At 44.3% G+C, this 144,179-nt stretch overlaps 1 protein-coding gene across 8 annotated transcripts; it reads left to right on the top strand.

Annotated features, from left to right (window-relative positions):
* The first annotated feature begins 65,732 nt into the window (after window positions 1-65,732).
* Window positions 65,733-139,477, top strand: PDHB (pyruvate dehydrogenase E1 subunit beta). Of its 8 annotated transcripts, XR_012235232.1 has the most exons (10): window positions 65,733-65,885; window positions 74,133-74,246; window positions 76,555-76,599; window positions 80,341-80,376; window positions 85,267-85,305; window positions 90,267-90,394; window positions 95,286-95,415; window positions 117,854-117,988; window positions 135,136-135,277; window positions 139,017-139,153. XR_012235232.1 is itself a non-coding variant. In XM_073592141.1 (9 exons), the coding sequence occupies exons 1-8, from the start codon at window positions 65,816-65,818 to the stop codon at window positions 117,956-117,958; spliced, it is 618 nt and encodes a 205-aa protein (XP_073448242.1). In that variant the 5' UTR covers window positions 65,733-65,815; the 3' UTR covers window positions 117,959-117,988; window positions 135,136-135,267. The 8 variants fall into 8 exon arrangements, 6 of the variants coding, with proteins under 6 accessions (XP_073448242.1, XP_073448238.1, XP_073448241.1 ...); XR_012235233.1 differs by lacking the exon at window positions 117,854-117,988; XM_073592141.1 differs by lacking the exon at window positions 139,017-139,153 and having other exon boundaries at window positions 117,903-117,988; window positions 135,136-135,267.
* Window positions 139,478-144,179: the final 4,702 nt, after the last annotated feature.

The following is a 144,179-nucleotide window of genomic DNA, read 5'->3' as shown; positions in this document are numbered from 1 at the left end:
TTTTATTATATCTTTTCATGTGACAACACTGAAGAAATTACACCTTGCATCAATGTAAAGTAGTGAGTGTACAGCTTGTATAACAGTGTAAATTTGCTGTCCCCTCAAAATAACTCAACACACAGCCATTAATGTTTAAACCGCTGACAACGAAAGTGAGTACACCCCTAAGTGAAAATGTCCAAATTGGGCCCAATTAGCCATTTTCCCTCCCGATGTCATGTGACTCGTTGGTGTTATAAGGTCTCAGGTGTCAATGGGGAGCAGGTGTGTTAAATTTAGTGTTATCGCTCTCACTCTTTCATACTGGTCACTGGAAGTTCAACATTACACCCCTCATGGCAACAAACTCTCTGAGGATGTGAAAAAAAGGAATTGTTGCTCTACATAAAGATGGCCTAGGCTATAAGAAGATTTCCAAGACCCTTAAACTCAGCTGCAGCACAGTGGCCAAGACCATACAGCGGTTTAACAGGACAGGTTTCAATCAGAGCAGGCCTCGCTATGGTTGACCAAAGAAGATGAGTGCACGTGCTCAGCATCATATCCAGAGGTTGTCTTTGGGAAAAAGACATACGAGTGCTGCCAGCATTGCTGCAAAGGTTGAAGGGGTGGGGGGTTCAGCCTGTCAGTGCTCAGACCATACGCTGCACACTGCATCAAATTGGTCCGCATGGTTGTTGTCCCAGAAGGAAGCCTCTTCTAAAGATGATGCACAAGAAAGCCTGCAAACAGTTTGCTGAAGACAAGAAGATTAAGGACATGGATTACTGGAACCATGTCCTGTGGTCTGATGAGACTAAGATAAACGTATTTGGTTCAGATGGTGACAAGCGTGTGTGGCGGCAACCAGGTGAGGAGTACAAAGACAAGTGTGTCTTGCCTACAGTCAATTATGGTGATGGGAGTGTCATGTCTGGGGCCGCATGAGTGCTGCCGGCACTGGAGAGCTACAGTTCATTGTGGAACCATAAATGCCAACATGTACTGTGACATACTGATGCAGAGCATGATCCCCTCCCTTCGGAAACTGGGCCACAGGGCAGTATTCCAACATAATGACTCCAAACACACCTCCAAGATGACCACAGCCTTGCTAAAGAAGCTGAGGGTAAAGGTGATGGACTGGCCAAGCATGTCTCCAGACCTAAACCCTATTGAGCTTCTGTGGGGCATCCTCAAACGGAAGGTGGAGGAGCGCAATGTCTCTAACATCCACCAGCTCTGTGATGTCATCATGGAGGAGTGGAAGAGGACTCCAGTGGCAACCTGTGAAGCTCTGGTGAACTCTATGCCCAAAGGGTTAAGGCAGTTCTGGAAAATAATGGTGGCCACACAAAATATTGACACCTTGGGCCCAATTTGGACATTTTCACTTAGAGGTGTACTCACTTTTTGTTGCCAGCAGTTTAGACATTAATGGCTGTGTGTTGAGTTATTTTGAGGGGACAGTAAATTTACACTGTTATACAAGCTGTACACTCACTACTTTACATTGTAGCAAAGTGTCATTTCTTCAGTGTTGTCACATGAAAAGATATAATAAAATATTCACAAAAATGTGAGGGGTCTACTCACTTTTGTGAGATACTGTGTATCTATGTAGATATATATGCACATACACATCTAATAACATATCCACTTGATGACCAGTGACATAGCAGTATTAAAGTAATTTTTATATAATTTTTAGTTATTAGTAAAAAAAAAATTTGTAAACCCTAAAATTGGTTTTGCCCATGGACTGTTCTATTACAGTTATAAGGGGGTTTATCAATTATGAAACATATTTTATTTAAATTTATTAATAAATGTTTATATATGTATACTTTATTAAAATTATTTTTTAATGATTATAATTTTTTTTTCATTTATATAAATGGTGTTTAGCTACATTAAATAGGTGGATTCAATTCACTTACTGTACACCATTCACATTTAAATAGGCACATGTATGATCTTTAAATATTGATAAAAACAATGTTTTTGAATAATTAGGTTAATGTATATTGCGTAGGGGAATGTAACATTATTATTTTATTACTATGCGGTGTGTAATGTGTGGTGCTTCGTGTTATACTTCGGAATTTTTCATTTCCTTTTACTGTAATCCCACTACATCGCGCGAGATTACAGTGAGAGGAGCCGTTCTCAGGATTTCCCGGCGTTTGTAGATCGCTTCTTCAAAACTCAACAGGAGAAGCGATCTACAAAGCTTGATAAACAGGCACTTGGAGGAGAGCGATCTCCTCTGAGAATGCCTGAGAAGTGAGTAGCGGTATTTTACCACTGGATGATAAACGGACACCATAAACAAATATGTATTGTTCCTTTAGCTACATAGATACATGTCTATTTTTGTCTTCTCATGACATTCTATGCCAAGATACCCTCTATGTCATTCTCATACACCAGAAACGTCTAGCAATACTTTAGATGAAGAATCATATCAAATCAATTGATCAAGGCCATTCACACATACTATATTTATTATGACTAATCATAAAACCAAATATGTTTTGCAAGCTTGTCATGAATATAATATAACACCTAAAAGCTCCAAATTATGAATTTGTAATAATATTCTAACAAGGGGATAGCCTATGGAGGGGTAGGCCTATGAGAAGGGAATTGCAATAGTCAAGGTGAGAGATAACAAGGGAGTGAATGAGTAGCTTGGTGGTTTCATTATTTAAAAAAGGGTGAATTTTAGAGATGTTATGGAGGTGAAGTCTACAAACTTTTGACAATTATTGCATTTGGGGCTGAAAGGACAGGTCAGAGTCTAGGATTACATCTAGTACCCTGGTGTGAGGGGAGGGATTATTGACCTTGATGGAAAAGTCATGGAGGGGGGCACGGTCAGGGGGAATATTATCAGCTCAGCTTTAGAGAGATTTAGTTTAAGGATGTGGTGCGACATCCATGCTGATATGTCAGTTAGTAATGCGAGAGGAGACTAAAGGAGTGAGGTGAGAAGTAGACAGGTAGATTTGGGTGTTGTGATAGAACTGCTTGGGCAACCCGTCTAGGTGCTTCTATCCGCCAACCAGCGCCTCCTGCCCTCCAAACCGTTCCGAGCAGATCCAGCGCCAATACCAGCCCTTTTTACCCCAAACATCGTACACAGATAAGATGTGAGGTAAAAAACAAAGGCAACACTATTATTGAAACTCAGACACATACTTTATACCCTACAAGAGGACATCTCCCTCCTGGTCATATTACCCTAACAATACAAACTGTACACAGGCATATAATTACCATAGCTAAACAACAACCAACATGTACTATAAACATTCAATTAATTAAACAGCTAGTCACCTGGACACTGTTGTGAATAATATAATATGAAAAGCTATTTGCTGAGAGGCATGTTGAGTCCATGGAATATTTTATATTTTGACACAAGTTGCGGGAAAGTGACAATTTTTTTTTTTTTTGCACAAAGTTGTCACTAAATGATATATTGCTCACACAGGCCATGGGCATATGTGGAATTGCACCCCAAAATACATTTATCTGCTTCTCCTGAGTACGGGGATACCACATGTGTGGGACTTTTTGGGAGCCTAGCCGCGTACGGGGCCCCGAAAACCAATCACCGCCTTCAGGATTTCTAAGGGCGTACATTTTTGATTTCACTCTTCACTGCCTATCACAGTTTCGGAGGCCATGGAATGCCCAGGTGGCACAAACCCCACCAAATAACCCCATTTTGGAAAGTAGACACCCCAAGCTATTTGCTAAGAGGCATGGTGAGTATTTTGCAGCTCTCATTTGTTTTTGAAAATGAAGAAAGACAAGAAAAAAATTTTTTTTTTCTTTTTTCAATTTTCAAAACTATGTGACAAAAAGTAAGGTCTGCAAAATACTCACCATGCCTCTCAGCAAATAGCTTGGGGTGTCTACTTTCCAAAATAGGGTCCTTTGGGGGGGGTTTGTGCCACCTAGGCATTCCATGGCCTCCGAAACTGTGATAGACATTTACGCAATTTACGCCCTTAGAAAGCCTGAAGGCGGTGCTTGGTTTTCGGGGTCCCGGCTAGGCTCCCAAAAAGTCTCACACATGTGGTATCCCCGTACTCAGGAGAAGTAACAGAATGTATTTTGGGGTGTAATTTCACATATTCCCATGGCATGTTTGAGCATAATATCATTTAGTGACAACTTTGTGCAAAAAAAAAAAAAAAAATTTGTCTTTTTCCCGCAACTTGTGTCACAATATAAAATATTCCATGGACTCGACATGCCTCTCAGCAAATAGCTTGGGGTGTCTACTTTCCCAAACTGTCCTGGCATTTTATGCACAACATTTAGAAGCTTATGTCACACATCACCCACTCTTCTAACCACTTGAAGACAAAGCCCTTTTTGACACTTTTTGTTTACATGAAAAAAAAATTTTTTTTTGCAAGAAAATTACTTTGAACCCCCAAACATTATATATTTTTTTAAAGCAAATGCCCTACAGATTAAAATGGTGGGTGTTTCATCTTTTTTTTCACACAGTATTTGCGCAGTGATTTTTCAAATGCATTTTTTTGGGAAAAAACACACTTTTTAAAATGTTAATGCACTAAAACACACTATATTGCCCAAATGTTTGATGAAATAAAAAAGATGATCTTAGGCCGAGTACATGGATACCAAACATGACATGCTTTAAAATTGCGCACAAACGTGCAGTGGCGACAAACTAAATACATTTTTAAAAGCCTTTAAAAGCCTTTACAGGTTACCACTTTAGATTTACAGAGGAGGTCTACTGCTAAAATTACTGCCCTCGATCTGACCTTCACGGTGATACCTCACATGCATGGTGCAATTGCTGTTTACATTTGACGCCAGACCGACGCTTGCGTTCACCTTAGCGCGGGAGCAGAGGGGACAGGGGTGCTTTTTTTTTTTTTTTTTTTCTTTATTATTTTTTTGCTTTTTTATCTTATTTTTAAACGGTTCCTTTCAATTTTTTTTTTAAATCATTTTTATTGTTATCTCAGGGAATGTAAATATCCCCTATGATAGCAATAGGTACTGACAGGCAGAGGCGTATCTAGTGAAAATGGTGCCTATGGCAAGCACTGAAACTGTGCCCCTGTCAAAACATTTGAAACCCATCTTTCAGATAACCTTAGCAGAAAAGACAGCTAACAAAATGACAAGTCAAGCTCTTTAATCCTTCAATTAACAAATTATGGATTGGCACTACATAAAAATTACAACTGCACCTTCCTTGCTTTCACTAACGCAAAATGGTCTATGATGTACTCAAAGTCATTTTTTTCTGTTTCTACTCTTTCTACACTCAGCACACACATAATGGTCCGCAGGCATACACTGATACAAAAATCACTGATGATACCAACACTGGCACTCACAGTCATTAAAATACATTGGTGCACACAGTAACTCATACAAAAACAATGACACACACACTCAATGCACACAATGCACAAACAATGCACACACATAATCGTTAACATACACTGACATACATACCTGTATGATGTCAGTGTAACTGTATGTCTTTGTGTGTGTGTATATGTGTATGTATATAAATATATATATATTACAGGAAGAGATGATCAGAGACTGCAGACATAATACAGGAGATGATCAGAGACTGCAGACATAGTACAGGAGAGGGTCAGAGAATGCGGACATAATAATACAGGAGATGGTCAGAGACTGCAGTGTTAGAAAAGTTTTAAATGTTTATTGTGTGACTATTAGAAAAACTATTAGAAAAACAATAACCCTGAAACTTTTCTTAGGATGACTTCTGAGCACATTGTTGTATTAACTTGCTGTATCGTTTGCTTTAACTAACTCCATAGTAAGTTGTAGGATGATTAGGCTTAACCATATATGGTAGAACAAGAATGTACAGGAAACACTAATTAGCGAAATAAAGTACCATTTTGTACCAGGCACGCTATCTGTGTTTCCTCAGCCAATAGAAGCGTTATCCCTATATTATTGTAGGTATTAGGAGGGGGGATGTACATCTCTTTGTGTGATTCTTACTGCATCTTTTGGCTTATAAGCATCATCCATTTGTGTGACACATCTGAAATAAATTGTCTGCTTTCAATACATCTGGAGTTCGACTGATCACAAAAGGAGAGTAATCCTAACAGCAGACATAGTACAGGAGATGATCAGAGACTGCAGACATAATACAGGAGATGATCAGAGACTGCAGACATAATGCAGGAGATGGTCAGAGACTGCAGACATGTTACAGGAGATGATCAGAGACTGCAGACAGTACAGGAGATGGTCAGAGACTGCAGACCTGATACAGGAGATGATCAGAGACTGCAGACCTGATACAGGAGATGATCAGAGACTGCAGACATAGTACAGGAGATGATCAGAGACTGCAGACATAATACAGGAGATGGTCAGAGACTGCAGACATGATACAGGAGATGATCAGAGACTACAGACATGATACAGGAGCTCAAAGACTGGAGTTTCTGGCTTACCAACAGTCTTTTTTCCAAGCACAATTAGTAAGATAATAAATGGTTAAAAAGTCTGAAGATCCAGGCCTGACCAGCCCAAATCCTGAAAGGCCATATAAAAACCAAACAAATCAAATCATCAGGAATACTGTGTTGCACTCTTGCAGCGTCTTCCAGAAGTCTAAGCATCAGTGTGCTCACCCGTACTGTGTGCAGTGTAAATAGATAAAGCGAAGGAATAATTTTCTAATCAGTGTGGTGTGGGTGTTGGCTGATCTGCATACAGGACTGTGGAGCTGCTGCTGCTGCTTAGACTTCTGCAGCTGTGACACAGTATGAGAGAGAGACCCATCTCCTGATATCATCTTTGCCATGAGCACTCCTCCATCCTCATTACATGTCACAAAAACTCCTCCTGGTATCAGCTCTGTAATGAGCTCCCACCTTCTGTCCTCACCTTATCTATGATCTCCCTCCCCTGGTCAGCCTGTATGCCTCACCTGTTCAGCTTGATGTTGTCTTTCAGGGCAGCCCAGGCCACAGCGTCCCCCCTCCTCCCGGGCACGGTGCTGAGGCTCCCAGAGTGGGTGACAGACACCTCCGAGCTCTGCGCCTTCAGGACGGAGGGAACCAACACCATTAGCAGCATGCAACAGGTGGCAGCCATCATTCTTGTCATGTGATGGCAGTCAGCTGACACTTCTGTGGGCACTGATTGGCTAGGACTCCCCTGCTATCTACTTAGCTTGTAGCTGGCTGCTACATCCCTCCCAGCACACTGTGTGGGCGGCACTGGGGGAGAGCAGAGCGGTTCAAGTTTTTTAGGGGGGAGGTCAGACACCTCAGCCCAGTTCATCCATGCCCAGAAATGATTTTTCTGGAAACAACCCGGGACGGCCGCAGGTCCAAAACCCGGGAATGTGCCGAAAAAATTGTAACTGTTGCTGGCAAGTATGTGATGAGTGCCTTGCTGCCCAGCCACTCATGAGCGCCCCCTTCACATGGCGCCCATGGCACTTGCCATATCTGCCATACCCTGGATACGCCACTGGTGACAGGTACTCTTTTTTAAAAAAAATTGGGGTCTATTAGACCCTAGATCTCTCCTCTGCCCTCAAAACATCTGACCACACCAAGATCGGTGTGATAAAATGCTTTCCCAATTTCCCAATGGCGCTGTTTACATCCGGCGAAATCTAAGTCATGAAATGCTCGTAGCTTCCGGTTTCTTAGGCCATAGAGATGTTTGGAGCCACTCTGGTCTCTGATCAGCTCTATGGTCAGCTGGCTGAATCACCGGCTGCATTCTCAGGTTCCCTGTTGAAACAGGAGAGCCAGAGAAAAACACGGAAGACGGTGGGGGGGGGGGCATTCCCTCCCACTGCTTGTAATAGCAGTCTAGAGGCTAATTAGCCGCTAGGATTGCTTTTACATGAAAGCCGACCGCTTGCTGAAAAGAATGATACCAAGATGATACCTAAACCTGCAGACATCATTCTGGTATAACCACTCAAAGTCGTGAATTGCGTACCTAAAGACAAAAAAAAAGGTTAACAATAAAACACAGTAAACAGTAAAGTATAAAAAATTGCATACCTGAAAAGCAAACATGATAAAACATAATAACAATAAAACATTGCAGAATAAAATACAGTAAAAAAGAGCAGAACAATAGAGAGAGAATAGAGAGAGAGAGAACAATAAAACGACAACTATTATTTTTTATTCTATATATTTTTTTGTCTTTTTTTTTTTTTTTTACACTTTTTTTTGTAACTGTAACTTTTATAACTGTAACCGGTTCCAGGTTCGGGTCTCTCAAAATGCGATGGCATCTTGGGAGACCCTGTGAAAGTGTGCCTAGTCTGTGCAATGCTGTACCCTACGCTAATACTCAACTAGTGAATGGTAGCGTTCAAAACATTCACCAATGCAAAGACCAGGATTGTCAGGACAGGAGGGACAATAATAGCGGGTGTCACGCCTATATCCGCACTTGCTGCAGACACGACATCTTTTTTGGGGGGTTCGTTGGGTAGGGGTACTCGGGAGAACATAAAGAAAATGCCTCTCATGCAGCCGACTGCATTTGGTTGGGGATGTGAATGCGGGAAGTACGGGCGCTGCAGAAGTGGTGGGTTCCCAATTAGGATTGGCGAATGCAGCAGGAAGGGCATTATGGGCACAACGGGCCTGTGTTTGTCTTCTTGGTGGCAGCGGGACACTACTTGTGCTTGCCACCTCACCAGCTTGAACTGCACTTATGGGACTCGCCACGTCACCAAGTGTTACTGCAGTGCTGGTTTGACTACGACCGGGGTGTACTAGGCTGCTGGTGCTTGCCAGTTCACAAAAACGCTACCAAAAAGACTGTTAGCGATCGCAGGGATCAGGCCTGACTCTGCGAACGCTGAAGTTATGCGTTTAGTGTTTTGTAAGTGACAGTGATCGATTGATACTGCACTTGGGTGGGCTGGGCCGGGCGGAGGGGCAAAACGCAGGTGCTAGCAGGTATCTGGGCTAATCCCGCTAACACTGCGTTTTTGGGAACCCTAAACTGCTCGGGACGCTAGTATAGATCTGATCGGATCAGATATTGATCCATTCAGATACTATACCACTAAGGGAGGTGTACAGTGCGTGCGTGGGTGTTAGGGCTACTGGCACTAACCTGACGCTGCCTGGGGCTGGTGCTTGCCAGCTCACCAAAACGCTACCAAAAAACTGTTAGCGATCACAGGGATCAGGCCTGACTGTGAACGCTGCAGTTATGTGTGTTTAGTGATTTGTAAGTGACAGTGATCAATCGATACTGCACTTGGGTGGGCTGGGCTGGGCCGAGGGGCAAAACGCAGGTGCTAGCAGGTATCTGGGCTGATCCCGCTAACACTGCGTTTTTGGGAACCCTAAACTGCTGGGGACGCTAGTATAGATCTGATCGGATCAGATATTGAGGGGGCTAAACCTTTATTCGGTAATAAACAGCGGGTGCCCTGACACTATAAAAAATAAACTAACTAACCAGCGTCACCCGTAACAGTTATACGGTGATCACTGGTGAAAGGGTTAACTAGGGGGCAATCAAGGGGTTAAAACCTTTATTAGGTAGTATATGGGGGTCCCTGATGGCGAACCTAAATATTTACCTCTCTAACTAGCGTCACCAGTGACACTAATACAGCGATCAGAAAAATGATCGCTTAGTGACACTGGCGACAGGGGGTGATCAAGGGGTTAAAACTTTATTACGGGGGGTTAGGGGGGTACCCTAGACCTAAAGGGGGCTAATACTAAATGCCCTACCACACTAACTGTCACAAACTGACACCAATGCAGTAATCAGAAAAAAAAAACAAAAAACTGCTTGGTGTCAGTGTGACGGGGGGGGGGGGTGATCAGGGGGTGATGGGGAGTGTAATGTATGCCTGGCATGTTCTACTGTGTGTGTGTGTTGTTCAACTCACTCAGATGTCTTCTCTCCTCGGCGCTGGAACGGAAAATACCGATCCGAAGAGAGATGACATCATTTCCTCTGCCTCTGTTTACTATACAGATTCTCATTGGCTGGGAGCGATCGCGAGGGGGGGCACAAATGGATGGCCTCCCCCTCACGTCTGATCGCTCCCGGACAGAAGCCGACCGCCTCCGGCACCCCCCGCCCGCGGGCAAGCAAGGACTTATATACAAGTCCTTATGCCTGCCTGTGCCATTGTGCCGACGTACATCATCGTGCGGCGGTCGGCAAGTGGTTAAAAAAACACATCTATCTATCTATCTATCTATCTATCTGTCTGTCTGTCTGTCTGTCTGTCTGTCTGTCTGTCTGTCTGTCTGTCTGTCTGTCTGTCTATCTATCTATCTATCTATCTATCTACAGTATATCTCTATCTATCAAAATCACATGTTATACGTGTTCATAAGATTTCTTAGCTTGCTTCCAAACATTCCGATGTTTAATGCAGAGGCCTGCTATGTCCTGAAAACAATCGGCTTTTATACACTGAGATTTGCTTTCAGTTTCATTATTAGAGTATCTATCTGAAATCAGGCCTTTTCCAAGAAACCACTGATTTTTTTCCCTTTAAAAAAAATGTTTATTTGAAGGGGTTGTAAAGGTTCATGTTTTTTCACCTTAATGCATCCTGTGCATTAAGGTGAAAAAACATCTGATTACTGGCCCCCCAGCCCCCCGGTGATGTGGAAATGTGAGGCCTATGATTTTTACCTTCAATGATAATCAACATTCATAAATGGACATGCAATATGACTTAAAGAGGAGGTCCACTTAAACAAAAAATATTAAAAGCCAGCAGCTACAAATACTGCAGCTGCTGACTTTTAATAAATGGACACTTACCTGTCCCAGGGTCCAGTGATGTCGGTAGCCGAAGCCCATCCATCCCTCGTCTCTCGGCTGCCCCCACCGCCATCCTCGGTCAGAGGATCAGGAAGTGAAGCGTTGCGGCTTCACTGCCCGGTTCCCTACTGCACTGGTCCCCCTTGTGTTGTGGGAACTGTGTATTTCCCAGAACACAATGGGGGTGGGCGGGCATTTGCAGCTAGCTGCGGCTAGCTATTCCCAGAAGTGGGTGCAGATACCTGTATTATGCAGGTATCTGCACCCCTCTCCCCCCTGAAAGGTGCCAATTGAGGCACCGGAGGGGGGGGGGGGAATCCGATGAGCGGAAGTTCCACTTTAGGGTGGAACTCCGCTTTAAAGCAGTGTGTCAGGAAATTGCCTGGACATTCTGAGAACAGCTGACATCATGAAACAGCTCTGGTTTAAGCTCTGTTTATAGTGTCAGTTTACCACCTGGTTTATAGATGTACTGTCCCTTGCCTGGAGGTAATCACTTGGGGGTTGTGAGGCTGACTGGGAGTAGTAGTGTTACCAAACTTGTTTTACTTAAATGGGGTTGGGCAGAGAGGGGTTTATGACATGTAAAGACCTCAGTTGGCCAACTGGCTTATGTGCAACCCCCCACCCTTGAAAGAATGTGGCAATGCCTTAGCATATGGCAGGGGGGTGAGGAGGGGTGGGGTTTTACAAGAGTGTATATATTGGAACACAGATCATTTGGCCTTTCTCTTAGCCTCATAGTCGGGATAGCAAGGTCACATATGGGCTGTGTGGGTAATGTATCATCTTATGTCTCTTTTCTTTTCTTTTGTAACTTTTCCTATCCTACAATTTGTCCTGATATACTGATAGCACTTGAAAGTAATGGCCCGGAGCCAAAGTAACACTAGGAGGAGGGCCAGCATGACTTGGGTGGGGCAGTGAGGCGGAGTAATTAGGATAGGTAAATTATGAGAGGAGGTGGCCGGTGGGGGGAGCCAGATATAAGTGGGGGGTGGAGTTATACCGGGGTCAGTTGGAGAGAGGAGCGCGCCGGTTAGAAGAATTCGAGGCACGGTCTCCAATTTCCAACATGGGTGACTTAGAGACGATTTTGTCTCAACTTAGAGAGGAGGCGGCGGCCAGAGGCACGGGATGGCTGCAGGCATCGGCGGCTAGCTTGTTACAAGGCCCCAGCCAGTCCTCCTCTGTTTCACCCAACAGCCCCCCTCCTCCGGGCCGCGCACGTGCTAGGCGGTCTAGGCCGCCTGAGCGTTTTAGCCCGGAAACGGATCGCGCAGGGAGTCTGGCACTGGAAGTGCTGACTCCGCCGGCCAAGCGAAAGTCAGCGGTGGCTGCGGCAAGCGGAGACAGGCTCGGAACTCGCTCGCGTCGGATCCGGGAGACGAGCGGTGCTACAGCGTCAGGTACCGCCCCCCCTGCAGACAGTGTGAGACGCATGGCGGCTGCCGCGGCGGGCTCTCAGCCTGACCGGAGGGGAGCTCGGCGAGGGAGAGATGCCTCGGCGGGTGATGGCCATGTGGCGGGAACGGCCGGGGCCTGTATTCCGGAGGGGAGGGGACGGAAGAGGAGTTCGGCGGGTGCCCCGCATATTCGGGGGGACTGGGATGAGAATCGGTCCAGATCCACGGCCAGGCGGGCTCCCCCTGCCCGGCCTAAGGCTCAGCTAGATGGCCTTGTGGAGACGCGTGGTGGTACGGCGCGCAGTGATGACGTCACTGCGGGGTGCTCAACGGCTGCGGTGAATCCTGCTGTGCGGCCTGCGACTGTGGAGCGGAGAGAGGCCGGGAGTTCCCAGGACAGCCTGTCTGAGGGTGAGCTGGACGATCGTGTGGAGGAAGAACTGCGGGAGCCGGCGCGTGCAGCGGGGATTGCGGCTAGATGTCCAGTGAGGCAGCGGCAGCCAGGTGAGCCCCTTTCTGTGTTGTCTTTGTCTTCTTCTAATGCTAGTAAAGGGGGGTCTGTAATTAGTGGTGCTGTAGGTGTGTCAGGGGCTCAGGGTGGTTTAAGTAGTTTGGGGCAAGGTGGTGGTTCCACGTCACTGGGGTCGCAAGACGTAGGGGTAGTACAGACATTGCTGGCTGGTTTGCGGGAAGTGCTGGCGCGCTGTGAGGCTGGTCAGCGGCCGGTGGCGAGCGATTCTCCAGTGGTGGCGTGGGCATCAGCCGACGCGGCTGCACCACAGGACTCTGTGAGGGTGGGTCCTGCACTAGGTGTATCGGCAAGCGCGGTAGTTGCTGGGGTAGGGATGGAAAGTCCAGTAACGCTGCCGGCGACGGTAGTGGCCGGTGCTGCAGCGACGGTTGGGGATGCTGCGCCTGTGGGTAAGGGGACAGCGGGACTGGATGGTGTTCGTTTGGCAGATGCTGCCAAATGTGAGGTATACGTCTGTTTTGAGGGGCCTTTGGGCGCTCATTTAAAGGCGGAAGTGAAAGAGCGTATTTGGAAGGGTGAGTACATTGAAATTTTCTCCTTGTTGCCCTTGGAGAAGTTTAACTTGGACAAAGTTAAACCAGACGAGAGCAAAAAAGAGGAAGAGGAGAAGCGGCGTTACCGCTTAATACCGCGCACTTTTTCAAATTGGCTGCAGGCGTTTGCGATTTTGGCAAGCGTTATTGGGGAAAAGGTGCCTGAGCACTGCTCTGCTCTTTTCTGCTACCTGGACTCCATTGGTGAAGCGCAAAGGGTGTACGGTGGCACGGCCTGGTTGCGCTATGATGAGCAATTCCGGCAAAGGAAGGCGGTACGCCCTGCATTGCGGTGGGACCATAAGGACATTAGTCTTTGGATTAAGTTAATGTCATCTCCAAGAGGTTCTTTGGCTCCCTTTCAGGGAGGGGCCGGGGGTTCAGCTATTGCCGGACAACCGGCCGGCAGTCGCATGGGTTTCTGCTGGCAATTCAACGCCGGTACCTGCAAATTTGGGGCAAAATGTCGATTTCGACATGAGTGTTCAACATGTGGAGGGTCGCACTCACAGTCCCGGTGTTTTAAGCAAGGTCGTGGAAAAGGGGGAGATGCTGGAAAAAGGGAGGACATCAGTGAGGGTAAAAAAGATGGCCCCTTTTCTAAGACGGTACCCTGATCAAAAAGCAGCCAAGTTATTAGAGTTAGGTTTTACTGACGGTTTTAGGTTGAGTAGCGGGCTTAGAGTGGTTCCGCCTATGGCGGAGAATTTGAGGTCCGCTAGGGAGCACCCTAGTATTGTTACAGATAAATTGTTAAAGGAGGTCTCATTAGGGCGCATGGCGGGCCCATTTGAGTTGCCCCCAATGCCGGATTTGGTTGTTTCCCTGTTAGGTGTGGTCCCTAAGAAGGAGCCGAACAAATTTCGGCTCATTCATCATTTGTCGTACCCACGCGGGGGATCAGTTAATGATTCAATCGACCCTGATTTGTGTAGGGTGTCTTACACATCTTTTGACACGGCGGTCGCATGGGTACAGCGCCTGGGAAAGGGCGCATTGTTGGCAAAAACAGACATTGAGGCTGCTTTTCGCCTCTTGCCCGTTCATCCAGAGTGCTGCCGTTTGTTGGGGTGTCGTTGGCAAGGCAAGTTTTTTGTTGATAGGTGTTTGCCCATGGGGTGTGCGATTTCTTGTTCGTTGTTTGAACACTTTCGTTCCTTTTTGGAATGGGCAGTGCGGGATGTGTCAGGCTTATCATGCGTCATCCATTATTTGGATGATTTTCTATGTATAGGGCCGGCAGGGAGTTTGGTGTGCGCGTCATTGCTGGCTACGATTCAGCAGCTTTTTGAGGTTTTTGGGGTTCCGTTGGCTACGGACAAGACGGAAGGCCCAGTTACTGCTTTGAGTTTTTTGGGGATTGTTATAGACACGGTGGCGATGGAATGTAGATTGCCTCCAGACAAATTGGAGGGCTTAAAACGGGAAGTGTCCGTGGCGTTACAGGCGAAGAAGATACAACTTCGATCATTACAATCGTTGCTAAGCAAATTGAATTTTGCCTGCCGCATCATGCCTATGGGGCGGGTCTTCTGCAGGCGCCTGGCTGCCGGCACGGCTGGGGTCAGGGCCCCACATCATTATATTCGGTTAAGTAGGGATCATAAGGAGGATTTGAAGGTATGGGATTCTTTTTTGGCTACGTACAATGGCCGCTCTTTGTGGATGAGTACGGTAGTTTCAAACTTTGATTTGGAACTGTTTACTGACGCGGCGGGGTCATGTGGCTTCGGGGCGTTTTATCAAGGGAAGTGGAGTGCTGGTGAATGGCCGGTACTTTGGAAGGAGGCTGGATTGATACGCAACTTGGCGGTTTTGGAATTGTTCCCTATTGTGCTAGCTGTGGAGCTTTGGGGCGCAGAATTTAAGAATCGTCGGGTGCGTTTTCACTGTGATAACCTGGGTGTGGTGCAGGCCATTAACAATAACACTGCGTCTTCTCCCCCAGTTGTGCGTTTACTGCGGCACCTGGTACTGTGTTGTTTGTGTATTAATTGTTGTGTTACTGCTATTCATGTTCCGGGGGTGGACAATTCTGTGGCTGATGCGTTGTCTCGTTTCCAGTGGGACAGGTTTCGTCAACTGGTGCCGGGAGCGGATGTGTCCGGGATTCCTTGTCCCGAGAGGTTGTGGAGTATCGCATTGCCATCGCCCAACGGTTGATACATCGATCGGTATCCGCAGCTACCTGGGCTATGTACAGTAAGGTTTGGAAGGAATGGGAGGCTTTGGTGGGGGAAGTAGGGGTCAGCCCCCATGACGAAGGTAGGATTCATTTGCTGCTCTATTTTATAGGCAGGAATTTTGAGAGGGGAGTGTCAGCTTCTTCTATGTCTAGTAAGTTGGCGGGGCTGGCTTTCATGTTTCAGTTGGCTGGGCAAAGGGATGTGACGAAGGTTTTCATGGTTCGGCGTGCTATGCGTGGATATCGCGCTGGTCGAACGGCTGCCGACAAAAGACGCCCAGTTTCGTTCGAGGTTTTAAGGGAGGTGGTTCAACAGTTGGGAGATGTTTGTTTTTCACAATTTGAGCGGGTTTTGTTTCGGGCCATTTTTGTGTTGGCCTTTTTTGGAGCGTTTCGGGTAGGTGAGATGGTGAGTAAAAATAGAATGGGCAATGGTGGGCTGGAAGTGCAGGATGTTTTGTTACGGGGGGATATGTTGGGGATATTTTTGAAGAGGTCCAAGACGGACCAATGCGGGAAGGGAAAATGGGTAGAGTTGAATAGGATCCCGGGTTCCCCTGTATGTCCGGTTGCGGCAATGGGGGAATTTTGTGCAATTAGGCCCCGAGGAGGGGGGGTTTTCTTCCAGCATGAAGATGGTAGGGCGGTATCTCGTTTCCAGTTTCCAGGCGGTTTTCAAAAAATGTTTGGTAGCCGTGGGTTTAAATGCAGAGAATTACTCTTCGCACTCGTTCCGCATTGGAGCAGCCACGGAGGCGGTTCGGTGGGGATTGGATGAGGCGGTGGTGAAAAGTATCGGCAGGTGGGAATCATCCAGGTTCAAGTTGTATGTTCGTCCTCACCTACTTTAGTGGCATAATCCTTCTGGGTGGGTGTGGGTCTATTGTGGCGGCAGGACATACTGATGGAAGATAGCAGTTATGTTGGGCAAGCCAGGGGGTCTTAGCAGGTAGGGAATACAGGGCATGTTTGTTTTCTCCCTGTCTTCCTTTTGTTTGTTTTCCATGTTTTTCAGATTCGGACTCCTGTTTGGTGTGGATCCTGGGACATTCTTACGTGTATTGGGGAGCCAGGAGGGCGGATGTTAGGAGGGGAGGCAGGTTGTTGGGTCTGTCAGAGGGGGAGGGGGATCGGGATTCCGGGCATGCTCTGGTCCAGGGTAGTACCTGAGATGCATAAGTTTGCCTGCCTTGACCGCAACCCGGATGTGGTAGTGATTCATGCGGGGGGTAATGATTTGGGGATTCGTTGTGCGAGAGAGCTTATCCGGGATATTAAATTCGATCTGCTACGGTTACAATCCTTTTTTCCGGATACCATTTTTATTTGGTCAGATATCGTGGCCAGGACGGCTTGGCGTTTGGCTCGCTCTGTCGCAGGTCTGAACAGAGCGAGGATAAAGGTCAATAAAGCGGTGGCAAAATTTTTTGTTCGTAATGGCGGTCTGGCAGTGCGTCATCGGGATTTGGAAGAAGAAACCTGGCGTTTTTTAAGATCAGATGGTGTACACCTGAATGCGATCGGTTTGGACCTGTGGCAGCTGGCTTTGCAGGAGGGTGTACACCGGGCGGTTATGGTGTGGAGGGCGACACGCACGTAAGGCGTCACGTGCGTGTGCTGTGGCGGCAGGTCTATGGGGTCCTTGGAGGCGGTGCTGAGAATTAAAGGAGGTTTTTAGGGGGGTTGGGCCCCACGGAGTTTTTTGGGGTCCTTTCCCTTGTATGAAACAATGGTGGAGGAAGTTGTATCTGGAAGGAAGTAGCTGTTTTGTCCCCGAGCTTTCGTAATTACACGGCAACTAGTTGGTGTAAAAAACATTGATATGTGCCTTCAAGGACCCTTAGATCAAAAAGGTTAATAGTAAGGTTCATTTGTGGAAAAATGTTTACAAAATGTTATAAAATGTTTATAAGAATGTATATTAGGCATTAAGTTATATGTTCAAAGTATTTTTGTATTTTATTTTGTTGTAATAAAAGGCTGCTATGGCCAATTCGACTCCAAAAGAGTAGTGTCGTTTGGTCAATTTTGGGAAAAAGGGAAAAATTTTAGAAGTACTAGGTATGCACGGGAGCCTCACTATAGACACATCCCTCAGTCATGTCCTTTATAACAATATTGCCAGTTTCTTTTCTGTACAATAGTAAGTTTGAATAAATTAGATTGTTATCCCTTTTCTCACTGTTATCATTTGTTTTTAATTCTTGCATAGAGAAAGGTTTAATCACTCCATATAAGTGAGGTAGGTATAAAAATCTCCTTATCACCGGTTTACTTACCTGAGCCCTCGAAAATCCCGCGCTCGATCGTTGCCCGAGCTTCTCCGGTCTTCTTGGCTCTTCATTGGATAGGTTGATAGCAGCGCGAGCCAATCAAATCCAATGACACGGGCGGGGAGTCCTGCACTCAGCAGCTATGGACTAGGGTGACCACATTTCCAAACTGCCATTCAGGGACAATTTTGCCAAGGACCAGGGGAGGTGGTGTTGAATGTAGTTTCGGGGTTGGCGGGATTTCGGAGGCGAGTGATTGGTTGGGTTAATGGCTGGTTTAAGCACTTATATCATCCCAATACCCTGCTTATATCATCACTTATACCATCCCAACACCATGCTTGAAATGTATTTCTGGCGCATGCGCGGAGGCTCTGAGGATGGCAGTGTAGGACCAGAGCTCCGCACAGAGCCGGCCATACAGCAGAAATAAAAGGCAGGTAAAGGCTTTCAGGAGTTCCCAAAATAAGGGAACAGATTGAGGAGACCACAGGGCACCTTTCCATATAGATAAGATAAGAAGAAAAAGCCCTGCATCTTATCTTAGAGTCCTTTGAAAAGTGAGTCATTCTCCACAAATGGTGGGAGTACCTCAGATAACAGTTCAGTCAGGAGTTGAGGTATCCACAGCAGGCAGGCAAATTGTTAACCCTGCGACTCTCTCATATGTTCCACAATTATCAGAATTAGTTCCTTCTCTTAACATGTCATCTCCTGAAACTGCAGTAACTTTGATAGAACGTTCTGTGGGACTTATGGAAATGCACTCGCTGGATGCTAACCCTATTTACCCTGACTCTATAACTGTACAAACAGTGCAGACTCCTGAGGTAACTTTTAATGTGACTGAATTATTTGCTAGAATCTCTGAATTGCTAGACAAAGGACTAACCCAAAACGCTGACAGAATTACAGGGGAAATAAGGGCAGATTTCCAGTCCCTGGGAAAAAGAATTGAACATATAGAACACAAGCTAGATGTCACTATCTCCAAGACAACTCAGAATACTGACCATTTGCAGTTTATGCAAGAACAGCTTGACACTGCTCAGACTCGTATCAACGACCTTGAGAACCGATCGAGGAGGGATAATTTTCAGATCAGAGGACTACCAGAATCAATTTCTGATGTACAAACGGCAGTTCAAGATATTATCAAATCCTTGATCCCTTCAGTTCCAGCTCATAAATTAGAACTGGATAGGGCACACAGGTCCCTTGGCCCTCTGAGGAAGGATGGATCCCCAAGAGACATTGTAGTAAAACCGCATTATTATTCTATCAAAGAAGAAGTGATGAAGAGATCTCGTCAACAGGAACAGATTCAGTATCAAGGGTCAGATATCCAAATATTTGCAGATATTTCCCCCTTCACCATACAAAAGAGACGATCATTAAAACTCCTCTTAACAGCACTCACCAAGAAAGACATAAAATATTGTTGGGCCTTTCCGTTTGCCCTGAAATTTACTTACAAAGGCAAACAACATGCATTTCATAGCTTTCCAGAGGGTGAACGTTTGCTGTTGGACTTGAAGCTCATTACACTTGAATCTGACATGGAAACAGCACCCACACAACAGGGTTCAGCTAAACGTCAATCCCCTACAAGCCCACCTCCTTCACGTTGGAATAAAGCTAAATACATGAGAGTCAAGGATAACCTCCCACCCTGATGAGGAGTCTCATAACTATTCTGTGCGAAAATTTCTAATGTATTTGTTTTTCTTCTTTTTTGCCATGTTCCTCAGACCAGAAAAGAAAAAAAAAAAGGGAAAAGAAAAACGTTTTTTTTTTTGTTTTTTCTTCCATTTTTTTTTTTGTTCATAAATATCGAACCTAGACTGACTTGGTTCTTGCTAAAAAAGACTATTACAGGAATATAGTTCAGTGGTTTTTGCATAGTTTATCTGAGTCAAAGACTTTACCACTTACACTGAAATCTAGTTAGTTTGGACTCATAGTTTTTTGGGGTTTTTTTCCTTCTCAATTTTTCCCCTAGCTAGATAGTTTGGATTGCCATCTCAAAAGGGGGTTCCTGTTAGCGGGTCCTGTACTTTGAATATTTTATAATTTTTTCATATGCTGTCACTGGCTGGTGCTGATGCATTGTGCCTGCGCCTACTACTCAAACCAGTTATTTGCTGCTTTGTGTGGTAGGTTTCTAGCCGTTTTTATGGGCTGTTTAAATATTTTTGTTCTGAATGAGGGGAGGGAGTCTTATTCCCCCCCACATTCTGGGCCTGGTTATGGCCTTTCGGTGCTTTATATATCCATGATGTCTCTTTATGCCTATTCTTTTTTTTTTCTTTTCTTCTAACCTCTTTTTTCTTCTAGCCTGTCTGACGATGGGATTTCCTTATAAGGTGTATTTAGAAGTGTTAATCCCAATAATAGTAAACAATTTTTTCTTCTCTACTTTTTCTACCACATGGAATGGGGTAGATGACTGTGGATTGGTCAGCGTTATTTTCTTCTTGATCCATGGCTGGTAGTAATGCTACTAATTCCCCCCTACGTATTATCTCCCATAATACTCAGGGGTTGAATTCCCCAGTCAAGAGACGAAAGGCCTTTCAGGTCTACCGTGCTCGTCACATTGATGTAGTTCTCCTACAGGAGACTCATTTTCCACTGCGGTACACCCCCTCATTTTTACATGCACACTTCCCAGTATTTTATTTGGCTAATGCTGAAAACAAAACGAAGGGAGTAGCGATTATATTTTCTAAACAATGTAAATTTAATTTTAAAATGGAACACAAGGACCCGGAAGGAAGGTTTTTATTGGTTAAAGGTACAATTGATGATAAGTTATATACTTTCATTTCTTACTATGCTCCTAATAAAGGACAAACAGTTCTTCAGACAATTGTTTAAGACCCTTGGCCCACTTATGGAAGGTGTAATAATTATGGGAGGTGATTCTAATACAGCGTTTGATACTGGTCTGGATAAATCTAATCCACTTAAAGCACAATCAGTTAGACCCAGCAGAGCTAGTTTACAAATAGCGCGAATGATTTTTCAATCAGGGTTAACTGACATTTGGAGGGAACTAAATCCAAACATACGAGATTTTACTCACTACTCAAATCCACACCAGTCTTATTCGCGTATAGATCACATCCTTGTCTCTATACATCATATTCCATTGGCCATTACATCCTCTATCTTAGACGTAGCTTGGTCAGACCATGGTTCTATTAACAGTAAGAAGGGATAATTATGGACAACAGGGTTCTCATTGGACTCTTAATCAATCTATGTTGCAGGACCCCATTATAGTGTCTGAAATACAGGAGGCTCTGCAGGAATACTTTTGCTTTAATGATGTGGGTGATATTTCTGCATAAACTCTATGGGCGGCTCACAAGGTGACCATTAGAGGTAAACTAATACAAATTTCAGCGAGACGAAAGAGAGAGAGAATGTCAGAAATAGAGAGATTGGAGAGTGATTTTATTAATCTAAGTAAACATCATAAAAGAGATCCCTCCAATGTTCCTATTTCCAAGCTAGACGCGGCTCGGACGGCTCTGAATTTGGCTCTCACAACAAAGGAGGATAAATCTATCAAATGGTCTGGGGCCAAGTTTTACCAGACCAAAGACAAAATAGGAACCATGCTAGCACATAAATTGTCTCCTAGGCTTCGTTCACACGCTCTTTCTAAAATTAAACAGGTGGATGGTACCTTTACCCTAAATTCACAGCGCATAATGAAGGGATTCCAAGACTTTTATGCTGAGTTATATAAGGCAGAGACAAATTCTAACCCCACTAAAATAGACGAGTTCCTAGATAACTTACATCTTCCAAAACTAACAACTACTCGTAAAGCAGAAATGGATGCTCCCATATCCATTGAGGAGGTGTCAGAAGTTATAAAAGCCTTAAAGGGTGCTACAGTGCCAGGGCCTGATGGCTTCTCTACCCCTTATTATAAAACATTTTCTGATCTTCTAACCCCCTACCTCACTAGATTCTTCAACTCCATGACTAAGGGCACTGGGATAGGTAATCAACTCAATATGGCATATATTTCTGTAATCCCAAAACCAGATAAAGATACAAGCCAAATAGAGAATTATAGACCTATCTCTCTAATTAATAATGATCTTAAAATATTGACCAAAATATTAGCTAACCGATTGGCTTCATTTATAGGACTATATATTGATAAAGATCAGGTGGGGTTCATCCCTGGTAGACAGGGTCCTGATCAAGTGCGAAGGACGGTTGATCTTATATCAATAATGCAATCAGAATGGGATAGAAGTCAAAAACAAGAAGGAATGCTATTATCGCTGGACCTCCAGAAGGCATTCGATTCAGTTTCATGGTCATATCTTTTTGCAGTCCTTAGAAGATGGGGATTTGGACCAAATATTTTAGGAATCTTGGAAGCCTTATATTCAACACCAGTAGCCAGAGTCAGACTTCAGGGAATTTTCTCTGACCCAATTAGGATTGGCAGGGGCACACGACAGGGCTGCCCCCTCTCACCCCTGATATTTGCTATAATGATTGAAACCTTGGCAATAGCCATTCGTAATAATCCAAATATCAGGGGGATTCAGTGTGGCCAAAACAATCATAAATGCGCCCTGTTCGCTGATTATCTTCTGCTATTTTTATCCTCCCCAATTTCCTCTTTACACGAGATATGTTCATTGCTCAATGAATTTGCGTCAATTTCAGGACTAAGAGTGAATATGTCTAAATCTCAGGCTCTCAATGTATCCCTCCCAAGCTCTATGGTCTCCCAATTACAGGAAACATATGAATTTAGCTGGAGTAATTCATCAATTAAATATTTGGGAATTAATATAACTCCCAAGATTGAGAATCTGTATCAAGCAAATTACCCCCCAATGTATCGAAAACTTGAGGCTGATCTCAAGACTTGGGAGTCACACAATATTGCCTGGATTGGTAGAATTAATTCGGTCAAGATGACCTTATTGCCTAGACTTTTGTATTTGTTTCGATCCCTTCCTATCCCGATTAGAAGGGACCATCTAAAAACATTTCAAGGTAAACTTAATAAATTTATTTGGAACAAGAAAGGTTCACGCCTATCAAACCGTAACTTATTTAATCTCCCTAAGCAAGCTGGATTGGGTTTTCCAAACCTCCTATGGTACTATCAAGCAGCCCGATTAGCACAATTGTCCGTTATATATCTTAAAACTGAGCGACCAGATTGGATATTAATAGAAAGCCAAGCAGCTCCTACATTCTCCATGGAATATCTACTATGGTGTCCTCCCAGGAACAGGCCTCCAATACTGTCACCAACCCTTTCACAATCCCTTTCTTTGTGGGATTCCCTTAGGAAGCTTCCTTCCCTGGTTTCTGAAATACAACCATTAGCTCATCTGTTCCAAAACCCTCTATTCCAACATGGCATGGATGTTGAGGCCTTCAAGTGGTGGAGGGACAAGGGGGTGTACCGCATTGGTCAATTTTTTTCTTGCACAGGCCCACTACCCCTTAAACATTTTCCCTCTACAGAAAAGTCTAGATTTTACCAGATCTCAAGCTTTGTTCACTCTTTATGGAAAACTAAACCTAATCCTCCAAGATTTACGGCATATGAAGGTTGGTGTGCACAAGCCACGGAGCGGAAGGGAGGGATTTCTGTGATCTATGCTTTACTTGCTTCCAATTCTGTAAAATTACCATACATGTTGGCCTGGGAGAAAGACCTTCAGACTGATTGGGATCTGGAAGACTGGTATGAGAACTATTCTCATTCGATCAAAGGTTTATATAATATTTCACTCATCGAAGCTAATGTTAAAATATTCACGAGATGGTACTTGGTTCCCACAAGACTGGCAGCAATGTTCCCTTCCATTTCTTCCTTATGCTTTAGAGGCTGTCAGGGAATAGGTTCTATGATTCACATATGGTGGGAATGTCCCAGAATCCGAGGATTTTGGAATAAGGTCTTCCACATCATACGAAAGGTTACAGGTTGTGCTATCTCTCAAACACCAGCGATTGCCTTGCTGAATGGATTCTTGCCGCATGTCTCTAAAACCACCCGTAAATTGATTCTGTTTATATTGATAGGAGCCAAATTGACTATTGCCAAAGCATGGAAGAAGTCTTCGGTATCTCTATTGTCCATGAAAAGGAAGATTTCATGGATAATGGAACAAGAAAAAATGGTTAGTTCCTTATTGGACAAGACCACACAATTTGAAGCCACTTGGGAACCCTGGGCTCGGTTTATGGGAATTTCTCTGATACCGGACATAGGTAGCAACACCAATCGCTGATTTTTTAGTTTCACATCGGAAAGACAGGCATTCTATACTCTTTTTCTGTACTATTTCTTTATCTTCTTTCTTCTCCCCTTGTCTCTTTCCTTTAAATGTCTTCTTTTTATGTTTTAGGAACGGTATAATTTTTCCTTAAAGTTACATAGAAATTCTCAGGTTTATATACTAATTTTTCATACTAGGGTAAGAATGTCTATTTTTGATCTATTATAATGGGAACATTGTATTGTACCCCTGATAAATTCCATAATAATCTTTGAGCTGGATATAATAGATTGTTAATAATATCTCCTCTCTTCTCTCAAATAAACGTTTATAAGAGAAAAAAAATGGTTAATGAGAGGGAGAATCCTCACCCCTCCTTGGACACATTGTGATCCCCTTTGGGGTGTCGAAGGGGGAGTGAGGCTTCAACATATCTTACAATAAGCAGGTGTACAATTTGAAATTGAATGGATATAGTCAAAGTTAAGAGTTTACATTATATTACTTATACTTTATTTCTTTATATTGTTAGTGCTGTTTACCACAGTAATAAGACAACCAATAGACTGTGATCACATATTTTGAATTCGCTGTGAAATATATTGTACTAGTTTTTTGTTATGCTGATTATACTGTACTATTTTTTCAATGATGATAATAAAAAACTTGAATGATAAGAAATGTATTTCTATTATTACATTGTAATAATAGACTCCTCTCCCTTAGTACAGACCCCCTTCCCTCAGTATAGACCCCCCTCCCTCAGGACGGACCCCCCTCTACTAACTATAGACCCCCCCTCAGTCCGGCCCCCTCTCCACTAAGTATAAGCCCCCTCCCTCAGTACGGACCCCCCACTAACTATAGGCCCCCTCCCTCAGTATGGACCCCCCCCACTAACCATAGACCCCCTCCCTCAGTACGGTCCCCTCTCTCCACTAAGTATAGGCCTCCTCCCTCAGTACGGACCCCCTTCCACTAGCTATAGACCCGCTCCCTCAGTACGGACCCCCCTCCACTAACTATAGGCCCCCTCCCTCAGTACGGACCCCCCTCTCCACTAAGTATAGGCCCCCTCCCTCAGTATGGACCCCCCTCTCCACTAACTATAGGCCCCCTCCCTCAGTACGGACCCCCCTCTCCACTAAGTATATACCCCCTCAGTAAAGACCCCCCTCCATCAAGTATAGATTCCCCTCCCTCAGTACAGACTTCCCCCCTCAGTATAGACCCCCCCACTAAATACAGACCCCTTCTCCATCAGTATAGACCCCCCTGACTAAGTATAGACCCCGCTCCCTCATTATAGACCCCCCTAAGTACAGAACCCCCCACTAAGTACAGACCCCCCCCACAGTAGTAAAGTACAGTCCCCCCACTAAGTAGAGAACCCCCCACAGTACAGACCCCCCCTTCCACGTATGCTAGTGGAGAGGTGGGTGGGGCACTTTTTACCCTTTTCCTGATCACTGTCCCTGTCCCTCCTCTGTCCATCTACATAAACATAATATAAGCTTAGAACAGACCTCAGATCAGCGCCAGGAATGTACAGCGGTGTCCCTCTTTGTGTACTTGTAAATAGCCAGAGGGGGAGGCGGCTTTGGTCTGCTCTGCGGTACGAGGCAGGGAGACATCCAGGGGCAGAGCTGCGGAGATGGCAACAGTGCCGGTGGATTTGTGTATTTGGGGCTGTCCCCGCTGACAGCCTCGTGGCATGGTGGAGAGCGTTAAGCGCGGAGGAGGAGAAAGTTAACTTCTCCTCCGCTTTGCATGCTCGGCAGAGTCCTGCTGTGAGGTAACTGGTTGCTAGCCGCCAGGCGGCTATAGCAACCAGTGACCAGAGTCTCAGGTGGAGCTGGAGGCAGAGCGAGCACCAGCGCTATGGCGGGGTTTGCTCGCTCTGTCAATTCCATTCCGGGACACTGTATTGTCCCAGAATGAAGGTGCCCGGGACCCGGGACAGACCTGCCAATTGCGGGCATGTCCCGGGCAATCCTGAATGCAGGACTCTGGAGCGAGGTAACCCCCCGGGAGAGCGCTTCTCCCAGGGGGTTATCTGAGATGGGGAGGAGCTAGGAAAGCCGCCGGGGGGACCCCAGAAAACACCAATCTGGGCCACTTTGTGTAAAACAAGCTGCACAGTGGAGTTAAGTATGACATGTTTGTTATTTTAAAAAAAATAAAAATCGAACCTTTAGTGTCACTTTAAATTCGGAAGAACATCGCAGTGTAGAAAATCAACATCCATTAAGTACAAATATAATATAATATATATATATATATATATATATATATATATATATATATATATATATATATATATATATATACATACATATACACATACACACACACCTAAAAATAAAAATGAAGAAAATCTTGTGTTATTACCGAATACAAGTAATAGGAAAAAACATGTGTGATAACGCCACATAATCCATACTATGGGGTTGATTTAATAAAAGGCAAATATACTCTGAAAGTGCAGCTTTGCAAGAGCTTAGTAAATGAGGTGAATCTTCACTTTGCAAAAAATACCCAATCACATTTTTGCTTGTACATGGATAATGGAAATTAGAAGAGCTCTGGAGCAACTGCGCTTGCAAAGTGCACAGTCTATTTTCTTTTAGTAAATCCACCCCAATTTGTCAATGTGGAAAAATACAAAGCAACAATCTGAAATAAACACAAAAGAGATACATCAATATTCTGTGTTCATCTAATAAAAATCTGTGTTTTTTCATGCATCCGATCTGTCGTGCATATGGCCGTGAACCCCGTGCCCTGATCTACAATGTGTGCACAAAATCTCTCCCCAGAGCCCACCGAACATTGAGTTACCAAATGGTCTAACAGTGCCTGTGTCATGAAGAATCCTATCTGCTACAGTGACTCCTCCACAGTCTCTGGTATACTAGGATCAGATAGAAACCGAAAAACAGAAATGTACCATAGTGTATTAAGTAGATAAAAATATGTTAGTCATAAGCGTGAGCAGGGGGTGTGCTGGGTGTGCCTGGGCACACCCCAATCACCCCTATCACCCCAATCACCCCTATGCAGTGCAAATTCCACCTGCTGCCCACCCCCCATGCCCTCCCCCCACAGCACTTCCGTCTTCCCTTCTCTCCTTTCCCACCAGCTGCTGCTGCAAGCACAGGATGTCATTTACCTGCCTATACCAATCGCTCACTGTGTTCACTCATAACTTAAAGTGATTGTAAAGGTTAGTTTTATCATTTATCAATTCCCTTCCACTTCAAAATTATGTGCCACTACAGTATGTGTTGGTCTATCACATGAAATCCCAATAAAATACATTTACGTTTTTGGTTGTAACACGACAAAATTTGGAAATATCCAGGGGGTATGAATACTTTTTCAAGGCACTGTATATAATCCTTGAAGTTAGAACCCTGTAATTTGGCAGTGAGTCCATCTAGACAGTGCACTGAGTATGGACTTCCTGGGGCTGAACAAGGAAATGACAGGCAGCACTTTACGGCACCATGGGGTCACTCGTGAGTTCCAAGAGTCCCGCTGTTCCCATGATCATCAATTGCTCCTCAGGTGATTGCTCAGATAGCCAGCCACTCTCCAGCTCCCAGTCCCCTATATAATCAAACATCAGATGAACCTACTCTGGACCAAACTGGTGTATTCTCCCACTCTGGTCTAGACACTGTGTGCATTCACTTGGACATCCCCCCCCCCAAAGGAAATCTATGGTCACACCATACACTTTCCACAACATTTATTTTTTGACAATCCAATATAAACTTATTTGAAAAATCTCCTTTCATGTTGTGAGTGCTGTCTGTCTGCCGGCCATCAACTTGACTGGTAAGAGCCATAACTGCAGCAGTCATTTCCAACAGCCTTTAGACCCAACTACAGCCAGCTAGTGCAAAGCAGACGCAGATAAGGTTCAGAGCAGTGGCGGCCCGTCCATAGGGGTGCTCGGACGCCGCACCCCCAAGCTGTTTAAACAAAATAAAAATCACTTTAAGAGTGACCAGGCGCCGGACACACAGCGGTCTATGGGAAGCGTATTTGCTCGTGTTTAGGGTGTGGTGGGGGCGCACGCAATGCGCCCGCAAACACCCCCACTCTACGTTGATTTGTTAGAATGCCTATAGTGCCTGGCTAGGATTGGCGCAGCGGGGACCGGAGGAGAGGACAGTGGGCGGTACTTTTTTTCGTCACTGTGGGAGTGGAGTCAACTGGGAGAGGACAGTGCTATTTTCATTATTTCCGGTTTCCCGGCCACAGTGGGGGTGGAGTCGGTGTGCTTGCGGTGAATTCAGAGAGGAGCTGCGGCGCCATTGAAGGTAAGTACTGGCACACTCTTCTCTCCGTCACACGGAGGTCTATGGGAAGCTTCCCAGCCTGCAATCAACTGATTGCAGGCTGGGAAGCTGATTTGCTCGTGTTTAGGGTGTGGTCGGGGTGCACGCAATGCGCCCGCAAACACCCCCCCTCTACATTGATTTGTTAGTATGCCTATAGTGCCTGGCTAGGATTGGAGGAGAGGACAGTGGGCGGTACTTTTTTTCGTCACTTTGTGGAGTCAACTGGGAGAGGACAGTGGGTGCCTGGGCGGTGCTATTTTCATTATTTCTGGTTTCCCAGCCACAGTGGGGGTGGAGTCAGTGTGCTTGCAGTGCATTCAGAGAGGAGCGGCGGCGCCATTGAAGGTAAGTACTGGTACACTCTTCTCTCGGTCAGGGCCGGCAAAATCCGGAACTCCAGCTACTCGCTAGGGATTCAGATTTTTAAAAGCCTGTCTGTCCCTACAGCTAGCTAACTAAAACTTCCACCCTGCGCACCATAGCAGAGAGGGCGCAGCATGGACGCTTTAGTTTTCCTGTGGGGATCGGGATGCGGAGTCGGGGAAGGGATCCTGACCTGATGGCCGGTGAGCAGAGGAGGGGCAGGGCTTGGCATGAGGCAGAGTTGGGGCAGAATAGTCTCTGAAGAAAGAGAAAGCATAAATGGCGGCTACTCACTTCATCAAAGTTTTCTGTTTCTAATCTGATAAACCAGAACTACCATTCCTGGGAATTTAAAATGAAGATATTGCTGATAAAAGAGGCCACATGGAAGTTTATATAAGAGACCAGACTGAAACCACCTACAGATGAGTGGAAAGAGAAAACCAGATATCCCTGAGCATAAGTGATGATCCACACTCCATTAGCTTCAACGGAAGGCTAAAAAAGACCCCTGATATCTCATTAAAGAGAATCTGTCACAAGGAGTTTAGATCACCTAGGCAACCTTTGGTACCCTATATGACATAAAGTTTTAGTGAAGTTAAAGTGTCAAAAATAAAGTTACACTCAAGCACTAAGAAATAACACCCCCAAAAAATGTGAGCCCACCCTGCTCCCATGCACATGCACATAAAACGCACCTGTTAGGAGATCCCACATACAGAAACATTGCTTGCACTACAATATCACCGCAACTGTTGGCGTGAGAGTAATAATTCTAGGCCCCGTTATTCATGGCTAACTCTAAACCAATGACATGTAGGGGCTTTTAAAGCATCGCCTAAGGAAAATTTAGGGTACCGAAAATTGTTGTGGCTTTGCAGGTGCGTGCAATTATAACCACTTCCCAACTACCCATATGACGCTGACTACTTCCAGGTTCAGGGCGTGCGCATGCGCACCCCCAAACAGCCCCCCCACTGTGATTGTACACAGCGGGAGCCTGTCAGCAAGTCCCTGCCAATGATTCACGGCTAGGACCTGACGATCGGCTGTGTGCAATCACAGCTCAGAGCTCTGTGTTGACAATTAACACAGAGCTCTGTACAGAGAGAACAATCTTAAAGATCCATTAGTAAAAGCAGCACACGTTACACATATTACAAATGGTTAAGCACATATTTAACCCCTTGATCGCCCTAGATGTTAACCCCTTACCAGCCAGTATCATTAGTACAGTGACAGTGTATAGTATTTGTCACGGAACGCCCCACACTCCGCTTGAGTGCTTCCGTCATATACCACTTCCTCCCAGTCTGTATACAGATATCAGATATTCCAACCTCTTTCTGAGCAGAAAACAAGGCGACACTTGCTTCACTGCTAACATGGACTCACTTTATTCAGAACCAGAATACAGTCTTATATACACAGGCGAAGATTACTCTAACAATACAAACGTAACCTAATTAACATGAGCTAATTATCTCATCCTTTATACAGCCTAGGTGGCTGAGACATGACCTTTTGCCCAGACTTGTGGTCACCGAGCTTCACACAGGAATATAAACACAATAGCTGGAGCTAATTACAATTAACAATACAAACATAACCTAATTAACCTAATTAACATGAGCTCCAATAGGAGTCGTCCCGTCTCCTACATTGTATAGAGGACAATGTGATCACCTCATTCAATTAACACACATTACCATAAACATCAACACAGGATTAATTAGAACAAACAACAATGAGTTGAATACCTTTAGAACCTAGACTAAACTTATTTACATTAAACCCATTATAGCTGACATCAGACAGGTGAGTGGAGATGATGACATTAGCATCTCCTCACAGGATGTGTCCCAACAGTATAACTCAGTCTTATCATTCTAATATGGCATACAACGGGTTCCAGAGTCTGTGTGTTTTGGGGGAACATGGAGCTGAATCCAAAGTAACACCAACCCCAGGGTCCCCAGGCATACAGCTCACAGAGAGCACCATTGCCCCAAATGCCAGGGCCCATAATCGGTGGGCAACAGGCTTGCACACAGTCCTCTCCAACAGCCTCCGCTCTGGCCTTGCCCGTGACATTTCTCCCCTTTCGGCAGGAGACTAACACAGGAGGAGACCCCAGACGGGTTGACTCCGAAGTTAGTCCACAGCTCCAGTCCTCTACTGCCTGTACCCACACAGTACCCCAAACAAATCATCCCAAACAGTGCATTACTCACCCAGCCATCCTCTGCCTCTCTCAGAGAACATATCTGCCGCTGGGGAGAGGCCCGGACTGGCTCTTCTCCCTGGAATCCTTTCTGCCGCTGGAGAGAAGACAGGGGGACTGGGCTCACTCCATCCTGCTGTTGGGGATCTGGGCCGACTGCCCAGCATCCCTGGGGTATACAGGTGGGGACTGAAGCCCCATCAACTGACACCAGATCAAGCTGCAGTTGTGAGGTGATGACTGCATTCTCTCCTTGGACCTCCACAATTGCTGCAGGTGTGGGGCAGAGGTCTTGGACCCTCTGTCCGGTTGCCAGCACTTCTGCTGGAGAAGTTTGTTTTAACTCCGTAGATGCTGCTGGCAGAAAATCACATGTCCCTGTCAGTGTTGTGGGAGAAAGGCTGACTACCTCTTCTCTCAGGAAGGCTGAAGCCACTGTTGGTGCTGGGCAGAACACAGTGAACTTTGGCCCTGATAGCAGCTCTTCTGCTGGAGGCTCATCAGGTTGTTCTTCCTCAGCAGAAAAGTCTATTAAATCCTCTACCTCTATAACTGGTGTCTGTGGATAGAGGTTCACCATCTCCTGTCCGTGGAACTCAGAAGATGCCATCAGTGCTGAGCAGAGCGCAATGAAGTTTGGCCCTAATCCCAACTCTTCTGCTGGGGGCTCACCCGACGGTTCTTCCTCAGCAGAAAAGTCTATCAAATCCCATGTCTCTGCAACTGATGTCGGGGAATAGGGGTTCACCATCTCCTGTCCATGGAACCCAGAAGATGTTATCATTTCTGGACAGAGGTTAGCAGAGCTCTGCCCTGTTGTCAGCACTTCAGGTTTGGGGACGGAAATCTCCAGATTTTCCACTGCAGATTCTCTGGCATGCTGCTGGACAGGCACATTCCTCCATCCAAGATAATCCCATGCAGAAACAGGATCATCAAGGTCAGTCAGCACTTGCTGTATCCGCCATAAGACCTCCGCCTCCATAGCTGTGGGGGCAGGTTGGCAAAGCACACTATCGCTCTGCCACATTGCCGACTCTTCAGCCAGGATTTCAGGGTTGTCAGCTGGTATTTCCTGATAGTCCCAGGCAAAGGGAGCCCAGCCCTGGCACTGAGCAATGTCTAGCAGCCGTCTGTAGGCGATCTCTAGCTCCCATTCCTGAACGGCCAGAAACTCCAAATCTTCCTGTGCCCAGTGCACTTCCGAAATGTTCAGTAGCCCTTCTCTGAAATCCATGATTTCGTCCACCCGCCGCTCCAAATCACTCCCAAAGTTAGGGTCCCCTGTCAGCTTCACAAACAACAGTCCCAAGCCGCCGTAGCTTAAGCCTTCCATTGGGCTGTCATCCGCTATCCAGGGACATGCTTGAGATACATGCCACCGGAGGGCTCTGTAGCTCTCATCCAACTTCATCTCTGCCCAGACCAGCCTGCTTAATTCAGCTGTCTGCTTCTTGTGTGGTTTTTCTCCCAAAAACCGCACCCGCAGTCCGTACTGCGACCAGTACCTTTCCTCGATGGAGGGGAGAACTTTTCCCTGGTGTCGCTGCTCACGGGCTAGCGCTTCCTTCCAGAGTTTGCAGCGAATAGAATCACACCATCCCAGCAGGACCTGCTCCGATACTGGTCCTCTGTGCTGTATCTGCATCTCTCGCAACCTCCTTCTGAATTCCTCATCCATGGCGGCTGGTATCTGTACCTCTCCTCTTCTGCTATCTGGACCTTGGATCCAGATGGAAGTTTGGATGTCCCAGACTTCAAGAAGCTTTCCCGCTGCTTGCCACCAATGTCACGGAACGCCCCACACTCCGCTTGAGTGCTTCCGTCATATACCACTTCCTCCCAGTCTGTATACAGATATCAGATATTCCAACCTCTTTCTGAGCAGAAAACAAGGCGACACTTGCTTCACTGCTAACATGGACTCACTTTATTCAGAACCAGAATACAGTCTTATATACACAGGCGAAGATTACTCTAACAATACAAACGTAACCTAATTAACATGAGCTAATTATCTCATCCTTTATACAGCCTAGGTGGCTGAGACATGACCTTTTGCCCAGACTTGTGGTCACCGAGCTTCACACAGGAATATAAACACAATAGCTGGAGCTAATTACAATTAACAATACAAACATAACCTAATTAACCTAATTAACATGAGCTCCAATAGGAGTCGTCCCGTCTCCTACATTGTATAGAGGACAATGTGATCAGCTCATTCAATTAACACACATTACCATAAACATCAACACAGGATTAATTAGAACAAACAACAATGAGTTGAATACCTTTAGAACCTAGACTAAACTTATTTACATTAAACCCATTATAGCTGACATCAGACAGGTGAGTGGAGATGATGACATTAGCATCTCCTCACAGGATGTGTCCCAACAGTATAACTCAGTCTTATCATTCTAATATGGCATACAACGGGTTCCAGAGTCTGTGTGTTTTGGGGAACATGGAGCTGAATTCAAAGTAACACCAACCCCAGGGTCCCCAGGCATACAGCTCACAGAGAGCACCATTGCCCCAAATGCCAGGGCCCATAATCGGTGGGCAACAGGCTTGCACACAGTCCTCTCCAACAGCCTCCGCTCTGGCCTTGCCCGTGACAGTATTATCACTGATCACTGTATTAGTGTCACCAGTAATGTCAGTGTCAGTTCCCACCCAATGTCAGTTAGTGTCCCATTGTCTGCCACACTATAAATTGCTGATCACGTCATATGGTGGGGAATGTCACAACTACCCCCTCCTTCCCCCACCTGACAGCCACGATGTCCGCTGGGCACCCGCAATTGCTCATCACAGAGCAGGAACGTGGATCTGTGTGCGTAAGCACACAGATCCATGTCCTGTCAGGGGAGAGGAGAACTGATCGTATGTTCCTTGTGCAGAGGAACACCGATCGGTCTCCTCCCCTCATCAGTCCCCTCCCCCCCAGTTAGAATCACTCCCTAGGACACACATTTAACCCCTTCAGCGCCCCCTAGTGTTAACCCCTTCCCTGCCAGTCACATTTATACAGTAATCAGTGCATTTTTATAGCACTGATCACTTTATAAATGTCAATGGTCCTAAAATAGTGTTAAAAGTATCGGATCTGTCTGCCGCAATGTCACAGTCACGATAAAAACCACAGATCGCCGCCATTAGTAGTAAAAAAAAAAAAATTAATAATAAAAATGACAAATCTATCCCCTAGACACTATAACTTTTGTGCAAACCAATCAATATGTGCTTATTGGGATTTTTTTTTACCAAAAAATGTAGAAGAATACATATCGGCCTAAACTGAGGAAAAAAATTGTTTAAAAAAAAAAAAATTTGGGATATTTATTATAGCAAAAAGTAATAAATAGGGTTATTTACGAAAGGCAAATCCAAAGTGCAGTCGCTGTAAATCTGAGGGGTAGATCTGAATTGAGGGGAAGCTCTGCTGATTTTATCATCCAATCATGTGCAAGCTAAAATGCTGTTTTTTATTTTCCTTGCATGTCCCCCTCGGATCTACAGCGACTGCACTTCCAAGTGCACTTTCAGTGCAATTTCAAGTGCACTTTGCACTTGTAGTTTGCACTTGTAGTGCAAAGTGGATTTTCCTTTCGTAAATAACCTCCTGTCACCTATGAAAAATTTTGGGTACCGTAGCTTATCGCCATTTCACTGGTGTGCACAATTTTAATCTTAACATGTTAGGTATCAATTTTTTCAACACAAGCCCATCTTTTATATTTTAACAAAAATTGGTATTGCATTGTGTTTACGTGCATTAAAGTGAATTGTATTGTAATTTCTTCTGAAAATATGTATTTGATAAATGGCTGCACAGATACAACAAAAAATTGCCACCACTTCATTTTACAAGGTCTTGGCTTTTGGAAAATATATACTCCTGGGGGTTTAAACAAATTTCTAGCCAAAATACAGATTTTGCATAATGCGTAAATTTTAAAAATTGCCCCAGTAGGCAAGCTGTTATAGAATTAATTAATCTAATTGGAATTTTAATAGTGCTATTTTATATAACATTATATTGAGGCAAGCTGTTATATAAAATAGCACTATTAAAATTCCAATTGTTTACGTTTTATTAATGATGAATCTATGTGAAGTCAGGCCTTTTCCAGGAAAGCACAAGGGTTGGAAATGCTAGGGAGGGGGCTTGAGAAAAGCCAGATGTTTTGCACAAAACCACTCACTAGAATAAACTGACCTTTGAGTTAACCAAAGGTCTCCGCAACTGTGTTATGTAATCTCCTATCTGCTACAGTGACTCCTCCACAGTCTCTGGTGGCTCAGATAGAAAGCAAGAAACAGAAATGTATCAATGGGGTTTATTTACTAAGGTAAATAGACTGTGCACTTTGCAAAGTGCAGATGCATTCTTTAAGTGCAGTCGCTTCAGAGCTTAGTAAATGAGCAGAATCTCTACTGACTTTCATCATCCAATCATGTGCAAGCAAAAATGGTGTTGTTTTTATTCTCCTTGCACATGATTGGGTACTCTTTGCAAAGTGAAGTCTTACGTCATTTACTAAGCTCTGGAGCACTGTACTTGCAGAGGGCAACTGCGCTTTGTGAAGTGGACAGTCTATTTGGCTTTAGTAAATCAACCCCATAGTGTAGTATGTAAATGAAAATACTTTATTAAAAATACTGTATAAAATTACATTCAATCTGTATGGTGCAGCACCCTGCACCAGTGTATAGAGCAGGGGTCAGGAACCTTTTTGGCTGAGAGAGCCATAAACGCCACATATTTTAAAATGTAATTCCGTGAAAGCCAAACAATATGTTTGTAGCGCCAGCATTTTTGTGTGTTAAAGCGGAAGTCCGGCGAAACATCTTTTTTAGATGTCAGCAGCTGCAAATACTGTGTAGCAGTGTCTCTGCAGGCTTCTCCTCCGTTCTGGCCCCTCCCCAACGCATATTTGACACAGGGCGTGTCAAGTGTCCTCATCAGGGGGATCCCCATCCACAGTGGAGGGATTGGCATTCCACAGAGTCCACTGACCCTGAACCCAGTGTTGGTTCTACCACATTTTTTTTTTTTAAATCAGATCCTCAGCATCCAATATTACAAAGTATATAGTACCTATTAGTTTACATAATACCTAGGTCATAAATCTACTGCATATTTTTGACCAAACTTAAGTGTGTGGTCAAAATTTCTGAGGTGAGCGCAGACACACAGGGGAGGAGCACATGTGTGGAATAATTGAAAGTCACTGAAAATTTCCAACTGTGAAGTAAAGTCACATATCACTGCTGATATTGTTTTGGAGCACTGGATACATATTATACCCTTCCCGCCGAGCGTACGCATATATGTGGCCTCGGTTTTAGGGGGTTATACTGGGAGGATGCCCGCAGCTGCAGGCATCATCACAGTATCGTTTTTTAGAGCCAGCAGTCGACTTTCCAGGGATAACAACCGATGCGGCTAAAACCTACTCGGTTGTTATCCCGGAGGAGCGGAAGAGGACATCCCCCCCTCCCGCCACCTTCCACCACTCTTACCGGGCCTCCCATCCCACTGGGAGACCCGATCCGCGATGCGCCACTTCCGGCGCCTAGAGACAGACTGGCACAGAGCCGGAAATGGCTTAGTTCCAGTCTTCTCTCTGTAAACACGGAAGCGACGTCACAACGTCACTTCCGGTTTACTCGGCTGCCAATGGCGGCGGATTTTTAAAAAAATCCAGTATTCAGAATCACCGTTTTCGGCGATCTGAATACTTTGAAGTGCAAAGGAGGGATTGGAGGTCTTTTAGACCCCCGATTCCTCCATAAAGAGTACTTGTCACCACCTATTACATGTTTACATGCCTTGTGACAGCAATAAAAGTGATCAAATATTTAAAAAAAAAAAAAAAAACACAATGCAAAAAAATAAAATAAAAAATAAATTTAAAGCGCCCCCTTCCCCGTCCCCGCGAGCTCGCGCAGCAAAGAAAACGCATACTAAAGTCACGCCCGCATATGTAAACTGTGTTTACAGCAATAATTCTAGCACTAGACCTGTAACTCTAACCTGGTAACCATTAATTTTTTTTTAAAGCGTCACCTATGGAGATTTTTAGGTACAGTAGTTTGTCGCCATTCCACGAGTGCGTGCAATTTTAAAGCGTGACATGTTTGTTATCAATTTACTCGGCGAAACATTATCTTTCACATTATACAAAAAAATTGAGCTAACTTTACTGTTTCGTTTTTTAAAAATTCATGAAAGTGTCTTTTTCCCCAAAAAGTTGCATTTTAAACACCGCTGCACAAATACCGTGTGACATCAAATATTGCAACAATCACCATTTTATTCTCTAGATTCTCTGCTAAAAAAAATATATATTCTTTGGGGGTTCTAAGTATTTTTTTAGCAAAAAATACGGATTTTAACTTGTAAACACCAAATGTCAGAAATAGGCTTAGGCATCAAAGGGTTAAACCTATATGGTCCTTATTTACACCGATGATATTAGCACTAATCATATCCAATTATTTATTTATGGTTTATATAACACTGCATAAGTGTCTTCTAATAGCACTTATATTGGAGATTGTGTATTGTGGTTGAGTGCACAGCACAATGTATAAGATCGTTTGATGTGTATTATTTTTTCAATATTTGCAATATATTCAATCATTTGTATACAGGTGAAACTCAAATAATTAGAATATCGTGCAAAAGTTAATTTATTTCACTAATGCGACTTAAAAGGTGAAACTAATATATGGGATAGACTCATTACATGCAAAGCAAGATAGTTCAAGCCGTGATTTGTCATAATTGTGATGATTATGGCTTACAGCACATGAAAACCCCAAATCCACAATCTCAGAAAATTTGAATATTGTGAAAAGGTGCAATATTCTAGGCTCAATCAGCTAATTAAGCCATAACACCTGCAAAGGGTTCCTGAGCCTTTTAGATGGTCTCTCAATCTGGTTCAGTAGGAATCACAATCATTGGAAATACTGCTGACCTGACAGTTGTGCAGAAAACCATCATTGACACCCTCCATAAGGAGGGAAAGCCTCAAAAGGTAATTGCAAAAGAAGTTGGCTGTTCCCAAAGTGCTGTATCAAAGCACATTAATAGAAAGTTGTGTAGAAGGGAAAAGTGTGGAAGAAAAATGTGCACAAGCAGCAGGGATGACCGCAGCCTGGAGAGGATTGTCAGGAAAAGGCCATTCAAAAGTGTGTGGACTGAGTCTGGAGTCAGTGGATCAAGAGCCACCACACAGACGAATCCTGGACATGGGCTTCAAATGTCTATTCATCTTGTCAAGCCACTCCTGAACAACAAACGTCAGAAGCGTCTTACCTGGGCTAAAGAAAAACAGACCTGGTCTGTTGCTCAGTGGTCCAAAGTCCTCTTTTCTGATGAGAGAAAATTTTGCATCTCATTTGGAAACCAAGGACCCAGAGTATGGCGGAAGAATGGAGAGGCACACACTGCAAGATGCTTGAAGTCCAGGGTGAAGTTTCTACAGTGTGTGTTGATTTGGGGAGCCATGTCATCTGCTGGTGTTGGTCCACTGAGCTTCATTAAGTCCAGGGTCAACGCAGCCATCTACCAGGAGATTTTGGAGCACTTCATGCTTCATTCCGCAGACGAGCTCTATGGGGATGCTGACTTCATTTTCCAGCAGGACTTGGCACCTGCCCACACTGCCAAAAGCACCAAAACCTGGTTCAAGGACCGTGGGATTACTGTGCTTGATTGGCCAGAAAACTCACCTGACCTGAACCCCATAGAGAATCTATGGGACATTGCCAAGAGAAAAATGAGAGACATGAGACCGAACAATCCAGAAGAGCTGAAGGTCACTATTGAAGCAGTGCCACAGGCTGATAGCTTCCATGTCACGCCGCAATTGAGGCAGTAATTGCTACAAAAGGGGCCCAGACAGGGGCGTAGCTATAAGGGGTGCAAGAGTCGCGATCGCGACCCGGCCCCAGGCTGCAGGGGGCCCGTGCGGCCCCCCTGTCAGGTTTGTCTACACTTGTGTGAGCCAGAGCTGTGGGGTTGGGGAGGTGGAGCTGGCGGTCCGAGGTAAGGAAGACTGCTTGCTTCTTGACTTTACACTCTGGATGCAGCTAGCACCAGGCTGGATAGGAGGGCCGGTGGAGCGCCATATAGGAGAACCGATCTCCTCTGTTCTCTTCCTGTCTCCTACAGGTCTTTCAACAGCTGCAGGAGCAGGATCGGTTCTCCTATATGCCACCCCCCGCCCGACCTCCTATCCAGTCAAGAGGCAAGCAGTCATCTGTACCTAAGACCACCAGCTCCGCCTCCCAACTTCACCCCCCTGACCCTGGCTGCCACTTTCTCTTCTCAAGGCTGTTCCTGCCGCCGAAATGGTAGGAGAAAAGCTCCCTGCCCGAGGCTGCTCCTGGTAAGCCACAGACTCTCTGTCACAGCAGAGTGTAAAAGAATACACTGCCCAGCGAGTGTAGTGTTCCAGGTGTGCTGCTGACTGTCACTCTGCTCCCTCCCATACCCCCCCTCCGATCATGCTGTCCCCCCATACTGCCCTCCACTACCCCCCTCCCATCATGCTGTCCCCTCATACTGCCCTCCACTACCTCCCCTCCCATCATGCTGTCCGCCCTCTCATCATGCTGTCCCCCCCACACTGCCCTCCACTGCCTCCCTCCCATCAAAAACTGTAAAAAAAAAAAAAAAACAATAAAAAATAAAATTATAGAATAAAATGGTAAAAATAAATAAAAAAAAACTACTGACCCCATCCACTGCCCTACTGACCCCGTCCACTGCCGTACTGATCACATCCACTGCCCTACTGACCACGTCGATTGCCCTACTCACCACGCTCACTGCTCTACTGACCATGTCCACTACTCCCTACTGACCCTGTCCACTACCCTACTGACCACGTCCGCTACCCTACTGACCACATCAACTGCCTTACTGACCACGTCCACTGCCCTACTGACCAAGTCAACTGCCCTACAGTGGACTGCTCTACTGACCACGTCCACAACTCTAATGACCATGTTCACTGCCCTACTGACCAACATGTCCAGTGCCCTATTGGCTACGTGCTCTGCTTTACTCACTACCTCCACTGCTCTACTGACCATGTCCATTACCTTACTGACCGGGTCCACTGCCCTACTGACCACATCCACTACCAACTGACCACATCCACTGCTCTACTGGCCATGTCCACTGCCCTACTGACCACATCCACTGCTTTACTGACCACGTCCACTGCCCTACTGACCAAGTCAACTGCCCTACAGTGGACTGCTCTACTGACCACGTCCACAACTCTAATGACCATGTTCACTGCCCTACTGACCACCATGTCCAGTGCCCTATTGGCTACGTGCTCTGCTTTACTCACCACCTCCACTGCTCTACTGACCATGTCCACTACCTTACTGACCGGGTCCACTGCCCTACTGACCACGTCCACTACCCAACTGACCACATCCACTGCTCTACTGGCCATGTCCACTGCCCTACTGACCACGTCCACTGCCCTACTGATCACGTCCACTGCCCTACTGACCACGTCCACTGCCCTACTGACCACGTCCACTGCCCTACTGACGGACATCATTCCCAGTCCACACAGACACCACTGGCCGAATTAGGGTTTCAAAGGTCACACTTGTGACTGGGGCCTGGCCTTCCGCCACCATGGCGGAGCCCAAGATTGAAGGACTACACAACATGTGAAAAGGATCCGCTGTGGGCCGTAAAGGGTCATGGGATCAGTGGGAAGGGCTTTTCGGCTCGGAGGGAATGGCCCAGGTCGGAGGTCCGGGGGCCCTTCATGATTACTTGCACCAGGGCCCTGAAGGTTCTAGTTACGCCTCTGGGCCCAGAACAAGTACTGAGTACATATGCATGCTTATACTTTTCAGAGGTCCGATATTGTTCTATGTACAATCCTTGTTTTATTGATTGCATGTAATGTTCTAATTTTCTGAGATTGTGGATTTGGGGTTTTCATGAGCTGTAAGCCATAATCATCACAATTATGACAAATCACGGCTTGAACTATCTTGCTTTACATGTAATGAGTCTATCGCATATATTAGTTTCACCCTTTAAGTTGCATTAGTTAAATAAATGAACTTTTGCACAATATTCTAATTTTTCGAGTTTCACCTGTATGTATGCAGAGACACTTGTCCGGTTTAGCATTTGCACTTTTGATAACATATAGGTTGCCATAGAGAGAATTATATACAGACTGTGCTGCCCCAACGGGGCATAGAATTGATATAGATTGCTTTCCTAACCATTTGGACGTTTTATATTTAGTTCACATGCTGCCATCTAGTGACCTTTTGTGGTAATTCACTTGTTTTTACCTTTTCATTTTCCCTTATGTTATGACACACTTCCTTTATATGTAATGCTCCACCCTTCTTCCTGTTATTGTACTTCCTGTGTTGTGGATGCAGTTAACAAGCCACGTGTAGCAGGGCACATGTATTTTGCATTGTAAGCTACAGACAATATCATCTTTTGACAGCATAAATACTACAACCTATTCATCTGTTTGTATCCTGTCATCTGCTGTAACCTGATGTTCAGAATAAAAGCATCTTGTGGATGGAATCGGTATTTGGTGAGTTCAAACAATCTGATGAAGATTTTCCTCAGTGATTATATCTTATACAGGCCAGGCATAGAGGTCTCACAAGGGATAGTCGCTTCACAACAATCGAAGTCAGAAAAGTCAAAAAGATGTATAGAATTCCCACAGCCTGCTGTGTATATGTGTGCGCCTGATCTGCAATAAAGCTCAGTGCCATCAGCCATCTTGTGAAGCACATGGTCACATGAGTTTACTGCACCTCATGTGAATATTAAAAACTGTTTCTATACATTGAACTGTGTTACCCCACCTGTCTAAGCTGCTGTTCGCCTTCTTAAAGAGACAGTACCATTTCTTGAAAAATGTCTAGACAAGACTCTGAGCACCCTTTTGTGGCTGAACCAACGCAGATTCATCATGCCTCTGAACTCGCAGATGTACAGTAAGCAGATTCTGAAGGCATTGACGAACAGAGTGCAAGACCCAAACGTACATAGTTACATAGTAGGCGAGGTTGAAAAAAGACACAAGTCCATCAAGTCGAACCTATGTGTGATTATGTGTCAGTATTACATTGTATATCCCTGTATGTTGCGGTAATTCAGGTGCTTATCTAATAGTTTCTTGAAGCTATCAATGCTTCCCGCTGAGACCACCGCCTGTGGAAGGGAATTCCACATCCTTGCTTCTCTTACAGTAAAGAACCCTCTACGTAGTTTAAGGTTAAACCTCTTTTCTTCTAATTTTAATGAGTGGTCACGAGTCTTGTTTAACTCTCTTCTACGAAAAAGTTTTATTTCTATTGTAGGGTCACCAGTACGGTATTTGTATATTGAAATCATATCCCCTCTCAAGCATCTCTTCTCCAGAGAGAATAAGTTCAGTGCTCGCAACCTTTCCTCATAACTAAGATCCTCCAGACCCTTTATTAGCTTTGTTGCCCTTCTTTGTACTCGCTCCATTTCCAGTACATCCTTCCTGAGGACTGGTGCCCAGAACTGGACAGCATACTCTAGGTGCGGCTGGACCAGAGTCTTGTAGAGTGGGAGAATTATCGTTTTATCTCTGGAGTTGATCCCCTTTTTAATGCATGCCAATATTCTGTTTGCTTTGTTAGCAGCAGCTTGGCATTGCATGCCATTGCTGAGCCTATCATCTACTAGGACCCCCAGGTCCTTTTCCATCCTAGATTCCCCCAGAGGTTCTCCCCCCAGTGTACAATAAAACCTACACAGAAACTCAGAGAAAGCTATGAAACCACTAGAGATGAGTTCCCCAGCAATCTGTCAGACTTATGGGACAGAACTTCACACTGCATGTCAGTTTTGTCACACTTTAATGATCGACCAGCTGAACTAAGAGACTCTATAGATCGCTTATCTACCAGCGGCTGTTTGCAAAATACACAGCTTTCTTGCAGGACTATATTATAGAGGACTCTTCAGCAGAACTGACCAGGGCTGATGCACTAAACCAACAAAGGGATCTCTTAGTGCAAAAAGCCCAGTGTAAGGCAGAACTCCGCATTGCTCAACTGCAGGAGACTAGATCTCACAGATCCACATCAACCAAGCACACTACATGTTCTTCTAGATCCTCTCGCTCCAGAAGTTCAACATTAAGCAATAAGATAATAGAGGCCCGCGCGCGCTGATGCGGAATCAAAAAAAGGGCAAAGCTCCTTTACCAGAAAGGAAGCAGAAATAGTAACACAAAAGGCAGCTCGTCAAGCAAAAATGGTAACTTACCAAGCAGAGATGAAAGCTCAACAAGCAGCTCAACAAGCAGCTCAACAAGCAGTGGCAGATACCCAACAAGCAGAGGCAGATTCCCTAATAAAGATTCTGCAAATGGAAAGGGAGGAAGCAGCTGTTCTAGCAAGGCTGAGAGTCCTTGAACAAGTGATGAGAGAAAGTGCTAACTCAGACAGTTCCATCCTAGCGGAACTGCAAGACCCAGTCAAATGCACCAGTGAATATGTACTAAAGCATAATGTTTACAATGATACAGTTATCTTCTGTACATCTTACTAACAACACTGTTCTGACTCTCGACACAGAGACATCTCAGCTCCAAATGCCTGAGCCTCTTCAAGTCTACAACACAAGTGCATCTATGCAGCAAACCGCATCACCTTTAGCTGACAACAAGGTAACTTCCAGTAACAAGCCGCAGCTCAAGCCACAGCCAGCACAAGCCTTAGGGACTACACCACAGTTAAACGCTCCTGCAACATCATTTCATCCTAGTAAACCTCACCCTACTTCACCAGAGAACTTTCACACCCGAGGGGTTCCACAAGTTACTTTGGCACCAAAGAGTGAGAGATCAGACTTGAATCACTTTGCCAGATATATGGTACGCCGTGAGCTCATTAACACTACCCTCTCAAGGTTTGACGACTGTCCAGAGAGCTACAGGGCCTGGAGATCAACCTTCAAAGCTACTATTGCTGATCTCAACCTTACTACCAAGGAGGAGCCTGATTTGCTCCTAAAGTGGCTAGGGCCAGAATCTGCAGATCGTGTTAAAAGACTGAGAACAGTGCATGTTGACCACCCAGATGCAGGTCTTGTTGCTGCATGGGCAAGACTTGAGCAAGCCTATGGTAGCTCTGAAGCCATAGAAAGCGCTCTATTCAAGAGACTGCAAAACTTCCCAAAAATAGGGAACAAAGACTATCGCAAGCCCCAAGATCTGAGTGATCTTCTCATGGAGCTGGAGTTGGCAAAGACAGACCCATAGTTACATAGTAGGTGAGGTTGAAAAAGAAACAAGTCCATCAAGTCCAACCTATGTGTGTGATTATATGTCAGTATTACATTGTATATCCCTGTATGTTGTGGTCATTCAGGTGCTTATCTAATAGTTTCTTGAAACTATCGATGCCCCCCGCTGAGACCACAGCCTGTTGAAGGGAATTCCACATCCTTGCTGCTCTTACAGTGAAGAACCCTCTACGTAGTTTAAGGGTAAACCTCTTTTCTTCTCATTTTAATGAGTGGCCACGAGTCTTGTTAAACTCTTTTCTGCGAAAAAGTTTTATTCCTATTGTGGGGTCACCAGTACGGTATTTGTATATTGAAATCATATCCCCTCTCAAGCGTCTCTTCTCCAGAGAGAATAAGTTCAGTCCTTTCTTCATAACTAATATCCTCCAGACCCTTTATTAGCTTTGTTGCCCTTCTTTGTACTCGCTCCAATTCCAGTACATCCTTCCTGAGTACTGGTGCCCAGAACTGGACAGTATACTCCAGGTGCAGCCGGACCAGAGTCTTGTAGAGTGGGAGAATTATCGTTTTATCTCTGGAGTTGATTCCCTTTTTAATGCATGTCAATATTATGTTTGCTTTGTTAGCAGCAGCTTGGCATTGCATGCCATTGCTGAGCCTATCATCTACTAGGACCCCCAGGTCCTTTTCCATCCTAGATTCCCCCAGAGGTTCTCCCCCCAGTGAATAGATTGCATTCATATTTTTGCTACCCAAATGCATTATTTTACATTTTTCTACATTGAACCTCATTTGCCATGTAGTTGCCCATCCCATTAATTTGTTCAGATCTTTTTGCAAGGTTCCCACATCCTGCGGAGAAGTTATTGCCCTGCTTAGCTTAGTATCGTCTGCAAATACAGAGATTGAACTGTTTATCCCATCCTCCAGGTCGTTTATGAACAAATTAAACAGGATTGGTCCCAACACAGAACCCGGGGGGACCCCACTACCCACCCCTGTCCATTCCGAGTACTCCCCATTTATCACCACCCTCTGAACTCACCCTTGTAGCCAGTTTTCAATCCATGTACTCACCCTATGGTCCATGCCAATGGACCTTATTTTGCACAGTAAACGTTTATGGGGAACTGTGTCAAATGCTTTTTCAAAATCCAGATACACCACATCTATGGGCCAACCTTTATATAGTTGGCAACTCACCTCCTCATAGAAGGTTAGTAGATGGTTTGGCAAGAACGATTCTTCATGAATCCATGCTGATTACTGCTAATGATACCATTCTCATTACTAAAATCTTGTATATAGTCCCTTATCATCCCCTCCAAGAGTTTACATGCTATTGATGTTAGGCTAACTGGTCTGTAATTCCCAGGAATGTATTTTGGACCCTTTTTAAGTATTGGTGCTACATTAGCTTTTCTCCAATCAGCTGGTACCATTCCAGTCAGTAGACTGTCTGTAGAAATTAGGAACAACGGTCTGGCAATCACTTGACTGAGTTCCCTAAGTACCCCCGGGTGCAAGCTATCTGGTCCCGGTGATTTATTAATGTTAAGTTTCTCAAGTCAAATTTTAATTCTGTCCTCTGTTAACCATGGAGGTGCTTCCTGTGATGTGTCATGAGGATAAACACTGCAGTTTTGGTTACTGAAGCCCCCCAATTCCCTTGTGAAGACTGTGGAGAAGAATAAATTCAATACCTTCGCCATCTCCCCATCCTTTGTAACCAGATGTCCTTCCTCATTCTTTATAGGGCCAATATGGTCTGCCCTACCTTTTTTACTGTTTACATACTTAAAGAATTTCTTGGTATTTTTTTGCTCTCCTCCGCTATGTGTCTTTCATGTTCTATCTTAGCCATCCTTATTGCACCCTTACATTTCTTGTTGCATTCTTTATAAAGTCTGAATTCTGATGATGATCCCTCAACCTAGTATTTTTTGAAGGCCTTTTCCTTTGCTTTTATATGCATTTTTACATTGGAGTTAAGCCATCCAGGACTTATGTTCGCTCTTTCAAATTTATTACCCAATGGGATGCGTTGGCTAATGCCCTTATTTAATATGCTCTTAAAGCAAACCCATCTCTCCTCCGTGTTCTTTGTTCCTAAGATTTAATCCCAAGTTATGCCTTCTAGCAAGGTTTGTAGTTTAGGGAAGTTGGCTCTTTTGAAATTCAGTGTCTTTGTATTCCCTTTATGTTTTCTATTTGTGTGATTTATACTGAAGCCAATTGACCTGTGATCGCTGTTTCCTAAATTGCCCGTAATTCCACATTCGTGATCAGGTCTGTATTGTTGGTAATCAATAGATCCAGTAATGCTTTATTTCTAGTTGGCACATCTACCACCTGACCCATAAAATTGCCCTGCAAGACATTAAGGAACTGGCGAGCCTTAGATGAATGCGTGGTTCCCTCCGCCCAGTCTATGTCTGGATAATTAAAATCCCCCATTATGATAACACTTCCCATCCTTGTTGCTAATCCAAATTGTGATAGGAGATCTGTCTCCACTTCCTCCCTCAGGTTAGGGGGCCTATAGCATACTCCCAGTATTATTTTCCCCTTTGCTTCATCCCTTTGGAGCTCTACCCAAAGGGATTCCACCTCCTCCCTAGCTCCCTTAGTGATGTCATCTCTCATATTCACTTGTACATTATTCTTGATATATTGGCATACCCCTCCCCCTTTTTTACCCTCTCTATCCTTGCAATAAAGGGTATACCCTTGAATGTTTGCCAGCCAATCATGAGAGCTGTTAAACCAGGTCTCTGAAATTCCCACAAAATCCAAATCCTCCTCGTACAACAGTATCTCTAGTTCACCCATCTTGTCCACCAGGCTCCTGGCATTGGTGAACATGCCATGTAGTTTAGACCGGTCACATATTTTCCTCGTATTGGGTGTTCCGAGATTGCAACTAGGACTTGCTACTATACTTACCTTGGGTTTTTGTGCTTTGGTCAACCTACCACTAATGCCCCCAATACTGTCCTCTGAAATATGTTCCGTGCTGACTATCTCTACCTCTGGACCCTCCCCCCCCATCACCTAGTTTAAAACCCCTCTAACTTTTTGGCCATATTCATTCCCAGCTGATCTGCACCCTCCTCATTTAGGTGCAGTCCATCCCTTCTATAGTACCGATTATCGACTGAGAAGTCGGCCCAGTCCTCCAGGAACCCTAACCTCTCCATACTACACCAGCTCTTCAGCCACATGTTTACTTCCCTAATCTCCCTCTGCCTTTCTGGTGTGGCTCGATGTACTGGTAGTAATCCTGAGAATACTACCTTGGAGGTCCTTTTCCTGAATTTAGCTCCTAAGTCCCTAAAATCGTTCTTTAGGACACTCCATCTGCCTCTGACTTTGTCATTGGTGCCAACGTGCACCATGACAGCTGGGTCTTCCCCAGCCCCTCCCAGTAATCTGTCCACAAGATCCATGATGTGCCGAACCCAAGCGCCCGGTAGACAACATACTGTTCGGCGCTTCAGGTCTTGGTTACAGATTGCCCTCTCTGTCCTTCTAAGAATTGAGTCCCCTACTACCAGAATCTGTCTTTCCTTTCCCTTCGCTTCCCCCCCACTCTCACTGGAGGAGTTCTTCCCCTGGCAGCTAGGAGAGTCCCTCAGCTCCAGCAGTGCTGGTCCCTGACTGGTTTCACCAATGTCACTCAATTGAGCGTACTTATTGGGATGCTCCAGCCCTGGATCGGCCTCCCTGGCACTCCCCCCTCTACCCTTCCTGACTGTCACCCATCTACTCTTTGCTAGTGCCTGCACCTCTTTGTCTCCACCCGCCTCTGTGCTGGCCCCTGCCGGCACCTGCCGTGTACGTTCCTGGCTCTCCTTTAGTATGGAGGGACTTCTCAGTGCTGACAGTTGCTTCCCCAGATTCAGAACCTGGGCTTCCAGGGAAACAATGCGCTTACATTTTGCACAGCAGTATTCACCCTTGATCAGATGATTAAGGAACGCATACATGCCACAAGATGTACAAAGAGTCGCCTCTCCACACCCGCCGGGCATTGTACCTATTAAATTTAATGAGGATTGGGGATTATATCTTGTCCAAATTACCTAACAACTAGCTTCCTGACACTAATACTCAAGACAATACACAGGTACTCGCAGACCTACGCACACTCGTAGACCACTCGCAGTCCATGTCTACCTGGACTAAGCTTCCTGGACACTGCTCATGGTGTCAATCCAGTGGTGTCTAAACTGCCATACGGCCTGCAAGAGAAATGGGCACAACAGGGCTCAAGGTACAAAAGAGAATATAACGTATCTTTTCCTCCATCCGCATATTTTTGCAGGTTCATCAGTGATCAAGCCTGGATGAGAAACGATCCCAGTTCCAGCCTCAGTGAACCCAACTTGCCTGCTTCATCATAATCATCTTCATCAAGGCATGATAACATAGCAGCTAAACGTAGAGACTTTAATAGAGCAATATCTGTTAAAAGGACAGACATCTCACCACCCGTATCCTCTCCTGCTCACCAGAGCGATTCGGGTGACGGAGATAAAGAACCTAATCGTCAGTGCCCTATTCACAAGAAGCCTCACCCCCTAAAGAAATGTCGTGGGCTTAGGGCAAAGACGATACAAGAACGCAGGGAGATTCTTCAGAAACTTGGAATATGCTACAGGTGCTGTGCTTGTTATGGACATTTTGCTAAAGACTGTAAAGTTGTCATTAAGTGCACAGAATGCAGTAGTGACAGATATGTTACAGCTATGCATCTGGGCCGACCCTCAGACAATTCACAGCAGCCTCCTACCTCCAGCCCTGTCTCAAATCATGGCGGGGAACAACAAGGTCATGCTCCAGCCACAGCTAATGTTTCCTCTTCATGCACAGAAGTCTGTGGAGAAGGCTTAGATCACAAATGCTGTGCTAAGATATGCCTAGTCAAGATATACCCAAAGGGTCAACCTGAGGAAACTATTAGAATGTATGCCATAATAGATGAACAGAGTAACAGATATCTGGTTAAGCCTAAATTCTTTGAGATCTTTGGTATAGATGGACATGCATCACCGTATACTCTCAGAACCTGTTCTGGTCGTGAAGAGACCTTCGGCAGAAGGGCCAATGGGTTCATGGTCTCTCATATCAGTAAGGGAGAGGGCATACCCCTACCAACATTAGTTGAGTGTGACCAGATACCAGACAAAAGGGAAGAAATTGCTACTTCAGAGGCTGCATATCACCATCCTCACTTAAGGCACCTTGTTAATGAGATTCCTGCAATGGACATGAATGATGAAATCTTGATCTTGCTAGGAAGAGACATTCTCAGAGTATATAATGTACGCAAGCAGTGCAATGGACCTGATAATGCCCCTTATGCACAAAAACTTGATCTAGGTTGGGTAATCGTGGGCGACGTATGCTTGGATAGAATGCGTACGTCATCCGAGATCCACTCCTTCAAAAGTTACATGTTAGGAAATGGACGTGCATCCCACTTCAAACAGTGCCCTCACCATTATAAAGTAAAAGAGAAGCCTCTTTACATCATCCAAGTACCTGATGTCACTCCTAACCTTTGTGATGACAACCTAGGTACCACAGTGTTTTGTACTACAAGCGATGACAACAAAATAGCCTTGTCAGTCGAAGACAGAGAGTTCATCAAAAAAATGGACAAAGAGTTCTTCCAGGATGAGTCTAACAGCTGGGTTGTACCATTACCTCTTCGTGCTGCAAGGGTTAAACTCCCAACCAATCGTGAACAGGCTCTATCCAGATTCAACTCACTTCAATGAATACTAAGGAACAGGCCTGAAATGAGGGACCATTTCATCGCCTTTATGAAAAGTATCTTTGACAATGATCACGCCGAACCTGCCCCACCACTTCAAAGACACGATGAGTGCTGGTACCTGCCTTTCTTCGGAGTGTATCATCCACGTAAGCCAAAGCAAATCAGGGTAGTATTTGACTCCAGTGCCAAGCATCAAGGCGTATCCCTGAATGATGTTCTTCTCACTGGTCCAAACCTAACCAACAACCTTGTAGGTGTACTTATGAGGTTTAGAAAAGAGCCATAACTGCTGACATTGAACACATTTTTCATTGCTTCATTGTGCGTGAAGACCATAGGAACCTCCTAAGGTTTCTGTGGCACCGTGACAACAACATGGACAATGAGATGATTGAATACCGCATGATGGTACATGTTTTCAGAAATAGTCCCTCACCCGCTGTTGCAACATACGGTCTATGAAGGACTGCCCTTGATAGGGAAAAGGAGTATGGCATGGATGCTCGACACTTCGTTGAGAGAGACTTCTATGTGAACGACGGACTTAAATCTTTACCTACAGAAGAAGCCATAGACCTGCTCCAAAAGACACAAGGTATGCTTTCTGAGGTTAACCTCAGACTACACAAGATTGCCTCAAATAGTGTTGCTGTTATGAAAGCCTTTCAACCTGGCGAACCTGCCACAGGGTTTAAAGACTTGAATCTGGGCATGGACATACCACCTGAACAGAGAAGTCTGGGCCTACGGTGGGACTTATTGAAAGACACCTTCGGTTTTCAAGTCAGCTCTGCAGACAAGCCATTTACCAAACATGGTGTTCTGTCAGTGGCGAACAGCCTATACGATCCATTGGGATTCGTAGCTCCCATCACCATACAAGGTAAATCCTTAGACAGTTCTCAGAGACTATTAAAGATTGGGATGCTCCACTACCAGTAGACCAGCTTTCAAAGTGGGAGTCCTGGAAACAATCTCTACATGCCTTAAATGAAATCCGTATACCACGCTGCTACACTTCTACCTCCCTTGCCACAAGTCAGAGGAAAAAGCTTCACATCTTTTCGGATGCATCTACTGAGGCCATAGCAGCTGTCGCTTACCTCAAGTTAAGAGATTCTTCTAATCAAGCCCACATAGGGTTTCTGTTAGCACCTAAGCATGAAAACACGATTCCCAGGCTTAAACTTTGTGGAACTGTGCTAACTGTAGAAATAGCAGATTTCATACTGCGTGAGCGAGACATTCAGATAGATGACGTCAGATTCTACACAGACAGCAAAGTAGTTTTGAGCTACATATACAACCGGACCAAACGTTTCTACGTCTATGTCAGCAACCGTGTAGAGAGAATCAGGAAATCATCTTAACCTGAACAATGGCATTATGTTCCATCTGAAATTAACCCTGCAGATCATGCCACCAGGTCTGTGTCTGCAAATGTCTTTGCAAATTCTTCCTGGTCAACAGGTCCTGAATTCCTGCTGGATCATCCAGAAGAAACCACAGCTGATGTCTTCCCTTCCCTTCTTCCTGTTATTGTACTTCCTGTGTCGTGGATGCAGTTAACAAGCCACCTGTAGCAGGGCACAGGTATTTTGCATTGTAAGCTACAGATAATATCATCTTTTGACTGCATGATTACTACAACCTATTCATCTGTTTGTATCCTGTCATCTGCTGTAACCTGATGTTCAGAATAAAAGCATCTTGTGGATGGGATCGGTTTTTGGTGAGTTCAAACTATCTGATGGAGATTGTCCTCAGTGATTATATCTTATACAGGCCAGGCATAGAGGTCTCACAAGGGATAGTCGCTTCACAACAATTGGAGTCAGAATACAGACAGTATATTCACAGTCACATATAGATATATATTTTTTTTTTTATCTAGCATTTGCACTTTATGTATTGGCACATTGGATATTAATATTTGCACAAAAGTATACACAGCGTGGCATAGGTTTATTTTATTAATCTTGAAAAAATCAATGTCAGAGCCAAGCACATTGATGTCAGACACCATTACCTCCAAGACCTTGTGGAACAAAATGTGAACTTGCTTGATAACTATGAAACTAAAAAGATTGCAGCAGAGGCTTTGACCAAAACCATAACAAAGCCAACGTCTGAGGACCTCAAAGAACAGAGAAAAGCACACCGCTCCAGACAAACTCAGGTACAGGATGGATCACAGGTGCAGACCTCGGCTCACCACCATGGAAGATGAACAAGACAAGGAATTGGTCGCACACTGGATTTCCAAATTATCTCGATGTCATCTTTATTGTCAAAAACAAGCAAGCTATCGCTTGTGAAACGTCTACCATTGCCTGTATCTGTCTGAACCTTTTTGACAATAAAGATGACATCAAGATAATTTGGAGTTCCAGTGTGCGACCAATTCCTTGTCTTGTTTTTCTGAGGACCTCCATCAGAGGTAAGTAATTGTTAAATTAATATGTCATAATGCTTTTTATGCAACAACTATTTCCATATATTACTGTACATTGTTGATTACTATTTGTGCCATTAGGTGTCCATATAGTGCATGAAGTAGTGTTATCTTCTCTATAGTGCAACTACAAGTATATATGTAGCGCCAACCCCGCATGGGCCACTGGAAGATGACTGTCCCAAAATGTTGCCCTGACCTTGTGTTGAGCTCAGACTTGGTAAGCTCAACACAAATAAATCACCGGGACCGGATGGCTTACACCCGCGAGTCCTCAGAGAACTCAATCAAGTTATAGCCAGACAATTGTTCTTGATCTTTGTGGACAGCATAATGACAGGATTGGTACCAGCTGATTGGAGAAAAGCCAATGTGGTACCAATATTCAAAAAAGGATAGAGAAATATTCCTGGGAATTATAGACCAGTCAGCCTAACATCAGTAGTAGGTAAATTATTGGAGGGGATGATTAGGGACTACATCCAAAGTTTTACTGAGGAGAAGAATATCATTAGTGGTAATCAGCATGGGTTTATGAGTGGACGTTACTGCCAGACCAATCTGCTAACATTGTACGAGGAAGTGAGCAGCCATCTAGATATGGAGAGGGCTGTGGATGTGGTGGATGTGGTGTATTTGATACAGTCCCCCATAAACGCTTAATTTACAAGCTGAGGTCCACAGGCTTAGACCATAGGGTTTGTGCTTGGGTAAAAAACTGGTTACAGGGATGGGTCCAAAGGGTAGTGGTAAATAACATGTACTCAGACTGGTGAGTGGCGAGTGGGGTACCCCAAGGTTCTGTCTTGGGACCAATTCTATTCAACATATTCATAAACGACATAGAGGATGGGATGGATAGTTCAGTCCCAGTTTTTGCGAATTACGCAAAGTTAAGCAGAGTAATAAACTCTCATCAGGACATGGAAATTTTGCAAAATGACCTGAATAGAATAAAGGAGTGGGCAGACAAATGGCAAATGAGGTTTAATGTGGAGAAATGTAAAGTAATGCACTTGGGGTCAAAAAACATAAATGTAAAATATTCACTAGATGAAGTACAGCTGGGGGAGTCAAGGATGGAGAAGGATCTAGGGGTACTAGTAGATGACAGGTTAAGCAACAGCATGCAGTGCCAAGCTGCAGCTACCAAAGCTGGCAGAATATTAACATGCGTAAAAAAGGGGTTATACTCCAGGGACGAAACTATAATTCTGCCACTTAATAAAACTCTGGTTGGGCCTCATCTGTAGTTTTCAGTCCAGGTCTGGTCACCAGTCCTCTGAAGGGATGTGCTGGAGCTGGAGAGAGTCCAAAGAAGGGCAACAAAACTAATAAGAAGACTGGAGGAGCTCATTTACAAGGAACGGCTGCAGAACCAAAATTTATTCTCGCTGGAGAAAAGACGCTTGAGAGGGGACATGATAGCGATCTACAAATATCTCAATGTTGCCTGCTCACCACAATCACTTGTAAACACAGAAGTCTGGTTTCTGTGTTTACCAGTGACAGCTCTGCACTCTGTATGTAATGCAATTTTGGTATGTAATGCCCCTTTAAGACCCTCCTACTGTTTTTGTGAAATTTGACTGACCACACCCACTATTTGATGTCATTTGCAGGGTGTATGTAAGGGAAGGGGTTTTGTGGGGCCGTGGTTAATTTCCAGCACCTATTGTTTGAGAAAAAAAATATATATATATGTATATAATTTTTTTTTTCCACTGTGGACTTGCCGAAAAAGAATTTTTGATGTTTACTTCAATATTTTTATTTCTTTCACTGTGCACTTGCTTGACAACAAGTATTTCATTTATACATTTTTTACCATTTTATTCTTTGTTTGTGAATTCAAGTTGCTCCAACATTCACTCGTGCATTGCTCACGGCAATTTATATATATCTATATCTATAGATATATATATCTATAGATATAGATATATCTATAGATAGATAGATATATATATATATATATATATATATATATATATATATATATATATATATATATATATATATATATATATATATATTGATATATAAAATTTTTTGTGTGATATATCACATAGCGCTGAATTTTCACATATCTGTAGTGTACTCATCTCTCTCCATAGCTCTAAGTCCCGTGTCTTTCTGCTATTTCGTTCCTCTGTTATCAGCATGATAAATTCTGACAAGTTCTCCGAGATGGGAGATAAAAGCAGCTGAAAATTTGTGTCGGGGTGGGTGCTTTAAAAGATTAGCAGAGAGCTCGTCTTGTCACAGCACAACTCTGCAAGTATCTTTGTTCCTCTGAATATGTGTGTGTGTGTGTGTGGGGGGGGGCCTTTGCCATAGCTCCCAACTGTCTCTGATTTCGAGGGACTGTCCCTATTTGGAGCAATGTCCCTCTGTCCCACTTTCCCCTTCATTTGTCCCTCATTTTGCCCTGATCTATATAGTTGTATATAAAATGCACTTTTTATCTTTCAAAAAGTGTTTCCCAGTGCTAAAGCTTTCATCCAATTTCTGCATTTGTACATTTTAACCGCTTCCCGACTGCCTCACGCAGATATACTGCGGCAGAAGGGCACGTACAGGCAGATTAACATACCTGTACATTGCCCTTTAAGAGGCGGGTTGCGGGCACGCGTGAGCCGCCGGGAGCTCCGTGATCACGGGTCCTGCAGATCCGATGTTCGTGGGGATACCCGCTAGAACGGGGAGATGCTAATGTAAATAAGCATCTCCCCATTCTGCCTAGTGACACTGTCAATGATCTCTGCTCCCTGTGATCGGGAGCGGCGATCAGTGTAGTGTCACACACAGCCCCTCCCCCCCACAGTTAGGAACACTCCCTAGGACACACTTAACCCCTACAGCGCCACCTAGAGGTTAACCCCTTAACTGCCAGTGACATTTTTACAGTAATCAATGCAATTTTTTAGCATTGATCTCTGTATTAATGCCAGTGGTCCCAAAAATGTGTCAAAATTGGCCGATGTGTCTGCCATAATGTCGCAGTCACGATAAAAATCGCTGATCGCCGCCATTACTAGTAAATAAAAAATTAATTAAAAAAAAAACTATCCCCTATTTTGTAGACGCTATAACTTTTGCGCAAATCAATTAATAAACGCTTATTGCGATTTTTTTTTTTTTTTTTTACCAAAAATATGTAGAAGAATACGTATCAGCCTAAATTGAGAAAAAAATATTTTTTTATATATTTTTTGGGGGATATTTATTATAGCAAAAAGTTAAAAATATTGCGTTTTTTTTCAAAATTGTTGCTCTTTTTTTGTTTATAGCGCAAAAAATAAAAACCGCAGAGGTGATCAAATACCACCAAAAGAAAGCTCTATTTGTGGGGAAAAAAGGACGTCAATTTTGTTTGGGAGTAACGTCGCACGACCGCGCAATTGTCAGTTAAAGCAACGCAGTGCTGAATCGCAAAAAGTGCTCTGGTCAGGAAGGGGGTAAATCCTTCCAGGGCTGAAGTGGTTAAAAGCCAATATAAAGGAATAGTAGTGGTTAAAAAAAAGTTCTTGTTGATTTAATTAAACTTTTTTTGGTTAATTTTCCTTGAAGGCGGTGTGGCAGGGGGCGTGTCCTATGCCTACATACGTTTGTTAGTAGGTGTCACTCATTCCTATCTCAAAATGTTGGGAGGTGTGCCTTTCCTCCAATCAGCTGTCACACAGTGTATGCCAAAATGACACTCCTACTGCTGAGTGAGGAAGTCAAAATTCTAACACGATGTTAGAATTCTAAAGAGTATACTGTAGAAAGCTGAAGACATCAGATATGCATGTAAAACCTAAGTAGGGAAATTTGTTTCATCCCTGTGTATCATCTGAAGCTGTCCACTTCACTGGGTATAGGAGAGGATTTACATCCACTTTAACCACTTCAGCCCCGGAAGGATTTACCCCCTTCCTGACCAGAGCACTTTTTACAATTCGGCACTGCGTCGCTTTAACTGCTAATTGCGCGGTCATGCAATGCTCTACCCAAACGAAATTTGCGTCCTTTTCTTCCCACAAATAGAGCTTTCTTTTGATGGTATTTGATCACCTCTGCCGTTTTTATTGTTTGCGCTATAAACGGAAAAAGACTGAAAATTTTGAAAAAAAATGATATTTTCTACTTTTTGTTATAAAAAAAATCCAATAAACTAAATTTTAGTCATACATTTAGGCCAAAATGTATTCGGCCACATGTCTTTGGTAAAAAAAATGTCAATAAGCGTATATTTATTGGTTTGCGCAAAAGTTATAGCGTCTACAAACTAGGGTACATTTTCTGGAATTTACACAGCTTTTAGTTTATGACTGCCTATGTCATTTCTTGAGGTGCTAAAATGGCAGGGCAGTACAAACCCCCCCCAAATGACCCCATTTTGGAAAGTAGACACCCCAAGGAAATTGCTGAGAGGCATGTTGAGCCCATTGAATATTTATTTTTTTTGTCCCAAGTGATTGAATAATGACAAAAAAAAAAAAAAAAAATTTACAAAAAGTTGTCACTAAATGATATATTGCTCACATAGGCCATGGGCATATGTGGAATTGCACCCCAAAATACCTTCAGCTGCTTCTCCTGAGTACGGGGATACCACATGTGTGGCACTTTTTGGGAGCCTAGCCGCGTACGGGGCCCCGAAAACCCAGCACCACCTTCAGGATTTCTAAGGGCATACATTTTTGATTTCACTCCTCACTACCTATCACAGTTTTGAAGGCCATAAAATGCCAAGATGGCACAACCCCCCCCCAAATGACCCCATTTTGGAAAGTAGACACCCCAAGCTATTTGCTGAGAGGCATGGTGAGTATTTTGCAGCTCTCATTTGTTTTTGAAAATGAAGAAAGACCAGAAAAAAATTTTTTTTTTTTTCTTTTTTCAATTTTCAAAACCTTGTGACAAAAAGTGAGGTCTGCAAAATACTCACTATACCTCTCAGCAAATAGCTTGGGGTGTCTACTTTCCAAAATTGGGTCATTTGGGGGGGTTTTGTGCCACCTGGGCTTTCCATGGCCTCCGAAACTGTGATAGGCAGTGAAGAGTGAAATCAAAAATTTACGGCCTTAGAAAGCCTGAAGGCGGTTCTTGGTTTTCGGGGTCCCGTACGCGGCTAGGCTCCCAAAAAGTCCCACACATGTGGTATCCCCGTACTCAGGAGAAGCAACAGAATTTATTTTGGGGTGTAATTTCACAAATCCCCATGGCATGTTTGAGCAATATAACATTTAGTGACAACTTTGTGCAAAAAAAAAAAAAAAAAATTTGTCTCTTTCCCGCAACTTGTGTCACAATATAAAATATTCCATGGACTCGACATGCCTCTCAGCAAATAGCTTGGGGTGTCTACTTTCCAAAATGGGGTCATTTGGGGGGGTTTGAACTGTCCTGGCATTTTATGCACAACATTTAGAAGCTTATGTCACACATCACCCACTTTTCTAACCACTTGAAGACAAAGCCCTTTCTGACACTTTTTGATTACATGAAAAAATTATTTTTTTTTGCAAGAAAATTACTTTGAACCCCCAAACATTATATATTATTTTAAAGCAAATGCCCTACAGATTAAAATGGTGGGTGTTTCATTTTTTTTTTTCACACAGTAATTGCGCAGCGATTTTTCAAACGCATTTTTTGTGGAAAAAACACACTTTTTTAAATTTTAATGCACTAAAACACACTATATTGCCCAAATGTTTGATGAAATAAAAAAGATGATCTTAGGCCGAGTACATGGATACCAAACATGACATGCTTTACAATTGCGCACAAACGTGCAGTGGCAACAAAATTAATACATTTTTAAAAGCCTTTAAAAGCCTTTACAGGTTACCACTTTAGATTTACAGAGGAGGTCTACTGCTAAAATTACTGCCCTCGATCTGACCTTCGCGGTGATACCTCACATGCATGGTGCAATTGCTGTTTACATTTGACGCCAGACCGACGCTTGCGTTCGCCTTAGCGCGAGAGCAGGGGGGACAGGGGTGCTTTTTTTTTTTTTTTTTTTTTATCTTATTTTTAAACTGTTCCTTTCATATTTTTTTTTAAATCATTTTTATTGTTATCTCAGGGAATGTAAATATCCCCTATGATAGCAATAGGTAGTGACAGGTACTCTTTTTTGAAAAAATTGGGGTCTATTAGACCCTAGATTTCTCCTCTGCCCTCAAAGCATCTGACCACACCAAGATCGGCGTGATAAAATGCTTTCCCAATTTCCCAATGGCGCTGTTTACATCCGGCGAAATCTAAGTCCTAAAATGCTCGTAGCTTCCGGTTTCTTAGGCCATAGAGATGTTTGGAGCCACTCTGGTCTCTGATCAGCTCTATGGTCAGCTGGCTGAATCACCGGCTGCATTCTCAGGTTCCCTGTTGAGACAGGAGAGCCAGAGAAAAACACGGAAGACGGTGGGGGGGGGGGGCATTCCCTCCCACTGCTTGTAAAAGCAGTCTAGAGGCTAATTAGCCACTAGGATTGCTTTTACATGAAAGCCGACCGCTGGCTGAAAAGAATGATACCAAGATGATACCTAAACCTGCAGGCATCATTCTGGTATAACCACTCAAAGTCGTGAATGGCGTACCTGAAGACAAAAAAATGGTTAACAATAAAGCACAGTAAACGGTAAAGTATAAAAAATTGCATACCTGAAAAGCAAACATGATAAAACATAATAACAATAAAACATTGCAGAATAGAATACAGTAAAAAAGAGCAGAACAATAGAGAGAGAATAGAGAGAGAGAGAGAACAATAAAACGACAACTATTTTTTTTTATTTTTGTTTGTGTTTTTTTTTTTTTTTTACACTTTTTTTTTGTAACTGTAACTTTTATAACTGTAACCGGTTCCAGGTTCGGGTCTCTCAAAATGTGATGGCATCTTGGGAGACCCTGTGAAAGTGTGCCTAGTCTGTGCAATGCTGTACCCTACGCTAATACTCAACTAGTGAATGGTAGTGTTCAAAACATTCACCAATGCAAAGACCAGGATTATCAGGACAGGAGGGACAATAATAGCGGGTGTCACGTCTATATACGCGCTTGCTGCAGACACATCTTTTTTGGGGGGGTTCGTTGGGTAGGGGTACTCGGGAGGACATATAAATGCCTCTCATGCAGCCGACTGCATTTGGTTGGGGATGTGAATGGGGGAAATACGGGCGCTGCAGAAGTGGTGGGTTCCCAATTAGGATTGGCGAATGCAGCAGGAAGGGCACTATGGGCACGACGGGCCTGTGTTTGTCTTTTTGGTGGCAGCGGGACACTACTTGTGCTTGCCACCTCACCAGCTTGAACTGCACTTATGGGACTCGCCACGTCACCAAGTGTTACTGCAGTGCTGGTTTGACTACGACCGGGGTGTACTAGGCCGCTGGTGCTTGCCAGTTCACCAAAACGCTACAAAAAAAAGTGACAGTGATCGATCGATACTGCACTTGGGTGGGCTGGGCCGGGCGGAGGGGCAAAACACAGGTGCTAGCAGGTATCTGGGCTTATCCCGCTAACACTGCGTTTTTGGGAACCCTAAACTGCTGGGGACGCTAGTATAGATCTGATCGGATCAGATATTGATCCGATCAGATACTATACCACTAAGGGAGGTGTACGGTGCGTGCGTGGGTGTTAGTGGTACTGGCGCTAATCTGACGCTGCTTGGGGCTGGTGCTTGCCAGTTCACCAAAATGCTACCAAAAAAACTGTTAGCGATCGCAGGGATCAGGCCTGACTCTGCGAACGCTGCAGTTATGCGTTTAGTGTTTTGTAAGTGACAGTGATCGATCGATACTGCACTTGGGTGGGCTGGGCGGAGGGGCAAAACGCAGGTGCTAGCAGGTATCTGGGCTGATCCCGCTAACACTGCGTTTTTGGGAACCCTAAACTGCTGGGGACGCTAGTATAGATCTGATCGGATCAGATATTGATGTGTTCAGATACTATACCACTAAGGGAGGTGTACGGTGCGTGTACGGTGCGTGCGTGGGTGTTCGCGGTACTGGCGCTAATCTGACGCTGCCTGGGGCGACGCATATCACCGCCGGGCGATCAGGGGGCTAAACCTTTATTCGGTAATAAACGGCGGGTGCCCTGACACTAAAAAAAATAAACGAACTAACCAGCGTCACCCGTAACAGTTATACGGTGATCAGTGGTGAAAGGGTTAACTAGGGGGCAATCAAGGGGTTAAAACATTTATTAGGTAGTATATGGGGGGTCCCTGTCGCTATAAAACGCTGACAGCGAACCTAAATATTTACGTTCCTAACTAGCGTCACCAGCGACACTAATACAGCGATCAGAAAAATGATCGCTTAGCGACACTGGTGACAGGGGGTGATCAAGGGGTTAAAACTTTATTAGGGGGGGTTAGGGGGGTACCCTAGACCTACAGGGGGCTAATACTAACTGTCCTACCACTGCTAACTGTCACAAACTGACACTATGCAGTAATCAGGAAAAAAACAAAACAAAACAAAAAAACCTGCTTGGTGTCAGTTTGTGACAGGGGGGGGGGGGTGATTGGGGGGGGATCGGGGGGCGATCGGGGGGGGATCGGGGGTGTTTAGTGTGCCTGGCATGTTCTACTGTGTTGTGTGTGTGTGTTGTGCACTTACATGTCTTCTCTCCTCGGTGCTGGAACGGAAACTGGCCAGCCGAGGAGAGATGACATCACATCCTCTGCCTCTGTGTACTATACAGAGGCAGGGGATGTTTCTCATTGGCTGGGAGCGATCGCGAGGGGGGGGCCACGATCGGATGGTCTCCCCCTCGTCTCTCAACTCTCCCAGCCAAACGCCGACCGCCGATGGCACCGGGGGGGGTCCGATCGGACCCCCCGCCCGCGGGAAGGCAATCACGTACCAGGTACGTGATTTTGCCTGCCCGTGCCGCTCTGCTCACGTATATATGCGTGAGGCGGTCGGCAAGTGGTTAACCACTTCAGCCCCGGAAGAATTGGCTGCTGAATGACCAGGCCATCTTTTGCGATTCGGCACTGCGTCGCTTTAATTGACAATTGCGCGGTCGTGCGACACTGTACCTAAACAAAATTGACGTCCTTTTTTTCCCCACAAATAGAGCTTTCTTTTGGTGGTATTTGATCATCTCTGCGATTTTTATTTTTTGTGCTATAAACAAAAAAATAGAGCAACAATTTTGAAAAAAACACAATGGGGGTTATTTACTAAAGGAAAATCCACTTTGCACTACAAGTGCACTTGGAAGTGCAGTCACTGTAGATCTGAGGGGGACATGCAAGGAAAATAAAAAACAGCATTTTAGCTTGCACATGATTGGATGATAAAATCAGCAGAGCTTCCACTCATTTCAGATCTACCCCTTAGATTCAGAGCGACTGCACTTCCAAGTGCACTTGTAGTGCAAAGTGGATTTGCCTTTCGTAAATAACCCCCAATATTTTGTACATTTTGCTATAATAAATATCCCCAATTTTTTTTTTTAAAAAGCAATTTTATTCTCAGTTTAGGCCGATATGTATTCTTCTACATATTTTTGATAATAAATATCGCAATAAGCGTACATTGATTGGTTTTCACAAAAGTTATAGCGTCTACAAAATAGGGGATAGATTTATGCCATTTTTTTTATAATTTTTTTTTTTTATTGGTAATGGCGGCGATCTGCGATTTTTATCGGGACTGCGACATTATGGCGGACACATCGGACAATTTTGACGCTATTTTGGGACCATTCTCATTTATACAGCGATCAGTGCTATAAAAATGCACTGATTACTGTGTAAATGACACTGGCAGGGAAGGGGTTAAACACTAGGGGCGATGAAGGGCTTAAGTGTGTCCTGGGGAGTGATTCTAACTGTGGGGGGGCTGGGCTACAAGTGACAAGACGGTGATCACTGCTCCCGATAACAGGGAGCAGTAGATCACTGTCCTGTCACTAGGCAGAACAGGGAAATGCGTTGTTTCCATAGGCATTTCCCCGTTCTCCCTCTCTGTGACACGATTGCGGGCCGCCGGCGAACATCGAGTTTGCGGGGACGGGGCCACGGTCATGGAGAGCGCGGCGCCACGCAGCTGACATTCTGCCAACGTATATCGGCATGTAGCAGTCGGCAAGTGGTTAAGGTCTTCATTTTACATAGTTTGAATACCATGTCATAAATATATTACTTATCATTGTAATAAAAAACATATTCCATGCTTTTTTTTTTCTCAAACTTTTCAGGAAAAAAACAAAAACCGGCATTGAAAAAAATGGAATTTGTCCTCCCCCCATCATCTCTAGTCTGTACTCAAACATGTTTCTAGATATTTGGATGCCTCCTTCCAATATCAGCCAGATATGTCTCCTGTGATCTCTTCAGACCAGATTCTTAGATAAATGTATTGGTCAGCTCCAGCAAAGTTCAGTAAAATAGCCGCCCCAGCTAGCCCAGCTGGGACTCCAATGAGCAAATAAAGAACACAGCTGCACTGCCCAGAAGGGCAGCAGCCCTTCAGGTTGGAAACATCTCCTCCTGAACAAGAACCCCTCTTCTCTAGGCCTCAAATTATGTAGTCCCAGCCACCTACTGGGCACCTTCCCCTAGGGATTGGCTGGGACCACATAAATATGCAAGCTGTAGATTTAACTCTCCCAGTCTACTACTTTCCAAAACCATCCAGAAGGCAAGGGAAACAATCACAAGCTGGTCCAATGAATACAAAGGAGCTAAAAAATAAAAACGTCCTAACCTAGTTATCACCTAACTGGGGGTGTGCTACATCTGTACTCTCCCCCACACTCAGTTCTCTAAGATATGCAGCATTTTGCTACCTCCATAACATTCAGTAAGGATTTACATACACTTTAATATATCTACAAGTGCCTACAAGTCCTACACCCATCTCTCTCTATGCAGTTTGTCAACAGCACTCCCTATGCTTTTCCCTATCACACATTAAGCACATTGTCAATATGGCTGCTGTAAGTTCAGCCTTTTATAGTGAGGGGGCTGGCTTATCCAAAAGCCCCTTTTTGGTCAATTCAATGCACAGGCCGTACATTATGGTTGAAAAGAATTTGGCCTTAAGTATTTCTTCATCAATTAGCCAAGACCATGAATTTCAAATATGCTAGACCTATGGTAGAGGTGAACCCGTATTTCATCCATAATTAACAGGTATTTTTCTGTACTTACAGGATCTTTAAAGGGACAAATCATGGGGAAATGTGCATATACAGTATCTCACAAAAGTGAGTACACCCCTCACATTTTTTGTAAATAATTTATTATATCTTTTCATGTGACAACAATGAAGAAGTGACACTTTGCTACAATGTAAAGTTGTACAGTTGAGTGTACAGCTTGCATAACAGTGTAGATTTGCTGTCCCCTCAAAGTATTTGAACACACAGCCATTAATGTTTAAACTGCTGGCAACAAAAGTGAGTACACCCCTAAGTGAAAATGTCCAAATTGGGCCCAAAGTGTCAATATTTTGTGTGACCACCATTATTTTCCAGCACTGCCTTAACCCTCTTGGGCATGGAGTTCACCAGAGCTTCACAGGTTGCCACTGGAGTCCTCTTCCACTCCTCCATGACGACATCACAGATCACGTGGATGTTAGAGATCTTGTGCTCCTCCACCTTCCGTTTGAGGATGCCCCACAGATGCTCAATAGGGTTTAGGTCTGGAGACATGCTTAGCCAATCCATCACCTTTAACCTCAGGTTCTTTAGCAAGGCATACTGAATACTGCCCAGCGGCCCAGTCTCCAAAGGGAGGGGATCATGCTCTGCTTCAGTATGTCACATTACATGTTGGCATTCATGGTTCCCTCAATGGGAACACTCATACAGCCCCAGACCATGACACTCCCACCACCATGCTTGACTGCAGGCAAGACACACTTGTCTTTGTACTGCTCACCTGTTTGCTGCCACACACGCTTGACACCATCTGAACTAAATAAGTTTCTCTTGGTCTCATCGGACCACAGGACATGGTTCCAGTAATCCATGTCCTTAGTCTGCTTGTCTTCAGAAAACTGTTTGCAGCCTTTCTTGTGCATCATCTTTAGAAGAGGCTTCCTTCTGGGACAACAGCCATGCAGACCAATTTGATGCAGTGTGTGGCGTATGGTCTGAGCACTGACAGGCTGAACCCCCCACCCCTTCAGCCTCTGCAGCAACGCTGGCAGCACACATATGACTATTTCCCAAAGACAACCTCTGAATATGACGCTGAACACGTGTACTCAACAACTTTGGTCGACCATAGCGAGGCCTGTTCTGAGTGGAACCTGTCCTTTTAAATCACTGTATGGTCTTGGCCACCGTGCTGCAGCTCAGTTTCAGGATCTTGGCAATCTTCTAATAGCCTAGGCCATCTTTATGTAGAGCAACAATTATTTTTTTCAGATCCTCAGAGTTCTTTGCCCTGAGGTGTCATGTTGAACTTCCAGTGACCAGTATGGGAGAGTGAGAATAATAACACCAAATTTAACACACCTGCTCCCCATTCACACCTGAGACCTTGTAACACTAATGAGTCACATGACATCGGGGAGGGAAATGGCTAATTGGGCCCAATTTGGACATTTTCACTTAGGGGTGTACTCACTTTTGTTGCCAGCGGTTTAGACATTAATTGCTGTGTGTTGAGTTATTTTGAGGGGACAGCAAATTTACACTGTTATACAAGCTGTACACTCACTACTTTACATTGTAGCAAAGTGTCATTTCTTCAGTGTTGTCACATGAAAAGATAAAATAAAATTATTTACAAAAATGTGAGGGGTGTACTCACTTTTGTGAGATACTGTATGAACTACAGATGTTTATTTTTTTAAATTTTGCTTTGACATATGCTTTAACATCAAAGAGATGTGAGATTGATTAGGTGCGATATCAAGGAAATAATAGCAGAATAAGAGGAAAAAAGCTTTGTAAACTGATCCTTATAAATGTCTTTCTGACATTACCTAACAATGATGTTTACTGTTTGACATATTTGAATTAGCACAAATCTGCCTTGTTTAGAGCCAGGCAGATCACGCTGGGGCTGGAGACAAAGCAATTCTTACACTGGTCAAGTAGCTTGTGATGTAAATTGCAGAAATTTCCAGGAGCACATGAGAAACAGATGACTGTGAAGAATCACTATTGATTAGGAAAGAGGAGTATGCTCATGGGGAGGGGTTTCTAAGATGTCTTAATAAATAAAAAAACTGAGAATATCCCACTCTGAAAGAGACCTGAAGAACAGCGAGGAACATTTTGGCCACTATGTGGATTTTGGTAGCTTCTATTTTGTGTCTGGTGACCTCTCTTACATACACTGAAGAAACGTGTCCAGGTGAGTCCAATCATAAAACTGTAATGTAGAAATACTCATCAATAGATGACAGACCAGATGATCTAATGTTTAGGCCCCATTCAAATCTGAGTGTATATTATTGTAGCTCAAAGCCTAAATGTACAAAATGGCCAACTTTAAAAATGCTGTTGTTTTAAATGGTGCCTGTTCACGGCTGAGAGCTCTGGCATCTGTTGCTGGATGCTTGTCACCAGTGGTGGCTGGTGCTTTTTTGGGGGGGCAGTAAACAAACCACCAACCACCCTCCCCCCGTTCGGTCAGTCAGTCGATCAGTCAAATCCCTGCCCCCCCCCCCCCCAGCTAGCTTGTTGATTGGCCCTCCAGCCCCGCACCTGCGTCTCCTCGGCGGCTTCCTCCTTGGTCGCTTCACCCTGTATCTCCTCTTCCTAGGTGGCTTCACGGCGGCTTCACTCTGCATCTTCTCCTCCTCAGCAGGCTTCCTCCGCAGCATCCAATACGATCACTTCTCCTCTCAGCCAATCGGGGCTTAAGACCCGCTTCCTGATTGGCCAGGAGGAGAAGCAGGAAGACAATAGGGAATATGAATCCGCTTTTGTCACACGACTGAGCTCACCCTTTTTTGAAGCCAAGTCATGTGCTTCAAAAAAAAAAAAACCCCATTGAAATCCATGCACCCGGCGCCCTGCATGTAGATTAGGGGCTGGGTGCATGGATTAAGGGGACGGCCCCCCTGCGCCCCTAATGGAGAGGCCGCCACTGCTTGTCACTCAAAAAAGTACAGGAGCTTCATTTCAGGCAGTTTTAGACATTTCTGACTCCATAAACTTCAATAGGAGTGCCTGAAAATGCATGTTGTGCATATTTTTCAGTGCTCAAAGGATAAAAGTCTATAGGGCCACAAATGTGATCCTGCTTTAAGCTCCTGTGTAGCACATCGCTCCTAAAACACATGAACAATTTGTGCAAAAAAGCACAAAATGTCTTTAAAGTCACCTGAATACACTACATTCAAGAATGAATGTAGCCTCGTAGAGCATCCCCTACAGCTCCACACAACCAGTGTCAACATAGAAAGCGGTCAGCCTGGAATGGAATAATGCAGCTCTTTTTCCCCAGGATAAAATGACACTGGGATTATCCGACAATGTTCCACTGAAGAATGTTTCTTTTCTCTTTCTATAAATTTTTGTTGAAAAATCCTAAAGAATACAACATGCGAACGCACTCAGATATACAGATAGAAACTTTAATATTGATGACGTGCAGTCATAGGCAGTCGTATATCAAATAGAGAAAGGGTAGCAAATGGCAAAAGTACAATAATCACACTTCCAACAGGAAAACAATGTGGATAACAGGAAATGAGATCCATGCACCTAAACCAGAAAAACAGGCGCTAGTGGATAAGATATCAGTATATGGAGTTCACTATGCAAAAAAAAAAGGAGTACATAAGGAAACAGCATTCCTACAGACGAGTCCAGATAAATAGGAAAAGGAAAGAAGACAGGGGTGGGGAGAAATAGAAAAGAACATCAAAAGCTCTCCAACCAGAAACCCAGGGTGTTAGCGCTCCTAGTGATATGTAACTGGCTTTTGGTATAAAAAGATGAGCATATTGAATCTACGGGGTCAAACAATGTTTTTTTATGCAGGCATAAACCCAATGCAGATGCAATTTTTTCTAATGCCGCGTACACACGGTCGGACTTGCCAATGGGATAACCTTCCGTCGGCATTTCCGACAGAAAGATTTAGAACATGTTCTATATCTAAGTCCATCGGAAATGCCGACAGAAAAAGTGCGATGGGGCACACACATGGGCGGAATATCCGACCAAAAGCTCCCATCTGACTTTTTCTGTCGGGAATTCCGACCGTGTGCACACGGCATAACACATTTTATTTCAAAGTATGAGAAACAATATGCCCTTCCATTACAATCAGAATATGTTACTAGTTAGTAAGGATGATATTAAAATGAAGGAGGACACTCACCAGAGTACATGGCATGTTATTGGTCAGAGGTCCTAGTGAGTTATAGACCACAGCATGAAGGGCTGGGTTTTACGTGGGCAGTAAATATCAATAAGAGAGCACTTAGAATGAATATCTTAATTATGTTGGCTTTTATGACATGTTTGAATTATTATACTTCTGCAATGTGTGCAAACAAATGGATCAGTTTGGCATTGGAGACATAGTACTTACACTTGCCTTTGCCAAGTGACAGGCTAATGATGTCAAAACAGACAATGCTTTGAACACAAAAGGAACAAGGTGACCCTGAATTGTGCAAGAATCTTTATTGAATAAAAAAGAGAAGGGTGTCAATGGGGAGGGGTTACTAAAACATCTTGTTAACCACTTCAGCCCTGGAAGATTTGGCTGCCCAATGTCCGGGCCATTCTTGGCAATTCGGCACTGCGTCGCTTTAACTGACAATTGCGCGGTCGTGCGACGTTGCACCCAAACAAAATTGACATACTTTTTTTCCCACAAATAGAGCTTTCTTTTGATGGTATTTGATCACCTCTGCGGTTTTTATTTTTTTGCGCTATAAACAAAAAAGAGCGACATTTTTGAAAAAAAAGCAATATTTTTTAAATGTTGCTATAATAAATATCCCCAAGAAATATATAAAAAAACACATTTTTTCCTCAGTTTAGGCCGATTTGTCTTCTACATAGTTTTGGTAAAAAAAAAAATGCAATAAGCGTATATTGAGTGGTTTGCGCAAAAGTTATAGCATCTACAAAATAGGGGATAGATTTATGGCATTTTTTTAATTATTTTTTTTATTAGTAATGGCGGCGATCTGCGATTTTTATCGTGACTGCGACATTATGGCGGACTCATTGGACACTTTTGACGCTATTTTGGGACCATTGTCATTTATACAGCGGTCAGTGTTATAAAAATGCACTGATTACTGTGTAAATGACACTGGCAAGGAAGGGGTTAAACACTAGGGGGCGATGAAGGAGTTAAGTGTGTCCTATGGAGTGATTCTAACTGTGGGGGGACTGGGCTACAAGTGGCAGGACAGTGATCACTGCTCCCGATGACAGGGAGCAGTAGATCACTGTCCTGTCACTAGGCAGAACAGGGAAATGCCTTGTTTACATAGGCATCTCCCCGTTCTGCAGCTCCGTGACACGATCGCGGGCACACTCAAGGACCTCTCAGCGCGCGCGCGCCCGCAGTGCCACGATTTTAAAGGGGACATACAGGTACGTCCCTTTGCGCAGCTGTGCCATTCTGCCGACATAAATAGTCGTGCAGCGGTCGGCAAGCGGTTAAATAGAACACTGACAATATCTCATTCTGAAGAGACCTGAAGAACAACAAGGAACATTTTTTACCCACTACAGGCAGGGCTGTCTTTAATATGGTTTTTACCCTGGGCAAACATTTTTTTTTGCCCCCCCCCCCATGCAATTTTGCTCTTCACGCCAACATCTCAAAAAACAGACACACACATAGAAACGCAGCTACTGTGCCATCAAACGGAGCTACTGTGCCCATCAATTGCCGCCACTGTGCCATCAAACACAGCCACTGTGCCATCAAACAGAGCCACTGTGCCATCAAATGCAGCCACTGTGCCATCAAACGCAGCCACTGTGCCCATCAAACGCAGCCGCTGTGCCATCAAACGCAGCGACTGTGCCCCATCAAGCACAGCCACTGTGCCCATCAAATGCAGCCATGGTGCCCATCAAGCGCAGCTACTGTGCCCATCAACTGTCGCCACTGTGCCATCAAACACAGCCACTGTGCCCATCAAGTGCAGCCATTGTGCCATCAAACGCAGCCACTGTGCCCATCAAATGCAGCCACTGTGCTCATCAAACACAGCCACTGCGCCATCAAACGCAGCCACTGTGCCCATCAAGCGCCACCACTGTGCCCATCAAAATCAGCCACTGTGCCCATCAAGTGCAGCCACTGTGCCCATCAAACGCAGCTACTGGGCCCATCAATTGTCGCCACTGTGCCATCAAGCGCAGCCACTGTACCCATCAACTGCTGCCAGTGTGCCTATAAATTTCTGCTACTGTACCCATCAAATGCTGCCAGTGTGCATTGCCCGGCACTTACCTGTTTCGCAGCGGGTCAGTGGCGGTGTCCCGTCCTCTCTATCAGGTGTCCAATCACAGCGCCTGTCGTTTCAGCCAATTTCAGATAACAGACCTGAGCACCTGATTGGCTGAGAGGCCGTTCAGTGTTAGCAAAGCAAATTCCTTTGCTTTGCTAACACAACGCTGAGTGAACAGCGAGCACCCAGAATGGCGCCCGCTGTTCACCTTTTTGGGCGCCTATTAGAGCCTACGGCTCTAATCAGGTGCTTCCAAAAAACACCCCCACCACTGTAATTCAGGGGCTGGACACCTGAATAGGGGGTGTCAACCGTCACCATAAATATATTCATGCAATGCATGAATCTATCTATGGTGAGACAGGTGACAGGAGAGAGGGGGCGGCGCCCATGCGCCCCTTATGGATGCACCACCACTGCGTATGCCCTTTACTTTGTGCATAGAAATATTCAAAATCACTAATAAATCAAGGAAAACAGGAATGAATTTTATTGGTAATTCACCAAAGTAGGTTTGATGTGGAAGTTTCATTGGTTCTTGTTGAAAGCCAGGCTTAGGGCACATGGCATGGGGATGGGGAGAGGGAGCAAGGGGAGGAGAAAGAAGACCTACCTTGTCCTGGCAATTCTCCACACACACTGCTAGCCGAGTTTCACTTGACCAGGCACCAGGCAGGCAGAACTCCACTCCGCGCTGTGGTCTCACTCCTCCTCTGCTCCTCCGATCATGTACACTGTGCACAGTGTACGCATAGCAAGGAGTGGGGCCAAAGCGTCAGTGGAGCTCAAGGTCCTGCCCACCCACGGCCCGCTTCTCGATCGAAAAAATACAGCACTGGCACTGACTGCTGCACTGTGCGTGCGCCGCCGCCGCCGCCGATGACAGTGATAGACTGTCTTTCTGTCTGTGTCTGGGGATTTTCAGCGCAGATTTGCGGGCAGCACACGGGCTTAACGGGCAGCTCTGCTTTGGGCCCCAAACAGTGACAGGGCCCTGGGCAGCTGCCCCGTTTGCCCTGTGGTAAAGACGGCCCTGACTACAGCCAGTCCCCGAGTTACGAACACAGTAAGGACTGTAGATTTGTTCGTAAGTGGAATTTGTTTGTAAGTCGGAACACTGCATTTGTAAGTGTAACTTCCGCCTGTGCATGGATGTGAGATGTTCCAGGCGCTTGTTATGTTATCTGGGGCTCTTCTGGCCATGCAGTACGTGTAGTACTCCAGTGTGGGATGTGTCCAGAGGTGCTCGGAGGGATCCAGGACCAGCGTGGAGCACAAGTGGCCGGCATTTGAGGCCGTTCATAAGTAGGAGTCGTTCGTAACTCGGGGACTGCCTGTATGCACAATTCTGCATTGGGTGGAGTCAGATGGATCTAGCACTGGTTCGAGTCCCAACCACAGCACTACCTGCATGGAGTTTGCATGTTCACCCTGCGCCGCCTGTTTGGGTTTCCTCAGGGTACTCTGGTTTCCTCCACCACTCCAAAGACTTGCTGGAAGGTTAATTGGTCCTAGTATGTATGAATGTGAGTTATGGACTTTAGATTGTAAGCTCCTTGTGGGCAGGGACTTATTTGAAGTCACAATATGTGTAAAGTGTTGCATATATTGATGGCGCTATATAAGTACCTGTAGTAATAATAATAATCCACTTACGGTACTTCGAAATGTGGACGTTTTCAGAAGCACATGATGAAACAAATATTACTTATGCAAGAACTACTACTGATTAAGAAAGTGAAGCCCCGTCCAGGTAGCACTGGGGACAGATGGCACTGACAGGTGGCACTGGGGACAGATGGCACTGATAGGTGGCACTGGGGACAGATGGCACTGATAGGTGGCACTGGGGACAGGTGGCAATGAGGACAGATGGCACTGGGGACAGATGGCATGACAGATGGATCTCAGCTGGATCTCAGCTGGAAAAAATACAATTACATGCGATCCACAGCCCATCATTTAGCCTGTAGCACATCCATTAAACATTCACAGTGCTGGAGGAAAAGGACCTACCGGTTCACAGATCATCTCAGGATCTTTCCACAACCTCCACGGATATCCATCGGCCATGTATTATTCAAGCCTGTTTGACCCAATTGAACATATGTCCTTTTGGGTCCAAACGTTCCGGTAAGCCTCCTTATTGTCGGTGGTGGTGTTCCTTCCATTTCAGATGTCACGATCACACTGATATATTTATGAAGTCACATTCGTATTGAAGACTGTCACTACCTCACAGGAGTCACATACCCACTGAGGACTTTCATTTTATTTTGTTGGATGTACTTTTCTTTGGGTTTGTTTATTTGATGATGTAATGGTCTTCTAAAGTTACTCTATTTGTCATATTAGCGCTACACTTATTTTGCTTTCTGATTTATGCATATTTCCCATTGGCCGTGTTAGCTGCTTATTCTTTTGGGCAGCGCAGAATTATTTGTTTTATTATGACAGATGGCACTGACAGGAACTGTGGGCACTGAATTTGCAATTTTTTTTTTTGTATGTACACTTACCGCTGCAGCCGTTCGCTCTCCCTCCTCACACGCTGTCTCTGTGTGAGGAGGGAGAGCTGGCCATGAGAGATGATCTCATATGCTTACATATGATGGCTGTGACACGGCAACACAGAACTTCCCCGATGCGTGCCCGCGGCGGCGCGCAAAGGGGAAGTAAACAGGAGGACGTCCAGGGACGCCCTCCCAGCAATTGGCGTCCGCACTGTAGCCGTCTTTCGGGTATAGCACAAAGTGGTAATAGCTTGTTTTGTAAACAGTAAAGCTGGCCATACACTCTAAGGCCTGTCAGTTTTTAGGCAGACCTGATTAGACCATCCATTGCCCTCTATGGAGCAGCGGGTGTCAGTTCCCCATCCGTCTGGCAGATCGTTTACATTTGACTGCCCATAGAGGAGAGCAGGCTGTGTCCATGTCCGCTCTGCATAAAGGGAGCAGACACAGACCTGTCATCTGCCTGCTCAGCGGGAATCAGCAGAGAAATTCCCCGAGTCCGCCCGTGTGAAGGGGGCCTAGGGCCTCATGCACACTTGAGTTAAAAAATGCTGCTTTGACAGGGGTTTAGGCTTTTTTCTCTGCCTCTAATCACCCCTCCATGTTAGCCTATGTTTCCATGTACACTATAAGCGTTTACAGAAGTTTAGAGGCAGAAAAAAAACACCAAAGTCGCATTCAGGAGAGGAGCTTTTGAACACAAAAACACCTGATATCTATCTATAACAAAGCTTTCACCTCTCCTGGGTGGACCCACATACATATACCGCTTTTTGTCCTTGTATCCATTGAGCCTAATTGATGATCCTCTAACATTTTTCACTATTGGAATGTTATCCTCAATCTGATGACCTCTAACGCCCACGTTTAAGTCGGCTTTTTGATTCAAGATCTGCCACGCCTGCCTAGTCCGGTTTACCCATCAAGTCATTTGACTTACAAGCCTATATGACCTAGGGGGCGTAAGCCTTTCTAGGTCATCAACATCTGGTAAGTCTCCTCTTGTTTACTGGTGTGAATACAGTTCTTTGGAATATCTACGCCGTGTGAACACATGTTTAGCAATTTTGGACTTTTTCCTTTTATTTATTTATTTATGTGCCAATTTTGATCTTCATATGTAATACTTGTTGTGGTATGAGTTTATCCGTGCACCTGGGTATCATTCACTGATCCTAATATTTTTTTATTTCGTATTTCAACCTTCCATCTATCATGTTGCTAATGTAGCATGGTTTGTTGGGGTTAAAGTCACTAATTCTAACCAAAATATTCTTCTCTGCACTTTAAGTATACCCCCCTTTTATACAGGAGGGCATTCTTTTAATTTGTTATATTTGTATTAGCGCTACACTTTTATACACCATCAAAGTGTGTGTTGTCATGTTATCAAAAAGATATCTTTGACCAAAGCAGCTAGAATATAAAACCCCTATAATTCGTGAAGCTACTTGCCAGTGGGTTTTCTGTCTGAGAACCAACAGATAATACAAGTGTTTTTAGAATATTATATTAAATGTATATATATATAAAATGTTTAAGTTGGGTTGAAGTTATGTGTAAGAAAAGCACACAGAAGACTTTCATGTGTAAGCAGGCAATGTTGTATCCTATATTCCCTTCCCCATCTTATATCACATTTCCCTACAGATGTAAAACTTGTAGGCATTGAGAGCTCTGACAAGTTGGCTATACTTCGTGGATGTCCTGGGTTGCCTGGACCTCCTGGCCAAAAAGGTGAACCTGGAACCTCCTCAGAGAAAGGTTAGTAGATAGTTGACCTCATGAATGCGTGAATTATCAAATGCAATATACTCTGGAGCCTTTCTTGCTTTGTTACATCAAGAGGCAAAACAACACCAAAAAAACCCTTGAATTACCAACTATATGTGTGTCTTACCTCCCAATCAATATGGAGGAGTCACAGGTACTGAAGCATCTGGGAAGAGCAAAAGCATGAAAAAACCTGACTAATGCTGCGTACACACGAGCGGACTTTTCGACCAGACTGGTCCGACGGTCTATCCGACTGACTTTCGGCGGACTTCCGACAGACTTTTCGAACAAACGGACTTGCCTACACATGATCACACCAAAGTCTGACGGATTCGTACGTGATGACGTACGACCGGACTAAAATAAGGAAGCTGATAGCCAGTAGCCAATAGCGTCGGTTTTCGTCCGTCGGACTAGCATACAGATGAGCGGACTTTTCTATAGGAACTGGGTCCGGCGGAGTTCCGACGTAAAGATTTGAAACATGTTCCAAATCTAAAGTCCGTCAGATTTTCCACCCAAAAAGTCCGCTGCAAGTCCGATGAAGCCCACACATGGTCGAATTGTTCGCCGGACTAGGTCAGTCGGACCAGTCCGGTCGAAAAGTCCGCTCGTGTGTACGCGGCATAAGACTCTCTACGCCACTTTTACCATGTTATATCAAAAAAGAGGGAAGGGCACATGGAAAGAAAAAAATTACAACTGCCAGATGCTAATCCTTTGATACAAAAGTAATATTATCCAAATGTTATTACTGTACATAGTATCTTGTCATAAATACAGCACACGGACATTTAAAAAAAAAAATACTCAGCCAAGAGTAAAAAAAAAAAAAGCATAAAGACCAACACCCTCCTTAAAATAGATTATACCTGTTTAAATACTGCATGAATTCAAGAAGTTTGTTGATCCCCTGAAGAATGATCAACATGGGTTAGAACCCCTATGGAACCATTGAGTTGGTTATACATTCAAAAAGGGCAAAGCCACATTCCATATGATAAGATCCACTGAGCTGCAAATGATGGCAAGTAATTCACTATGTAACAGTCCTGTGCTGTCAGCACAGTTAACAATAATTATTTGAGGTGTGTGGTGTTCCAGCACAAGGCGGAATGTCATGCAAAAAATCCCACTACTCTAAATCTTCGTACACACGATTGGATTTTCCGACAACAAATGTGTGATGGCAGGGTTTTGTCGGAAAATCCGACCGTTTGTATACTCCATCGGAAAAAAATCCAAAGTACAAACACGCATGCTCCAAACCAATGCTAACCATAAGACAACATTAGCAGAAGTTGCCCAAAGGGTGGCGCTAAAGAGCTGAAAAACCACGTAGTTTTGTGTATGTTGGCTGACAAAGTTCTGCTGTCTGTATGCAGAAGAAGTTCACGGCCAACGCCCTTTGCACAAAATTCCACAGATATGTCCGATGGAAATCCGATCGTGTGTATGAGGCTTAAAGGCCGTACATACGATCGGATTTTCCGACAACAAATGTGTGATGGCAGGGTTTTGTCGGAAAATCCGACCGTTGGTTCACTCCATCGGACAATTCCGACAACAAATGTTTTATAGCATGCTTTCAAATTTTTCGACAACAAATGTGTGCCGTCGGATTATCAGATCGTGTGTACACAAGTCCGTCGGGATAAAATCCAAAGTACAAACACGCATGCTCTGAACCAGTTCTAACCATAAGACAACATTAGCAGAAGTTGCCCAAAGGGTGGCGCTAAAGAGCTGAAAAACCACGTAGTACGTCACTACCTTCGTGTTTGTTGGAGGAAAAAGTTCTGCCGTCTGTGTACACACCAAGTTTATGGACAACGCCCTTCCCACAAAATTCCACAGATTTGTCCGATGGAAATCCAAACGTGTGTACAAGGCTTGGCTTTTTATACAAGAAGCTCAATTGTTCTTCAGCATATTATATGCCTTATGGAAGTATCAACCACTGTGATTGTGTCTAACTCCTCCTCAGTGGGTGCCGGCGGTCATTCATTGGCCAGCACCCACTGATTGGTTTGTGGTAAAATCCAACAGGCTGGTTGTATCAAAGTTAATCGATCAATCAACTTGGTTACATTCAGCCTGCCCATACAGGGTTTAAATCTCGGCTGGTTCCTGCTGAACCAGCCAAGATTAGAACCATTTATGGCCAACTTAAGTGAGGAAGTTCAGGATTCAGGTATAGAATAGCATAATAAAGTCAGACATGATTTCATGATCATTCTTGTTACTGGACGAATGGAAAAATTAAGCTAAATATTATTACTCTGTTTCCTGCTAGGAGCAAAGGGAGAACCTGGGAAAGCTGGACCTGCCGGGCCTCCAGGTACGGTTTTAGATGTATTTGTTATTTGTATTTGTATAATTGGACCAAAAGGACAGTTTTCACCTGTCAGACATCTGCTTGGTTTTGAAAAAAGTTCTTTAACCACTTCAGCCCCGGATCATTTGGCTGCCAAATGGCCGGGCCACTTTTTGCGATTCGGCACTGTGTCGATTTAACTGACAATTGCGCGGTCGTGCGATGTGGCTCCCAAACAAAATTGACGTCCTTTTTTTCCCACAAATAGAGCTTTCTTTTGGTGGTATTTGATCACCTCTGCGCTATAAACAAAAATAGAGCGTCAATTTTGAAAAAAGGCAATATTTTTTACTTTTTGCTATAATAAATATCCCCAAAAAATATCTAAAAAAAATATTTTTTCCCTCAGTTTAGACCGATATTTATTACTACATATTTTTAGTATAAAAAAAAAACGCAATAAGCGTATATTGTTTGGTTTGTGCAAAAGTTATAGTGTCTACAAAATAGAGGAAAGTTTTATGGCATTTTTATTATTAATAATAATATAATAATATTTTTTTTTTTACTAGTAATGGCGGCGATCAGCGATTTTTATCATGACTGCGACATTATGGCGGACACATCGGACACTTTTGACGCTATTTTGGGACCATTCACATTTATACAGCGATCAGTGCTATAAAAATGCACTGATTACTGTATAAATGTGACTGGCAGGGAAGGGGTTAACCACTAAGGGGCTAGGAAGGGGTTAAGTGTGTCCTAGGGAGTGATTCTAACTGTTGGGGGCGGGGCTTACTGTGACACAATGCTGATCGCTGCTCCCGATGAGAGGGAGCAAACACTCAGTGTCCTGCCACTAGGCAGAACGGGGAGATACCTTGTTTACACTGGCCTCTCCCCGTTCTGCAGCTCTGTGACCCGATCGCAGGACACCGGCGGACATCGAGTCCGCGGGCACGGTCACGGAGCTCGCAGCACGCGCTCGTGCCCGCACAGCACGAACTTCAAAGTGACGTATATATACGTCGATTTGCGTAGCCGTGCCATTCTGCTGATGTAAAAGTACAGGAGGCGGTTGGCAAGCGGTTAAAGTATATCTATTTTGATAGAGTAGGGAGGAGGGGTAAAACCACTGCCATCTGTGTTTTATTAGAGTGATTTCTCTTCACCTCCTATCCTGTAGACCCAACAGGAAGTCAGTGGACATATATTTTTTCAATGGGAGAGAAGCCCCTCTTACACAGTTGTCCCAGAAACAAGTGTCCCCATTGGATGATTACTCATCTATTCCTGTTCTGGTGGCAGCTCAAAGTTTTGGATTTATCCTCACTTTAATTTCTGGAGCCATGGGTGATCAGATCAGAGACAGTGCTTCTTCCTAATAAGGACACAGGCAGCAATACAAACTTCAATATAAACGATGCCTCCATGCGCTGGATCTCCCTGCAGCCAGCCAATTCACATCACTTCTGTGAAAATTTTACCACAAAATACCTAAATCAACCGGCATTGAATAACTCCTGCTCATAAAAATGCTTAAAACACAACTTATCTCTCCAATTGTGGTGAACTCCCCTGTCTCCCCCTCACTTGCAGTGCAGTCCAGGTCCCAGCATTGTCTCTCTGGCAGAGTTGTTCCCATTGAGAGACAATGCTGGGATCTGGACTGCACTGCAAGTGAGTAGAAGACAGGGGAGTCCAACAGCAGCTATCACCATCTGACTGGTGTGACATTGGTACTGTTTATCAGTCTAAAGATCCCTGGAATGTTGTAAAAACTGGTAGCTGCTTAAAGAGAAGGTTCAGTCTGAGCAAAAAAAAAAAAATCAGCAGCTAAAAATCCTGTAATTTTAATAAAATGATACTTACCTGTCCAGGGATCTTCTCTCCCTCACCCGGGCTAGTTCTTCATTAGCCTTCGAGTTCCCAGCTCTGGCATACTGTGGAAGGCAGTTGCCCACTGCACATATGCAAGCCGTGCTGCACTTTGTGAATGGTCCCATAGGGAGGGAGGGGGGAAGGAGGACTTCCGTTTGGATTGCCTTGGCCTAGTTTTTACAGGTACTCGCTCCCCTACAGAAAAAATAACATGCCAAATAGGGAAGAGAAAAGGGGGGGGGGGTAAAAGAGGACTTAAAGTGGAATTTCCCCTTTTGGGTGGAGTGCCATTTTAAAGTGATTGTAAAGGATGAAATTTTATTTTTAAAAATAAAAAACATGTTATACTTACCTGCTCTGTGCAATAGTGTGGCATGGAGCAGCTCTGATCCTCCTCTCAGTGACCCATAGCAAGCCACTTGCTATGGGGGCACTCATGCAGGCTCACTCCCGAGCTCCAATCTGTGTGTCCATTGACACAAACACTGCTGTCTCTGAGCAAATGAGGAGGGAGAGAGCAGAGAGAGCCTCTGCTCTCATGCACATTGCTGGATCGAGATTGGTAAGTATAAAGGGGGAGCTGGAGAAAGGGGGGGGGGGCGCATGCAGATTTTTTTTTTTTTACCTAAATGCAGAGAATGCATTAAAGTGATTGTAAAGCTTTGTTTAAAAAATAAAACAAAATAGCAAACATGTTATACTTACCTCCTTGGTGCAAGAGTTTTGCACAGAGCGGCCCCAATCCTCCGATTCTAGGGTCCCCAAGTGGTGCTCCTGGCTTCGCCTCTTCTCGAGTGCCCCCACGGAGAGCCGCTTTCCCTGGGGACACGCCAGCGTGCTCCCTAGTCCTGCTGCTGTGTCCATTGACAGACCGCAGGACTCGGCCTCCACCCCCCAGCTCCCGTGTCACAAGATTTGATTGGATATCAGTCTATCCAATGAGGACCTGAGACAGCGGCTGGAGCTGCTGTGCTCAACCCCGTCGCTGGAATGATCGGGCTCAGGTAAGAAAAAGGGGGGTCGGGGGGGGGATGCTGCAGCATAAAAGGTTTTTCACCTTAATGCATAGAATTTATCTCCTATGTATCTGCCTTTTTAGGGTGTAGCTACCCTCTTGTATTTAGTGTCTTGAGCAGCCTTTTTCAACCAGTGTGCCCAGGCACCTTGGGGTGCCTTGAGGTTTCTTCAGGGGTGGCTTGGCAAAATGCCTAAAAATTTCCCAAAAATATATACAAGCCAGCAGGGGAATCAAGCCTGCCTTTTAGTTACACAAGTCCACGGGTTTTTATTGTGCACCATTTCAACCTTTTAGGCCACTGGCGTCCCAATAACCAATGATGACATCAGTATTGATAAGAAGGGTGCTGATTGCCTGCACAGCATCCTTGTTTGACTCTCCCCTCCCCCTCTCTGTCAACACTGGGGTCACATTAGCTGAGTGATGGAGAGAAACTGAGGAAGAGGAGAAACACTGGAATACTAGTCAGTACCAGTGTGCAAGAGCATATTTGCTTTGGAAGAATAAATCTCCTCTAATGTTGGGTGTCCTACGTGTGTCGATGCTACCGCATTATGGAAAACTATTAGAATAATTTTTACATTTTAGAATGGTATGCCTTAAGAGTGTCCATAATTTTAAAGGGTGCCTTGACTGAAAAAAGGTTGAGAAACACTGGTCTAGAGAACTATAAATCAGGGGACCCCCTTTGTGAAGATAAAGACAGAGTCAAAGTTCATGTGAATATCTATTCATTATACATAGAAACAACGTTTTTAAAATATTAAGTTATATTGATAAGGTTTTTAACATTAACATTTAACAAGAGCATAATTTTGTATTTTTATTACCATTATATTTTATTTTGTTTGGTTTTGGTACAGGGGTAGATGGTGCTTCTGGCGTTAAAGGACAAAAAGGTAAGAACTTTATTCATTGCTATTGTCTAGAACTGGGTAGCCCTTTGTTAGCCTTTATCCGGCCCTTGGGCCACTATTCCTCCCACTGACACCAACAATGGGGCACTATATCTTCCACTGATACCAATGATGGGATACTATTCCTCCTACTAATAGGGGCACTACTCCTCCTTCTATTGTCCACCAACCCTGAGGCAATATTTATTTTCACTGATGCTGGGTCCGTGACTTTTTCTGCCTCTGCTGGCCATAATCCAGCTCTCCTAAAGTCTAAAGGACAATAAACTGGCCCTTTGTTTGAAAAGTTTGGAGACCCCTGGTCTAGAAAAACAATTTCTATTATTATATAGCACCAACATTTTGGAGATTTAGCCCCCCGGTTCACACTAGAATGCAGTGCTGGAAACCCACAATCCATGCGCATATCTGCACCGCATTCAAATTGCCCTGCCCTTGCAATCTGCAGTGGGGGTCAGTGCAATGTTATTGACACCCCAACAGCAGATTGCAAACGCAGTGTGTTTGCCTGTATCGGACCGCATAGTGCAAACAACCATGTGATCTGGTTGCATTGTGTTTCCAAAAGTAGTGCATCCACTATTATGGTGCAATACAGTACAATTTGAGCCCATGCAAATTGAATGGGCTGAAATCTCACCGCACTGAATCACCTGTGAACATTCCTGTGTGATTCATAATGTGAACCTAGCCTTAAGCCATACACTGTGAGAATTTCAGCTGGTTTATAGTGAACTTTGTCGACTCCTTCCTGCCCAAAATCCTTCAACTAAAAACTCAAAGGAGCCAGGTAAATAATTGTCGGCTGAACAGCAGCTACATCCAATCAGATGCCGCTGCTGTTCAGGTAATCTGACAGCAACTGTCAAAATATAATAGCCCAGAAGGAAATTTGTACATTCATTCTCTATAGTGTGGCTGGAGGAATGGGATAGATTTTTTCGTTTAGCTAGCAGGACTTGTATGCCCAGCTTAAAACCACCAGACAGAAGAGTACCAAATATTTAGGCTAGGATTACATATGTGTAGGTTTGGAATGCATGCATAATGAAGAATGCATCAAGGTGCCATTATTTCTAAATGGCAAAAAAAATAACAATGTGTGTTACTTGCGCGCTGCTATGTTAACTAACATTGCAAACTACCATACCATATGGATCGCTCACACCTATACACACCCTGAAAAGTGTACCAATATGCAAAATTATAATCAGAATTGGTGCCGTGCTCCTGGGAAATATCAGTGCTACTGTCTCTTTAAATCTGCATTATCAGAATACAATTGAAACAATATCTCACATGTTAATTATAAAATCAAAATAACATGATATGAACAGTGATAATTCAGTCCTTAAAATGTCCTTAGGTGTATAGCTGCTTGCATACACTACTTTCATTAATGATAAAACATTGTTGGTGTATCCAAATGCGCATCTCTTTAAATGGTGTCCAACATACAGGATGCAGTGTTGATTATCCCCTCACCCATTGTGCCCTCACACCAACCAATGGCCTATGTGCACTATTTCACCCTCTGGGGATCTAAAAATCAACCCATTTTTATTATTTCTATGGTAAAAAAAAACACATACATTTTCCTGGTGCTATGAGCACACCAAACTATACACATCATACATAATTTGAATCAAAAAGGGCTGGCAACTCAGATGCTCTTGAATAAAAGTCCTTTATTGGTTACATGGGTACAGGCTATACGCTGACACGTTTCGGCTAAGAAGCCTTCATTATGATATCCCCCTGAGGAAGCCACATGTCCCTGTGGCGCAACGTGTAGGGAAAGGGCCAGTCTGACATCACGCCGAGGCGCGCACTGAGAGAAGATTGTAGTAACATATATTGTTTGGCTCTTACATAACCATGTTATGAGGATTGTATGCTGTGTATAGTCTGGTGCACTCACAGCACCAGGAATATGTGAGTGTTTTTCACCATAGAAGTAATAAAAAATGGTTGATTTTAAAAAAGGATAAGCACTATGTCCAGCTTTCTCTTTTTGTGATTTGGATGAGAGGAAATAACTACAAGAGGAGAAGAATTTAAAAACCCAGCGGTAACCACAAGGAAGAAAAGCATCATCTCAGATGCCCATATAGGCCATTGGTTGGTCTTTTCACCCAGGTGAGGGCACATCGGGTGAGGGGATAATCACCACTGCAGGCTGTATGTTGGAGCACAAAGAGGTGGACACCATTTAAGGAGATGTATGTTTTTATACATCAACAATGTTTTGTCATTAAAGGGGTTGTAAAGGCTAAAGATTTTTTTATCTTAATGCATTCTATGATAAAAAACCTTCTGTGTGCAGCAGCCCCCTCAGCCCCCCCAATACTTACTTGAGCCCCATCTAGATCGAGCGATGTGCACAAGTGCCTCGGCCATCCGGGGGTCAGTTAGCCATTGAGGAGAGAAAGGGGGCGGGGTCAAAGCGCGGCTCCTTGTCTGATTGGACACAGGGAACTGCGGCTCGGCTTGGGTGCCCCCATTGCAAGCTGCTTGCTATGGGGGCACTCGACAGGAGGGAGGGGCCAGGAGTGATGGCGGGGGACCCGAGAAGAGGAGGATTCAGGCTGCTCTGTGCAAAACCACTACACAGAGCAGGTAAGTATAAAATGTTTGTTATTTTTAAGGAAAAAAAAAAAAACAGACTTTACAATCACTTTAATAAAAGTGAAAGTGTATGCAAGCAGCTATACACCTAAGGAAATTTTAGGGACTAAATGATCATTGCTAATATCATATTATTTTGATTTAGAATTAACATGTGAGATATTGTTTCAATTGTATTGTGATAATGCAGATTGAAAGAGACAGTAGCAGTGATTTTTCCCAGGAGCGTGGCACCAATTCTGATTGTAATTCTAAATAGTGGCACCCCCACACATTGGTAAAACCCAAATTCAGATCCATGAGGTGCATTTTTAAAAAAGGGTTGGGGACTTCTTTACCACATTTTTCAAATGTATGGGCTGCTGTACCTGTGATGTGCATGTGCAAACATGCACAAACAAGTGTGAACCTCGACCTAACACCTCCCCAGCTAACATCATCAAGCCCAGACTCATAACACAGAATGTTAAAATGTATGTAAAATGAAAACAAAATTTTCTTCCACCATTTTCCACCTATATGTTAAGTTTCAGAATACTTTGTATTCTATACTTGGTGGCTACCAACTCAAAATACCTAGTGATTCTGCCCGCTTTCCTGTGCCAGCGCTAATCATGGGTTCAGACACATGGTAACATTGATAGACATGCACAGTAGCTCTTGCAATTTTCACAGTATGACTGCAGTCCCATAGTCAGCCCATGACATCACAGCTTCATCGTATTGGCTGGATTGTGTGGACGTGACCACCACCCCCATACCTATCTCTCAGATCTGCCTTGAAGCTGCTGGATTCACACGATCACAAAAACACATATAAAATGATTTGCATGTGTAGCGCTATCCCCACAGGAACAGCTGGTATTATTGGGTCCTCTGCTCTTCCTATGGCCCTAGACGGAACCTCCCTCCCACGGGCACCACAAGAATGCCTTGCCTGCGAGCTCCTAGCAGCCACACAAAGACGGCACACACTGACCTGTAGAAAATAAGTAAATTGTTTTGACAGACCAAAGTAAAAAGGTAACACAGCAGATTAGTAGTTCAATGTCAACACTAGAGTTGCGCAAACAGTTCGAGCCAAGCAAAAGTTTGGCCCGAACATTGCCTGTTCGCCTATTCGGAAAAAACTTGCATTTGTGCGCGCTGCACAGTGCATGCTGTCCAATCAGGGCACAGTGAATAGCTGGTTGTTAGGAAGTGGGCTAGGAAGCCGGCCGCGGCGCACCTAACAACGAATGAGTCATTAGCGATCAACGGGCTTCCCTGCTGACAGCTGAATGAAAGAAAAAACATTGCCGGCAATAAAAAAATTTGAAAAAAAACAGTGTGCCCCAATTCCCAATCCATACCCAAGGCCTAAAGTGACAAATGAGGAGCACATACACCTCCCCAGGCTGCAGACCAGGGCCTAGACCACTGTGTATCCACACACTTAGTGGTGGCTTGCTCTCCATTTTTTTGGGGGGGTGGCAAATAAACCATCTGCCCCCCCCCCCCGTTTAGTCAGTCCGTCAGTCAAACCTAACACACGCCCCCCGTTTGGTTGGTCAGTCAGTCAAAATCCGCCACCCCCCTGTCACTCTGTCGATCGGCAAAATGCCCACTACCCCCCCTATTGCTCACGCGTCTGCCCACCAGCCCCTGACTTACCCCATCTAGGTCGCAGGCAGCTTTGGCGGCTTCTCCCTGCATCTCCTCCTCGGTGGCCAATAAAGTTGCTTCTCCTCTCGGCCAATTGGGTCTTTAGACCCACTTCCTGATTGGAGGAGAAGCAGGAACACAATAGAAAATATTAATTCACCATTGTCACACAACTGGGTGGGCTCAGGGCACAGTGCTCTGCGCCCGGAGCCCACCCTTTTTTGAAGCCAATTAGAGCCTAGGTCTCTAATCATGTGCTTAAAAAAAAAACCCCCATTGAAATCCATGTGTCCGGCACCCTGCATGTAGATTAGGGGGGCGGTGCCCCTAATGGAGCGGCCGCCACTGCTCACACTAATGCCAAAGGTACCAGTGAGACCTACTGGCAGGAGGGAGTATTGACACCCAGGATGAACACAGTGGGAACTGAACAAAGCCAGACTATATATTAGCATTGACTGAATACACTCCTGCTTACAGCATTGTGGCTACATAAAGTTTTAGCTATACATTCACTTTAGGTACTAGGAGGGGAGAGTAACGTGCCATAGTGTACACAAAGAACTCTGTACCCAACTCACTAAATTCTGTCTTCACTAGGAGAGAAAGGAGACACGGGCACTCCAGACCGAGGCTATGGTGAGTCATGGGAATATTATTCCGGTGGATTAAAGACTGTTTTGTACTCTTCTCTCTATGTAAACACCTCTTCACCACAAGGGCCATCCTCACCATGTGGTAAGGTGATGATATTGCCACCGGTGGCTCCTTTCCAAAGTAAGAAGGTATGGTGATCATCTTTCTCTGCCTGCAGCAGCTCTTGAGGACACTTTATATACAGTGAAGGAAGGAAGAATCTACATCATACACAGCTTCTCTAAGGGCTTGTGTACACTTGCATTGGTACCTGAACAGCGATTGATGGTGGAACGCATTCAGGAGGCGATACTGCTTTTTTTTTTTACAACCAAACCAGGGTTTGGAAAGGGAGCCTAGCCCCATTCACATATAATTTTTGCATGTATGCAACTTCATCTGGCCACTGTGCTATTTTAAAGTGGGTGGTCTGGAGATGATAAAACCATGGCTCAACCATCTTTTTTCACTGCCCCCCGCCCCCCCCCCCCCCAACTGCAAATGTAAATGAGCCTTAAGTGCCGGTTCACGCAGGGGCGACTTGTCAGGCGACCTAGCCGCCTGACAAGTCGCCTCCCGTTCTGTACTACGGAACCGTTCTAATAGGAGCGACGCAAGTCGATTCGACTTAGAAAAAGGTTCCTGTAGCATTTCTGGAGCGACTTCAGGCGACTTGCATAGACTTCTATACAGAAGTCGTTTTGCAAATTGCCGTGGAAGTTGTGTGCAGGTCGCCTCGGTGAGACGACCTGCAAGTCGTGCTGCCCCTGTGTGAACCGCGGCTAAGAGCATGTTAGGCGTTATTACTAAGAGGTGTTGTGAAAATTGTTATTATTGTATATTGTCAGATGTCCCCCAGTGTCAGTTTTGCTGCAATACGCTCATACGAGCGTGTCCGCACATAAAGACTCCAGTGAAGGACCGTTGGTTGTGGAAAGCTTCTCATGGAAGTTCACTTATGCCTCACCAAGAGACTGGCCACCTCATGGCGACTGCATCTATGCTCCCGGCAAGCAGACCTGTGTACATGGGAACAATAGTATATCCAAACAAAATTATGGCTCGCTGAGCCATGGTAGAGTATGGTTCCCACCAATGGTAGCGGTGGGAATGTGCACACGGTCGTGATCAGAGCCATGTTTGTAGTGTTCACAATGTGAGACACATTGGGGGTTATTTACTAAAGGCAAATCCACTTTGCACTACAAGCGCAAAGTGCACTTGAAATTGCACTGAAAGTGCATTTGGAAGTGCAGTCGCTGTAAATCTGAGGGGTAGATCTGAAATGAGAGGAAGCCCTGCTGATTTTATTATCCAATCATGTGCAAGCTAAAATGCTGTTTTTTATTATCCTTGCATGTCCCCCTCGGATCTACAGCAACTGCACTTCCAAGTGCACTTTCAATGCAATTTTAAGTGCACTTTGCACTTGTAGTGCAAAGTGGATTTGCCTTTAGTAAATAACCCCCATAGTGCCTTGGAAAGGTATTCATACCCATTGAAATTGTCCACATTTTGTCATGTTACAACCAAAAACGTAAATGTATTTTATTGGGATTTTATGCGATAGACCGACACAAAGGGCATTATTTACGAAAGGCAAATCCACTTTGCACTACAAGTGCAAACTAGAAGTGCAAAGTGCACTTGAAATTGCACTGAAAGTGCACTTGGAAGTGCATTCGCTGTAAATCTGAGGGGTAGATCTGAAATGAGGGGAAGCTCTGCTGATTTTATTATCCAATCATGTGCAAGGTAAAATGCTGTTTTTTTTATTTTCCTTGCATGTCCCCCTCGGATCTCTCAGTGCAATTTCAAGTGTAGTGCAAAGTGGATTTGCCTTTAGTAAATAACTCCCATTGCGTCTCATCAGGAAACTGCCCACATGGCTCTGCACACGACCAATTGCATACATCACTACTGGATATCTGTTTGAATATATACATATGTCTGATTGGTACTTTTGAAGGTATACAAGTATCTAATTGGTTGATTGTGAAGCCACCACCCTCTTTTGTTATCCCTGTTTTACACTATAAATAAAGAGAGCATGTCCTATTCAGGAGGACTTTTCTAAGCTCAACGTGATACCAGCGCCTGTCTTTGTTACTTGGAGATACAAGCGCGCCTTCCCGGCATTATACAAGAGAGCTATAATTGTGCTTTTCAGCACAACAGAATTATTTGCTTATAGGCAAAGCTTATAACATTCCACAACAGAGGGTGGGCTTTGAAATTGGATGTGGGTTTAACTCTGCATAATCAAAGGTAAATTATAGAAAGCTCTCCCTAATGTAGCACAAAGAAGTTTCATATACAGTTATAGTCTGTAAATTTTTAAATCTAAAGTCTAGGCAAACAGCTAAGCTAAATACACATATGAAATACATGGAGGAGAGCTGTATTATCTTGAAAAAAGGTTTGCATTTCTGCTCATTCAGTTTTGAGACAGTGGGGACGGAAAGTATTCAGACCCCCTTAATTTTTCACTCTTTGTTATATTGCAGCCATTTGCTAAAATCATTCAAGTTCATTTTTTTCCTCATTAATGAACACACAGCACCCCATATTGACAGAAAAACACAGAATTGTTGACATTTTTGCAGATTTATTAAAAAAGAAAAACTGAAATATCACATGGTCCTAAGTATTCAGACCCTTTGCTCAGTATTTAGTAGAAGCACCCTTTTGATCTAATACAGACATGAGTCTTTTTGGGAAAGATGCAAGAAGTTTTTCACACCTGAATTTGGGGATCCTCTGCCATTCCTCCTTGCAGATCCTCTCCAGTTCTGTCAGGTTGGATGGTAAATGTTGGTGGACAGACATTTTTTAGGTCTCTCCAGAGATGCTCAATTGGGTTTAAGTCAGGGCTCTGGCTGGGCCATTCAAGAACAGTCACAGAGTTGTTGTGAAGCCACTCCTTCATTATTTTAGCTGTGTGCTTAGGGTCATTGTCTTGTTGGAAGGTAAACCTTCGGCCCAGTCTGAGGTCCTGAGCACTCTGGAGAAGGTTTTCATCCAGGATATCCCTGTACTTGGCCGCATTCATCTTCCCCTCGATTGCAACCAATCATCCTGTCCCTGCAGCTGAAAAACACCCCCACAGCATGATGCCGCCACCACCATGCTTCACTGTTGGGACTGTATTGGACTGGTGATGAGCAGTGCCTGGTTTTCTCCACACATACCGCTTAGAATTTAGTCCAAAAGTTCTATCTTGGTCTCATCAGACCAGAGAATCTTATTTCTCACCATCTTGGAGTCCTTCAGGTGTTTTTTAGCAAACTCCATGCGGGCTTTCATGTGTCTTGCACTGAGGAGAGGCTTCCGTCGGGCCACTCTGCCATAAAGCCCCGACTGGTGGAGGGCTGCGGTGATGGTTGACTTTCTACAACTTTCTCCCATCTCCCGACTGCACCTCTGGAGCTCAGCCAAAGTGATCTTTGGGTTCTTCTTTACCTCTCTCACCAAGGCTCTTCTCCCCCGATAGCTCAGTTTGGCCGGACGGCCAGCTCTAGGAAGGGTTCTGGTCATCCCAAACCTCTTCCATTTAAGGATTATGGAGGCCACTGTGCTCTTAGGAGCCTTAAGTGCAGCAGAAATTTTTTGTAATGTTGGCCAGATCTGTGCCTTGCCACAATTCTGTCTCTGAGCTCTTCAGGCAGTTCCTTTGACCTCATGATTCTCATTTGCTCTGACATGCACTGTGAGCTGTAAGGTCTTATATAGACAGGTGTGTGGCTTTCCTAATCAAGTCCAATCAGTGTAATCAAACACAGCTGGACTCCAATGAAGGTGTAGAACCATCTCAAGGATGATCAGAAGAAATGGACAGCACCTGAGTTAAATATATGAGTGTCACAGCAAAGGGTCTGAATACTTAGGACCATGTGATATTTCAGTTTTTCTTTTTTAATAAATCTGCAAAAAATGTCAACAATTCTGTGTTTTTCTGTCAATAAGGGGTGCTGTGTGTACATTAATGAGGAAAAAAAATGAACTTAAATGATTTTAGCAAATGGCTGCAATATAACAAAGAGTGAAAAATTTAAGGGCGTCTGAATACTTTCCATCCCTACTGTACACAGCTCTGCAACACAGCACAGTCCCGTCTGGCAGGGAAGGGGCCTCATCTTTTTCTGCTGCTTTTTCTGCCAGGTCCGTACGTCGTAATATTATTACTTTTTTACAATTTGTATTTTTTTAATTATCTTTTACAATATATATTTTTTAGTTTTTAAAATTCTTTCAGAAGCTCTGTTTGAGGGCTTTAGTTAAATACCAGGGGTCTAAACAGACCCCTGATGTCTCAGGTTTGAGACAGAGATTCCTCAGTCTTTCTCTGCAGCCTTAGGTGCACTGGACAGTGAATAAATATACAGTGCTCTGTGCTGAGCAGCTTCCTGTTCATTTACAAACACAGTTTACTATGATTCGGTAATGAATGAACACAGTGAGCGATTGGTACTGATCACTCACTGTGTTCATTCAGGAAAAAAAAAAGAGGCCCGTAAATGACATCCTGTGCCTGCAGCAGCAGTTGGTGGGAGAGGAGGGAAGGCAGTAGCGCTGTGGTGGGGAGGGGTTGTGGGGGTGGGCAGCAGATGGTATCTGCGCCATACAGGGGTGATTAGAGTGTGCCCAGGCACACCCAGCACACCCCCTGCGCACACCTATGATAGAGATATAAAATAAGTCATATGGGTTTTAGACACTCCTTCCTCTATAATAAACTATAAAAGATTTAGCTTTGGATACTCTTTAACCACTTCAGCTCAGGAAGGTTTTACCCCCTTCCTGACCAGGCCATGGTTTGCGATACGCCACTGTGTTACTTTAACTGACACTTGCGTGTCAGTTAATAAACAGCTCTCTGTCATTCAGGTATTGACAAACTCTTCATTCTCTGTCTGCCTTTCCTTACCCTAAGCTGCACTCACATGATTGTATTTCTCCTGTAGCTGCACGGAACTGCAAAGAACTGCTCAACCTGGGCACTATCTTCAGCGGTTGGTACACCATATATCCTGACGGGGAGAAGTCACTAACAGTTTTCTGTGACATGGATACAGAAGGAGGAGGATGGATCGTAAGTTATTTATATGGCAGAGAAACCCCATTTTTCAATCAACACGAATATAGAATGAAGGACATTTACCAAGCAAATCTGAGACTAATTTAGACACAAGTCAGGCTGACTGTTAGTAAAGTCTTTGCAACAGTTTTTCTGTGTGTATGCAACCCCTGCGCCTGCAATCCTGTACGGCCAGTTTACCCCTAGAGATGAGACAGATTTTCATCTGTCTGCACAGTGCATTGGAAGCCCTAATTGGCTGAAGCAATGAAAGCTTTGCCCAATCAGGCCACACAGTACTGTCAGAGCCATGATTGGAGAAAGTAATGATGACTCTATCCAATCATGGCTCATTGCTCTTAGTCCCGCCCCACACTATAAAAATATTTGCCCCCATAGCGGCCATTTGTAGTGTGATATTGGCATGGAGAGAGATAGAACAGGGCTCTCTTCAGTGCTGCTAGTGAGTTAGTGTGCTACATAGTGTGCTATTGTGATTCTTTTGTCAGTGTAGAATATCAGTTTAGTGTCAATCTAGGGATAATTGAGTGTGAGTGTAGTGTGATCATTCATTTTTACTTTAGTGTCTGTTTAATTTTTCAGGGCAGGTTTCCTGCAGTATATATCATTTTGATTCAAGAAACATGCATACCTCCCAACATTTTGACATAACACAACATTTTGAGATGGAACAGTGGCGGCTTGTCCATAGGGGCACCTGGGCGCTGCCCCCCCCAGGCAGTCTAAAAAAAAAAAAAAGAAAGTTAAAAAAAAAAAAAAATTTTAAAGCTGGCCCTTTAAAAAAAAAAAATACACAAAAAGGTCCTTAAGTGCACTGCGTTCGGACGCCGGATACAGTGCGACGCCGGACACAGTGCACTTATGGGAAGCGCCACGTCTATGCGATCACGAGATTGCATACGTGGCGCTTCATTTGCGGTCGTTTAGCCCGCCTTGTGGCGCTTCCTTAAGCGCCGAGTAGCTTCTGCCCGGCCCTAGTATCTATTACTAGGGTCGGCGGTTTGATTGACATCTGAGTATGATGTCACTTCCTGTTTCTCTCCAATTGCGCCCAGGAGAGCGAAGCAGGAAGTATGAGAACAACGGAGCTCTCCAGGAGACACCACTGGAGAGGACAACACACAACAAGGTAAGTAACGGGGGGAGGGGGGTTTTGATGGTGACACACTCTGCAATCTGGTGACACACTCTGCAATATGGTGACACACTCTTCAATCTGGTGACACACTCTGCAATCTGGTGACACACGCTGCAATCTGGTGACACATGCTGCTGCAATGTGGTGACACACGCTGCTGCAATTTGGTGACACACGCTGCTGCAATTTGGTGACACATTCTGCTGCAATTTGGTGACACATTCTGCTGCAATTTGGTGGTGACACATGCTGCGGCAATTTGGTGGTGACACATGCTGCTGCAATTTGGTGGTGACACATGCTTCTGCAATTTGGTGGTGACACATGCTGCTGCATTTGGTGGGACACAGGCTGCATTTTATGTGACACAGGCTGCATGTAAGGAGGGACTCCGCTGGGGGCACCTGATGTAAGGAGGGACTCCGCTGGGGACACCCGATGGCATCTGGTGGCAGGCGACGTGGCTAGTGACATGCTCAGGGCTCCCACTTATTCTGCATTATAGTGAGTTGAATGATTTCATTTTATATTACAATGTAATAATAGAAATAATGCGCTTCAATCATCCTGACACCATAACAACCATGGTGCTGGGATGATTGAAGCGATAACACCAGGTGTTTGGAGTATCTTTATCTGCTGATTGTTAAACTTTCTAGAATACACATATTTCTATTGTTGTGTAGGATCTGGGCCTGCTGTCCCTCTCTCCCTCTCCCTCCAGCCCTCGTTCATCTCAGACGCTAACCACACCACCTTAGAGCCACTCCCACTATTTCGCTGAAACCACGCCCATTTTCACCAAGTGGGAGGGGTCAAAAGGGAAGGGCGGGGCCTGGCGCCCCCCATCCTAAAACTTCACCAGCCGCCACTGAGATGGAAATGAGGGACAAGGACAGTTGGGAGCTATGCACATGCACAATAAAAAAGTGGTCAGGAGCAGGTTTTAGGCCCCTTGCACAGGGAGGTATCTACCTGCTGTGCAACCTTCCTGGTGTTATAGTGCATCCAGGGAAGAACAGGTGTATCATCCAGCCCCATTGTCTGCAGCCTGTCAAGGTCTATGGCAGGCTTCAGCTAGATGGGGATGAATGCTGTAGTACTCACATTTTGAACCCTACATGTACTAGGTGCTGAACTTCAGCCATATGGAGAAGGAGACATTGGGGTTTATTTACTAAAACTGAAGAGTACAAAATCAGGCTCACTTCTACATAGAAACCGATCAGCTTCCAGGTTTTATTGTCAAAGATTAATTGAACAAGCAGGGGTTGGAAGCTGATTGGTTTCTATGCAGAAGTGAGCCTGGTTCGCAGTCTCCGCTCTAATTCTAATTTTGCTCTACCATCATGTGGAAGGCAATGTTGTGGCATTGTTGGGCAAGGCAGTCAGCCACAAGGTCCATGTTACTGCTGACACGTGGTCCAGCAAGCATGGTCAGGGACGATATATTTCATTCACAGCACACTGGCTAACTCTGCTTGCAACTCGGACGGATGCAGGACAGGACTCAATGCTGCAACTTGTTGTTCCGCCACATCTCTATACAGCTAGTGGTAATGATGCGAGATTTGTCAGCTCTACCCCTCCTCCTTCTCCTCCTCCATGCCCTCCTCTGCTGAATTGTCTTATGACCCACAAGTACCCACTAAGCGTTCAAGGGCCTATTCAATCAGTCAGGCTAAAGGGTGCCATGCAGTGCTCAGCTGGTCTGGGGGCAGGAACAACGCTGGAGCAGAGATTCTTGCAGCTCTGCACGGGCAGGCCCGGAGGTAGTTCACACCATGCCAGCAGGAGCCAGGAATGGTGGTGTGCAACAATGGCACAAACCTCCTGTCTGCCCTTAGACAGGGAAAGTTAACACATTTGCCATGTCTGGCACATGTCCTCAATTTGGTGGTGCAGCATTTTTTAAATAAGTACCCAGGGTTGCAAGATGTACTAAAGCAGGCCAGAAGAGTCTGTAGCCATTTCAGGCGGTCATACACAGCCAGTGTTTAGTTGGTTGGAATTTAGCGGGAATTCCACCTTCCCGTAAACCACCTGATTTGTGACATGCCCACCAGGTGGAAAGCAACTTTGGTAATGCTGCAGCGGCTGTAGATGCAGCAGAGGGCCGTCAACGAGTACCTGTGTGAGTATGGCACAATGACAGGCTCAGGCCAGCTCGGCTTTTTTTCCCCACGCCAATGGCTGCTGATAAAGGATGCATGCACTGTACTGTCACCATTTGAGGAGGCCACAAGGATGGTTAGCCATGACAATGCATGCATCAGGGACACAATTCCTGTTGTGTTCCTGCTGGAGCAGACTCTGTGTGGCATTATGAACAGGGCAGTAGAGGCAGAGCAGTGGTAGGAAGAGGAGGACTTCCTTTCCTCTCAAGGCCCGCTTTATGCAGACACCATTCTTCCTACGCCGCAGAACACACAAGAGGCAAGGGAGGAGGATTCTGGCAGCTTTGGATGCATTGAAGCAGAGCAAGACATACATCAACCGTTAAAAGATGGTTTTCCATCCCCAGAACCCTTGGGAGTAGTAAGTGGTTGGGAGGAGGCCGTTCCAGATACTGAAATCCTCAGTGACCCAGAGGAGTCTGCTTCTCATGCCTCCGCAAACTTGCAGTGCATCAACTCGCTCATTCTTCAAAGCCTGCAATAGGACCTGAGAATATGTGGCATCAAGGAAAAGGATCACGATTGGTTGACAACCCTCTTTGACCACCGTTACAAGGGGAAAATCTCTGAACTCATCCTTTCCCTACAGAGATTAAGATTAAATCTCTTAAGGACACCTTAAAGAGGAGTTTATGTAACGCCTTTCCCGACTCTGGCAGGTTACAGGCTGGTGGAAAATGCAGTTTTGAGGCTTCTGTTGGTCAAGAGAGGAGTGGTGGAGAAAGGGTCCCCCTCAGTGATTTTTTTATAGTCCTCGCGCACAGGGCTGTCAGCTTCCACATTTCATCGGCAGCGTCTTCATCATATGGTGGGAGATTATCTAGGGGAGAAAACATATATGGAGAGCAACCCACTGGGTTACTAGGTCATGAGAATAGACCACTGGCCAGAACTTGCCCAATAGAGTGGCTGGGCTGCCCTGCATACAACATGCATTCCAAATGGGTATTCAGAGCTGCCAGAGGTTTTGTGACAGATAAGAGAGCGTGTCTGTCTACAGACTCCGTAGACTGGCTGACATTTATCAAAATGAATCAGTCCTGGATTAGCAGCAGCTATCAAGCCCCTGATGCCGATATCCCTGATTAAGTGCTTTCTGTATCTCAAATCTATAAAAGAGGCTACCTAGCTTTGTAGGTGTTGATTTCAACTGGAAGACATTTTGTGGTGTAGGTTTCATGGGCACAATTAACACCCAAGGACCAATTTTTCAACACCTGTTTGACAGGTGCATATCATTGCATATTTTGACAGCAAGGCCAATTCTTGCTTTCATCAAGAGAACCTCTCTAGTGTTACAGTGTGAAGGCACCACTGACACCCAAAGACTAATTTTTCTGCACCTGTTAATTCTGCAAAAGAGACACCAGAACTTATCCAACTCTGCCCATCTCTACTGTGAATGTTCTCATGTATTCAGGTCATGGTATAGCTAATAGTATTCAACTGTAACTACTACTAGCCCAGCTAGACTAGCTTACCTTAATTATCATCAGTCATCTTGCTTCTATCTTGGCATATGCCATTAGCATCATCATCATTTTACCTTGTGATCTATTTTAACCTTTAGATATTCCAGAGGCGGTGTGATGGCGCAGTGAATTTTTTAAGAGACTGGAAGGACTACAAGAGAGGGTTTGGGAATCAGCTGAGTGAATTCTGGCTGGGGAATGATAATATCCATCTGCTCACCTCATCTGGTAATTGATACATTTACTCTTACATACTAAACCTTGTCTATTTATTTTCCTGAGGCCTGGGCACACTCTCGGCCAGTGTTTATTAATATAGTTATTAGGTATTTTTCACACAATAAGACAAACTATGTTTAATATTAGTAAGGGGGTTTAACTACCTGGAAATTGACCAATACTTGAGTAATGGCACTACTAGAACAGCTAAAGGGCAAAAATGTATAAACCTATTACAAGACAATTTTATTGTATAGTTCATAGAGGCCCCAACTAGAAATGATGCTATGCTGGACATGGTAATCTCTAACCATGCAGAACTCATTACTAATGTTGATATAAAATAGCATCTGTTAAGCAGTGACCATAACATTATTTCATTTAATGCTTTCTGTAAGCAACAAGCAGATACTAGATAGTTAAAAAGTCTTAACTTTAAGAGATCACATCTTCCAAGGATGAGGGCTGCTCTCCAAGGGAATATTGACATCAAAGAACACAGAACAGAATTGGGAATTCTTCAAAAAGACTGTATGTGAACTCACTGCAAAGTATATTTCCATGGACAATAAGTTTAAAAGGCTAAAACCTATGTGGCTCACAGGTCAAAGTTAAAAAAATCTATAAATAATAAGAAAAGAGCTTTTAAAAATTATAACAATGAAAGAACACTATCATTATGCGTATGTTACAAGGAATATAACAGAATATGTAAAAAAAGGAAATCAAGGCAGCAAAATTCCAAACAAAGTACGGATTGCAAAAGAGAGTAATACAAACCCCAAAAGTCTTTAGATATATTAATAGTAAAAAGGTCAGGTCTGAGCATGTAGGCCCTTTACAAAATGATATAGAGTAGTTGACTGGGGACAAAGAGAAGGCAAATGTATTAAATAAATACTTTCTTCAGCGCTGTGTATAAAAAGGGACATGGAGGAGCTCATGTCCATAATGGGGATGAGATTGACACAGCCCAAAATGATCCACAATGGCTCAAAATGTATGTGGTCCAATAGACAGAATAAATGTGTATAAGGCACCTGGACCAGATGGCATCCACCCACGGATCCTAAAAGAATTGAGCTCTGTCATTTCAAAACCATTGTACCTAATTTTTAGGGACTCTTTAATGACTGGAGTAGTAGATTGGCGTAAAGCCAATGTGGTGCTTATATTTAAAAAGGGGTCAAAGTCTTTACAAAGTAACTATAGACCTGTTAGTTTAAACGTCTATAGTTGGGAAGATACTTGAGAGTTTAATCAAAGACCACATAGATGAGTTTTGGCTAGAAAAAAAACATTTTAAGCAACAGACAGCATGGATTCACGAAAGACAGAAGTCTCTTCATGAGGAGGTGAGCAAAACCTTAGACAAAGGAATGGCTGTGGATTTTGCAAAAGTGTTTGACACAGTTCCCCACACATGGCTAATGTGTAAAGTAAAGTCTACATGCTTTAAAAAAAAAAGTTTGTAAATGGATAGAAAATTGGCTAAAAGACCGTATTCAGAGAGTAGTGGTTAATGATTCATACTCTGAAAGGTCTAGGGTTGTTAGTGTACCCCAAGGTTCAGTGTTGGGACCATTACTTTTAATATATTTATAAATGATATAGGGTCTGGGATTAAAAGAACCATTTTATTTTTTGTAGATAACACCAAGGTATGCAGTGGAATAACATCCTTACAGGATGTTCCCAACTTACAGTACAAGCTGACCTCAATGCACTGTTTAATTAGGCAACTTTGTTACAAATGGTTTCATGTTGATTAATGTAAAGTTATGCATTTGGGGGCTAAAACTATTCATGCATCATTACTAGGGGGACAACTGGGGGAATCAATAGTGGAGAGGGATCTGGGGGTTTTGATAGATCATAAGATTAATTATAGCATGCAATGCCAAGCTGCGGTTTCCGAAGCCAGCAAAATCATCATCTGAGAGAGCTTCCCTAAAGCTTGTATTAAAATAGGTATGGACTGCACAGAGAGACATAATTTTTCCCCTGTACAAATCATTAGTAAGACCTCATCTGGAATATATAGTTCAGTTTTGGCCACCAGTTCACAAAAAGGATATCAGGGGAACTGGAGAAAGTGCAGAGAAGGCAAATCAAACTGATAAGAGGCAAGGAGGAGATCAGCTGTGAAGAAAGATTAGAGGAACTGAATTTATTCTCTCTTGAGAAGAGTAGATTGAGGGGGGTATGATCAATATGTATAAACACATAAGTGATCTATATAGTGAACTTGGTGTTGAGTTATTCACTTTAGGGTTATCACATAGGAAAGGAGGCACTCTTTACATCTGGAGGAAAAGAGATTTAATCTCCAAATACGGAAAGGCTTCTTCACAGTAAGAGGTGTGAAAATGTGGAATATATTCCCTCAAGAGCTGGTTCTGGCCAGCTCAGTAGATTGTTTTAAGAAAGGCCTGGATTCTTTCCAAATGCACATAATAGAATTGGATACTAATATTTATAGGTAATTTGATCCAGGGAATATCCAATTGCCTCTTTGGGGAATTCCCTGCTGGAGCAAATTGGATCATGCTTTATTGTTTTTTTTTTTTTTTTTGCCTTTCCCTGCATCAACTGAGTATTGGATAGTGTATATGGAGTATTTCTATTTTTTTTTCTTTGGTGGTTGAACTGGAAGGACTTGTGTTTTTTTTGTTCAACCAGATGTAACTATATGTAACTATGAAAGATGTGTATACTTACCTCATCTATGAGAGCTCTGGTCCAGTCACATGATCGGTTCCCTGTGCCTGCTTCAGGGTAGCGGAGGGACAGTAGGCAACAGATGCCCCAATGTAAGTCTATGGGTGATGTCACTGCCCAGGCATTGCAGCCACTGTCGCTGATCTTTCCTCTTCCCTGAAGCTGGCCTTTGGGGAAGGCCATGTGAGCAGACCAGAGCACCCTTAAATAATATAAGTATATACATCTTTCCTTTTACAGGCTAGTTCGTATAGGGCTTAGAATGGGGGTAGGGGCAAATTTAAGCTTAGATAGATTTAAACCAGACCTCTACGTTAAGTTTATCTAAAAATTTAATTCAGCAAAGCATAGTAACCAGCAAATGTAGGAAGATTAAAATCCAACTTTAATATTTTTATGACTATGGCAAGCATCACTCATCCTACTTCCTCTGAGCTCATGTCATCTTGGATCCATCCCAGCCTGTGAGTGGACAGTGAAAGCAGAATCAGAACATTGAGGAGCTCATCTCTCTGTCACTCTGCTTTCTTCTCCTATCAGCATGCATCTTATTAGCAGATGAACTTGTTGGCTCCTTGTGCTGCTTCTTCCTTGCACACTCCAGCAATTCTGTATAGTGAAGTGCAAGAGACTGATACCAGGTTGAATTTGGTATTTACACTGCTTGCATTTAAAAAAAATACTTATTAATAGTTATTTCTCATAGGCAAAATAAATGTAGTCAAGATTAAGTTGCTCCCCATCTTTCTGTATGTACTCAGGAATGCCATCATCTGGATCCCACTATCTGTTTTAAAATACTTAGACACAGTGCCGGGACAAGGCCATTTGGTGCCCATGGCGAAGATGGCAAACTGCGCCCCCCCCCCGTTTTTAAGGAAGAATTAATGTTGTTTCAAAACAAGAATATACTTAAAACAATACAAATTGTCCCCCGTTTTTAAGGAAGAATTAATGTCGTTTCAAAACAAGAATATACTTAAAACAATACAAATTCAATTAAGTTTGAATGCAATAGAAACAGAGTTCACTCACACATTTTAATTATATGTATTTTTATTGGAGGCACTTTGAAATAATAATGCAAAAAATGTGCTTGTAGAAAGGCCTGTTAACTATTTTTTCTGTCAAAGCCCATGTGAACATACTAAAGTTTTCAGTTTTGCATTATTTTGTGTGAGGTAGTGCCCCAATAGCAAATATTCACATAAATAGGAAAAATGCAAAATCAAAAAATATCACAAACTTCTCAACCAACATACATGGCCTTCAGCAAAAAAGAACCCTCAATAAAAAATATTAACATATAAAAGTGCAAAATCAAGGGAATACACTATTTTTCACTGAAATATATAACATTCAACTGTAATCTTTCCTAAAGGTACTGGCTGGAAAGGGGTTAACATCTAGGGGGAATCAAGGGGTTAATTGTATCTAACAATGTGTAATGTGAGATGCTTTTTACTATTGACTGATTTGTTTATTTTCCCTGCTTTGCACAGAAAAGAAAAAAAAGTGATTGTTCCCTATGTGTTGATTGTTAACACAGAGCTCTGGGCTGTGATTAGACACAGCCGATCAGCAGCTCCCAGCCACAAATACCAGACTCTCGCTGTGTACAATCACAGGGGAGTAGGTGGGAGAAGCATGCACCCGAAACAGGCAGCCACATGTGGGTATGTCCTGGTGCCTGTAGCTGCCACCTGCGGTGGGTTAGCAAGTGGTTAATTAGCAATGGTATTGGTAATATGCCCCAGGAAGGGGGTTAATGCACTGTCACTGATGTATTAGTAGCCAGTGGCAGTTAATTAACCCCCTTGCCACTAATGCAGCACAAAGGGGTTAATTAACTGCCACTGGCCACTAATACATCAGTGACAGTGCATTAACTCCCTTCCTGGGCATATTACCAATACCATTGCTAATTAATTAATAAATCTGCTTACTTGAGTGATGATGCCCTCCTTGATCACACTCCCATTTTAATAGCTCCGGCAGGTGGCAGCACTCCATGCTCGTTTTCCATCCCGCCTCCCGGCCAGCCTCTCTGTGAAGTCCGGGACTAGGAATCGCCTGTTGGGCGCAGCCGCGACTAGGAACAATATATGGGGGGGTACATAAGATGCCACAGTCAAAACTTGGGGGGCACTAATAATTTTTACCAGTAAATCATACCACCAAAAATAAACTAAATAGGTGTGTGTGTGTGTATGTATATATATATATATATATATATATATATATATATATATATATATATATATATATATATATATATATATGTGTGTGTGTATGTATATATATATATATATATATATATGTGTGTGTGTATATATATATATATATATATATATATATATATATATATATATACACATACATATACACAAAAGTTGAGAGTAATGTGGTATTTTTATTGTCTTATTGTGGAACCACACCAGCAATGTTAGAACTCATTAACACAAGTGGTGAGGGGGGCTGTTAAACCCTGCAGTTGAGCCAAGTTTTTACCCTCACCCCCACTGCTACTCCCATTAGCTGCATAAAGGCAGTGGCTGTGGTTGTCTAATGCCTTCTAAAGAGTGATCTGCATGAGGAGTGCTCTTCAGAAAGCAAAATGAGTATGAATGAGCCCTAAAGCTTTAAGATGAAGCAGAGAGACAGAACACACAGACCTTGCATTCTTTTCTCCCAGGTAGAGATCTAATGTAAGAAACAGGATTTCTGCTAGTTTAAAGGAGTGCAAGCCTGTGTTCTGACCCTCTGATGAAGATCTTTCACAGCTTGGTGTCAGGATGAACATGAACAGACTGGAAGAGCATGTCTTCCTCGGATCCTGTTCCCCTTTCTCTGCGCTGCCTGCACTAAACAACCAACCTACCATGCTGCTGTCCCTCTCCCTATCACTGTCCATGCTGCTGTCCCTCTCCCTATCACTGTCCATGCTGCTGTCCCTCTCCCTATCACTGTCCATGCTGCTGTCCCTCTCCATGCTGCTGTCCCTCTCCCTATCACTGTCCATGCTGCTGTCCCTCTCTCTATCACTGTCCATGCTGCTGTCCCTCTCCCTATCACTGTCCATGCTGCTGTCCCTCTCCCTATCACTGTCCATGCTGCTAACCCTCTCCCTATCACTGTCCATGCTGCTAACCCTCTCCCTATCACTGTCCATGCTGCTAACCCTCTCCCTATCACTGTCCATGCTCCTGCCCCTATCATTGTCCATGCTGCTGTCCCTCTCCCCATCACTGTCCATGCTGCTGTCCCTCTCCCTATCACTGTCCATGCTGCTGTCCCTCTCCCTCTCCATGCTGCTGTCCCTCTCCCTATCACTGTCCATGCTGCTGTCCCTCTCCCTATCCATGCTGCTGTCCCTCTCCCTATCACTGTCCATGCTGCTGTCCCTCTCCCTATCACTGTCCATGCTGCTGCTGTCCCTCTCCCTATCACTATTCATGCTGCTGCTTTCTATTTCTGGAGCAAAGGAAAACAAAACTCACTGTGACTCAGGAGCAGAGGGGTTATTTAGCCACTCCTCTGGAACTGCTGCTTAAAGTTGTCCAAAACTGGTGGCAGGGGAAAGGGGAGGAGTTGGAGTAGCATGATTGGATAAGAATTGCCATGTGACTGCACAGATCATCCTGCATCTCCTTGCTGTGAGTTCTAGCTTTCTGAGCATACAAACAGGGGCGGGCTGGGGGTCGGGAACGCTGCTCGCTGGCTTCAGGAGCCGGGTCTGCTGCAGTCATTATGACAAGCAGGAGACCCGGTCTGCACTTCAGTTGGGGGAGCAGATGGGCGGCCTGGCTGTGCGAGCGATACTCGCATTAACAGTGGAGTAACTGAGGAGGGGGGGGAGAAATCACTGCAGGAGCTGACAGGCGTTCTCTCACTGGTAAGAAGTGAGGGGCGGGACTGGCCTCAGGCTTGTGCCAAGTGCAGGAGCGCACTCGGCACATGCTGTTATTTATGTAGCGCGGCCAGTACACCAGCACTTCTACTGCGCCCCCATTGCTCCACTAAATGGTCCCGCCCAGGGCATCCGTCCCTTCCGCCCACCCCTTGTACCGACCCTGCTTAGACACACAAATATCATCTTCTTTTATGCAACAATAGCCTAATTATCTTAAGACAATCTCCACCATCTGGAGGATTGACTCTCCCCGATTTCTTTCAATATTTTCTGTCAGATTAATATTCACATGCTCACAATTGGCTTACGATTAACAAAGAAAATGCTACATTTAAAGCATTGTACAGAAATCAAGTCCTCTGTAAACCTTCTTCTAATCAATGGTCACCTCATTGTGCTTTGTGGTACAATTTTATGCTAGCCCACCTACTTCAGAATCCAGAACCAGCCTTTCGGGTGTCAAAAGGCATAAAGGTCCTTGGGACCTGTTTGTAAATGACAAATTTCTTTATATTACTGCACTGAAATGTCAATAATCCCTTCCAAACTGGTACTTATTTTGTTATATCTACAGTATTTACGACATCCCTGCATTTCTCCATTTGATTTAATAAATCTTAGGCTGTTTACTAAAAGACCCATCCTCTCTAAAGCTGGATTCACACCTATGCATTTTAGTGCTTTTTGCATTTTGCATTACTTAATGTATACATATACAAATAAATATTGAATTTCAATGTTAACCACTTCAGCCCCCGGAAAGATTTACCCCCTTCCTGACCAGAGCACTTTTTACAATTTGGCACTGCGTCGCTTTAACTGATAATTGCGCGGTCATGCAATGCTGTACCCAAACAAAATTTGCGTCCTTTTCTTCCCACAAATAGAGCTTTCTTTTGACGGTATTTGATCACCTCTGCGGTTTTTATTTTTTGCGCTATAAACGGAAAAAGACCGAAAATTTTGAAAAAAAATGATATTTTCTACTTTTTGTTATAAAAAAAATCCAATAAACTCAATTTTAGTCATACATTTAGGCCAAAATGTATTCGACCACATGTCTTTGGTAAAAAAAATGTCAATAAGCGTATATTTATTGGTTTGCGCAAAAGTTATAGCGTCTACAAACTAGGGTACATTTTCTGGAATTTACACAGCTTTTAGTTTATGACTGCCTATGTCATTTCTTGAGGAGCTAAAATGGGTGCTAAAATGGCAGGGCAGTACAAACCCCCCCCCCAAATGACCCCATTTTGGAAAGTAGACACCCCAAGGAAATTGCTGAGAGGCATGTTGAGCCCATTGAATATTAATTTTTTTTTGTCCCAAGTGATTGAATAATGACAAAAAAAAAATGTACAAAAAGTTGTCACTAAATGATATATTGCTCACACAGGCCATGGGCATATGTGGAATTGCACCCCAAAATACATTTAGCTGCTTCTCCTGAGTATGGGGATACCACATGTGTGGGACTTTTTGGGAGCCTAGCCGCATACGGGGCCCGAAAACCAATTACCGCCTTCAGGATTTCCAAGGGCGTAAATTTTTGATTTCACTCTTCACTGCCTATCACAGTTTCGGAGGCCATGGAATGCCAAGATGGCAAAAAACCCCCCCAAATGACCCCATTTTGGAAAGTAGACACCCCAAGCTATTTGCTGAGAGGCATGATGAGTATTTTGCAGCTCTCATTTGTTTTTGAAAATGAAGAAAGACAAGAAAAAAACATTTTTTTTTTCTTTTTTCAATTTTCAAAACTTTGTGACAAAAAGTGAGGTCTGCAAAATACTCACTATACCTCTCAGCAAATAGCTTGGGGTGTCTACTTTCCAAAATAGGGTCATTTGGGGGGGGGGGGGGGGTTGTGCCACCTGGGCATTCCATGGCCTCCGAAACTGTGATAGGCAGTGAAGAGTGAAATCAAAAATTTACGCCCTTAGAAAGCCTGAAGGCGGAACTTGGTTTTCGGGGTCCCGTACGCGGCTAGGCTCCCAAAATGTCTCACACATGTGGTATCCCCGTACTCAGGAGAAGCAACAGAATGTATTTTGGGGTGTAATTTCACATATTACCATGGCATGTTTGAGCAATATATCATTTAGTGACAACTTTGTGCAAAAAAAAAAAAAAAAAAATTGTCTTTTTCCTGTAACTTGTGTCACAATATAAAATATTCCATGGACTCGACATGCCTCTCAGCAAATAGCTTGGGGTGTCTACCTTTTTTTGCAAGAAAATTACTTTGAACCCCCAAACATTATATATTTTTTTTAAAGCAAATGCCCTACAGATTAAAATGGTGGGTGTTTAATTTTTTTTTTTTTTTTCACACAGTATTTGTGCAGCAATTTTTCAAATGCATTTTTTTTGGGAAAAAACACACTTTTTAAAATTTTATTGCACTAAAACACACTATATTGCCCAAATGTTTGATGAAATAAAAAAAGAGGCCGAGTACATGGATACCAAACATGACATGCTTTAAAATTGCGCAGAAACGTGCAGTGGCGACAAACTAAATACATTTTTAAAAGCCTTTAAAATCCTTTACAGGTTACCACTTTAGATTTACAGAGGAGGTCTCCTGCTAAAATTACTGCCCTCGATCTGACCTTCGCAGTGATACCTCACATGCATGGTGCAATTGCTGTTTACATTTGACGCCAGACCGACGCTTGCGTTCGCCTTTGCGCGAGAGCAGGGGGGGACAGGGGTGCTTTTTTTTTTTCTTAATTATTTTTATGCTTTCTTATCTTATTTTTAAACTGTTACTTTCATTTTTTTTTTTAATCATTTTTATTGTTATCTCAGGGAATGTAAATATCCCCGATGATAGCAATAGGTAGTGACAGGTACTCTTTTTTGAATAAATTGGGGTCTCTCCTCTGCCCTCAAAGCATCTGACCACACCAAGATGGGTGTGATAAAATGCCCAATGGCGCTGTTTACATCCGGCGAAATCATGAAATACTCATAGCTTCTGCTTTCTTAGGCCATAGAGATGTTTGGAGCCACTCTGGTCTCTGATCAGCTCTATGGTCAGCTGGCAGGATCACCAGCTGCATTCTCAGGTTCCCTGTTGAGACAGGAGAACCAGAGAAAAACACGGAAGACGGTGGGGGGGCATTCCCTCCCACTGCTTGTTAAAGCAGTCTAGAGGCTAATTAGCCACTAGGATTGCTTTTACCTGAAAGCCGACTCCTGGCTGAAAAGAATGATACCAAGATGATACCTAAACCTGCAGGCATCATTCTGATATAACCACTCAAAGTCATGAATGGCTTACCTGAAGACCAAAAAACTGGTTAACAATAAAACACAGTAAACGGTAAAGTATAAAAAATTGCATACCTGAGAAGCAAACATGATAAAACATAATAACAATAAAACATTGCAGAATAGAATACAGTAAAAAAGAGCAGAACAATAGAGAGAGGATAAAGAGAGAGAGAACAATAAAACGACAACTATTTTTTTTATTTTATATATTTTATTGTGGTTTTTTTTTTTTACACTTTTTTTTGTAACTGTAACTTTTATAACTGTAACCGGTTCCAGGTTCGGGTCTCTCAAAATGCGATGGCATCTTGGGAGACCCTGTGAAAGTGTGCCTAGTCTGTGCAATGCTGTACGCTACGCTAATACTCAAGTAGTGAATGGTAGCGTTCAAAACATTCACCAATGCAAAGACCAGGATTGTCAGGACAGGAGGGACAATAATAGCGGGTGTCACACCTATATCCGCGCTTGCTGCAGACACGACATCTTTTTTGGGGGTGTTCGTTGGGTAGGGGTACTCGGGAGGACATGAAGAAAATGCCTCTCATGCAGCCGACTGCATTTGGTTGGGGATGTGAATGGGGGAAGTACGGGCGCTGCAGAAGTGGTGGGTTCCCAATTATTAGGATTGGCGAATACAGCAGGAAGGGCATTATGGGCACGACGGGACTGTGTTTGTCTTCTTCTTGGTGGCAGCGGGACACTACTTGTGCTTGCTACCTCACCAGCTTGAACTGCACTTATGGGACTCGCCACGTCACCAAGTGTTACTGCAGTGCTGGTTTGACTACGACCGGGGTGTACTAGGCCGCTGGTGCTTGCCAGTTCCCCAAAACGCTACCAAAAAAACTGTTGTGGGATCAGGCCTGACTCTGCGAACGCTGCAGTTATGTGTGTTTAGTGTTTTTTAAGTGACAGTGATCGATCGATACTGCACTTAGGTGGGCTGGGCTTGGCTGGGCGGAGGGGAAAACGCAGGTGCTAGCAGGTATCTGGGCTGATCCCGCTAACGCTGCGTTTTTGGGAACCCTAAACTGCTGGGGACGCTAATATAGATCTGATCGGATCAGATATTGATCAGGATCAGATATTGATCCATTCAGATACTATACCACTAGGGGAGGTGTACGTTGCGTGCGTGGGTGTTAGCGGTACTGGCGCTAACCTGACGCTGCTTGGGGCTGGTGCTCGCCAGTTCACCAAAACGCTACAAAAAAAACCTGTTAGCGATCGCAGGCATCAAGCCTGACTCTGCGAACGCTGCAGTTATGCGTTTAGTGTTTTGTAAGTGACAGTGATCGATCGATACTGCACTTGGGTGGGCTGGGCTGGGCCGGGCAGAGGGGCAAGAGGCAGGTGCTAGCAGGTATCTGGGCTGATCCCGCTAACACTGCGTTTTTGGGAGCCCTAAACTGCTGGGGACGCTAGTATAGATCTGATCGGATCAGATATTGATCCGTTCAGATACTATACCACTAAGGGAGGCGTATGCTGCGTGCGTGGGTGTTAGCGGTACTGGCGCTAACCTGACGCTGCCTGGAGCAACGCATATCACCGCCGGACGATCAGGGGGCTAAACCTTTATTAGGTAGTAAACAGCGGGTGCCCTGACACTATAAAAAAAAAACTAACTGGGGGGCGTGGTTTGGCTATGCAGCAGTGAGGACGCGTCTCTCTCGTGCTCCGGCGCCGACACACTATTTTCGGCACTTATCCTGTTCCGATCGCTCCCACTCACCCTAAAAAGATGCGGAAGAGATCGGGGAAGACCCTGCCTAAAAAAGGATCTGCCGTGGGATCGATCAAACGATTCCTGGCCACGGAACCAGACGATCCGGAAGACATGGACGGCCTAGGCCGCTCTCCAGGAGGCACAAGCTCCGGTGCAGGCTCCGCCCACCGACGTAGGCCCGAACACAGACACCGCTCTCCAGTGTCCTCGGCTGGCTCAGAGGGAGAGGAAGGCTCCTCCAGGCGATCGGGAGTAGAGGCACTGGTAAGCGATCTACCAACTAAAACAGAGCTTGCCTCCATGTTACTAGGCCTGGAACGCGCCATTAAGAAGGAGGTGTCTGCGGTCCGAGCTGACCTCTCACATGTCTTAGAAAGAGTGGAGGAGACGGAGCAGCGCCTTGATCGCCACACGGTGGCCATTAGACACTTACAATCCTCAATGCGTGCACTCACTATAGCACATAGAATGGCGTTATACAAAATTGAAGACCAGGAAAATCGCAACAGGAGGAATAATATTCGGATAAGAGGCCTGCCGGAGGCTACTGGGGATGATGATCTTCTCCCCTCCGTCCGGGGCATTTTTAACGGCCTACTGGGCCAGGCTGCAGACCACCCTTTGAAAATTGATAGAGTGCACAGAGCCCTTCGCCCCCGGAACCTCTCCTCAGATGTCCCCCGTGATGTTATTTGCAGGATCCACTACTATGAGGAAAAAGAGCTCATCATGAAAAAAGCCAGAGATGCTGCATCACTGGATTTTGATGGTGCCGTGCTATCATTTTTCCCAGATCTTGCTAGGGAAACCCTGGAACGGCCCTTGACAGAGAAATTGCGAGCAGCCTCGATCAAATACAGATGGGGGTTCCCGGCCGCACTGATTGCTAACAGAGATGGTAAAACTGCGATTCTTCGATTTCCAGAAGAACTAGACAAATTCTGCATGGATGTCAACATCTCTCCGCCAGAACTCCCCGGATGGCAAGATCACATCCCTACCCTGCCTGCAACAGCGGAATCAGGTTGGCGAAAGGTTGAGCGCAAAAATCGCTCTCCCACCTCCGGAGGATCCACCGAACTGGGTTAAGACTGTGAGTTATATGGCCCACGCTCTTTGCCCCTTGTTTTTGTTTTTGCTGACAGAGCAAAAATGCACCTGCCTCTTAACGGGTTTTAATTTGGCAACAACACAGTTGTGAATGGTTACTGATTAGGCCGTTAGCCTTGATATATCTATGTTAGATTATATTTTTGTCTTAAGGATGTTATATTCACAACCCAAAGTTATACCTGCTAAGCCCCAGACATCTAGACATCTGATCGTAAGTGATAAAGATCAGTGCAGATTAGATGCATCATGAGTGCCTTTTATATTTGTAATTAATAACTTGTGAAGTCTTGGTGTTGGCGCCGGAGCAACCAGACGACGCCCACACCAATTTTGGTGACCGTGCGCATATGCACGGAGTACCCCACTCCCCTGCTCAAGGGGCGCCATGCCGGCTGGAGGCCCCACTCCCTAGCTCATATCTGGGCAACGGGGATGGGGGCGTTCTGCCGCTGGTATGCCCCACCACGCACCGCAGTCTAATGCGTGCACATTTTGACCATCCCCCTAACTGGTCTAAATTCTACCCAGTAATGGATATTGTTTGTTCCTTTTTTCTTCTCACTCCTTTGACCTTTTCCTTTTCTCTCACCCCTCCCCATCCTCCCCATCCCTTTCCCCCCCTACTCCCTCACCTTTTCCCTCTACCTCCCCCCACTTCCACCACTCTTTCTTCTTCTACTTTCCCTGTTCGTTTTCTCAGGTATCTATTCATGGTTAAGTTCTTGATCTTTAATGGTACAGCACAGTGCTATGGCTGTGAGATAGCCGGGACATCAATGCCCGGGCTGTCCCATAGCAGGGAGGATGATCCTATCATTGAAAAATAGCGAAAAAACCCTGATTACCTTGGGCAATGATGTTGGATATGGAAAATTGTTTACCTATGTTAAGCAGGAATTGGCCCCTTTCTTGCCAGAGGGCATACGACATATTATGTACACGCATTCTTGTAATTCATACATCCCATATATCAATCATTTCCTTGTTATGTGATATATACCAATTGTTGTACCATTTTTCTTTTTCACTTGCCTGTAATTTTGCAATACTGTTATTTCCTTTTTTCTTAAATAAAAAAATAATTAAAAAAAAAATAAATAAATAAACTAACTAACCAGCGTCACCCGTAACAGTTATACGGTGATCACTGGTGAAAGGGTTAACTAGGGGGCAATCAAGGGATTAAAACCTTTATTAGGTAGTATATGGGGGTCCCCGACGCTATAAAATGCGGACGGCGAACCTAAATATTTACCTCCCTAACTAGCGTCACCAGTGACACTAATACAGCGATCAGATAAATGATTGCTTAGTGACACTGGTGACGGGGGGTGATCAAGGGTTTAAAACTTTATTGGGGGGGTTAGGGGGGTACCCTACACCTAAAGGGGGCTAACACTAACTGCCCTACCACACTAACTGTCACAAACGGACACCAATGCAGTAATCAGAAAAAAAAACAAAAAAACTGCTTGGTGTCAGTGTGACGGGGGGAGGGGTGATTAGGGGGTGATCGGGGGGTGTAAAGTGTGCCTGGTGTGTTCTACTGTGTGTGTGTGTGTGTTGTGCACTCACTCAGATGTCTTCTCTCCTCGGCGCCGGAACGGAAAATAGCGAGCCGAGGAGAGATGACATCATTTCCTCTGCTGCTGTTTACTATACAGCAGCAGAGGAATGATTTCATTGGCCGGGAGCGATCGGGAGGGGGTGGCCACGAATGGATGGCCTCCCCCTCACCTCCACATACAATAGTGACAGGGACTTTGTGGAAAGAGACAACTTGCCCACATCCCTATATAAATACACAATGGGGAATTTTCCTCTTAGTGGGACTTTGTAGGGCAGGAGTCTCAAGACAGTACATCAAGAATTATAAACAATAATTTTATTTATCAAAAATTAAAAAAAAAAAAAGACATATCAAATAGTAATAAAAAAGGAAGAATGGATGCCAACGTTTTCAAATGATGTTGATACAGTAAATATACATGACAAATTTCAAAGATACACTTAACCCCACGAAAGCTGTTTCAACAAGAAAAAGCTGTACAGTGAAGCCCGACGTGTTTCAAGGTTTTATGAATGTTGAGACCTCTTCTTCAGGGAATGGTGGTGAGGTGTGTTATCTGTCTGAAGACATTTTGTGCAACACAAAAGAAAAAGAAGCAGAAAAACAAAATAAACAACACCGTATGAACCAAGCATGATATAATATTTAAATATATTTACATAGCATAAACATCATAATGTAATGCAAAAAATGTTCTAACCGTGTTGTTACTTGATCAGCATCAAATAGCATCCAATTTTACAACAGTATAGAAGGGACGGAGTGGTTTACCGTTGGGGTTCAGAACTAAGAGCTGCCGCTGTCACCGGAGGACCGAGCGTGTCCACACCCAGGACAAGACACAAAGGGCGTCCTATCCACCAGCTTGTGACACTGCGGGTGTTGGTTGTTGTAAAGTGTTGTTGTCAGCTAGGGAGGAAGAAAGCAGTATAATAGAAAAGTATCCCATACAGAAGGGGGAAGACCGAATTGTGTCTTATTCAACACACACCTGCTAAAGATTGGCAGGGCTGGATGTGTGCATTCTATTTTTTTTTTTAACAAAAACAGTGGTGCTTTATTATTGTAATAGATAATCAGAGTTACAGAATACCATTCAACAGAGTACAATACATTACATACGTAGAGTACATAATGTGTGCATTCTATACATACCTGTCAGCGCATGGGTGAATTACCCCTGTGCAGGCTAAAGTGAAGGTATCTCATGCGGCACTGTCTGGTCTATGATGCCGTAATGAGGGAAAAATGCACCGTTGAAGCCCCTGCAGTCATTGGCTACAATAACAAGGAAAATAAATAATAAGTATAGGCTCTAAAATAAGATTAAATTAAATAACCAAAACACTGACTAAGGATCACTCAGCCTGTCATATGAAGAGCCCTCCCTAGGCATAAACCAATGTGCTTGTACTCAGCGTGTAAATACACACTGAGTTTCCAAGAGACATTGTTACCCGTATGGTGTGCAGGGGAGAGCTGCATGGCTTACCTCAAAGCACTTAAACGGCTGCACGTCCGGTCCGATGCCCACACCGTCATGGAATCAGGCATCTTTGCGTGCAGCCTAAGTAGCACTGCTGATTAAGAGCAGATGCCTAACAGCTGACTGGAACGAGCGTCATCGCCGGTGGGAGGGGTCACCCTCCGAGTCCCCAGCACGCAGGCCAGCCCCCAAACCCCACACACGAGTCCAGTCCAGGAGAGGATAAGGTCACATCCTGAAACAGATAGACCAGTGCTGGGAGGGAGCTGACATCTGCGTCGGCGGCCCGCGACACGCTGATCGCTATGGTAACGGGATAAACATATCCCGGCCATCAGCGATCATAGGAAAGGAGGCCAAACACTGATAAAACAGAGGATGGCATTATTGGCCCCTGTGCGCCGAGTGAAATATCTGGATGCAGACCGGACGATCCCTCAGATCTGCATTGGCCCAAAGTCCAGAACCCCAATGCCACCAATATTTGTTCCAAGGACCAAGAAAAAATGAAACTGAAAATGACACAGAAGAAAACAAAAACAAACACAAAGATACAGGAGACTACCTATAACAGTGGAAAAGCACAGAAACATATCCCAGTGGGGACCGGTAGAAAAAAAGGGGGAGCATGAATAGATAACAATGATAACCTCTACATGAAAAAAGCACACAATGACCGAACAGTGCATCATCTTATGCCTATCTCAGCCCGTTATCTCATTATAGTCCATGTTGATCAAGGTCTGTCAGGGTATAGATAAGGAGAAAGGGGGGGGGAGATAAGGAGAAGGGGGGGAAAGGGGAGAAGTTTAGAAAACCTCCAAATCACAGGAAGGACATGTGGCAATGTTAGACCGCACCGACTGGTGGTTTCACAAAAAATGGGGGGTATTCACCCCGGGGAGATCCCACTCGGGTCCCCCCGAGGTGAAGCCCTCCAAAGAAGGTCTGAAAGAGGTGGCATCGTTGAGGCCAGGTGCCTTGGTGGCCTGGATAAATCCACTTCTGTTCCTTTTGCAATAAAGTTTTGTTCCAATCCCCACCGCGTAACCCTGGGTGAACACCCGCATGGAAATTGGAGACATGTCTGCCCAGCGGTAAGCTGGGATTGCATGATTTCATTGAGGCTATATGGCGATATGCTCGCCGCCAGAACTCCTGGTTTGTCTTGCCCACATAATAACATGCGCAGTCACACATTAGTAAATATACCACACCGATTGTTTTGCAATTTGCAAAATGCTATGGTGTGTATTTGTGACCATCGGGTAATCTGATGTTAGGGTTGATGTTCATAAATTGGCAGTATGGGCAACCACCACAGCGAAACGTTCCAGGGCGTTTGCACGGATCTCGTTTGCCCGCACCACCACCTGAGTATTCGCTAGTTACCAAATTATCCCTAATGGATCTGGCACGCCTAAAGGTAAAAGATGGTTTGTCCTGTACATAAGGGCCAATGATGGGGTCTAATTTAAGGACGTGCCAATATCGTTCAACGATGCTTTTGACCATCGTATGTTGGTTAGAGAACTTAGTAACTATGCAGATTGGATTGGTTTTGTTCTTGTTGGCTTCCGCATTGAAAACAAGCTTGTGTCTAGTTTTGGAACAGGCACGTTTAAAGGCCTTTTTTAGGCATTTTTTACAGTACCCCTGTGCCAGGAGTCTCCCCATCAGCAAGTTGGCCTCTCGTTTGAAGACTTCGTCGCTGGTGCAGTTCCGCCTGACACGAAGGTACTGGCCGTAGGGAATTGAGCAACTCAAGGGTTGGGGATGGAAACTAGTGGCATGTAAAATAGAGTTACCCGAAGTCGGTTTACAGTATAACGAGCTGGCGAGTGAGCCGTCATGTTGTTTGTGGATTGTTACATCCAAAAAGGTAATGTTCCATTCGTGAAATGTCATGGTGAAGGTAAGATTGAAGGGGTTGTTATTCAATTCCTGTAAAAATCTCTGGAGGTTCTCTGGGGTGCCATCCCAGATAAATAGAACGTCGTCGATATATCGACGCCACATCACCACATTGTCCATGTACGGACGTGTGGATTCGGACTGTCTCAACATGCTCTCCCATTCCCCCAGGTACAGGTTGGCATACGATGGGGCACATGAAGCCCCCATCGCAACCCCCTGTACCTGGAGGAAGAAACTGCCATTGAACGTAAAGTAATTATGAGTTAAAATAAAGTCCAAGGCGTCAATCAGAAAGTGTCTTTTCCTTGCGCAAAGGCGGCCATCACGTGATAACACATGTCGAATACAGGCAAGCCCCTTGTCGTGGGGTATCGAACTATAAAGAGCTTCCACATCCAGAGCTCACCTTCGATCGCCGGGGGAGAAATGCCGACCGCCTCGGGCACCGGGGGGGGGGGGGGTCCGATTGGACCCCCCGCCCACGGGAGGCAGATAACGTACAGGTATGTGATTCTGCCTGCCCGTGCCATTCTGCCGACGTATATTGTCGTGAGGCGGTCGGCAAGGGGTTAAGGGTGAATTTAAATAAATATAGATAACAATTCTAATAATAGAAAAAGTTCATAAATAGTCCATCAACCACAAGTGAATGTGCATATCTTGAATTGTTCAAATGACTTGAAACAAACCCCAAACACCGCAACAGACTCATGAACCTCCACTACATAGAGTGCAGGCTTACCGGACGGCAAGCTAGGAATAGCTTACGGCTATTAACCCAGTGTTATGGTTATGCAATAGAGTTTGTCGGTCAGCTTACCTGTCTCCATGTGTTCATCTCTAGAGACCAGCTGACCCTCACCTGACTGCTTTTGTAACCTCTCCTCTAAGCATGGCCCCACCCCCTATCAGGGAACCCTATATTAACCTGTGCACTGCAAGCCAGCAGTGCTGATCAACCATTGTGTGTTAGCTTTCGTGTGTACTTGCTGTGTTTCCTACGTCTGATTCCAGTTACCGACTTTGGCCTGTTCTTAACTATTCCTGTCTGCTCGTGACCCTGACCTTTGGCATGTCCCCGACCATCCCTGTTTGTCTGTGACCCTGAACCTTGGCGTGAACTCTGATGTCCTTGTCTGCTTGTGGCCCCGACCTTGGCTTGTCCCTTACTTTCCTTGTTTTTCCAGTCTGCTGCCTCCTTCCTCTTCTCCTGTAGTCTACCGTGAGCGTGAGCTGTGAGACCCTGGGGACTGCGACCTGGAGCCAGACTGCAGCGCAGTCCATCCTAACCACTGGAGGCTCTGGTGAACACCTGCTGGCTCTTAGACTCCGCGCCCTGGGGAATCTATGCTATAGCTCCCAGTGGGATCTGTGTCAGTGATCCAGTAGACCTGCTTCCTGAACCTCCCAGGGTTCAATCCGCAGCAGTCAGTCCTAGGGTCCACTACCTTGCGGTGCACTTCTGACTCCTACAAAGTGCATCTGTCACCTAGCCTCAAGGTGACCTGACACCCAGCCAGGGCCTTTATCCAGGGGGCACTGAGGTAACAGCTCACATGTAGATTTCTTGTATCATTGGGGCAGGACACCAACCACTCATAAACAGGAAGACTTGGTGATCCAGTAATCGTGGACAATAGACCAGGCAGTTTACCCAAAAAGGAAAAGGCTCATCATAGTGTAAATTGACTAAACTGGTTTATTTAAGAGTAAAAATTTTACTTACACAAAAAGCCGGCCGGATAGTAAACACCCGTCGTTCCAGGATCACAACGCGATGATGTCAGCAAGCCACTCCTCCCGACACACGTTTCGTCACAAGCTGACGTTGTCCTGGGGCACGGGCGATGCACTAACTCATTGCGTTAAATAGTAAACAGGAAGAACCACGCCTCGATCTGAGTCTTGGGTGGTGGACTCTAGTCCTCCATGTAGGACAGTGGTTCTCAACTCCGGTCCTCAGGACCCACTAACAGGCCAGAATTCAAGTATTACCTTGAGGAGATGCAGACTAGAATACTGCAATCACTAAGCAGCAAATGATATCACCTGTGATGTATTTCAGTTATCCTGCAAACCTGGCCTGTTAGTGGGTCCCGAGGACAGGAGTTGAGAACCACTGATGTAGGAGGCTGGCAAAATAGCCCATCTCCAGAATTGCCATTAAAACAAAAATGGATAAAAGATTAGTTAGAGTGGGATAGATTAGGGTCAATTGCCAACAGCACAGCAGACATTGTCAACCCACTAACCCAGGGATGTAACAAACAAGACCCCTCCAAGCCAATACTGCCCTAGTTGTTCTAATCCCAAGTTAGTGCCATATTGGAAAATTACAACCTATGTGGCCAACTAACATGCCATTCCAAGAACACTATATTTGATTTACACTATGGTGAGCTTTTTCCTTTTTGGGTAAACTGCCTGGTCCATTGTCCATGATTACTGGATCACTGAGTCTTCCTTTTTATTAAGTGGTTGGTGTCCTGCCCCCTTGATGCAAAGTTTCTACCTGTGAGCTGTTACCTCAGCGCCCCCTGGATAAAGGCCCTGGCTGGGTTAATAACCGCAAGCTATTCCTAGCTGGTCTTCTGGTAAGCATGCACTCTGTGTGGTGAAGGTTCACGGGTTTGTGGCGGTGTTTGCAATTTGTTTCAAGTCAATTGAACAATTCAAGATACGCACATTCACTTGTGGTTGATTGACTATTTATGAACTTTTTTCTGTTAGAATTGTTATCTATATTTATTTCAACTTTAACATTGAAATTCCATATTTATTTGTATATGTATACGTTAAGTTGTAGCATTGGTCAGTGCGGCTTCATTTCTACAAAATGTTACGAATCTAGGCAATGATGACTAGAATGATACCTGGAATTACCTGTTCAAACAATTGATCCCAGCCAGCGATAGACTTGTGCAATTCAAAATTGTACATCGTTGTTAGTTCACACCAGTAAAGTTAGGAAAGTTCTCAACCAGCTACTCTATTACTTACTGGAAATGCCCTCATGCGATAGCAGACTTGATCCACATTTTCTGAAAGTGTTTTAGAAGTGCCTACTGGACTCAAGTTTTGCAATATATTAGCTCTTTGACCAATATCTTGATTCTTTAGGATCCAGGGGGCTGTCTATTGGGCCTGGTGGAGCCCCTGGCTGTTAGAAAAGTGACCAGAACACTACACTACTACCTATTTCTGTTCTACTCCAGAAAAGAGATCATACTCGACTGGAAATCATAAACTCCTTCAATGCTAGACAGATTGAAGTACGCAATAAAGTCTGTTCTCTCTCTGGCTGCATACAACAGCAGAGGATATTTGTCCAAATTTGGTCCACATACCTGGAGTCTTCAGACACTGCCATCTTGACCTAAGGTTCTCCACTGCAACTCTAGCTGGTAGAAATAATGGTGTCGTTACGGTTCCACTATAAAGTTCCTCTTACTAGATAACACACTTGAGTTGACATATGGAACATCCTTTGCTGAAGATATGGATGGGCATTTATTATTTGCTTAAAATAGAGGACAGAGTTAGGGCTTAAAACGGGTCGCATCACTACCAATGGATAAAGGTATCAGATAAGGTTTTATGCATGCAAAAAAGAAGAATAACATTATAAGAGTATATTTTATTAAATAACCTTGTTGGCAAGTGGGAAATATCAATATGTATATTTGATTACAGCAATTCATATGATAAAATAATAACATAATAATTAAAAAAGAACCATACCACACTAACGTGGGGCTGTAGGTTGAGAAGCTGAAAACGTGAGGAGTCACAATTACAACCTATATACCATAATAGATATAAACTGGTTACACCAATCTAAGTGCATGACTGTAACATAAAAATTGCATCCTATATTTCTCAACGCGTTTAGTGGGATTCCACATCCTCAGGAGCAGGTGCAATTAGCAAATAATTCAGCTTTAAATTTTAGTGCATGGTGTATAGGGCCCTCACTGTATTATTTCTTTGGGGACAGTCAAGACCATATTTTGACCATGGAAACAATAGGCAGTATCAGAATCATATACGGATTGCCTTTTGTATCCTACAATGGAGATCTGTACTTCCCATGCAGTCCTCCAGTCCTCAAAAGAATTAGTCACACCTTGATGGGTCACTCCCACAGTTCCCTGTATGGACGTCACCAGATGGCCCTATACACCATGCACTAAAATTTGAGGCTGAATTATATGCTGATTGCACCTGCTTCTGAGGAAGTGGAATCCCATGAAATGCGTCGAGAAATATAGGGTGCAATTTTTATGTTATAGTGATGCACATATATCTGTTATGTATATACATTGTAATTGTGACTCCTCACATTTTCAGCTTCTCAACCTACATCCCCACTTTTGTGTGGCATGGTTCTATTTTATTATCATGTTATTATTTTATCATATGAATTGCTGTAACCAAATATACATATTGATATTTCCCATTCACCAACATGGCTGTTTAATAAAAAATATTCTTATAATGTTATTTTCCTTTTTTTTCATGCATGAATCCTTATCTGATTCATATGTGATACCTTTATCCATTGGTAGTGACGCGCCTCATTTAAAGTCCCAACTCTGTCCTCTCTTTTTATACAAATAGGGATGGAGGCACATCCTGCATCCATAATATCTATTTGTTTGACATCAGTGTTTAGTTGAACAACTGTGGTTGTATTTATGTATTAACCTGCAGGAACACATGAGTTTCGGGTTGACCTGATCGATTTTGAAAATAATTTCAGTTATGCTGCCTATGCGTCATTTGCCATTTTGGGAGAACAGGACAATTACACGCTGAAGCTTGGAGCCTATACAAAAGGCAATGCAGGTATATACCCTTTCTATAGGAAACTTAAAGAAATGTTCCAAATTTGAAAAATAAAAAAGATGTGTTTTTTTAAAGGTGTTGTTACTGTTTTTGTAATAACCAATTAAACATAGAAATAGAATACAATTAGCTTCTAATGAGGTTGATTTACTAAAACTGGAGAGTGTAAAATCTGGTGCATCTCTACACAGAAACCAATCAGCTTCCAGGTATTTTTTGTCAAAGCTTAATTGAACAAGCTGAAGTTAGAAGCTGATTGGCTACCATGCACAGCTGCACCAGATTTTGCATTCTCCAGTTTAAGACCCCTTTCACACTGGGGCGTTTTTCAGCGCTTTAGTGCTAAAAATAGGGCCTTCAAAGAAGCCTCATCTGCAATCCCAATGTGAAAGCCCAAGTGCTTTCACACTGAGGCGCTGCGTTGGCAGGGCGTCAAAAAAAGTCCTGCAAGCAGCTTCTTTGCAGCGATTTAGGAGCAGTGAATACACCGCTCCTAAAAAGCCCCTTCCCATTGAAATCAATGGGAAGTGCCTGCAAATCACTTGCAAAGAGCCTCGGAAGCGGCCATTTGTGGGCGCTATTAACCCTTTATTCGGCCACTAGCAGGGGTTAAAAGCGGCCAGCTAGTGCTTGGAAAATGCCGATAAAGCGCCGCTAGTTTTAGCGGCGCTTTACCAGCGGTTTTTGGGCACTGGCAGTGTGAAAGGGCTCTTAGTGAATCGACCCCAAAATGTCTTAGACCCCTTTCACACTGAGGGGCTTTTCAGGCGCTTTCACGCTAAAAAAAGCACCTGAAAAGCTCACGAAAAACTATTTCAAATAAAATCAATTAATTCTTTCACACTGAGGCAGTGCGCTGGCAGGGCAGTGAAAAAATGCCCCTCTCCATTGAAATGAATGGAAAGCTCTTCAAAAGTGCCTGAAAAGCTCTTCAAAAGCGCTCAGTGTTTAAGACCCCTTTCACACTGGGGCGCTTTGTAGGCGCTACATCGCTAAAAATAGCGCCTGCAGAGCACCCTGAAAGAGCCGCTGCTGTGTCTCCAATGTGAAAGCCCTGAGGGCTTTCACACTGGAGTGGTGCACTGGCAGGATGTTTTACCGCCGACGCTGCCCCCGCCGCCCCCGCCCCAGTGTGAAAGGGGTCTTACTGGCAGTTTAGAAGCGTCTCAGTGTGAAAGGGGCCTTAGACCCCTTTTACACTGAGGCAGTTTTCAGGCGTTTTAGCGCTAGAAATAGCGCCTGTAAAGCTCCTGAAAACTGCCTCCCGTTCATTACAATGGGTGCTTTCACACCCAGGCGGCGCGCTTGCAGGACGTTGGGAAAAGGCTTGCAAGCAGCATCTTCGGGGCGCTTTGGGAGTGCTGTATATAGCGCTCCCAAAAGGCCCCTGCCCATTGCAATGAATGGGCAGCGCTTCCGAAGCGTCTGAAAAACATTTCGGAAGCGCCACAACACGGGAGTTTTTAACCCCTTCTTTGGGGTTAAAAGCTCCCCACTAGAAGCTGAAAAGCAGTGCAAAAACGGACGGCGCTTTTAGTGTGAAAGCAGTCTTACAACAAATAGTTTACAATTTACAGAGGAATGTGTGATGGTCTTAAAAGTTGGACAAAATCACAGTTCAGGTTTATGGATGGGCAAGTATAATCATTGATAAAGTGCTAGTTGGGGGAACAGGAGAAGATATGATTTTATTACCCTTGTTTGTCAAGTCATCAGGACCAAATGCTATTAAATTTGGTGGGGTCATTTCTACTCAAATAGGTTAGTTTGTAAAGTAGGAGCACCTTAGTGATAGACCAGTGAACAATTTGAGGAGGCTCTTGTGTTATCCAGTATACTGTAGGAGAATTTTTTTCTTGGCGTAGTACAGTGTGTAGAAAGTCAACAGTAATTCCCAACTGAACCTTCAGTTTAAATCTGCGAAATACATTACCGGGGAATTAAAACAACGAGTGTTCAATGTCCAGTTCACACAACAAAAAAATCCTTCAGATCCATTCAAGATGCGTTTTTGCATGCAAGTTTTTAATGCTTTTTTGTGCTTTTTACCGCATTCCATTACAATTCTGTGTAGAATAAAAAGCAGCACATTGTACTTTTATTTTCTGGAACTAAAAAGCACTGGAATGCACTGCACTGGTATGAACTATGCCATTGGAACCCATATACATTTTCATGCTTTTTTGATGCAGAAATAAAGAACTGTATGTGGCGTGAACGTGCCCTTACTGTTTGTTTGCTTCCTAAAGCAGGCTCAGCCTGGGAAGAAAAGCCTTTCCCCTGCCAGCAGTTGTATAGTAGGGCCCTCTGTAGAGAAGCAATCAGCTCGCGGGCCTTGTGTTTGATATATGTGCTCTTAGATGAAATTCTTTTCGTTTTTTTCTCTTTATTTTCTTTGGTAAGACCTAGAATTTTTAGATGGTTAAGAGCTGTACTACTAAATAGTAAGACCTTGCATTTTCATGCAACACCTGCTTTAAATCTGTCCTATTTTTTGTTCCCCAAATATTGACAGATATATATATAATTTATGCCACATAAATTGTACAATGGGACAGAAATGTATTTAGACCTCTGCTATGAACAACCCTCACAATTGCATTCAACCTGGTCTAAACATATTGCTATGATATTGTCTGCTGGTAATCCAATGACCAACATCAGGCAACCTGAAAGGACTCCTGCAGAAGGTTGCAGTTGGAATTAAAGCCAACAATTTTTTTTATTTGCAGGTGACTCTCTTGGATACCATAACAACCGTCCCTTTACTACAAAGGACAGGGACAATGACGAATATGGCAGAAACTGTGCAGCAGATTTTAAAGGTGCTTGGTGGTATGGAAACTGCCATAACTCCAACCTGAATGGGCTGTATTTGAGGGGAAAACATAACAGTAATGCAGATGGAGTAAATTGGGAGACAGGCAAGGGAGATTATTACTCTTATAAAATCACAGAAATGAAGTTTAGGCCGATGTAACCTGCAATTTCAGGAGGAAGGATAATTTCAGGAGGATAAAGGAAGACTCTTGTCCATCTAACCATTTACATTTTTTTCTTTAATTGTCCAGGTGTTGTGTAGTCGATGTAAAGAAAGATTTTGATTGGCTGCTATGGAACAACAATTTTTTTTCTTCAGGAAACTTAATAAATAGAGCCTTGTGTAAACCTAAGTATTTGCTTTGCCACAGTTAGCCGTACTGAGCCCAAAACATCTCCATTAAGGGAGTTTGGTTTGGTTTAGTAACTTAAAAAAAATGGCAAAGACAAAACTCTGTGTGAATCTCTTTAATTTTATCATCGCTGTTTTTTAAAAGAAGTGTGTGTGTGTGCGCATGCACTGAGGACTGATTGCCTGGGGTAGGTTAAACGTCTCTTAAAGTGGTTCTAAAGGCAGAAGTTTTTAAAAACATTCTCCATGCAGCTTCCGCCCAGACCCCCCCAATCCCCAAAGCCAGATCGTGGTCCAGTGATGTGCATGAGAGCTGCTGCTCTCCCAGGATTAGGCAAATCAATGTTCAAGCCTAAGGAAATGCCATCTACTAATCAAGCTTTACACGCTGCCTGCCCTCTCCCTTTACTAATTCTGCATACAGTTTGTAATAACAATTTTGAATCTGTTTTAGCATGAATGAATTATAATAAAGTTAATATAAATACTTTCACCAAGTGTTAGTATGGTGGTACTGTTTTCATGTGTGAGTTAGCTCTAGTCATGTCCAGAGGCCAAGAGGTAAAACTTCCACACCGGGCCCCACACCGGAAGAATAATGTCTTTTCACTTGCCAGCGACACTTGTCCCAGCATTGACTACAGAGACATTTTGAGAGATACTACATGGATTCTAGTATGGATTCTCTCCACCCCTATCTTTTACACACGGTACTCATTACACTTTACCTTCTTCAACCCAAAAGGCATGAAGGGAAGCTGCTCTGTACTTCATAAGGTCTCACAAGCCATGGTCCAGGCCCCTTCTGTGGAAGGGTTCTGTTCTGCAGCGGGCCCTAAAACAGGGACCCTGCCCAGGGCTGGTGCTACCACAAGGCGAACTAGGCAGCCGCCTAGGGCACACTGCCGCCTAGGGCACCCAGCCGCTAGTTTCCCTACTCCCTGTCTCCCACGGTCTCCGTGTTTTGTAAGTGTTCGGTGCAGATGCGGTGCTGTATAATGCAGGGGATGCCGCCCGGCGCCTCTGCAGTATGTTACATGTACTTAGGCAGGCGCCCAGTCCAACCGTAGGATAATTAGAGGCGCAGCGCAGCACTGAAGGATATGTTCTGAGTCTCCCGACGGAACGGAAGCCAACACACTCCCTGCCGCTGCGCGCCACTATGATTATATCAGTGACCTGTTTGTGTCTCTGGTCTCTGCCAGTACTGCCAGTTCTGCCCATACATGATTCAGTGACTGAGAGTCGTGACTCGTATCCCGAGTCTAGTCATGTGACCCCTCGAGGCTTTCACACTGGAGACACAGCAGCGGCTGTTTCAGGGCGCTTTGCAGGTGCTATTTTTAGCGCAATAGCGCCTGCAAAGTGCCCCAGTGTGAAAGGGGCCTAACTGTATAGTGTGTATAGACTGATCTGCCCTCAGACTCCTCACATGTGTGATGTCATGATTGTACCAAGCACATGGCCTGGATGTAAGGGTCCTCCCCCCTCCCTTTCCTCCTCCCCTCCCTCTCCTCCTCCTCCCCCCCTCTCCTCCTCCCCCTCCCCTCCTCTCCTCCTCCCCCCTCTCCTCCTCCTCCTCCCTCTCCTCCTCCTCTTCCCTCCCTCTCCTCCTCCTCTTCCCTCCCTCTCCTCCTCCTTCCCCCTCTCCTCCTTCTTCTCCTCCCTCCCTCTCCTCCTCCATTTAACTTGTAAACACCAAATTTCAAAAAAATAGGCTTAGTCATGAAAGGGTTAAGAAGGGGTCATTAACCACTTGCCGACCGCCTAACGTAGATATACGTCGGCAGAATGGCACGGGCAGGCAGAATCACGTACCTGTACGTGATCTGCCTCCCGCGGGCGGGGGGTCCGATCGGACCCCCCCCCCGGTGCCAGCGGCGGTCGGCATTTCACTGGGAGCGTTGGGAGGCGAGGGGGAGACCATCCGATCGTGGCCCCCCCTCGCGATCGCTCCCAGCCAACCGGAATCCTCCCCTGCCTGTGTGTAGTTTCACACAGGCAGAGGATGTGATGTCATCTCTCCTCGGCTTGGCAGTTTCCGTTCCAGCGCCGAGGAGAGAAGACATGTAAGTGCACAAAACACTACACACAACACAGTAGAACATGCCAGGCACATTTCTTTATGTCCTCCCGAGTACCCCTACCCAACGAACCCCCCCAAAAAAGATGTTGTGTCTGCAGCAAGCGCGGATATAGGCGTGACACCCGCTATTATTGTCTCTCCTGTCCTGACAATCCTGGTCTTTGCATTGGTGAATGTTTTGAACGCTACCATTCACTAGTTGAGTATAAAAAAAGTGTAAAAAAACGTTTACTGTGCTTTATTGTTAACCATTTTTTTGTCTTCAGGTACGCCATTCACGACTTTGAGTGGTTATACCAGAATGATGCCTGCAGGTTTAGGTATCATCTTGGTATCATTCTTTTCAGCCAGCGGTCGGCTTTCATGTAAAAGCAATCCTAGCGGCTAACTAGCCTCTAGACTGCTTTTACAAGCAGTGGGAGGGAATGCCCCCCCCCCCCAACGTCTTCCGTGTTTTTCTCTGGCTCTCCTGTCTCAACAGGGAACCTGAGAATGCAGCCGGTGATTCAGCCAGCTGACCATAGAGCTGATCAGAGACCAGAGTGGCTCCAATCATCTCTATGGCCTAAGAAACCGGAAGCTACGAGCATTTTATGACTTAGATTTCGCCGGATGTAAACAGCGCCATTGGGAAATTGGGAAAGCATTTTATCACACCGATCTTGGTGTGGTCAGATGCTTTGAGGGCAGAGGAGAAATCTAGGGTCTAATAGACCCCAATTTTTTCAAAAAAGAGTACCTGTCACTACCTATTGCTATGATAGGGGATATTTACATTCCCTGAGATAACAATAAAAATGATTTAAAAAAAAATAAAAAAATGAAAGGAACAGTTTTAAAATAAGATAAAAAAAATAATAATAAAGGAAAAAAAAAAAAAAAAAGCACCCCTGTCCCCCCTGCTCTCGCGCTAAGGCGAACGCAAGCGTCGGTCTGGCGTCAAATGTAAACAGCAATTGCACCATGCATGTGAGGTATCACCGCGAACGTCAGATCGAGGGCAGTAATTTTAGCAGTAGACCTCCTCTGTAAATTTAAAGTGGTAACCTGTAAAGGCTTTTAAAGGCTTTTAAAAATGTATTTAATTTGTTGCCACTGCACGTTTGTGCGCAATTTTAAAGCATGTCATGTTTGGTATCCATGTACTCGGCCTAAGATCATCTTTTTTATTTCATCAAACATTTGGGCAATATAGTGTGTTTTAGTGCATTAAAATTTAAAAAAGTGTGTTTTTTCCCCAAAAAAATGCGTTTGAAAAATCGCTGCGCAAATACTGTGTGAAAAAAAAAAATGAAACACCCACCATTTTAATCTGTAGGGCATTTGCTTTAAAAAAATATATAATGTTTGGGGGTTCAAAGTAATTTTCTTGCAAAAAAAAAATTATTTTTTTATGTAATCAAAAAGTGTCAGAAAGGGCTTTGTCTTCAAGTGGTTAGAAGAGTGGGTGATGTGTGACATAAGCTTCTAAATGTTGTGCATAAAATGCCAGGACAGTTCAAAACCCCCCCCAAATGACCCCATTTTGGAAAGTAGACACCCCAAGCTATTTGCTGAGAGGCATGTCGAGTCCATGGAATATTTTATATTGTGACACAAGTTGCGGGAAAGAGACAATTTTTTATTTTTTTAATTTTTTTTTGCGCAAAGTTGTCACTAAATGATATATTGCTCAAACATGCCATGGGAATATGTGAAATTACACCCCAAAATGCATTCTGTTGGTTCTCCTGAGTACGGGGATACCACATGTGTGAGACTTTTTGGGAGCCTAGCCGCGTACGGGACCCCAAAAACCAAGCACCGCCTTCAGGCTTTCTAAGGCCGTAAATTTTTGATTTCACTCTTCACTGCCTATCACAGTTTCGGAGGCCATGGAATGCCCAGGTGGCAAAAAACCCCCGCAAATGACCCCATTTTGGAAAGTAGACACCCCAAGCTATTTGATGAGAGGTATAGTGAGTATTTTGCAGACCTCACTTTTTGTCACAAAGTTTTGAAAATTGAAAAAAGAAAAAAAAAAATGTTTTTTCTCGTCTTTCTTTATTTTCAAAAACAAATGAGAGCTGCAAAATACTCACCATGCCTCTCAGCAAATAGCTTGGGGTGTCTACTTTCCAAAATGGGGTCATTTGGGGGGGGTTTGTGCCACCTGGGCATTCCATGGCCTCCGAAACTGTGATAGGCAGTGAAGAGTGAAATCAAAAATTTACACCCTGAAGGCGGTGATTGGTTTTCGGGGCCCCGTACGCGGCTAGGCTTCCAAAAAGTCCCACACATGTGGTATCCCCATACTCAGGAGAAGTAGCTAAATGTATTTTGGGGTGCAATTCCACATATGCCCATGGCCTGTGTGAGCAATATATCATTTAGTGACAACTTTGTGCAAAAAAAAAAAAAAATTTGTCACTTTCCCACAACTTGTGTCAAAATATAAAACATTCCATGGACTCAACATGCCTCAAAGCAAATAGCTTGGGGTGTCTACTTTCCAAAATGGGGTCATTTGGGGGGGTTTTATGCCATCTGGGCATTTTATGGCCTTCAAAACTGTGATAGGTAGTGAGGAGTAAAATCAAAAATGTACGCCCTTAGAAATCCTGAAGGCGGTGATTGGTTTTCGGGGCCCCGTACGCGGCTAGACTCCCAAAAAGTCCCACACATGTGGTATCCCCGTACTCAGGAGAAGCAGCTAAATGTATTTTGGGGTGCAATTCCACATATGCCCATGGCCTGTGTGAGCAATATATCATTTAGTGACAACTTTTTGTAATTTTTTTTTTTTTTTTTTGTCATTATTCAATCACTTGGGACAAAAAAAATGAATATTCAATGGGCTCAACATGCCTCTCAGCAATTTCCTTTAGGTGTCTACTTTCCAAAATGGGGTCATTTGTGGGGGTTTTGTACTGCCCTGCCATTTTAGCACCTCAAGAAACGACATAGGCAGTCATAAATTAAAGGCTGTGTAAATTCCAGAAAATGTACCCTAGTTTGTAGGCGCTATAACTTTTGCGCAAACCAATAAATATACACTTATTGACATTTTTTTTACCAAAGACATGTGGCCGAACACATTTTGGCCTAAATGTATGACTAAAATTGAGTTTATTGGATTTTTTTTAGAACAAAAAGTAGAAAATATCATTTTTTTTCAAAATTTTCGGTCTTTTTCCGTGTATAGCGCAAAAAATAAAAACGGCAGAGGTGATCAAATACCATCAAAAGAAAGCTCTATTTGTGGGAAGAAAAGGACGCAAATTTCGTTTGGGTACAGCATTGCATGACCGCGCAATTAGCAGTTAAAGCGACGCAGTGCCGAATTGTAAAAAGTGCTCTGGTCAGGAAGGGGGTAAAACCTTCCGGGGCTGAAGTGGTTAAGAAACACTTATAACAGGACTCTTCAAACAATGGCTCTCCAGCTGTTGCGGAACTACACATCCCATGAGGCACTGTAAAACTCTGACGTTTACAGACATGACTAGGCATGATGGGAATTGTAGTTCCTGAACAACTGGAGGGCCGTAGTTTGAAGACCCCTGACTTATAAGAACAGCATCACAAAACAGCATAATGCAGCACACAACAGGAGAACACACACACACACACACATGCACATTAAGAGAGTATATTGCGATTACTAGGTGAACAAGGCCATAAACCAAATTGATTAAATCAGGAATTGTGTATATGGATATATGGTAAAGATTGGGGGGATCATAAATAGCTAGTAATTTGTACTAAAAATAAAAATAATAATAATAATAATAATAAATATAATTATAAAATTAATTATGGAAATAAAAATAAAACATGATAAATAATGAAAAAATAAAAATAAAAAAATAACAAAAAATAATAAAAATAAAATTAAAAATAATAATATTATGAATAAGAAAGACAATTTTTCCTGTTTGTACACTTTTTCGAGATATTGTCGGAATTAACCACAACAAACCTAGAGACATTGGGGTTGATTTACTAAAGGCAAATCCACTTTGTACTACAAGTGCACTTGGAAGTGCAGTAGCTTTAGATCTTAAGGGAAGATCTGAAATCAGGGGAAGCTCTGCTGATTTTATCATCAAACATGTACAAGCAAAAATGCTGTTTTTTAATTTCCTTGCATGTCCCCCTCGGATCTACAGCGGCAGCACTTCCAAGAGTACTTGCAGTGCACAGTGGATTTGCCTTTCGTAAATAACCCCCATTGTGTATTATTATTGAAGGGGCATTACAACTTTAAACTTTGAATTACTACATCTATGGGTACTTACTTTTGTAGCTGAAGACCTTAAGGGTCCGGGGTTAATAAATGGACTGAGGTGAAGGGGGGAGAAAAGGATTCTGAATGAAGAAATTATTTAGATATGATTAATATATATATATATGAAATGATTTTGTATCCTGTAATCTCTAACTTGCAATAATACTATCATACCATTCTATAATTACACCATTTTGTAATCCCACTGAAGGAATGGAGGATCAGACAATGGATACGTGTGTAGACCAACACAGGTACCACATCATAACACACACATATGGACGGGGGTTGGGGGGGGGGGGGGTCGAGGGAGAAAGAGGGTGGGGGGAAGTGTTATTGAAAAATTTTGGAGGGGTAGAGAGGGACAACACTGTCACGATAGAAAGGGGGAGGGTGAGGGAAATGATAAAGGGGACAGATGAGTCAAATCAAACTATTGACCTCTATTTCCTCGTTTAGACCTCCGGGCGTGAGAGAATCCAAGGTGTATATCCAGTATGTCTCCCTCTGGCAGAGACGTTTAAAACGTTCTGCCAGTGGGAACGTACCAGGGACAGACTCTATAATCCAAACCCTGAGGCCCGCAGAGGATTTTCCATGTTGTTTCAATAAGTTTCGGGGCACACTATGTATGTCATCTCCACCTTCCACAAGGTGGATAATAGAGTTCCCTCACCCCCCCCCCTTTCTCCCTCTCCACCCCCAACCCCCTCCACATGTGTGTGTTTTGATGTGGTACCTGTGTTGGTCTACACACGTATCCATTGTATGATCCTCCATTCCTTCAGTGGGATTACAAAATGGTATAATTATAGAATGGTATGATAGTATTATTGCAAGTTAGAGATTGCAGGATACAAGATCATTTCATATATATATTAATCATATCTAAAAAATGTCTTCATTCAGAATCCTTTTCTCCCCCCTTCAACTCAGTCCATTTATTTACCCCGGACCCTTAAGGTCTTCAAAAGTAAGTACCCATAGATATAGTAATTAATAGATTGTTGTAATACCCCATCAATAATAATACACAATGGGGATTATTTATGAAAGGCAAATCCACTTTGCACTACAAGGGCAAACTACAAGTGCAAAGTGCACTTGGAAGTGCAGTCACTGTAGATCCGAGGGGGACATGCGATGAAAATAAAAAACAGCATTTTAGCTTGCAAATGATTGGATGATAAAATCAGCAGAGCTTCCCCTCATTTCAGATCTACCCCTGAGATTTACAGCGACTGCACTTCCAAGTGCACTTTCAAGTGCACTTTGCACTTGTAGTTTGCACTTGTAGTGCAAAGTGGATTTGCCTTTCGTAAATAACCCCCAATGTCTCTAGGTTTGTTGTGGTCAATCCCGACAATATCTCAAAAAAGTGTACAAACAGGAACAATTGTCTTTCTCATTCATAATATTACTTTTTTTATTTTTATTTTCATTATTTATCTTTTTTTTTAATTCCATAATTATTTTTATAATTATATTAATTATATTTATTAGTATTATTTTTAGTACAAATTACTAGCTATTTAAGTGTTTCTTAATGCCCCCTTCTTATTACATAAATTTTTATGCTCTCATTGATCCTTTCGTATTCCCAATCAGTAAAGTAGTTTTATAGTTCCATCTGTTGAGCTTCATATATCTTTCTCTGTATCATCATTAAGCCAGAAATATATGTGTGTGATATACCCAAAGCCATGGGACTCTAGGACCCAGCAGCAGCGGCATCAGTGCTTATTAGCCCTCATCCAACGTGGCCCCTGTTAGGCCTGAAGAAGGAGCGCATGCTCCATAAACGCGTCGCCTATTGGTTCTTTACAATCCAGGAGTGAAGTCATCCCTCGGCTCCCTGTATGTTCCACATCCAGGAAGCCTTGGCGACCACCAGCGAAACCCGCCAGAGTCACCAGCAAGCAGCTCCATGGATGCACCCCCTGTGTGCCAAAAATTACATTTTTTTTGTGCTTATATCTGTTTTGTGCATTAAATTTACTGTTATACTGCACTTAGAGTGGCGCCTGTGTGTTTTATCCTTAATGCACTTTAAGGCTGCTTTCAAGGCTTAAGTCCTAGTAAAATTCTGCCTAAGTGCACTGCTAGTGTTGTGTCTCTGGGATGTTTTGTACACATCTGCTGTTAGGGGCAAATGATGGGCACCCTAAATTATGGATAAAAAATCTTGCTCTGCCATGAAACGCCTGATGAGGACCAGGAAAACTCTCTCATCCAGTATGGACCCACCCATGCTAGTGAACTTATATATGTTCCTAGATTGTAAGCTCTAATGAGCAGGGCTCTCTGATTCCCCCCTGTATTGAATTGTATTGTAATTGTACTGTCTGCCCTAATGTAAAGCGGTGTGTAAGCTGTCGGCGCTATATAAATCCTGTATAATAGTAATAATAATAATTACAAGCAAGAAAGGCAGCACTTTCAGACTAAGAAAACAGTTTTGGGGAAATTTAAGAAAATGTAACTTTTTTTTTGGTTTCCTAACTTTTTCTTCCATTAAAATCCTGGAACACAACATTTCTTATACTGCAATATTATGATTTACCACTCAAGGTCACTGTTGCATCAATAAAGAGTATGGAAAGCCAAAAACCTTTTTCCTAGTTTTGGATAAAGTATGGAAGAATTTGAACCCTAGTCAGGCTCTAAAAGAAATGTGCAAATCACTTGTGCAAAGGATTATGTGAAATAATTTAGGGTAGCTGCTGCTCTTTAAAAGGTAAATACCTTTGCAATAAGTGAATAAATTAAAAGAAAGCTGCATTTTCCCTATGGTTCTTTAATGAAACACTTACATATACAATATATAAAAAAAACATGAATCTACAAGCCATATTATACATATACAGTAAATCAAAACACATTCCACGCAACACTCAATCGTCATGTAGCACTAACTCACGGTGGAGCTGCTGGTTTAAAGCGGGCTGTTGCCGTCACCTTTGTTACCTCAATTTCACCAGAACTGGTTCAAGGTTCCGTTGAGTTTAATACCAGACAGTGTAGACACCAGACACTTGAGTATCTTTTCCAATGCTTTAATAAAGGCTAACTGAAGGAAGTAGCAGGAAAGACGTAGTTGCAGGGAAGTTCAAATACCTTTTCTTGATGTAGTATTATGAATTGGAATCTTGTAGATGAATGTACTCTCCTTTTAGAGTTGAATCTTTGCCCACCCGGATAGGTTTCTCTCACTAACCTAGCAACCGGCACGCAGCACGAACAAAAGTCTCTGCCACAGACTTGAATGGAATAGAAACCCGTAAGATCCTCTGCCACAGGATGTAATGGTTTACGATGGACAGCAAACACAGCACTAGAACCTTTAATCCGACCCGGCAGTACTATGCGGTAGACATGTGCATTCGTTTTCGTCCGAATTTCAGGTATTTTCGTTATCGTTGAAAGTGCAGAGTCTGAAAAACGAAAGATCCGTCATAAACAAATGCTTTATTTTCGTTTTTGTTGCTACAACAGTTCGATATAGATAGGAGATTCGACATGATGATGACAATAACAATCTGTGTCCATCAAACCTGTGGTCGAACGTGCCTAACCTTAAAGCGGAGCTCCGCCGAAAATTTTTTTTTAAAAGTCAGCAGCTACAAATACTGCAGCTGCTGACTTTTAAAACATGGACACTTACCTGTCCAGGGCGCCCGCGATGTCGGCACCCGAGGCCGAACCGTCTCTCCGTCCTCAGGTGCTGCCACCTCCATCTTCGGTAAGGGAATCAGGAAGTGAAGCCGTGCGGCTTCACTTCCCGGTTCCCTACTGCGCATGCGCGAGTCGCGCAGCGCAATACGGATGGTCCCTGCTGTCTCTGGGACCCCTGTGTTTCACAGCAGGCAGCGGGGAGGGAGCAGGAAATGGCGTAAATAACCGCAGATTCTGCAGCTATCTATGCCGGAAGTGGGTACAGATACCTGTAATATACAGGTATCTGTACCCCCCTCCCCCCTGAAAGGTGCCAACTGTGTCACCGGAGGGGGGGAGGAATCTGATGAGTGGAAGTTCCACTTTTGGGTGGAACTCCACTTTAACTCTATTAGTCCAAGATTATTCTACACAGAAAGAAAAGATTCGACGTAGGGGAGAAAAGATTCGACGTAGGGGAGAAAAGATGAATAAAAATAATGATGATGATGAATGTTATTGGCTGATTGTAACCAAAGAGGAGGAGCAGTAAAATAGCTAGAACTAAGTACACACGTACTTTGGCTTATGGTGTCTGTTGAAAGTTCTAAGAAGATTCGACGGAGCAGGTAAACTATACGGCGTCGTACAGTTTAGCTGCTCCATCGAACCTTCTTTGAACATTCGACAGACACCATAAGCCTTCAATGACAGATTCAACCTTAATTTGGATTTTCGGACGAATGCAATTTTTAACGAAAAACGAAATAAATAAAAACACATTTTGGGAGTAACTACCGTATTTATCGGCATATAACACGCACTTTTTCCCCCTGAAAATCAGGGGAAAATCGTGGGTGCGTGTTATAGGCCGATCCCCCCCCCCAATTTGGTGTGATCGGAGGGATCGCGGAAATTGCCGCGATCGCCGCCGACATACACAGCCGTGTGTAAATTCAAATACGGCGCCTAGACTGCAGGGACTCGGCGGAGCCGAGATACACATACCCGAGAGTCCTCGGCTTTTCTCGGCGCCGCTTACAGTCCTGCCCATAGGGCGGGACTGGGCGGGACTGTAAGCGGCGCCAAGAAAAGCCGAGGACTCTCGGGTATGTGTATCTCGGCTCCGCCGAGTCCCTGCAGTCTCGGCGCCATATTTAAATTTACACACGGCTGTGTATGTCGGCAGGGATCGCGGCGATCCCACAAAGCTGCACTGGGGCAAGGCTGCACTGGGGCAAAGCAGCACTGACATGGCTGCACTGACAAGGCTGCACTGGGGCAAAGCTGCACTGACAAGGCTGCAATGGACACTGGGGCAAGGCTGCACTGACAATTCTGCACTGGGGCAAAGCTGCACTGACAAGGCTGCAATAGACACTGGAGCAAGGCTGCACTGACACTGAAAAGGCTGCAGATGGACACCGATAACGCTGCATTGATGGGCATTTTAATGTAAGTTTTTCTTCCTTAAACTTTACTCCTAAAAGTTTTTTTCCTTAAAATTCCCTCTTAAACTTGGGGTGCGTGTTATACACCGGCGCGTGTTATACGCCGATAAATACGGTAAATAAATTTCTTTTTTGGACGAAAACGAAATTCCAAAACGAAATATTTCAGTGTGCACATGTCTAGTAGGTTGTTCCAAACAACATGGGCAACTAACCACAGATCTTCTGTGGATGTAGGCTGCCTCAGATCCTTCTGTCTTTTCATGTAATCCCAGACAGACTCCTTGTTCTTCAGTGAAGACAGTTCCTAATGACATTGGCTGTATGTTTGGGGTCGTTATCCTGCTGCAGAATAAATTTGGGGCCATTCACACACCTCCCTAATGGTATAGCATGATGGATAAGTATCTGACTGTATTTCTCACCATTGATCCTGACCAAATCTCCAACTCCTTTTGCAGAAATGCAGCTCCAAACCTGCAGGAACCTCCACCATGCTTCACTGTTCCCTGCAGACACTCATTATTGTACCGCTCTCCAGGCCTTCCGAACAAACTGCCTCCGGCTACACTCAAATATTTCACATTTTGACTCCTCCGTCCAGAGCACCTGCTGCCATTTTTCTTCACCCAGTTCCTATGTTTTCATGCAAAGCCTTGATTCCACGTCCTATGCATGGAAACATAAAAACGACATAAAAGGGAAAACGGAAATATAGAAAACATAACTGTCTTCAGTGTAAAGAAGAACAAGGAGATAGTTTGCCCCCCACTGTGTGTACCGAGAAGAATTGATGCTGTTTAAAGCCAAAGAGTAGTCACACCAAATTTTGATTTGGATTTCTCTTCTGTTCATTTACTTTCAGTTTTGTTAATTGTTAAACTATAAACACTTTTTTATGTCTGAAAGCATTCTTGATTTGCATTACATTAGTTATCATTATTATGTAGTTTGTGAACATTAGTGGCTCACACATGGGACTCCCTAGTATATACTATCATTGATTTTGTCTAAAACTTTTGCACAGTACTGTACATCATGTGCTTTTGTGGGAAATCTAAAATATTTTCTGTAACATACAGTTGTAGCACTTGTTACTATAACTTTAAAGCGGGGGTTCACCCACACCGCCAAAAAAAAAAAATATTAAAAGCCAGCAGCTACAAATACTGCAGCTGCTGACTTTTAATACATGGCCACTTACCTGTCCCGGGGTCCAGCGATGTCGGCAGGGGACGCCGAGAACCCGCTCGGTTCTCGGTAGCTGCCGCCGCCATCCTAGGTGAGGGAATCAGGAAGTGAAGCGTTGCGGCTTCACTTCCCGGTTCCCTACTGCGCATGCGCGAGTCGCGCTGCGCATCCCTAGTGGTCCCCGCTCTCTGCTGGGAGCTGTGTGTTCCCAGCAGACAGCGTGGTCGGGACAGGAAGAAGCATAGACTCCCATGGGAGTCTATGCCGGAAGTAGGTGCAAATACCTGTCTTTGACAGGTATCTGCACCCCCCTCCCCCCTGAAAGGTGCCAAATGTGACACCGGAGGGGGGGAGGGTTCCGAAAAGCGGAAGTTCCATTTTTGTGTGGAACTCCGCTTTAAGGCCTCATGAACACTGAAAACTATTATTATTATTATAATACAGGATTTATATAGCACCAACAGTTTGCACAGCACTTTACAACATGAGGGCAGACAGTACAATTCAATACAGGAAGAATCAGAGGGCCCTGCTCATTAGAGCTTCCAATCTAGGAACAGCTGCTTCTAGGGGCATCTGGTGTGGGTGTGTTTTTTTTTTTTTTTGTTTGTTTTCCTGCATCTAAACACCCCTCCATGTTGGTCTGTGTCTCCAACATAGGCGTGCGCACAGGGTGTGCCGGGTGTGCCTGGGCACACCCTAATCACCCCATGTGAATTAGCATTATCCAGGGGTGGCACCAGGTGGGTGGTTGGGGTGCCGGTAGCCAGTGTAAATGCCCCCCATTATATTAAAGGCTAGGTTCAACTGTAGGAACATATTACACCTATACTTAGGATTTAAGGTAATAGGCTCCCAATCAACTGTCTCCCACCATCAGAGCCTCCTCCCTGTGACAGCAGGTGGCGTTCATGTATATTTGAGCTTTGGGGTGCACACCCTAATGCAATAGGCTGTGCACACCTATGGTCTCCAAGCACACATAGGCTTTTAGCAGCATTTAGTGGCAGGAGCTTATAGAGGGGGAAATAAACCCATTACTGGTGTGTCCAGGAGCAGCAGCGTTTGGGCAGAAAAATCACTTGCTGCTGCTAAACGCACCTAAAAGCTAGTGCTTGAGCATTAATTCATCTCACTGGCCTGAATAAATTTAATTATTCTGGCCAATAAAATGAATTAATGTTCCAAGAGCTTGATGCCTGTAAAAGCTTAGACACTTTTACTTTTTCTGCAAAAACGCTGCTGGCTTATAGGAGGAGAGGTATATAAATGTCCTGTGTGCATGAGGCCTTAAACTTGAAACTAAATCTTTGTCCTTTTTTGTAGGTTATCAACTTGCGCACAATCCAACCAATGGACATTGAAACTATAGAGGCCAGCATTGTGAAGACCAACCATCTGGTCACAATCGAGGGAGGGTGGCCTCAGTTTGGTGTAGGAGCTGAAATCTGTGCCAGGATTATGGAAGGTAAGACTACAATGAAGATGTGTATTTACATGTCTCTGAAAAGGTCTCCTAATACACATCATGGTGCCGCTATCTATACCAGCTGGAGTAAAGCTTGGCACTAAGATTTTTTATTTATTTATTTATTTTTTTCCATTTCCCATAAGTTGTGTGAAAAATTAAAGCTGGGATCTGTTGTATTAGAATTGTTTTTGTGTTCTCCATTTCCTACATGCTATTCTACTGACCTACTAATTAGAGGTCTGCTGATGTTTGTGCAAATTTGGCCGATTACTGACTGCACTCCTCCCTTCCCCACACTCCACTGGCAGTTTTGCTGCTCAGTGTGTGAAACTGACAATTGCAACTGAATGCAGAGAGAGAGAGAGGAGCTGTCAGAATTCAGCGGTGATGTCGGGGGTGGGTGGGACCCAGCAGCTATCAAACACCAGCCAATGGGATGGGATCTGGGCAGGATGCTATGTGTATGTGGCCCTGCCCCCTTAAGCAGCCCAATCATTGGCTGGTGTTAGCTGCAGGGTCCCGCCCACCCCCAACATCACTTCTGAATTCTGACAGCTGGTCTCTCTCTGCATTCAGTTACATATAGTGTAACCGACAAATCGGCTCAGTGTGAAACCTGCCAGTGCCACCCATCAGTGGCAACCAGTGTCACCTGCCAAAAAAAAAAAAAGAAGAAAGATCCGCCGCAAAAATCAGCATCGTATATCAGCCGCCCCGATTTCTAAATATCAGCCAGGGAAAAACCCATATCGGTCGACCTCTACTACTAAAGCTGTGTGCACTTCAAACACTCAAACATGTGTGGAAGATAAATGGATTGATAGATCTATGATGTGATGTGTGAGTGCACACAGATATACACAGAACCCTTGATGCATTTCCCACTTGCTAACTTATATATTTGATTGTGTCTTGGGAGCCTACAAACCTGCATTGTCTATTCACTTCACCCAGGAAGTAATTATTTCATTGCATGGTAACATTTCTGAGCTGTCCCTTATTACAGAAATAAAACCAAACAATAACTTGTCATTCAAAGTGTCACACAAGATTTAGTATCTGCAGGATGGAGTCTCTTTCCTACATTCAGAACGATCTTCTCTCTTCTTTTTTTTTTTCCCCTTATATGACCCTCCAGCCTTCATCATCTCTATAACAGTGTCATGATGATGAAGAAAGGGCCAAGCCACGCAGGTGGCCGCAGGGGAAAATTACCATCCTGGCAATCAATTTTTGTTTATCTGCTGTAATAGCTAGATATTATTTAAGCTAGATATTTATTTAATGACACTGACTCATAAAATACAGATCAAGCACCACCTTTCACAGCTCCACTGCTGATAAAGCCAAGAGGTTATGGCCTTTTCCAGTAGCAGTGTGAAGTGTTTGCTTAACCCCTTCCTGCCCACTGTACACAAATATGCGGCATATTTGTATCTCCCATGGCCCGCTCCCAGCACAGAGACCGGGATCTCACCGAGAGCCCCGTTCTAACGATCGGGACTCAGAACGGCTGGTTCCAGGTCACCTGATTGCTGTGATGGCCTCTGATTGGCTATCAAAGTGATCAGTCACTCTGAAGCCCGCCCCCAGTTTTTTTTTTTTCTCTGTGAATAGATGAGACGTTGTAGCGTTCTCTGTCCTTGCAGAGATAGGAAAAAATATAAAAATCAATTACTTAATTTACTAGCTGAACTGCAACTCAATTCATAGTGTTTGTTTTATGTGTTTTGTTTTTTTTTTTTCTGGAGTTTTGGTTGATATTCTGTCTCCATTTAAATTACACCTATGATAAAAAAAAACTATAGACACTTCATTTCTTTGTAAGTGGGCAAACTTACAAAATCTTCAGGGTATCAAAAAATGTCCCCACGGTATGTGGCATGGCTGCGATTATCATGAGCAGGAGAATTTTATTTTGCGGTGTTCTTTGGTAGTAGCAAAAAAAAAATGTATTTACAAATTTTATTTTACTTTTTTGGGCCAGTTTATCTGTGATAATAAAAATAAAGGAGCTATACATTACCATTTACCACTAAATAAAAGCCCAATTTGTCCTAGGGTAAAAAATGTGGTTGGATACACAAAGTAGTTGTGATATGTAATGTTTTTTTACTAACACATGTCAAAGTTGCAAAATTAGGCTTAGGCATTTCGATTTGTTTTACCCTTAGGCGCAAAGGGGTAATCTAGGTGCAAGGCATTACATAAAGTTAGTTACCCTAAGGCCCCTTTCACACGTGCGGATCCGTTTTTAGACATCCACTTGCTCAGCAGGGGTCGCTCTGTTGATCTCCGCTGAGCCGGCGGATGACTAGTCTGTCTCTGCACACTGTGCAGAAATGGACCGGTCCGATCTCTGCTTTCCTCTATGGGGGGATTGGATAAAAATGGACCGTCTGTCCGTTTTCTTCCGATCCACCAGACGGATGCTAAATAGGGTTTGCATCCGTCTGGATTTAGCGGGGCGGATCGATATGGAACGTCCGTTCAGGTCCACCTGAAAAAACTGACAGGCGGATCTGAACGGTCCGCACGTGTGAAAGGGGCCTTAACCACTTGCCAACTGCTGGGCGTCCATGGACATCCTGGGCTTTATGGTGGTATATCTGAATGAAGCCTGAAGCTACAGGCATCATTCAGATATCGGCGTTTTCAGCCAGCGATTTTCTACACCATAAGAATGATAATAGCGGCTGGTCAGCCGCTAGATTGTTCTTACAGGCGGCGAGAGGGGACGTCACCCCCCCTCCCGCTGCCCTCCGGTGCCTCTACCGACTCACCTCTGCGATTGGTGAGTCGGAGAACAGATCCGCCGGCCCCGGATGTCCAACATAGAGATTTCCGGCGGACCAGATGGTCGCTGGAGTCCCTATGATCGCCGGAGGCCGGGCGCAATGTTATAACGTGGATTTGACAATATCCCCATTTTTGGGATCATTGTCATTTATACAGCGATCAGTGCGATTAAAAATGCACTGATTACTGTGTAAATGACACTGGCAGTGAAGGGGTTAACCACTAGGGGGCGGGGAGGGGTTAATCAGTACTAGGGGAGTGTTTTCTAACTGTAGGGGGGAGGGGCTGTATGTGTCACTACGCTGATCACTGCTCCCGATGACAGGGAGCAGTGATCAGTGACACTTGTCACTAGGCAGAACGGGGAGATGCTGTTTACATCAGCATCTCCCCGTTCCTGCTCTCCGTGAGGCGATCGCGGATATCCCCGGGGCGATCGAGTCCGCAGGACCCGCGACCCGACTCACGGAGCTCCCGGCCGGCGCGCACGCAATGGCAAGGCGGGAAATTCAAATGGATGTACAGGTACGTCCTTTTGCCCAGCTGTGCCATTCTGCTGACGTAAATAGTCATGAGCCGGTCGGGAAGCGGTTAAGGCCCTTACCCTGGCTTACTGGTACAGGAAAAGGTTACAACAGCTACACAAAAAAAATATATTTGACAGAGGTTCTAGCCTTCCCGTACTTTACAAAAGAAAATCGTTTTTAATGTCTGCGCTGTTCTGTTGGAGAGTTCCTGTAGCTTCCTGTCTGGTAAAACATTGTCAGCAGGACAGGAAGTGAGGGTAAATCACACTTACAGAGACCCCAAATAGTTGTGAAAAAACGAACCGGGGTTCTAACCATTCCCCCCCCTCCCCCCTTTCTTGGAATTTACATTTTATGTCAGTGTGAATAAATAAATATCTTAAGACAAGATACCAATTATTCTTTTCTAGGTCCTGCATTCAATTACCTGGATTCTCCTGTGTTCCGTGTAACTGGAGCTGATCTTCCCATGCCTTATGCCAAGACCTTGGAAGAAAACTGCACACCCCAAGTAAAGGATATCATATTTGCAGTGAAAAAGACTCTAAATCTTATCTAAATGTGTATATACTGTATATAAAAAGTCATTTAAAGGTCATTTCATTCTATGCCGGGTAAAGGACAAACCGGTTAAATCCTGGAGGGTGTTCCTGTATTGGGGGCTTTATCCAGTGGCAGCAGAGCTTCTTCCAACACTCCATCCAATCTGTCCTCCTTATAGTGAGAGATGTTTTAAAAGATGGACAATATTTATTAGAGTAACTCAAGTACTTCTGTATAAAATGTCTTCTCTATCTAACTGTCCTGACAATGAAGGAATACACACATTGTTCCTTCCTACCACAATAAAATCCACTATTTGTTTCTTTGAGTCTTGTATTATTTTACTGTAAAGGTTTCTCCACATCACTATGGCTGAGTACAACTTGGCCCTTGACAGCTTTTTTTCTTTGATGCAGTTGATTGAGAAGTATGGGAGGAATTCATAAAGAGTTTTGTAGACACTCTGCACTGAAATTGTTATTGTGTGTGACATTCATGTACCTGTTTGTACCAGCTAAATCTGTCTATTTAGATCTATCTAAATCTGACATAGGAGGTGGTGGGATAGTCCATACTATGAGGGTTGATTTGCTAAAATTGGAGAGAGCAGAATCTGGTGCAGCTGTGCATGGTAGCCAATCAGCTTCTACCTTTTTAGCTTGTTCAATTATAGAGTTTGTAACCCAAAAAATGGATCCTGTTCCCTTAGCCCCGGCTCACCGAGGCGACCTGCACACGACTCCCACGGCGACTTGCAAAACGACTTCTGTATAGAAGTCTATGCAAGTCGCCCCAAGTCGCCCCCAAAGTAGTACAGGAACCTTTTTCTAAAAGGCGACTTGCGTCGCTCCTATTAGAATGGTTCCATTGTAGAGAACGGGAGGCGACTTGTCAGGCGGCTAGGTCGCCTGACAAGTCGCCCCTGTGTGAACCGGCTCTTATAGCAGGTTAAGCAGTACAGTGCTTGTGCTCTCTAACCTTCCCCTCACTAAACTGTAAAAAAAACCTGCCTGGCACTGCCCCCCCCCCCCCCCCCCTGTAAACTGACCTTGGTTTATAATGGCTGCTGAGCCCTGACATTGTGGTCAGTTTACTACATACCTTCGTCATCCGAAGCTCTCTGTGCTCTCCCTCCCTGTCAGCTCCTTTATGCAGCGAGAACTTGCAGTGCAAGTATTTATTGAAAACGAAGCCTCTAAATACATTTTTTCAGATATCTTCAAGCTGGTCATGTGACTCCCGGTCGTTCTGCTACAGCGGGAGGGACAGAGCAGCCAGCATGCTGGTCATGTGACCTCCTGGCTAACATCAGAGTGAGAGCTTGGCCCCTCCCGCTGTAGCCCGGGGATCGGAGTAGCAGGGAGTCACGTGACCGGCCTGAAGATCTCTTAAAAAAAAAAATGTTTTTAGAGGCATCTATTGCACTTACACTGTGCATTATCACCTGATAAAGGAGAGGGACTGACAGTGAATTGATTTATAAAGGTTACAAACACTTTAAGCTTTGATGATAAAAACTAGAAGCTGATTAGTTTCTAGGCAGAGCTGCACCAGATTTTGCACTCTCCAGTTTAATTAAATCAGCCCGTCTGTCTTCAATGCTGCTCAGCATGATTGAACTTCCACCCACCCATATAATGACATCAGTCAATATGTCTGCCTCTTTTGTGGAATCGCCTAGCTGGCAACTGAATGGGGACAGGTATGAGTGATTGGGCACTAGACCAGGGCTTGACAAATTTACTTTGAATCTAGGAACCAGCTGCCTGGAACTGCATGGCCGAGGCTTGGGCCAATAGGAATTTGGCAGCCCCATATATTTAGCAAAGAGACGTCCAAAAAACATCAGCAGCAATGTAGCACCTACACATTCAATGGACGGGCCTGTCCACGAAAGCTCCCCCCTTCCTCGTCACCCCCACTGACCAACTAAGCTCCGATCCTGACTCAGAGATGCAACATTAGTTGGTCAGTGGCGTTGAACTGCACTTTACCACCAGTCATGTGACCCCCGACTCCCCACCTGCTCTCGCCAGCCAAACAAAGGATGCTGTAGCGGAGCTGGCAGCTCAGGAGTGAGAGTGGAACAGTTAATGGGCTGACAATTTCTAGTTGCAATTTCACCCCAGTGCCTGGGATTGGTCGAGCCCCACACTAGACCATGTGCAGGAAGCGGTAGTAGTACCACCTGCATGATTTTGTTGCAAATGTCAGCAGTGTTACAGCAACACTCACAATGCTTGTCTGAATTAGGCACATGTGGTTGTATCGGCACCTACTGCCATACAAGTTATGTAAATGTCCGTGCCATGACACGAGTCTTTGAAAGAAGAGCTGTAATATGTATCTAAACTCAGGAACAAAAATGGAATACATTACTGGTTCAAGGTGGTGGCTGCAACAGTCCCTCCCCCAAATCTGCTGATCGTGCCAGCAGATTTGCTTGTTCTAGGGTGCTCACTCATCATGCTGTATAGAGGAGCAGCCTTTTCACCCTAGGACAGGACTACAGAACACCTCCCTGTCTCCTAGTTCGGAGTTGTTTTGTATTTCTCAGAGATAGTACAGAACAATTCTAACTAATCCGAGTGCAGTACAGGCACAGTGTGCAGGAAGTTCTGCTCACTAGATTTCTAGCAGAATCAGAAGTTTTTGTTTTTTTTTCTTTGCGCACTAATTGAACCAATAGAACAAACAATGTCATAATTATCAGACCAAAAGGGTGCAAATAAGAGGAGTTCTGTACTTCAGAGACTTGGGATTGGGATCCAGTGAGGACGGGTTGGATGTCATACTTTTACTGCTCTTTCCCTGTCCATTTCCTGTCTTGTTGAGCACCTTTTTTTTTTTTTTTTAAATTGATGACATGACATTTAATTGATGATCTTCTCATTAATAAAAGCACATTTATTGCTATATGTGTGATTATTAGAAAGATCCTTTCTTGTCCTGGGAGTGCGGAGAACGTCAGGATTGTTCATCTAACAACTGGAGACACAAATACCCAAAGAAACCAGTAAAAGTTATAATCCTCCCTGTTCTGGAAACATCTTGAATGTAAAAAAAAAATAGTTTGTGACTTGTAAAACTAATTGCAGCTTGATCGTGATTGGCTTTTTTGAGTCATGGATCTAAGGCTACTTTCACACTGAGGCGTCGGCGGCGGTAAAGCGCCGCTATTCATCCGCTAGCAGGGCGCTTTTAACCCCTGCTAGCGGATGAAAAAGAGTTAAAACTGCCCACAGCGGTGCTTTGCCGGTGGTTCAGCGGCACTGCCCATTGATTTCAATGGGCAGGGGGAGTTTTAGAAGAGGTGTATACACTGCTCCTACAGCACCTCAAAGATGCGGCTAGCAGGACTTTTTTTTTTACCATCCGTCCTCGGGGTTTTCACACCAGAGTGAGAGGAGAGGCTCTTTCAGGGCGCTTTGCAGGTGCTATATTTAGCGCTATAGCCCCTGCAAAGCGCCTCAGTGTGCAAGTAGCCTTAGGGTCACTTGAAGCCACATGTGTCAAACACAAGGCCCACAGGCCGAATCCAGCCCCCCCCCCCCCGGCCATTTCATGTGGCCCTTGTACCCAGGGAACATGCACCACCTCTGGCTCTTGCCTTCCCCTCCCAGCTTACCGCTGTCACTTGTACACAAAGAAGCCAGCTAAGTTCTGTGATTACAAGGACAACTTTCCTCTCAGCAGCTCTCACAGATCTCTGCCTGCCCTGCTAAAAAGTCCTCTTTGGAGCAGTGAAGGAGAGGTGTATACACACGCTCCTGGCCATTGAAATCAATGGGGCAGCGCAGCTATACCACCTGCATATCGCTGCTGCAGCAGCACTTTGCGGTGGTTTTAACCCTTTCTCGGCCGCTAGCTGGGGGGGTAAAAGCACCCCGCTAGTGGCTGAATAGTGGCGCAAAATTCGCGGTAAAGCGCCGCTATTTACTGCCGATGCCCCCACCGCTCCAGTGTGAAAGCGGCCTTGGGCTACTTTCACACTGAGGCGCTTTGCAGGTGTTATAGTGCTAAAAATAGCGCCCTGAAAGAGCCGCTCAATTCACTCCAATGTGAAAGTCCCCGAGGGACACACTGGAGCGCAGCGATTGCAGGACGGTCAAAAAAGTCCTGCAAGCCGCATCTTTGGAGTGATGTATTCACCGCTCCTAAAGCGCCCCTTCCCATTGAAAACAATGGGGCAGCGCCGCAAACCCGCCGGCAAAGCGCCGCTGCAATATGAAAGTGTGAAATAGTAAAAACTGATACAAACTCGCTTTGTCATATAAAATAAGAGATCTTCTCACCGCTCACCAAAAGTCCCTGCTGTAGTATCTACACTCCACATCCCTCTTCTTATTAGTATAATGATGAATGTGAGCCCCTCCCCCACCCTGTGATCACCTTTCCTGTGTGTCCTGTCACTACCTAGGAATACACACACAGCCATCACATAGATGTGAATGTACACAGGGGGTGTGAGGATCGGAGCCACCACAAGAGGGCGCAGTGAACTGTGTGACCGCTGAAGAGAAGGAAGATACCAACATAGCAATTTAGGGGGGGGGGGCGGAATCTCCGATTTTTTAGCAGTTATCATCCGACCTTCTCCTGCCCCCCCTCAGGTTGAAACATGAAGGCGCTGAGTAATGTGATTACCGCAGAGTCCGCACTGTGTTTACTGAGAGATAAAATTACAGAACATACAGCGAATCATAAAGATGACAGAAGGATTGAACTATGCACCATTTCCGGGACTCTAATGCGCATGCGTCGACCGGGAATCCGACGCATGCGCACTAGAGCCAGGTTTTGCCGCGATCGCACTGCGCATGCGTCGGCCGGAAATCCGACGCATGCGCACTGGGGGCCGGTTTTCCCGCGATCATACTGCGCATGCGTCGGGCGGGAATCCGACGCATGCGCACTGGAGGCCGGTTTTGCCGCGATCGTACTGCGCATGCGTCGGGCGGGAATTCGACGCATGCGTACTAGGGGCCGATTTTGCCGCGATCGTACTGCGCATGCGTCTGCCGGAAATC

Source organism: Aquarana catesbeiana, linkage group LG07 (assembly GCF_042186555.1).
Source record: "Aquarana catesbeiana isolate 2022-GZ linkage group LG07, ASM4218655v1, whole genome shotgun sequence".
NCBI lineage: Eukaryota > Metazoa > Chordata > Amphibia > Anura > Ranidae > Aquarana > Aquarana catesbeiana.
The sequence above is the reverse complement of the archived record's forward strand: the minus strand, read 5'-3'. Positions and strand labels throughout refer to the sequence as shown.

Excerpts from the sequence above, each read along its gene's own strand:
- PDHB (XM_073592137.1), top strand. The coding sequence starts at position 65,816 with ATGTGGATTTTGGTAGCTTCTATTTTGTGTCTGGTGACCTCTCTTACA. Across the intron at positions 74,247-76,554 it reads TGGAACCTCCTCAGAGAAAG|GAGCAAAGGGAGAACCTGGG; the intron begins GTTAGTAGATAG and ends GTTTCCTGCTAG. Across the intron at positions 90,395-95,285 it reads CAGAAGGAGGAGGATGGATC|ATATTCCAGAGGCGGTGTGA; the intron begins GTAAGTTATTTA and ends TTTAACCTTTAG.